The following is a 144,179-nucleotide window of genomic DNA, read 5'->3' on the forward strand; positions in this document are numbered from 1 at the left end:
CTCACCATGAATACTTCCTTTGTTATCTTACCGGTATAATGGCAATGGCACCCACCTGAGAGGTGCCAGAACTGAGTTCTATTGCGTTTCGGCTGAAACAAAAGCAAGCCTCTTGTACCTTCTAGTCTGCAAGAAGCAATTTATGGTTTATGCTGAGGTGAGGAACAAATGGAAGGACAGGTATGGTGATATGGATTACCCATCAAAACACCAAGCCCCATGGGCTGGCATTTTGATGACGATGTCATGCGGATAGTGCAGAAATTCACACGCATGAACAGCACCGATTCTACAATAAGAAAACCTTCCGCTATCTGTTTTGCAAGTTAACCATAGCAGCATTTGTTTCTCTTTGCTATCATGTCAAAGCTGAGTGTGACAAATCATTAGAATTACTAATTGATCAAGCTCGTCTGAGTGATTAAGCTTGTTGTTGTTGTTGTTGTTTAGTCGTTTAGTCGTGTCCGACTCTTCGTGACCCCATGGACCATAGCACGCCAGGCACTCCTGTCTTCCACTGCCTCCCGCAGTTTGGTCAAACTCATGTTCGTAGCTTCGAGAACACTGTCCAACCATCTTGTCCTCTGTCGTCCCCTTCTCCTAGTGCCCTCAATCTTTCCCAACATCAGGGTCTTTTCCAAGGATTCTTCTCTTCTCATGAGGTGGCCAAAGTATTGGAGCCTCAGCTTCACGATCTGTCCTTCCAGGGAGCACTCAGGGCTGATTTCCTGAAGAATGGATAGGTTTGATCTTCTTGCAGTCCATGGGACTCTCAAGAGTCTCCTCCAGCACCATAATTCAAAAGCATCAATTCTTCGGCGATCAGCCTTCTTTATGGTCCAGCTCTCACTTCCATACATCACTACTGGGAAAACCATAGCTTTAACTATACGGACCTTTGTCGGCAAGGTGATGTCTCTGCTTTTTAAGATGCTGTCTAGGTTTGGCATTGCTTTTCTCCCAAGAAGCAGGCGTCTTTTAATTTCGTGACTGCTGTCACCATCTGCAGTGATCAAGGAGCCCAAGAAGGTAAAATCTCTCACTGCCTCCATTTCTTCCCCTTCTATTTGCCAGGAGGTGATGGGACCAGTGGCCATGATCTTGGTTTTTTTGATGTTGAGCTTCAGACCATAATTTGCGCTCTCCTCTTTCACCCTCATTAAAAGGTTCTTTAATTCCTCCTCACTTTCTGCCATCAAGGTTGTGTCATCTGCATATCTGAGGTTGTTGATATTTCTTCCGGCAATCTTAATTCCGGCTTGGGATTCATCTAGTCCAGCCTTTCGCATGATGAATTCTGCATACAAGTTAAATAAGCAGGGAGACAATATACAACCTTGTCGTACTCCTTTCCCAATTTTGAACCACTCAGTTGTTCCATATCCAGTTCTAGCTGTAGCTTCTTGTCCCACATAGAGATTTCTCAGGAGACATGGATCAATGCCTTGTCGTGGCGAAGGGGCTTGAATAACTCAGAGAAGCTATGAGCTATGCCATGCAGGGCCACCCAAGATGGACAGGTCATAGTGGAGAGTTTTGACTAAACGTGATCCACCTGGAGAAGGAACTGGCAAGCCACTCCAGTATCCCTGCCAAGAAAACTCCATGGACAAAGTGATTAAGCTACCAACCCATTTATAAGAGGTGCTTCATTCACAAACCTCTTGCCAGACAGGATGTTGTTGCCCCTCTGGAAACTGCCATGTCAGACTGTGCCTAGGTTGCTAAAAATACCGGTAAGTGTCTGTCAACTTCTGATTTGTACTTTTTAAGGCACAAAATACACATTATTAGGAGACATACAAAAATACAAGAGAAGACTTGAATGCAGTTTTATTGTTCCTCCCTTGTATCTCCTAGTTGTTGTTGTTTAGTCGTTTAGTTGTGTCCGACTCTTCGTGACCCCATGGACCATAGCACGCCAGGCACTCCTGTCTTGCACTGCCTCCCGCAGTTTGGTCAAACTCATGTTCGTAGCTTCGAGAACACTGTCCAACCATCTCATCCTCTGTCGTCCCCTTCTCCTAGTGCCCTCAATCTTTCCCAACATCAGGGTCTTTTCCAAGGATTCTTCTCTTCTCATGAGGTGGCCAAAGTATTGGAGCCTCAGCTTCACGATCTGTCCTTCCAGGGAGCACTCAGGGCTGATTTCCTGAAGAATGGATAGGTTTGATCTTCTTGCAGTCCATGGGACTCTCAAGAGTCTCCTCCAGCACCATAATTCAAAAGCATCAATTCTTCGGCGATCAGCCTTCTTTATGGTCCAGCTCTCACTTCCATACATCACAACTGGGAAAACCATAGCTTTAACTATACGGACCTTTGTCGGCAAGGTGATGTCTCTGCTTTTTAAGATGCTGTCTAGGTTTGTCATTGCTTTTCTCCCAAGAAGCAGGCGTCTTTTAATTTCGTGACTGCTGTCACCATCTGCAGTGATCAAGGAGCCCAAGAAGGTGAAATCTCTCACTGCCTCCATTTCTTCCCCTTCTATTTGCCAGGAGGTGATGGGACCAGTGGCCATGATCTTGGTTTTTTTGATGTTGAGCTTCAGACCATATTCTGCGCTCTCCTCTTTCACCCTCATTAAAAGGTTCTTTAATTCCTCCTCGCTTTCTGCCATCAAGGTTGTGTCATCTGCATATCTGAGGTTGTTGATATTTCTTCCAGCAATCTTAATTCCGGCTTGGGATTCATCTAGTCCAGCCTTTCGCATGATGAATTCTGCATATAAGTTAAATAAGCAGGGAGACAATATACAACCTTGTCGTACTCCTTTCCCAATTTTGAACCACTCAGTTGTTCCATATCCAGTTCTGACTGTAGCTTCTTGTCCCACATAGAGATTTCTCAGGAGACAGATGAGGTGATCAGGCACTCCCATTTCTTTAAGAACTTGCCATAGTTTGCTGTGGTCGACACAGTCAAAGGCTTTTGCATAGTCAATGAAGCAGAAGTAGACGTTTTTCTGGAACTCTCTAGCTTTCTCCATAATCCAGCGCATGTTTGCTATTTGGTCTCTGGTTCCTCTGCCTTTTCGAAATCCAGCTTGCACTTCTGGGAGTTCTCGGTCCACATACTGCTTAAGCCTGCCTTGTAGAATTTTAAGCATAACCTTGCTAGCGTGTGAAATGAGCGCAATTGTGCGGTAGTTGGAGCATTCTTTGGCACTGCCCTTCTTTGGAATTGGGATGTAGACTGATCTTCTCCAATCCTCTGGCCATTGCTGAGTTTTCCAAACTTGCTGGCATATTGGGTGTAGCACCTTAACAGCATCATCTTTTAAAATTTTAAATAGTTCAGCTGGAATATCATCACTTCCACTGGCCTTGTTATTAGCAGTGCTTTCTAAGGCCCATTTGACTTCACTCTCCAAGATGTCTGGCTCAAGGTCAGCAACCACACTATCTGGGGTGTACGAGACCTCCATATCTTTCTGGTATAATTCCTCTGTGTATTCTTGCCACCTCTTCTTGATGTCTTCTGCTTCTGTTAGGTCCTTACCACTTTTGTCCTTGATTATGGTAATCTTTGTACGAAATGTTCCTTTCATGTCTCCAATTTTCTTGAACAGATCTCTGGTTTTCCCCATTCTATTGTTGTATCTCCTAGTACAGTACGGTTTATGAACACAATTGGTTCCAGAAGTCTGTTCATAAACTGAAGCGTTCATAAACTGAAGCGAACTTTCCCATTGAAAGTAATGGAAAGTGGATTAATCCGTTCCAGACAGGTCCGCAGAGTACTCAACCTGAAGCGTACTTAACCCGAAGCATGGGTGTAATTGGTTCCGGAAGTCTGTTCATAAACTGAAGGGTTCATAAACTGAAGCAAACTTTCCCATTGAAAATAATGGAAAGTGAATTAATACGTTCCAGATGGGTCCGCGGCGTTCGTAAACTGAAAATTCGTAAACCGAGGTGTTCATAAACCGAGGTTCCACTGTAATACCTCCGCGAACGTCTGCCTTGCCTAGCGTCCATTCCGGCGAATGTCTGTGGTAAGCCCAGAAGTACCGGAATGGGTTACTTTTGGGTTTGCTGCTCATGCATGCGCAGAAGCTCAAACCACTCCCCGCATGTGCGCAGACGTAGAGTTTTGCCCAGCGTCCTTTTCGGCTAATGGCCAAGGCTCTTCATTTTCATTGAAAATAATGAAAAGTGAATTAATCCGTTCCAGATGGGTTCGCGGCGTTCATAAACCGAAAATTCATAAACCGATGTGTTCATAAACCGAGGTTCCACTGTACATGTACAATTGCTGCCACACCCTCTGTAGAATGATTCTTCTGACAACATTTGACACAGATTGGCAGTGCCTGTCCACTTTGACCTTAGCAGATGGCTAACCTCCCCCCACCAAGCCATTTTCTCAGCATAGTAATGGGTACTGTAACGGGGAGGGCTTACAGAGAACAGCCCCCCCTCATCCGAAGCAGCTCGTCTCCCAGCAGTCATGAGAGCGAAGGGTCGGAGGGAGGGAGTCAGGAAACGGAAAGAGAGTGCCAGGGCTCTGGCAACATCCAGGAGCCCCCACTCCATCGGCAGGGAGAGAGGGAGGGGGAAAGAGAGGACAGGAATCAGTCAGACCGGAGACCTTCCCCCCCCCCCCCGACGCCGGAATTGAGGAGGAGGAGGAAAGGGAGGCGCTTCTCAGTTCTGAGGCTTTTATGTTGGTCCAGAACGTGAAGGGGGGCAGTGCAGGAATCTGACTCGAGCGAGTAGTCATGAAACCAGCAGTTCGTTACACTGTAAATAATGTGCACCAATAAAAGCTTCTGAAAGACAAGCATGTGGAAGGTCAAGAGTAGTCACAACAACCCTGACAGGTACAAAGACACATATACTAGAATATGGTGTGCATTAAAAATAATATATTCATGAAAATAACATACAAGCATGAAGTATATTGGGGGAAATTGTTTTTGGGGGGGGAAATGTGTGTGAGGCAAAATTGCATACAAAGTGTCTGCATTGGGGAAAATTTGCACTAAGATTGTGACGAATTTTCATGAGCACTTATTTTTTTATTTAAAAGCAAGTAATGTGGAAATGAGAAGTGGAAAGAAATGGAAATGGGCAGTTCTTCACGTCCCTAGCCAGGGCTGAGTCAGGCCAAGAAAATCTGTTTTGGTATGGATTGCCCCTAGCGATAGGGCAATGTCTAATGCTTTCCCCAGCTGTTCTTTATTCAGAAAGAAAGCCAAGCTATTCACTTCCCTAGTGCCAGTATGGAGAGACCTTTTTTTAGGAAGGTCATTGGTTTCTAGTGGCTTCATTAAAAAAACAAAACAACCCCACTGATCTTATTGATTTATCTATTTCTCCTTTGTTGCTTGTTTCTTCTTTTAATAATGCTGCATCCAGTGTTTTTTCTTTGTATTCAATCTAATGGAGATGAAAGAAAAGGGAGGCAATTTTTGCTAATCCACACACAAACATCCCTGCACCCCTGAAAATCTGTTGCAAATACACGAGGAGCCCTCTGGAGCAGCTTGGAAGATGGTGTGCCCCCTCCCCTCTTCTTCCATTAACGGCAGCTCCTCTTGAATAAAATATTCTTCCACAGAATGTCAGTAAGGGATGCAACACATTAAGCTAAAATAATTCAGTGCTCAACTATAAATAAAACTTAAAACAGCAGGAGCAACTTTACTGAGCATTCAAAACACAGGTAGATAAAATATTTTTGGGTTGGCATTTTCAACTCATCAAACCAGGGGCCTGGTGAGGAGCCATAGGAAGAGTATGCTTTATAGAGGCATTACGGCAGGCATCCCCAAACTTTGGCCCTCCAGATGTTTTGGACTACAATTCCCATCATCCCTGACCACTGGTCCTGTTAGCTAGGGATCATGGGAGTTGTAGGCCAAAACATCTGAAGGGCTGCAGTTTGGGGATGCCAAGGCCCCATGACCCCATTGCCCCCTATGTAACGAATAACCATGCAAGATAGCAGCATATAGATTTGAGTTCAAATAGGCCCTGATTTGGTGGGACACTCTCTCACAGGAGACCAGGGCCCTGCGGGATTTGACATCTTTCCGCAGGGCCTGCAAGATGGAGCTGTTCCGCCTGACCTTTGGGCTGGACTCAGTCTGACCCCTGTGTTTTCCTCCCGTATGGTTTTGATTTGGGCTACTTTAAAATGAGGCTGCATTTTTTAAAAATTAATTCAATTTAAACTGTATTTTAACCTGTATTTTAATTAATTGTTTTTCTTTCTTTTTAATTTTACTGGTGTTAGCCGCCCTGAGCCCGGTTTTGACTGGGGAGGGTGGGGTATAAATAAAAATTTATTAATGTTATTATGATTATTAACTTGATTTGCTACAGATGTGAAAGGTTGGGCATAGGCATTGGGGTCACGAAGAGTCAGACACGACTAAACAACTAAACAACAACAAGGCATTGAGAGAAGCCCTTTATTCAGCCCATCTGCTGGGAGTGTATCTAAGGGTAAAGCACATTTTGCGGGGAGCCCTATGGCCTACATCAAATAGGGGCACCCCAAGGGGTCCACTTTGATGAGTGCTATGGCCCTAGCCTTCACCTGGATGCCAGACGGAAATAACTCCTCACAGATCCCTTTAACAGGATACCATTAACCAAGGAGGGGCAGGCAAAGGCTACAAACTTCCCTCCAGCCAAGACTTAGCCTTACCAAATGCCTAACCACCAATCGAAACAGTCAAGGCTCGCCGCCAACCCCTTCACACCTGCAACCATCCCTTTATGCCCTCAACTAGATTGTCTAGCCAAATCTGGTTGCCTAATTCAGATAGGTGCACCCCACTGCTGTGATATAAGGTCTCCTGGTTAAACAGGGAGCGGTTGGCACTGTGGTCTAAACCATGGAGCCTCTAGGGCTTGCTGATCAGAAGGCCAGCAGTTCGTGTCCACACAATGGGGTGAGCTCCCACTGCTCTGTCCCAGCTCCTGCCAACCTAGCAGCTCGAAAGCATGCGAGACGAGTGCAAGTAGATAAATAGGTACCACTGTGGCAGGAAGGTAAATGGCATTTCCATGCGCTCTGGTTTCCGTCACGGTGTTCTGTTGCACCGGAAGCGGTTTAGTCCTGCTGGCCACATGACCTGGAAAGCTGTCTGTGGACAAACACTGGCTCCTTTAGTCTGAAAGCAGAGGTGAGCATCGCATCCCATATGCACCTTTGACTAGACTTAACCGTCTTTATCTGGTTTTTTTTTACCCTGGTCAAATGTAATGCCAGAGTGCCAAATCACCCTGCCATTAATGCCTTATGGCTTTATTTCTGTCTCGATCAATGCCTGCTGGGTATGGATACTTATGCCATTGCTGCCTCTCAAGCAAATTGGACCAAACAATGACCACATTTGGGAATACTGGTAGGAGCTGCTGCTTATTTTGATGCCCATGTCCCCAACTACTCCAAATGTTCAAACAATTCAAAGGACAAAAGGCTAACATTTGTAACTTAAAACGTTTATTTTGTATACCTTATATACAGAATATCACGGAAAACATAGAAACTTGTAGGCACAAATTACATGTTAACTGTGGCTGAATAAAATATTAGATATAATGAAACTGCAACAATAAATACATCTGAATGATAACTATATAGCTCAGCTTATGCACTTATATAAAATCCATGCTTTGTGAATAGCGTACATGTCCATATTATGTTTTCATGATGCTGAAATTCCTTGAAAGATTTAAACATGTCAGTGTGTGTGTGTGTGTGTGTGTGTGTGTGTGTGCATTTTCAAATATCTCATGTCTATTAGCATCACACTTGGAAATAAACCACAAACTGGAATAAAGCTGTACAACTAATTTCCCCCACTAAGAGTTTCTTCCATCTATCCAAAAGACAAAACAAAACCACCCCACCTTATACCAGTTATAGCAAAAACAAATATTTTGATAAACTCACATGTATGTAAAATCTATTATAAATTACAAGGACAATGGAAGGGTACAATATAAAATATATCCACCTTAGAATTACTGGTCCAGGAATAAATATTGCTTCTATACTAGCCCTGCACAGATAAATGCAAGGCAATAAAACATAGTCATGGCTTATTATATTGTTTGGAGAGTGGGGTCAACAAGGAACAAAAAGCTATTACATGTAACAGTGAATTGTTTGCCAGAGCCTTATGTGTCTGAAATAGCTTTTTCCAAGGCAAGATAGATGTCTAAATTTGATTCTTTAGGTTTCATTGGTGCAAATGGATTAGGACTGCAATCACTGGCTGCGTTTAGGGATTAGGCAAACCTTCCTTCACATTATATAATATAAGCTGCAATGAAGTTAAGAAGGCTTTGTAACAGCTTTCTCTTTGAGGATTCCATGCATTTGCCCTACAATAAATTATCAGAAGTTCAAAAGATACTTCTGTTGCTGCAGAGGGTGAAATGGCAGGCTTGTACACTGTGTGCTCCCTTAGCGTTCAGGTGCATTCATTGCCATTAGATGTTGTGCATATATTCCCACTTTCTTGGGTTCCCCCCCCTCCTTAGTTGGTTGGACTCTTGTTTCATTTGCATTGTTTTGTTACTGCATACCCTCCAACGTTTATCTGAAGGTAAAGGTAAAGGACCCCTGACAGTTAAGTCCAGTTGCAGATGACTCTGGGGTTGCAACGCTCATCTCGCTTTACAGGCTGAGGGAGCTGGTGTTTTTGTCCACAGACAGTTTTTCTGGGTCATGTGGCCAGCAGGACTGAGCCGCTTCTGGTGCAATGGAACACCCAAAACAGAGCAGCACATGGAAACACCATTTACCTTCCCACCGGGTACCTATTTTAAGGTTATCATATTTTTTTCACTGAATCCAGGGACACTTCAACTTCGATGGATTTTGTATGGGGACTGATTTGTAAATCTGGGAACTGTCCCCGGGAAACGGGGACGTCTGGTAACCTTAACCTATTAATCTACTTGCACTTTTGGGTGTGCTTTCGAACTGCTAGGTTGGCAGGAGCTGGGACTGAGCTGGGACGGGAGCTCACCCCGTCGCGGGGATTCGAACCGCCAACATTCTGATCAGCAAGGCCAAGAGGCTCAGTGGTTTAGACCACAGCGCCACCCGCGCTGCACCTGATGAAAATAGGGAAGTCCTATTCAAATAATAATAATAATAATAATAATGTGCACAACAGTCCCTATATTAAACCCAACCAACTAAGAACAAAAATCCCAAGAAAGTACATCTAACAACAACAACGACAATTTATAGCCCAGCCATCTGACTGGGTTGCCCTGGCCAATCTGGGCAACTTCCAATATACTGTATATAAAAACATAATAAAACATTTAAAAACTTCCCTACACATGGCTGCCTTCAGATGTCTTCTAAAGGTTGTCCTTGGCTCAAGGCTCACATAACTCCATACCATCCATCATTTCACCAAGAAAAGTACGGATGTCCTACCATCTGTTGGAGGGTCTGTTGGTGCCTCCAACTTTCTTAGGCTTTAAAATAAATAGCAAAGAAATAAAACAGAGACCCTGGGAAAGGAGCCGAAACCTGGAAGAGGACCAGGAGAGCAATGCATGCTAAAGGCAGCCTCTAAATTCCAAAGAGGGACATTGATTTACTATGGGACACTTTTGAGCTCATGCAGTTTTGAGCTCATGCAAAGTGAGAGGGAATACTTTATCCAACTAGCTAGCTGCCTGTCTGTGGAGATTTTCATGATTTTCTATTGCTTGGGGTGGAGAAAGCAACACATCAGCTCCGAGTGGATGGCCACAGCCAGCCACGAGTCAATCCCCCAGCAGTTTTGATGCTTTTCATAAGTTAGTCCTGAGATTCCTATTCAAGATGCCCATTCACTTCAAATGCTGTATATAGCCTGTTATTTTTTAACATCAGGCTACATGATGTCTCACATAATACGTCTTTCTTTTGGTTTGTCACTTTTCTTAATCGAATCCCAAATGGAAAAAGATGAAAACCTTTGCCAAAGTGCTGGCTTACAGACAGAACAGACCAATTATGTGGTTATGTATTGAATTATTGCCTGGCTCAATGCTGTTGGATTTTCTGACAGCTAGAAAGAGGACTCACTCAGCAGAAAATGAGACAAACGTCTTGCATGCAGTTAGAAATGGTTTTAAAATGCTTGCTTCTAGGAGCAATCCCAATTCTGTGAAATCAAGAGGGGAGAGGGGGGAAGAAACTTGCTTTTGGGTACATTCTTTGGGTGAAGACACCCAAATGGATCCAGTGGTTTGCTTCCTCTGGAGAAGGAAACTCGTTGGATACAACCCATCTAGTCTACATGTTCAGGAAGCCATTTCAATAGACTTTGTTCCTCTGAAAACAAATGCTTCAGATCCCACTGAATGGGTGTCAAAACCATTTGCATAACTCTTCAGAACCTAAAATTAATCTGTAGACATTTAATCTGGAGCAAATACACAACATACTTCGTGTTTATGTGAACATCAGCAAAGAGGCTGTGTACCTACACGTGTATATTCTCAACAGATGTTCAGATTAAGATTGAACTGACATTTCTCCCAGTTTCCTGAAAATATTCCTGCCGTTAAAACAGGGGCTGATTTTCTGCCACTGTCCAGGGGGGAAGTGGATAAAAGAGGATTTGCTCCAAACCTTTTGAGAGATAGCTGTCCCTTACCGGTAAGATATTGTGGAGAAAGCCTTAGGCAGTTTCCCTCGGGCCACATTTCCCAGAATGCCCTGGGAGCGACAGGTTGTGACATGGTCTTGTTCCCAAGGCATTCTGGGAAACTGCAGAGAAAAACTGCACTTCTGTGAGTGGCACAGGGTTGGAGTCTTTTTTGGTTTCAAATTGATTCCATTGCCACCCAACAAATGATTGAAAAGTGCATCCTTCGGTGCATCAGGCCTTGTTAAGTCTCTCCTACATATTTCTCCTTGGACCATGAAAGGTAAACTGGCATAAACTGTGGCCTCATATTGCAGGCATCTGCTTGTCTGCAATTCTCTTTGTATTCAAGGATTAAAGGGTTCACAGCATTAAAGTATTTGTGAGCAATGCGTATTCCAATGCGAAGGATGCCTTCAAGTAGCTTTTGGGTGACATTTGAAATGTAATGTGCGTGCTATTTTTATAGACACTTAATTGCATTTTCCAGCTTTTGATACACACACTTGCCAAAATGTTAATATGTTCTGCTTCAAAGTAGCTCATTCTCCTCACGATGCAGCTTTTAGTTTTTAAAAAACAACAGCAGCAACATCTTGGTTTGACGCATGTACTTTACAGTTGTACCTCGTTTTGTGGCCGGAATCCATTCCAGAGCCTTGGCCACTAGCCGAAAAGGACGCAGGGCAAAACTCTACGTCTGCGCACATGCAGGGAGTGGTTTGAGCTTCTGCGCATGCATGAGCAGCAAACCCAAAAGTAACCCATTCCGGTACTTCTGGGCTTACCACGGACATTCGCCGGAATGGACGCTAGGCAAGGCAGACGTTCGCGGAGGTATTACAGTGGAACCTCGGTTTATGAACACCTCGGTTTACGAATTTTCGGTTTACGAACGCCGCGGACCCATCTGGAACGGATTAATTCACTTATTTTCAATGGGAAAGTTTGCTTCAGTTTATGAACCCTTCAGTTTATGAACAGACTTCCAGAACCAATTACACCCATGCTTCGGGTTAAGTACGCTTCAGGTTGAGTACTCTGCGGACCTGTCTGGAACGGATTAATCCACTTTCCATTACTTTCAATGGGAAAGTTCGCTTCAGTTTATGAATGCTTCAGTTTATGAAAAGACTTCCGGAACCAATTGTGTTCATAAACCGAGGTACCACTGTACTGTAATGAAAATGTCATTTGGCACAGAGGTTTTGCCCTGTCCCATTCAAGATTCGCAAACCATCAATTGCCCATCCTGAACCTGCACCTGCCAGCATATGAGATGCAGGTAATCCTGTGCTACTCCGTGGTGCCACAATTGACATGCGGGAAGGCTGGATTTGGAAACCTGTGTCTCATCACACATTCCCACCCCTCAGGGACTGTCCCCAGCCCTCCAGCTTAAAGAAGCAGGGATGATTACTGAGATCATTTTTTTCTGTCCTCAGAGAAAATACAGGACCTGATTTCTCCTAGCCAATCTGATGTTTGCTAAGAATAAAAAATGCGGAGGGGGGTGTTTACAGGTGCATGAGACTAATTCAACACTATGAATCCTTTGGAGAGTCAAATGCAATGAGTCTACTTCTGTATTATAAGATAAAAATAAAGAAATATATGGCTAGTTGAGTGTTATAGAAGATTTCACCCCTGGGTTCAAAAACGTTTTCCCTCCCCTTGCATCCTCATACCAGATAATTGTCATGCTACCCAGAAGCAGCTAATTGGCAATGTTCGATCTATTTGCAAAGGGGAGGTGGTCAGATTATGGCATCCCATGGGAGAGAATAATATTTGGTGCTGCATGATGTCACTGAGGCCTTGATATTTCATCAGGGGCACTAGGAAATTTACAAAGGTGAGGGGGGGGGAACCCCTTAGTTCAGTGTTCATCAATATCGTAAAGGATGTGAAGAAGAAGAGAGCACAATTCAGGGTAAGAGAAGAAACTTGCAATCCAGGAAAGGTATGTTAACTTAACCCTAAATTTAGTTCTACTTCCAAATATATATTTTGGTAGATAAATACATCATTCATTAATTCTACATATAGCATAAGCATAAAATTTTAAACTAACAACTCCTCATCTTTACGTAGTGGCAACGATACCAGCGGGAGCACTTAGTTGTGGGTATTTCGTTTTCTCTTCTCTCGAAAAGAGATAGCGCTGTTCTTCTTGTAACTGCTTTGCTGCCGCTGCTGTTAAATGTCTAATTTATAAAAGGGTTGAAAGGTTGGTAGTGCTTTCACTCCACACAACTGTTTACTTCTGGTATATTTTCAAAACAGCTATTAATAAAACAGTCTCACATGTTTGTCCCCCCCCCCCATTGTGTACAGGTCTGAAACATGGTACAGTCAGAAGACGGAGTCTAGATGGCAGCTCCGGGATAGCGCTATTTTCACATAATGACACATTTGCCTTTCAGCTTCTCTTTCCTTTTCTGCTGCTTGCTTTTCTTGCCGTCAATCTGCAAGCTCACAGTCCTGCGTTTTTCCAAGTTCAGCAGCTCCTGGAACAACTCCTTCACATTGTGGTTCATCTTGGCAGAGGTCTCCATGAAGGCACACTTCCACTTTTTGGCCAGCGCTTCTCCATCGTTGGTCTGTACCTCCCGGTTGTGATCCTCATCATTCTTGTTCCCCACCAGCATGATCGGAATGCTGTCTATATCCCCTTTGATTTGGCAGATCTGTTCGTAGATAGGCTTGAGTTCCTCCAAGGACTGCCGGCTGGTGACTGAGTAGACCAAAATGAAAGCATGTCCTTTGGAAATAGACAAGCGCTGCATGGCAGGAAACTGATGGCTCCCTGTTGTGTCAGTGATCTGCAAAGTGCATATGCTCTTATCGCAGCTGATCACCTGCCTGTAGGTGTCTTCAATTGTAGGGATGTAACTGTCTCTGAAGGTGCCTTTAACAAATCTCAGGACCAAGGAACTCTTGCCAACTCCTCCTGCTCCAAACACCACCACCCGATAATCATTGCTTTGTTCAGGCATGGTTTTTCAAGCTTTGCGCTGCTCAACGAGGAAAAGAAACCTGCGTGTGGGAAGAAATAAAAAATCATCTATTAACAATTTGTGGGGGGGATAGTTCAAAATAAAGCCAGGATGCTAGAAATGGGAAACATGAGCTATGTTATTGCACAGTGTGAATGATGAGGCTCTTTCATCTCAATTTTAGATGCCCATCTCTCTGTACAAAGCAGATCCATAAACTTATATAACTTACTGTCATTCTATGATTTCGAGTCTCATGCAAAATGGAAGTGTTCGTTATTGGTAAATTCCCACAGAGAGGAGCAGACACATTCCAAACACTGAATTGATGAGGATAATAATAATAATAATAATAATAATAATAATAATAATAATAATATCTTATTTGTATCCCGCCCTCCCTGGCAAAGCCGGGCTCAGAGCGGCTAACATCATATAAATAAGATGATATGCATAATACAAGCGATCAATCAATTAAGATACATCCCACAATTAATTCAAACAATTAAAATTAAAACTGGACAATCTTCAGGTTAAAATTGAAAACGGTTAATACTCGCCAAGACCAACTATTTCCACTGATATTATAAGGACCTATGAGCGGGCTGGGAACCTCCTTCGTGCTTGTTCTTATACAAAGAGGAAATGAGTGAGGCTGAACCCTGACCAAAGGCCTGGCAGAACAGCTCCATCTTGCAGGCCCTGCGGAAAGATGTCAAATCTTGCACTTGCTCTACTTTTTCAAACAGAAGTGGGGAAACTCTGCCCCACATTTGGCCTGCCAAGCAGTATCCCCCAAACCACACCCACCTGCCTCATGTCTGGCATGATTTGTGAGATCAGGTGTGGGGAAGGTAGAGACATGGCACTAAGCTCCCCATTGCCTCCCCGTGTTGGTAACAGGCAGAAGCACTCAAGTGTTGAGCACTGCCACCATGCCACGCCACCCCACCAACTTCTATCTGTTTACACCGATCACACATCTTTCCTGAAATGCAGAAATGCAAGGGTGGCTCATAAATAAGGGTGAAGGTTCTCCAAGAGAAGCCAGCCAGCTCCTGCTAAGATGACAGTCAATACTAGACCACTTTTCTATGTGTAAGGGAGAATTCCCGAATGCTTCCCGTTGAAATGATTACCCCATCATACCCCTGTGTGCTATTCTTGGGGGGGGGGGGTGTTTCCCAAGCCAGTTTTGGGAAAGGGATCAGGGAGGCAAGGGGAGCAGAGAGCCCTGTTGTATTTGCACAGGGTTTCTGCTGATGGGATTCATTCATGTCCATTCCTAGGCCTATTAAATATGGGATTTCTCCTGCTAATCTTCTTCCGCAATCCCCCCTAAAAAAAGCACTGCAAAAATAGCCTCTGTGTACCCGCAACCAAAAAGCACATTTGATAGGGTTGTATTCACAGTTGTATCAATATTATTTTGTAATGTTAAGCCAATGCACAAGAACACAAGTAGGCCTCAGTAAATCACCACCATGCAAAACGAGATACTGTATATATGGGCACGCCTTTTGTGTGCCCGTTGTGTGCGCGCAGCATTTTATCCATGCACACTTGTAGATGTGTACGGAAAGAGTGGGGCAGAGAACATGCGAATAAAATGAAGGAGCAAGCAGCGCCCATGCCATAGCTGCCAAGTTTTCCCTTTTCTCACGAGGAAGCCTATTCAGCATAAGGGAAAATCCCTTAAAAAAAGGGATAACTTGGCAGCTATGGCCCATGCTCCAACCCTGCAATTAATTCGAGAAAGTAAAATCAGAGGGAAGCCATGGAGGAACTACGGTAAGTAACGAAAGGAGAAAAACTCTTTCACCCCAATTTCCAAATTGAGATATTTCTCTCTGTCTCTAGCCCAATGCAGAAAAGCTGGAAGCATTCTGGGCCTGATTCAAAATGTATAGTAAAGGCCAAGATTCTGCCTCGTTGAGCCATTAGAATGGGTTATATCTCAGCACAATATGGAAAAACAGGGGTGGCATTACAGTTTCTCATATCCAATCGAAGTGTGAACTCCCTAGAGTATAATGTTAAAGACAAGTGGGCTGAGAAAATGCTAAGAGAACGGATAAGAAAAGGCTCTAGAAGGCAAAGGGAAAGTGGGCGTCTAGTTCGTGTCACAATCCAGCCTACAGGAAGAAACAAGAGCGGAGGCAGTTAGAAGGAATTTCCCCCCCAGAGGATAACACTGACTAAATCTATGAGACAGCTGCTAACTAGGGCTATGGCTTAGGCAGAGCAGTAAAGAACAGCCATGACGATGAAGAATGTCGCAATCGTGATTACAGCTAAAAGAACAAGGCAGATGGGACAATGCATTTTCAGAGCTTGCCAAAGCTGGGTACGAATAGCACAGAGCCAAGGGGATGACGGTGTTGTGGTGAGGTAATTTTTTAAAAATGGAAATAAACATGCAGACCAGGTCTGTTGTCCAGGTCAGTCATGTAACTAAAGAGACCTAAAGGTTCTCTGTGTTGAGCATTTTTGCTACCACATTTCCATACATTAATCTGCTGGTAGATCTGCCCTTGCCTTTTTTTTTTTTTAAAAAAAGGGGCAATTGTGCAATGTTGTCTTCCATGTCAACAGGAAACTTTTTATTACCATTAATTAATTAAATGTAATTTAATTAAATTTATATACAACCCTTCATCCAAAAATCTCAGGGCAGTCGACATGATGAAAATGTAAGGTAAAAGCACAAATAAATAGAAGAAAAACAAAACATAACAATAACCCCCCCCCCTTCCCACAGACACATTTAAAAGGCTGTAGAATATTAATCAGCCAAAGACCCCGTTGAAGAGGAATGTTTTCACTTGACCCCTGAAAATATATAATAAAGCCACCAGGTAGACCTCCCTGATGAAGCCGTACCATCTGGAATTTGAAATCCCTCCTTCACCCCCCGTTTACTCTCATGTAAGATTTTTAATTTGATCCTTGGCTTTTCATTATTCCAAATCACTTAAGAGCAACATGCTGTCATTTATTTTAATTGTTGACCATTTATTTTAATTGGCAAGTGCTGGAACAGAAAATTGATTCTGGTAGCCATCTTAATCACTGAGATTTTTGCCTGGGAAAAAGAAAGTTAAATAAGGGAAGTGAGGCTGCAAGATTTGTCAATTAATTGATTACACTGGTACCTCGGGTTAAGAACTTAATTCGTTCTGGAGGTCCGTTCTTAACCTGGAACTGTTCTTAACCTGAGGTACCACTTTAGCTAATGGGGCCTCCTGCTGCCGCCCCGTCGCTGCCGTGCAATTTCTGTTTTCATCCTGAGGTAAAGTTCTTAACCCAAGGTATTATTTCTGGGTTAGCGGAGTCTGTAACCTGAAACATCTGTAACCCGAGGTGCCACTGTACATGAATTCAATAAAAATGCATTTAACTAAATAATAATAATTGGGGGGAGCATTTTTATTTTTAAAGATATAACTATTTATACAAACCACAGGCAGCATGTGCCATTTTCGGAGAGACATTGCACCTTCTCCCTAACACCCCATTTATGATGCTACTGCTGAACTACATACATCAGTGTTTCCCAAACTTGGGTCTCCAGCTGTTTTCAGACCACAATTCCCATCATCCCTGACCACTGGTCTTGCTAGCTAGGGAAGATGGGAGTTGCAGTTCAAAAACAGCTGAAGACCCAACGTTGGGAAACAGTGACATACATGCATCACCTAAAAAACAGAGGATGGGGTTCACCTAGTGAAGTCTGTCAGCAGAAGCCTTACAGAAAGACAGAGGGTCACAATGTTGTTCCCCCCGATGCCCCCCAAGATTGGCTCTGGATTACGGTGGCCATTTTTCAAACAATGAAAGTCTGGACAGAAAGGTTGTTGACCTTTTTCTGGGAAAGTTGTTGAGGAAAATCACAAAAAAAACGATACTGCCAACATGGGTTGCCATACACCCAAATTTTCCCGGACTCCCCCCCCCCCCGGTGATTTCCAACCGGACACTACGTCCAACTGCAGTATTCCGGATATGTCTGGGAAATTCTGGACGTATGACAACCCTACTTGGCCCTAAATGGCCTCGGTCCAGTATACCTGAAGGAGCGTCTCCACCCCCATCGTTCTGCAAAGACACTGAGGTCCAGTACCAAGATGCAGGGAACCAGGCAGAGGGCCTTCTCGGTGGTGGCACCCGCCCTGTAGAACGCCCTCCCATCAGATGTCAAAGAGAAAAACAGCTACCAGATTTTTAGAAGACATCTGAAGGCAGCCCTGTTTAGGGAGGCTTTTGATGTTTAATAGATTATTTTATTTCATTTTTCTGTTGGAAGCTGCCCAGAGTGGCTGGGGAAATAATAAATCATTATTATTATTACTTTGGAGGTCAATATAACTCCCCAGAACAGTTGGTCTGGAAAGCAGAGGACATATCTATCTGGCAAGCTACAATACTTGTGGAGATGAAACATTTTTTAATAGCGAAGTTGAATTGCATTCATAGTATACTCCTTTTTTGCATCCAAATAGATGCAGATATGATTGATATTTTAAAACACATAGAATCACCGAGTTGGAAGGGAACTCAAATATCCTTTAGTTCAAGGTAAAGGTAAAGGACCCCTTTGTGGTTAAGTCCAGTCAAAGGTGACTGTGAGGTGTGGAGTGGCACTCATCGAACTTTCAGGCCAAGCGTTTGTCCACAGACAGCTTTCCAAGTCATGTGGCCAGCATGACTAAACTGCTTCTGGCACAATGGAACACTGTGACGGAAAACAGAACGCACAGAAATGCCGTTTACCTTCCCGCCGCAGCGGTACCTATTTATCTACTTGCGCTGGTGAGCTTTCAAACTGCTAGGTTGGCAGGAGCTGGGACAGAGCAACAGGAGCTCACTCCGTCGCGGGGATTCGAACCGTCGGCCTTCTGGTCGACAAGTCCAAGAGGCTCAGTGGTTTAGACCACAGCGCCACCTGTGTTCAACCCCCTGCTGATGCAGGAAATACTCAACTACAACATCCTTGACAGGTGGTTGCTGTAAAAAAAAACAAAAAACCTCCAGTGAATTTGTTCCATGAAAGAGTCCCTTTTAGTTTAAGCTAATATATACTCTTGACTTGGCGTGTAATGTGGATTAAGACTCGCAGTGTATATATAGCCTCTGCTACTTAGGAACTCTTTTCACATTAACTGGCTCTGATAGGGAAAGCCCTAATTTATTAGCTAGGTTTCTCTTTTTTTAAAAAAAAAATAATCACTATAATATAAAATTATCATAAGTGAGCATAAGTAATGATTAAAGAATCTCTCTAACGAAATGTTTAATTACAGCCCCTGAGCAGGCTGATTTAAAATAAATCATTGCATTCCTCTCACTGACTTAGGCTCTTTTTTCATGCAAGAGGTAACTGCGGAGCATCAGATTTGGGGAGCAAGATCAACCTACGAAAACACTTGGGATACTCTGTAGGATCAGTTTATACCTTCCTGTATGGCTAGTAGAGATACAAGGCAATATCCAATTCAGTCATACTCAGAGCAGGACCATTACTGAAGTCAATACTTTTCCGTGGATCTGAGTATGGCAATCACCCATCGTTTATTTATGTGGTGTCTTGCCTGTTTTTCATACTTTTATACACTGCCTTGGAATCTTCTGATTACATTTATTAGGAAGAAGAAAGAGGCCGATTGACTGTAAAAATAGTGCTGGAAGAATTGCAAGGACCAGGGAACCAGGACTAAAAGTTATGTCTTTTATTTTGGACTCCCCCAAAAGCCCTATTGATAACACAAATGTTCTCTGTAGAGCAGGGGCTGAGAAGCTTTCCCAGTCCAAGACCCCCATTCCCTTGCAGGGGGGCGGTTGTGCTGGGCCAGAGGCAAAGGTTGCCCAAGCAATGGATACAACCCTTACCTCAGTACAGTGGTAAAAAAAAGGTAAAGGACCCCTGGACGGTTAAGTCTAGTCAAAGGCGACTATGGGGTTGCAGCGCTCATCTCACTTTCAGGCTGAGGGAGACGGCGTTTGTCCACAGACAGCTTTCTGGGTCATCTGGCCAGCAAGACTAAACCACTTCTGGTGCAGCGGAACACTGTAATGGAAACCAGAGCGCACAGAAATGCCATTTACCTTCCTACTACAGCGTTACCTATTTATCTACTTCAGTCTCCAAATCTGAAGTTCCCCATCCCCACCCGAGAGAATTTGCACACTGTCCTAGGTTTTCAGAACACAAGGATAAAGGACATGTATTGAGGGTACAGTCATGCCTAAACCACAGAGCCTTGGGCTTGCCGATCGGAAGGTCAGTGGTTCAAATCACCACGACGGGGTGAGCTCCCGTTGCATGGTCCCAGCTCCTGGCCACCTAGCAGTTGAAAAGCACGTCAAATTGCATATAGATAAATAGGTACCGCTCCGGTGAGAAGGTAAACGGCATTTCCGTGCGCTGCTCTGGTTCACCAGAAGCGGCTTAGTCATGCTGGTCACATGACCCAGAAGCTGTCTGTGGACAAACGCCAGCTCCCTTGGACTATAGAGCGAGATGAGTGACGCAACCCCAGAGTCGTCTGTGACTGGACCTAATGGTCAGGGGTACCTTTACCTTTACCTTTTATCAAGGGTACAGTCACCTTTGGGTGGACTTCAAATAGTTGCCCACCCCAAGGATAAAATACAGGCATCCCCAAACTGCAGCCCTCCAGATGTTTTAGCCTACAACTCCCATGATCCCTAGCTAACAGAACCGGTGGTCGGGGAAGATGGGAATTGTAATCTAAAACATCTGGAGGGCCGAAGTTTGGGGATGCCTGATATAGAGGATGGGGGTTGGAAGATTATAAGCAAAGCATAGTTTTTTTCTAAGTATGAGATAGCCTGCCTTGCGGGTCTTTTCATCTGGAGGACGGGCTCTGAGTGTTCATGCAGAATTTCAATCAGGACGATTAATAATTCACAAAGAATTTTGTGAAGCATTTTAAGTACAGGACTGCAGACCAAGCCAAGTCACACCAAATTTAGCTGTAAAGCACAAAATGACTGATCTAATGAAAAGTCTCCGTTTGAGGTTTTTTCCCCTGAGCAAACAAAAATTGTTACTCCCTTTCTGTCCAACACTGCGGCATCCTCAATAAGATCCTAGAACTAGTTACTTCAGAGAGGGTTTCTTTGCTACTTGTCTGCTGGTAGAGGAGATGATTTCGTAAGCAATTTAATGAACATTAGAGTCTACCAATCTTCTCCAAGTTTTCGAAGTACCCTGAACGGATGGACAATTGACACTAGAGAATACAAGAGATTATAATACGGCAGAAGTGATGATCTCATGCCGTGTAGCACAGAGAATAGAAACATCTGTTGCATCACGTACTCATCACATACTGGTGGCTTATTATATATTTTCAGGGGTCATATTGTTTTTAAAACAATAGGATTCTTTTGCTTCGGTGATCGTTTAAGTGGTGCTAAATAGCAAGTTTATTTGATATTTCTATGGACAGCTCCTAATGGATTTTGCACACTGTTGCTTAAGAGAACACACATTCCCTCTTCTTAGTGCATCAGTGGTGCCATTATTGCAGTGGCACGATAATCAGGCCAGTCTTTGCTTTTGAATTTTAGGAGCCTTGCTAAGTAATCTCAATAAGTTGATGGAAACTCATTACAGACTACCCTTAAGTGCCATAAAGAAGAAGGCCATCGTTAATAGTTTGCTTTCCTAAAGGTGTGTCCAAACAGTAGCTTCCTGCATTTAGGGGTGGGCACCATTAAGCTTCTGTTCAAAATTAGAATTGTCTGGAAATGCACTTAAGAGTCCCTGCAGAAATGCCGCAAGTTAGGAGATGTTAGTGTTCCATGTATCATTTTAAAATAAAGAACCAAACCCATGAGGCCTCATTCAGAAACCCTGAGACACCAGAGTGCAAGACAGATGCATGCATGCAATTGTGCCCAAAGTGGTATGTTAATTAGAAACATGGCTTTGGACCACCGTATGATTCTAATAATTTGTTTGTTTGTTTGTTTGTTTGTTTGTTTATAACCCGCCCATCTGGCTGGTTTTCCACTCTGAGCGGCTTACAGCAGATTAAAAAAAATGTTAAACATTAGATATTTTTTTTAAAAAAATCCCGATACAGGGTTGCCTTCAGATGTCTTCTAAAAGTTGTTTATTTCCCTGACATCTGATGGGAGGGCATTACACAGGGCAGGTGCCACTGCAGAGAATGCCCTTTGCCTGGTTCCTTTTTAACCTCACTTTTCGCAGGGAGGGAACCGGCAGAAGGCCCTCGGAGTAGGACCTCAGTGTCTGGGCAGAACAATGGGGGTGGAGACGCTCCTTCAGGTATATTGGGCCAAGGCTGTTTAGGGCTTAAAAGTTAGCACCAACACTCTGAATTGTGCTCAGAAACGTACTGGGAGCCAATGTAGGTCTTTTAGGACTAGTATTATATGGTCCTGGTGGCTACTCCCAGTCACCAGTCTGGCAGCCGCATTCTGGATTAGTTGTAGTTTCCGAGTCACCTTCAAAGGTAGCCCCATGTAGAGTACATTGCAGTAGTCCAAGCGGGAGATAACTAGACCACTCTGGTGAGACAGTCTGCGGGCAGGTAGGGTCTCAGCCTGCGTACCAGATGGAGCTGGTAGACACCTGCCCTGGACACAGAATTAACCTGTGCCTCCATGGACAGCTGTAAGTCCAAAATGACTCCCAGGCTGTGCACCTGGTCTTTCAGGGGCACAGTTACCCCATTTAGGACCAGGGAGTCCTCCACACCTGCTCGCCCCCTGACCCCAAAAACAATCCTTCTGTCTCATCAGGATTCAACCTTAACCTCAATTTTCAGATGGTCACTCGCAGCTGGTTGCAAGATCAGGACATAAACATATTTTCATAAAAAGCAAAAAATTTTAACGGTCCTCCTGTACCAGTTCAGAACCAATTCCTGCCTTTATTTTCTTCTCCCTTGCAGTGGGGCCTAAATCAGATTGTTTTAGCTTGCTGCATGTTCGGGCACTCAGTGGTTGACTGTTCTGACTGTCTGTTCTGATTCTGAACTGTTTGTAGAGTCCTCAAAGAATAGGTCAAGGACATTTAAACAGGAGGGATAGAGATTTGAAATCACAAGGAACATTGAAGTATAAGGGGATGGTTTGACACTACAACTAAGCACTTAGAGACCTTGTGGGATCTCCTACCACAAGCTAGATGTGATGTTCAGCACATGAATATAGTTCTGTGGTTTTTGTTATGCGCACCCAGGCGCAATGAAGCACAGGCAGCGGGTGGGGGTGGCCCTCACACAATCCTAGAATAAGTCACAGAGTAGCAATATTGGGATTAAATTGGGCCACAACTTTATTGATTACAAATGCCAGAACTTGTCGGCATATGTAATGGTTGGTAGGGTGTTGACCAAGGTTAAAGGTCACCCTACAACATTCATCATATCCAGGAACCTCACGTGATAATTGGCAGGGGGCTTTAAGACTTGCCAGCTCCTGAGTTGGGTGTCTGGACATGAAGCACCCCCCTGGGTTTGGGGGTACTTCTGTGCTTTCAGGAAACTGGCATGAATGAGGAGGGTACCATGGCCAGGAGAACTTTCTAGAGTCCACCACTGGGCATGGTCTAGGTCTGGGAGAGGCAAGGTTATACCCTTGTCCAACTGGTCAGTTTTAAAGAATCTCACACATGCCTTAAAGGCACATCAATGTTGAATGTAGTCACACCATTAATTTCACATCTGCTTTGGTCATTGGGGGCTTCTGAAGAGCATCTGGACAGGTATCTGTTGGGCGGGTGCGCTGAGATATAAGGATACCCTGATACAAAGAATTTGATTATCTGTTTAGGGCCTCTTATTAGATGCTGTGAAATATATCACAATTGTACCAATAAATACTGACAGCAGCATTCTCAGAGGCCAAACAACTACTCTACATTGTGTCATCACATACAAATGGCAGAGAGGAATAGCCTAACTAGTCCATCATTCATTGATCACAGGGCTTCATTTCTGATTAAGCAAAGCAGCTGGCATGTTTTCAATGAGCAGTCATTAATATTGCTATTTTGAAGGGCTAAGTAGCAAGAGAACAATCAGTTCTGGTGTTCTGTATTTCCAGCTGAGCTAAGTTTAATCACAGAGGATGAAGTATTCATACCAGTAGCTGACAACATCCACCCAAACCATCTTCTAAAAACAATATGAATTCTGTGCGGGTCTACATGGAAAATGCATTTGATGCTTAAAATGTATCGGGTAAATTTCGGTATACCGGTAATTTAGATGCTGCATTTGCAATAAAATATAGTCCAGTTACAGGGACGCAGGTAGCGCTGTGGGTTAAACCACAGAGCCTAGGGCTTGCTGATCAGAAGGTCAGTGGTTCGAATCCCCGTGATGGGGTGAGCTCCCGTTGTTTGGTCCCTGCTCCTGCTATCCTAGCAGTTCGAAAGCATGTCAAAGTGCAAGTAGATAAGGTAAACGGCATTTCTGTGCGCTGCTCTGGTGAACCAGAAGCGGCTTAGTCATGCTGGCCACATGACCCGTAAGCTGTACGCCGGCTCCCTCGGCCAGTAAAGCGAGATGAGAGCCGCAACTCCAGAGTCATCCGCGACTGGACCTAACTGTCAGGGGTCCCTTTACCTTTACCTTTGTAGTCTAGTTACAAACTAGATGCCCTTTTCTCTTCCTGAAACGAGCTGAAAATTCTGTTGCAAGGAAGCCACATCCACAGAGGAAAATGCTTGCTGCCCTTGTCAATCATTTTGATACTGTGGTCAACAGATCAAAACCAAAATACTACAAATTCAGTACCAGTTGTTATGAAGTACATTTTGGGAACTGGCCAAGTCTATGGAGCTCCTCTTGAACCACGTTCAGAGTTTCGGATGCACCCATTAAATGTGGATGGGGCACCTGCAGATATTACGTGGTTTGTATTAATTTTCTTTCGCCTCCTCACACACTTCAAGACTAGACAACCCTTCACAAAGTTGGTCTATCATACTTAGAGGAGTACCAATTTGTCACACTATGATCAACCAAGATATTAAGATTCTCCTCAGAGACAATTCTCTGGATACCTCCACCAACAGAAAAGAGACAGGTGATTATGTCAAACAGTGTCAGGGACCGTGCTAAAGGGGGGTGCACTAAGGAGGAATGGTGGGAGCCACCCCCCCAACCCCCACCCGATCCTGATCCTGAATCTTCCCAGGAGCAGGAGGACAGTATAGATTTGGAATAATGGTTTGCATTCACCCCCCTTCTCCAAAGATACAGAGAGCTCAGAAAGTGTTAGAATAGAAAGTACAGAGGGTACAAGTTTAGATAACAAGATGTAGAAGTGATGTCGATTAATAGGTATGGAGTGGGGGGAGTAAGACTTAATTGGGAGCGCCGCCATTTCTAGTAGACATGTTCTTTTTCTCTCTCCCTGAGATTATTAAAGAATCTAACTCAGGCATCCCCAAACTGCGGCCCTCCAGATGTTTTGGCCTACAACTCCCATGATCCCTAGCTAACAGGACCAGTGGTCGGGGAAGATGGGAATTGTAGTCCAAAACATCTGGAGGGCCAAAGTTTGGGGGTGCCTGATCTAACTGGTAATACCAGGCATCTCCAAACTTTGGCCCTCCAGATGTTTTGGACTACAGTTCTCATCAACCCTGACCACTGGTCCTGATAGCTAGGGTTCATGGGAGTTGTAGGCCAAAACATCTGGAGGGCCGCAGTTTAGGGATGCCTGGGTAAGACGTTCCTTTCATTTGATCTCTTCTTATTTACTGCTATGGGGAAGGAAGCCAATTCCCTGAAGCCTGACAGACAGGGCCTTTGTGGTGGTGGCACCCAGGCTTAGAATTCTTGCTTTGACTGGTGCAGAATATTACAGTCTTTACTTTCAGTGCCAGATTGAACTAGGACAGTCAGATGCAAAAAGCATTCAGGGCTCTTGCACCTTTAATATATATGCAGAATTTGTGTCAACATACACTACAGGAATGTATTCTAGATGTAACCAAGCCATGTGTTGACTGTAGCCAAGTCTTCTCTCTCTAGAAATGGACCCATTTGCCACACCGGCATAAGATGAGCAAAAGTTATGATAATCTCAGACACCACTTGTCTCGACCATCTAGGAACAGTGCCAGTTCAGTACACTCCCAAACCGTAAACTTCATAGATTCAGGTATATAGGCTTATACCAAGAACAAACTTATTTGGTCTCTAAGGTGCTACTGGACAATTTTTTTATATATTTCAACTTTAAACTTCATATTTCAAGAAGAGTGGAATCTTTTCCAGAGCAGGCAGATATTCTATCACTAGACCAGCTGTCTTCATAATCAGGGACACTTAAGTTTCTACTTGTTCACCCCCATCCAGCCCATTTCAGAGAATGGTTGAGAACTTCCACAGCCTCTATGGGCTGAGAAGAAAAGGAGATTATGGAGCTACATGTCACCAGCATGTTGCTGACAACTAACTCCAAATCTCTAGATAATCCCATCCCCCTTAGTGGTTTCATTTAGATGCTGCTTTATCATTGCCCTAAATATTGAGTGGTTGAGAAATACTCATCAATCAATCAAACTAGTAGAGAGGACAAGAAGGAATTTTGCAGGATCTCAAGCAGGTGTTCCCCCAGGACCACCTTCTGTAATCTCCTCTCTGCAAAAGGCAAGATCTATTGCATGCCAAGGCCCCGTGCCCAGCAGTTCCCAACTGGATAATAAACACACGGACGTGAGTATTTTGGTTTATGGATTCAAATGGGCAATAATAATAATACTTTATTATTTATACCCCGCCCATCTGACTGGGTCTCCCCAGCCACTCTGGGCGGCTCCCAACAGAATATTTTTTAAAAATCAAACATTAAAAACTTCCCTAAACAGGGTTGCCTTCAGATGTCTTCTAAAAGTCAGATATTTATAAAAGTCAATTTATAAAAAATTATTTTATAAATTGCAATTATAATATAGTCACCCTAATGTTCAAAATTAATCTTGGGAGTCTTTTGTCCTTTTTATGATAACGTGTGAAAGTTAACGTCTGGGCTAGTGCCTGTTAAGAGCAATAGAGTCATCTGAAGAATCCAGGAAAGGGCTGATGCTATGAGGTTTTATCCCTGAAATTATCATCATTTTCCAATGACAAGATGTAAGTTCAATTCAAAAGGGGGAAAGCAAAGAAACAATCATGCAATTCGGCGAGTCTCATTACTGCCTAGCATTGATTTTCAGTCAGAGCCGCTGAGCATTAGTGGAAAGAACCTTATGCAACCTGGAAATTGATGTGCTTTCACCCATGCTGTTGCTTTATGGAACATCCATCTTAAGAAGAGGGAAGGATGCTAGCACTGTAGTATTCACTAGTCATTCTGACACAAAATCTCCCCCTGCTGCTTTAATGCAACGTCTATTGGATTACCGGGGTTTCCAGAATGTGCTGACAGCATCTCAGTTAAGGAATGTAGAAGATGGAATCTGGCATCCTTTCCCTCCCAAATTTCACTAACTCTTTATATTCCTTGGCTCCTGGCTGATGTGTATCAGCAAGTGCAAGAAAAACAGTACCCTCATTTAAATAATGACATTCTTGTTTCTAGGTTAAATTTATTATTATATGTTGGAGGGCTCAATTTAGAAGAAACGGTCACTGTTTCTAGCCATCAGAATAAGATAATTTAAATCAGCCTTGAACCAAAGGAAACTATATTGTGGTGCTAGAAAGTAGCTAATTGTTTGCCCAAATTATTTTAAATTGCCTTGGTGACTCAGTTGAGTGTCATAGATTTTATAATGGGCATCTTTTGCTAAAATGTGTATTTTGGAAGCTAGGGAAATTGTTTGGGCATCCAAGCAGACACTATTAGTGTGACTGCGACTCATTTCACCACTGGAATAAGACCATACTGGAAATATACATGGTTTTATTTTCTTTTGTAACACACAGGGGAAAAAATACAGTCTTCTATGAGCCATGGTTTAAAAGAAAACAAACAGAATTTCAGAAATGGAAATTAAATGTCATAAATGGTGTTTCTGCAACACACCTGCCTGAACCAAGGGAAAAATGCTTTAGGGAATAAAATAAAATAAAATAAACAGACTTCCAGTGGAAAGCAGGTTCCATACCTTATGACCTACCAGTGCTGGAGAGGGGAATGCAATAGGAAGCTAGGAAACTGCTTAAGACCAGGTCATATTGTTTGCCCATTTATGCAGTGGGCCCCAGACTCTTCAACTGTCAGGGACTGGGAGGAGTGGTGGAGACCGCCTCCCTATCCTGAGCGGCAGCTGGCTGACATGTTGTCACTAGAAAACATTCTAGACCCACCATCTCCCAGAACCTGGTGACCCTTAAAAGTAGGAGAGCAAAGAGCTCAAAGACAGAGGGCACTTAGCAGCACCCGTAGAGAAGATGATGATGATGACAAATGAGGAAATGGGAGAGACGGGTGTGTGTGTGGAGATGCACTCGGGACAACACCATTATCCAAGAGGCTGGGATCTATAGCCTCTCTCCTTAAAGTTTGAAATAAAAATGGACTGTAAGAAACTTTCCCTTGTCTTTATACTTCCCTGGGCAACCAGCCAGGTGCCGCTGACAGTATCCTAACATCAACAGAGGTCTTTCACATCATCTCTTACCTGATAATTTAAATTGGGGGTTCCAGAGAATGAGCCTGGGATGTTTCCCATACAGATCAGGTGCTTTACCCCTGAGCTAAAGACCTTCTGTCAATAAATGCAGTTGTGAAACCTTTAACACCTTACAGCCACAGCAGGCGCTGTAACTCTCCAGTGGTTTGAGTTCACCCGCAAAGGCACACTCCTCCATTGTCTCCTGAGGCAGATGCCAACAACAAAATATGACGTATCTGAGCACATGGTGCACAGAAAGAACTCAAATGAAGCTAAGGCCAAACGTGCGCCAAGATCTTTCATCCTCACGTGTACAGAATCACAAAGTTGGATTGATCTCCCATGGCTTCTCCAGCCCAGTACCCTGCAAGAAGATCTTTCCGCATACCAGAAGCGAGAGTTCTCCAATTTTTTAATACACCTCAAAGCCAAATGCTGGATATACACAACACAGGAAAGCCACTACTGTCATATTCTGAGCACACCTGGGCATCTGGTTGCTTGATGGTGGAAGCAGAATGCAGGCCAGGACAGAGCCATGGTCTGACCCACCTTACTAACAATGTTTTTTTGTGAAAGTTTCCATGAAAGAAGATGTCACAACCACCCTAAGTTTATTCCATTGCTGGAATGCTCTTGTATTTAGGAAGTTTTTCTAACTAATCTGCTGGTGGTTGAGTGAACCAATTTTCCCTGTTCTTTTTTTCTGACTTCATTTGAAAACTAAATATTGATTCCACCTTAAATTGAGAAGTAGCAACGGCTGTCATGGGAATTAGAAGAGTTCTGCTGACTAAATCTGCGGTGTCAGGTGATGAAATCCAGCTGATTAAATGTCCACAGATAATTGTGTTTCAGTTCGGTTGGGCTGGATTTTTTAAAAAAATCTGGGAAAGATTTTCTTTCTTAAATGAGCATAAGAACCTAAGAGGAATTCCACTAGATCAGCCCAACAGCCCATCTAATTCCTGTTTCCCAATGGTCAATGAGATTCCTATGGGAAGCTAACTAAGCAGGACACAAGGGAAATGGCTAGGATTCCGTCACTGGAATTTAGACTAGTATCCATTTAGAGACATTTAGACTAGCCCTAACTTCTATGAAATTGACTAACCCCTTTTGAAAGCTGTCCAAGTTGGTGGGAAGTAATTTCACAGGTTAACAATACACTGTGGAAATAAGTACTTCCTTTTATTGGTCATTAAGCTTCCAGAAGTTATCTTCATTGAATGACCGTAGGATTCTGGTATTACGAGAAGCGGGCGGGGGAGTATTTCTGGCCACTTTCTCTACACCATTCGTGGCTCAGTTTGTAGAGCATGCAACTCTTAATCTCTGTGACATGGGTTCGAGCCCCACATTGGGCAAAAAGACCCCTGCACTGCAGGGGGTTGGACTAGATGACCCTCAGGGTCCCTTCCAACGCTCCAAATCTATGGGATCTATGGACCATGCATCATTATGTCATTTCTCCCTTACTTGCCTTACAGCTGCAGTTTCTTGAACCACAACAAGCACAGCTTTCCAGACAAATCTATTTAATAATTATTCACAGCTTGTGTGGGGCTAAATGTGACATTAAGCAGTTATACAAGAAAAGGTGCCAGTATGTGCTAAATTCAGCTGGATAAAGGTGAAGCACTTTCTAGAGCTGCAATACTTCCAGTGGGAACATTTTTTCATATGTTTTATAGAGCTATAACATGGCCCCTGTACAACATCAGAAATCCATACTCCATGCACATAACTAAATTCTGGCGGCAATTCCGTGTAAACTTGGGAGTAAATCTCTTTGAATTCAGAGGAGCCTGCATTGCAGGGGGTTAGACTAGATGGCCCTTAGGGTTCCTTCAAACCCTACAAGTCTATGATTCTATTCTTTAAAAATAAAATAAAGCAAGCTTAATTCCAAAAATCAACCTTGCAAACTATATGGTTATATGGGAAACAAGCATAAATTCATATTTGCATAAGCATGTGCATTCCTATTTAAAAAAATAACTACATAGACTTGCAAAAGTACAAAGAAAACACTTTGTGAATCTTAACCTCTTAATGTATTTTGCTTTAAGATAATGCAGAAAGTATAGCTAAAATAAATAACTGATTTTCTTAAACAGTTCTTTGTTTTGATTTGTTTGGGGGCTGAAGATTGATCAAACTGTTTAAAGCAGGAGAACCAACCCATCTCTGTTCAAAACACGTCAGGGACTATTTGTTTAAAACTTACCAACCTGCACTGCCTTACTCTTTGGTTTCGAAAAGAGTCAGATCCATTTGCCATGGCTCAATCTCATTTTTCAGAAACAGGAAAGGTCCACGAGAATCTAGCCCTGAAAGGTACCACCTGCATATTTTGAAAGATGCGGAGCTAGGAAGTTCTCTCTCATTAGTATTCCTCCCTTTTTGCATTCCACAATGTTTCCACCCACTGTTTCCACTCTGGTTTGTTTGTTTTTTAAAAGAACATAACAATCTCGTATTATTTACACCCCTTTTCCAGTAGGCAGATGGGTCAAAACATTCCTCACATTTCCTTCGGATGAAAATTGTAGCCTGCAGCAGCCAGGGTTGAAATGTGCATCCTGCTCATTATGCAACATTCTATAGAGAGTTTTTAAAAAAAATAAAATAAAAGGAGGAGACTTACCTGAGAAGAATAAGTCTGATAAAGATGCTTCAGTTATTGCCTGTCATAGTAGCTGAGGTAGAAGAGCCTTTCTGCCGAGGCTGGGAGCTGGCTGTTTTTTAGTTCTGTATCCTTCCTTCTTCCCTCTTCTGCTTTATGTCCAATGGGTGGCTGTTCTTTGGTGATCCTGGTGTTTCTTGCGCTTTATTCACTGGGATGCCAGCTCCCTCTCTTCCTCTCTGGATGTCTGGGCCGTGTTTAATGCTTCTGTCCCTCCAGTTACTCTCTCTCCTCTCTGTGGCACAGGCGCTCTGGCTCTGGCTGCTGCATCAGCTGCTATTAGTACCTAAATGGCGCCTGCAAATCTCATCTCAGCTTTTAACTGCCACCTACTGAATAAATGTGGAACTCACATCTTTGGGATGGGCTGGGTTTGGTCTTAAGTAAAAAAATAAAATAAAAAATTCACCACTCGAGCAAAGACGGTCATATCTTTCGTGCAATTGGGCTCGCATCATTCAAAATTACATTTTATTTGTTTTGTTTTGTTTTGTTCGCCTCTCCAAATGCAGCAGCAGCAGCAGCCCTGCTTCTTGAGCCTGACAGAGCTCACACAGGCAATATCATGGCTGAAGTGTAGAGTTGGGCACAGAACAGCCTCGCAAAATTCTCCGCTTCCTCTGTGAGCGCACAAATTGGTGGGAACTGTTTCGCAGAGTTTTTCCATGGGGAGAAGAGTTCCCACCCCCCAACAGTTTTAGTTCCAGTGGAGCAGCTTTCTTCTTTCCGAAAGGTTTCTTTTTGACATGGGTTGTTTGTTTGTTTGTTTGTTATTGCTGCCACTGCAAGTGGCACCAGTAGGAGCTGTAGCAGAAAAGTGGCCACCATTTTGCATCCCCAATTCTGCCCTTGATCCCAGGGCACTGTGGGAAAGAAAAGAATTCCTGCCCCAGAGCAATGGGGGGGGGAAATAGGAGAAAATGCTGCAATGTAGTCTTTTTCCAGTGTGTGCGGGAGAGTGAGAGTGAATATTTCAACATTTTAATCAGGGGGGGAAAATGTCCTCCAATAACTTTTGGCTCAATTCCTCTAGAGATTACATAGAACGTGACTGTGGTCGATACTCTGTTGAAGGAATGTTGCTGTCAACTCCCTACCTTTCAGACCTTTTAAATTTAATAAATAAATACATTAATGGATCAGAAGAAATATTACTACTACTACTACTACTACTATTAATTGAATTTATATACCGCCCTATATCCAATATAAAACCACAAAATACATAATAAAATAAAAACAACAAACCAATAACCCCCCCCAAAAAAAAAACATTTTACAAGGGCATAGGGTGTAAATCAACCAAAGGCCTGGTTAAAAAGGAACATTTTTGCCTGGCGCCTTAAGGTATACTATTTTTATATATATTTGTTCCGGAATTACTGTGCAGTGAAGCGTGGGTAAGAAATGTTTTAAATAAATAAACAACAGTTACCTGTTATCAAGGTCTTAAAGAGAGAGAGAGAGAGAGAGAGAGAGAGAGAGAGAGAGAGAGAGAGAGAGAGAGAGAGAGAGTGTCAGCTAGAGCTGCAGCCTGTGTTGAAAGGATACACCAGGCATCCCCAAACTGCGGCCCTCCAGATGTTGTGGTCGGGGAAGATGGGAATCGTAGTCCAGAACATCTGGAGGGCCAAAGTTTGGGGATGCCTGGGATACCCTCTGACCTGGAAATCCATCTCCCTAACCACAGGTGTATGGAGCCTGACTCCACTTGCTTGGGGAAAAATACTCTGTATATGCTCAGGGATAGCCTGTTTTTTTGTTACATTTCATTCAAAACACACATGCTGCCATTGTTATACTGAAGTGTTAGAACTAAGGGTTGTGTTGAGGTATGATGCTACCTTATTTCTGGTTACCTGTCTAGGTAATGCCCCCATCTAAGAAACCTGGGACAGACACACAAACACACACACACACAAACACACAGTGCCTTCCCACTCACACAGAAAATGGTACCAAACGAGTATAATATTATTCAAGTACTGTACAAATTACGTATTTTTTGGGAGGGGGGACTGGCTGCTTTGTCAGACATAAGCAATGGTACCCCTCAACTCTGAGGAAGTTCTGCCCCAAAAGTTTTAGATTCATCATTGATAACAGATGACTTTGAGATCTACTCCTCGTTCTCCTGGGCACAGTTGCTGCCAAATGTCCTATCCACATCATTTCTGGGCTGGCCTCCAAGTTGTGAGTGTTGCTTTTGGCAGGATGCAGTTGGACCAGCACCATAGCTGTCAAGTTCTCCATTTTTTTAAGGGAAATTCCCTTATGCTGAATAGGCTTCCTCGCGAGAAAAGGGAAAACTTGACAGCTATGACCAGCACATGGGACTTGCTCCTCGGCAACCATCAGATATGGAGAGGAGGGATGGTCCCGCAGGGAAGCTTTCTCAGAAAAGGTGCCGTGGAAGACAGAGCCCGGTGTAGTCGATTCAAATCAGAGTGGTGATTTCAACTCAGGAACTTGGCTCAAACTGTGATTCAGCCAAGATGCCATCAGATTGTTAAATCCCTGTTCTGTAGTCATCTCAGGCAAACGATTGGCAAAGATCTCTCCTTTGCTTTCTTCACAGCTCCATGTCATTCCTTTAACAGCTCTGGTCTCATGCTGCTACCACCCTAGAGAACTCTGTGAAATAATCTCCCCCCTTTCATTCAGATTCTCTTCAGAATGGCGATGTTGCCAAAATTAACGATGACCCGGTTTAGCATCTGAGTTTGCATTGTTCAAAACGCTCGGCTGCGCTATGGATAGGAATAGGCTGGCATTCAAACGGGAACTTATCAAAGTCGCACTTTGCAAAATGATACGCAAACATCCTTTGAAATAGGCATTTCTCCCCATTTTGCAACACTGAGTAATGCGTGCAATAATAATAATAATAAAATAATAATAATAATAAACCCTGGAGAAAGTTCATTGGCGTTTTTGAGAAAATTAAATAGACTCCTTTTTATATGCACTTTTGCCCATATGTAATGCACTTTACACTAATATATTTATTGTTATATAATTATATAAATATTATATTACATTATTTTTTAAAAAAAAATATAAAGGGAAAAGGACCGCTGGGTGGTTAAGTCCAGTCAAAGGCGACTATGGGGTTGTGGCGCTCATCTTGCTTTCAGGCTGAGGGAGCCAGAGTTTGTTCACAGACAGCTTTCTGGGTCATGTGGCCAGCATGACAAAACCGCTTCTGGCACAATGGAACACCGTGACGGAAACCAGAGCACACGGAAATGCCATTTACCTTCCTGCCACAGCGGTATCTATTTATCTACTTGCACTGGCGTGCTTTAGTACTGTTAGGTTGGCAGGAGCTGAGACAGAGCAATGGGGGCTCACCTGTCACAGGGATTCGAACTACTGACCACCTGATTGGCAAGCCCGAGAGGCTCAGTGGTTTAGATGACAGCGCCACCCGTATCCTGAATAAACAAGCACACAATCACTGATAGGTCCACCCGCCATTGTGAGGCTCAAAGCAATGAAGATGATGCCTCCCCAGCTGTTGCCATTGGCTGTGGGTTTCTTGTGATGTCATAAAAGCACTTGGCAACTGAGTGGATATCAAGGCAGGCCAAGGGGAAAGCCCTTTTCTGTTTCCAACAGGACGCACCTGGCAATGGATGTGACATTCAGCACTGCCCAAGTTTCTTCCACTTGGAGGAGGCAAAGTGGTGGATGGAAGGAGGCAATCCTCTTGCAGTGGGATGTTGGGGAGCGATAATAAGGCAAGCTTGCTTGCTTGAAGGCTGCTGGTATCTGTGATTAGAAGCTGGTGGACATCTCATGATGGACCTAAGTCACTGGGCAGATGTTGGTGGATGGAAGCCAGTAGCATTTGGATTCGGTGGAGGCTACAAGGCTAAAGCAGACTGATGTTTGTGGATGTTGCTGATGGAAGTTCACTTTTGGAAGACAGTCAACAGAAGCCAGTGGATATTTGTGGACTGAAGCGAGGACACAAAGGAGAAGCAGCCCCTCTTCGTCTGAGAGGAAGATGCTGCTGTGGTTTCGCAGCATCCAGAGATGTTGTGTCAATGTGATTCTCTGCCAGATCTATTGCACCCACACAAGGCAGCATTTGGAGAAGTGAGAATTTCAAAGGGCAGCTGTGTCGTGGTTCAGATCTTGCCTTGGGTGGTGGGAATTAGGCAAGTTTGCTTTTAAATAAGGACTAAATTGAATTTCTCTCCCCAGCCCTAGATGTAGGTTAACTGCTCCACCTGCTGTTTATAAGCATTCAGGTGGGGCGGAGGGATCCTGCCTTGCCAGAGAGGCCATTTTTTTTTAGGGTTACAGAAGTCAGGAAACTGGGGTTTAATGCTTCTTTAGAAATGATTTTGGTTTATCTTGACAGCATGGCTCTTGAAATGAACATCTGTCATCTTCAAGCTAAAACTGTGTGTTTTTAAAAAGCCACGCTTAACGGCTTTGGATGGTGCTGACCTAGTTTTGTGGCACACTCCTAAAAGGCAGCAAACTATATTTGAATGAAATCTTTAAATATATATATATCTCAACATGTCTTTGTTTCGCAAGAGGGCTTGGAAGTGAGGGTGATTGTGCTCCATCTGGCAAAAGCCCAGCACATAAAGCAACGCTCTGTGTTGTCAGCATCTTGCTGAAAGTAAGAGACATTTTTTCCTTTCTCTTTTCAGGTCAGTCTCCCCGGTAAATTCTCTCCCTTTCTCTTGCTACTTCCAGATGCCTTGTTAAAAATGCCTTAGACTGTGTTGCTTGTGCAGATCTTTAGAATTCAGCTCCCACAGGAAAGGGGTAGCTGTGGCGTACTAGATATGGACTGCAAGAAGATCAAACCTATCCATTCTTAAGGAAATCAGCCCTGAGTGCTCACTGGAAGGACAGATCGTGAAGCTGAGGCTCCAATACTTTGGCAACCTCATGAGAAGAGAAGAATCCTTGGAAAAGACCCTGATGTTGGGAAAGATTGAGGGCACTAGGAGAAGGGGATGACAGAGGACGAGATGGTTGCACAGTGTTCTTGAAGCTATGAACATGAGTTTGACCAAACTGCGGGAGACAGTGCAAGACAGGAGTGTCTGGCATGCTATGGTCCATGGGGTCACGAAGAGTCGGACACGACTAAACAACTAAACAACAACAACACTAGATATTATTACACATCAATTCTCCTCAGGCTCAGCCATCATGGTCATTTGTTAGGGACGAAGAGAGATGCAGCCCAGTAACATCCAAAGGGCCCACAGCTCTTCCCCTTCCCGATTGCTCTGTAAATCCCTTCAGGGGTAAATGGACACATCTTTCCTTTAGCACACATCTCTGTCAATGCCTGTGTGTGAACACGAGAGGAAAAAGCAGCACTCAGCCTGGAATTTCATTTCCTGCTGTTCCTGAGGTGTGCTTTGAACTGTTGGTAGCGTATTTCAGGACATTTGTCCCTAGCATATTGTTTTAAAAGGAACAAATGTTCTCCTCTGTTTTAAATTGGTGGAAGTTGGGTGATTTTGGAGTAAATAAACACAGGCAAGCATGGGGAGGGGGGGCTGAGGCAGCAGAATGAAACCGGTCTGAGGAAAGCTCTTCCCTATCACACAGTAATACTGAAGCAATATTCCCAGCTGCTTCTTCACTCTCTGAGGAAGGTAGTCCTGTTGGAGGCTGGGGAGACACCTTGGCCAAACAGGATTCAGAGGAGGTAAAGGTAAAGGGACCCCAGTTAGGTCCAGTCACGGATGACTCTGGGGTTGCGGTGCTCATCTTGCTTTACTGGCCAAGGGAGCCAGCGTTTGTCCGCAGACAGCTTCCGGATCATGTGGCCAGCATGAGCAGCACACGGAAACACAGTTTACCTTCCCGCTGGAGCGGTACCTATTTATCTACTTGCACTTTGACATGCTTTCGAACTGCTATGTTGGCAGAAGCAGGGACCAAGCAACGGGAGCTCACCCTGTTGTGGGGATGCGAACTGCCGACCTTTTGATTGGCAAGCCCTAGGCTCTGTGGTTTAACCCACAGCACCACCCGCATCAGAGAAGGAGGTGGGTCAATATTTTATCCCAGGCAATGTCTCTGCCCATGGGAAGAAGAAATCTGTCCCAACAGAGTACATACCTGCTGGCTAGACCTTCTCACAAGGCTAATTCTCATATGTAAGGCAATTACAACAATCCAATAATAGCCTCATTATAACAATGCCAAAATATAATACAATTAATAATACCAATCATTAAGATGCCAAATTATACAATTTAGGTGGCCACCCCCGTGTGCGAGAATGAATGGTTTGATGATTTACTTTATTTTTGCCTTCCAAAATCATATAACTTTCAATTACACTCCAGTCAAAATTCCAATCCCTTATATCCCCCATTTTAGAATATTCAACAATAAATATAAATCTGACACAAATCCAGAAATATTTTCTGCGACTTCCCTCCCTCCTCTTCTGCAGTTTCTTATTTTTCTATCAAATTCTTACGGCATGTCTTAATCTATCCTTTTTACCCATTTATCCTTTTAAATTCCCTTAGAATCCATACTGCTCATGTTTATATCAATCCTACTAATGCTTTTAATAGTTTACAGTTTCAGTAAATTCCCCCCATTCTGCTACAAAGAGTTTATCATCCTAATCTCTTAATCTTCCAGTATGTTTTGCCATCTCTGCATATTCCATCAATTTTAGTTGCCAATCATCACTTTTTGAGGTCACTTCCTCTTTCAGATTTTGTGCATATATAATTCAGGCAGCCGTGGTAGCATGCATAAATAGTTTTTTTCTTATCTTTCGTCACCTCTTCTCCAAGTATACCTAAAGGGAAAGCTTCTGGTTTTCTAACAAAAGTTATTTTAAACATTTTTTCCCCAATTCATTATAAATCATTTCGCAGAAGGCTTTTGCAACTTTACAGGGCCACCTCATGTGAAAAAAGGGCCCTTTCTCTTTACACTTCCAACATATACTGTCTGCTCCTTCAAAGTCTGTAATTCCAGATCTGTACCCAACTCTTGAGACTCAGGCAATGATGCTTAGTGTGTGTCCAGATAGGGGTGGGGACTTTCAGATGGAGGGCCAGATTCCTTTCTAGGCAGGACTTCTGGGTGCTGTGCAATAATAGCAGACAGCAGGTTCTTCTCTACTAGAGTGACCTCCTTGGTGTGAGAGCATGGGGGAAATGCAGGGGCAACACGCACCCCCTTAAGGATTTTTACAGCCAAAGTAGAGCCCACCAGCAGTTATATAGTGGAAGGGACTTTCCTGGCTCACACCCCACCAAAGGGTCTTGCTCAGGAGAAAGAGAAGAACCTTCATTAGAGGTGAATACAATTTAGGTACAGCAGCAGGCAAAAGCCAACTCAGTCCCACAGCTTCTAGAAACGGGATGGAGGGCCAGAATTCCCAGGCTGAGAGAAAGATGGCAAAACCAGGATTTTTATTGAGACAGTGTGACTTTTGCAGCTGCTGCTAAAGTTGCAAAACAATGAAGCAGAGACGGAGCAATGGAGAACTTCTGAAATAACCATGGGACACCAGCCATAGCTGCCAAGTCTCCCGAATTCCCCGGGAAACCCGTTTTTCTAGCTGTCTGCAGCCGAAAAAAACGGATTTTTTTGTTTTTCCCCGGTTTATTCTGGCGCGGTGGCCATTTTGGAACTGGGCGGAGCATGCTCAGAAGCGACTTTTGATGCTGCTTTGCCCAGTTCCAAAATGGCCACAGCACGACTTCTGGTGCGGCGGCCATTTTGGAACAGGGCAGAGCAGCATCAAAAGTAGCTTCTGAGCATGCTCTGCCCAGTTCCAAAATGGCGGCAGCGCTACTTCCGGTCTCCTACTTCTGGTCCAATCCCTTATTTCTCAGGCCAAAACTTGGCAGCTATGACACTAGCTCCGCCCAAGGCATGTTGGAGAACAGCAACAACTGGCAAAAGATAGACATAATATATTACAAGGACAAGAAGAATCATTATGGACAGAATAATCGCCACACACAGGAAGTAGAGAATTTGAATGCTTCTCCTCTAGGTGTGGCAATCACCAGCACTAGAGGCATTGTGATACTTCCTCCCCAACTGCCAAAGCATTTGCTAAGGGAGGGTGGGACTGTACTGCAAATTAGTTGCCATTTTAAAGAAGATTAACATTGTCAATAATGGTCTCATGTTCTCTCCCCCAACCCAAAGGCTTCTGAAATTTGGGGTGGGGGAGACTTTTCACTAGTGCTATTTGTTTGTTTGTTTGCAAGACGAACTCAGCCTAAAATGCCTAGAGTGCTTGTAGATAGCTAGTGCATTCTCTTCTGCCATTTAAACCTTCTTTGCAAAGACAGAGATGAAGTGCTAATGAGCTTTAAAAAATCTTCATGGGAAAAGGGGGGGGAATAAGTGTTAAATCCTTGGCTATTCATTGCACTTCTTAAAATATTTCCAGGGTGTGAAGAACGAATAACTGTAAAATGCTAATAAAAGATATGAAGAGAGGGAGGAAAATGCTGGCGTAGTGGACTGCAACTGGGTGTAGGTGCCCAATTAACAATAAACTCTGCTTCTTTAGTTCCTTTCCGTTTATGGAAGGTTTCACAATCCTCATTTGCTGATCCTCATGACAACTATTTTGTGTGCTAAAAATTAGTGACGTGTCAGGTCAGCAACCCAATTTGCCTGGTCTGGATAGAAGGACCCACTTTGCAGAGTCCTTTGCAAGGGACTTTAGGGGACTCAGTGATCAGATGTCCCCTTTTAGCTTCAGCCAGATCTTTACCTTCCCATGGGTAGGCAAACTAAGGCCCGGGGGCCGGATCCAGCCCAATCACCTTCTCAATCCAGCCCTTGGACAGTTCGGGAATCAGCGTGTTTTTACATGAGTAGAATGTGTCCTTTAATTTAAAATGCATCTCTGGGTCATTTGTGGGGTCTGCCTGGTATTTTTACATGAGTAGAATGTGTGCTTTTATTTAAAATGAATCTCTGGGTTATTTGTGGGGCATAGGAATTCATTCATATATATTTTTTCAAAATATAGTCCCGTCCCGTCCCCCCAAGGTCTGAGGGACAGTGGACAGGCCCCCTGCTGAAAATGTTTGTTGACCCCTGACCTTCCCCAAGCCTAACACTGTGTATCTCACTCTGGCCACTGAGGTAGACTTATCTCTCCACCCCTGGAGGACCAAATTTGGCAGGTGAGCTGCAACCACCTGACTTCATAGTGACAGTGGGTGATGCTGAGCTCTGATACCCTGGCTGTTGGGACTTCAAAAAGAAGCAAGGGGCTGCTTGAAAGCCTTTTTGCAAACAACCCTATGTTGCTCTTTAACATCTGCTTTGAAACAACTTGCCCCGCTCTTTGAAATTCCAGTTTTCAGAGGTTCAAAGAACAGTACTAGGCAGTTTGAAAGCCTAGTACAACAGCCCCACTTTGAACCTCTGAAAACTGGAGGTTCAAAGAGCAAGATGGAACGGTTTGCAAAAGGGCTTTCAAATAACCCTGCACTGTACATTGCTGTATGCAACCAAATTGGACACGAGTGACCCTTCCGAGGGGTTCAGATAGGCTTATGATGGTACATGTGTGCGGGTAGGGTAAATTATACCTCTTCATAAGATTTCTGGCAGTTTAGAAAAAGTTTTAAATTCTTTATAACAAATAAAAGCAAAAGAGTCAAGTGTTTGCATTAGGCAAAGTTCCAGTGAAGCACATAACGAATTTAAACTGCATGATGGAAATGCCCCTATAGTTTCCGCGTGACTAGCACAGTACAGTATGTCTAGTATCTTTCTGCAAAACTGTTCTTGGTGATGAATCATCTGGTTAACCCAGACTCTCTCCATCCAGCATTTCAGAGGCTTGTTGTGCTCCAATTGTGCAACCTGCATAATGAGTTTGCAGAAATTTTAATATATGGTATTTGCACTAGTCTGTCATCGTACTGTTTTCATTGGCAGTTTCTCAAGGTTCCCAAGGCTGCGGCAGGGAAAGGTTGCTGCGAACCTGAAAAAAGAGACAAGACATGTACTTTTTGTAAACCAAGAAAATCTTTAATAAAAATAAATTTTGAAAAAGAAAGAAAAAGAAACAGTGTGATGATTTGGAGAGTGCCCGACTCCGTGTGAGTGTGTGTGTGTGTGTGTTTTCCAAACCCCAACTTGAATATGACAAATGACTTGTAATAACAATGTCTTCACAAGAGAAACAGGAATGTCTGCCATATAAAATGTTATCATTGAGCCTCACACCACTTTTGAAAGATGTGCCTTTTCAATAGACAATTTGCAAGTATTTATGCATATGAAACTGTCTGAGTTGTACCAAAATAATCCATACAAATAGGAAGTTTAAAAATATTATATAAATTGTTAAATGTAACCTGGATGTGTATCCAACAAGTGGCAGAATATGGGTAGAGAATTATGGGTAGAACGGCAACAGGTGTTTCTGGTCAAAGAAAGTTTCTAGTTTCTCAGTATGCATGGATGAAACTTCCTTTTTAAAACCACCTTTACCGCTATTTATAGCTACTTGTGTTGATGTTGGACTTTGGGTTTATATCACCTGTGGATTTTTCAAATGGGCTCAATATTGAAGCTTTGATAATCCACTATTTTACCATGCAATAAAGTTCAATTATTATAGCACAGTGGATTCAAGATGATGATCATTGAGGTTATATAATCACACCAGCAATATTTTTCTGAGAACTGATTACAAAGTCATCGATGAGCCATTTGAACCAGAGTTTTGTTTTGTTTGTTTGTTTTGCTGTTTAAACTTAAGCAAGTTTCCTTTTTGCCATTTACTCTTCATTACAGTTGCAGGGAGGGATGCGAGTGACGCTGTGGTCTAAACCACTGAGCTTCTTGGGCTTGCTGATCGGAAGGTCGGTGATCGAATCCACATGACCTGGAAAGCTGTCTGTGGACAAACACTGGCTCCCTTAGCCTGAAAGCGAGATGAGCATCACAACCCCATAGTCGCCTTTGACTGGACTTAACCATCCAGGGGTCCTTTACCTTTACCTTTTACAGTTGCAGTGGCAGGATATTGCTTTGGTTTATTTCTCTTCATATTTTTCCCCTAACAGGGACTTAATGAAGCTTACAAATAAAAATGTAGGGTGGAAATATATTTTTTAAATTATACATTAATGGAATTAAAAATATATGTTGATAGATAGGTTCTATTAAAAACATACTGTCACACTTATTGTCAAGTAAGTTTATAAGATTGCAGCCATAGTGAAATCATTCTTTAATAGTCTGGGTGATCCATTACAGTCCAGTACAAAGCCAGGATTCCTTCACCGATACCTTTTGCTGCCCGTCAGGCCTCACTGTCTCCGAGTTGGATCTAATTTTGCTGCACAGTTAATTCAGTGCTTCAGTTCAAGCATGTGGTCAGTGCACTAATGGCAAACTAGCGCAGTTCAGCATTTTGTAGATTTATGCCTTAGGATTCTATGTGACTAGGCCCTTGCATCATTGTGAAACCGCAGCAAAAGATAAGGTGTGAGTTGATATCATTTTATGCTGGCTTTGCAGTTACTAAGCCTGAAGAAAGTTAGATTCCACGGCCCTCTTCATGTTTTCTAACGGAAATGTGTGCGCATACCTTTTCAAGCTGGGCATCTTGCCAGAGATGTGAGACACTGCCAAAAAACTCTCAACCTGGAGCCCTTGTACCTATGAACAGAGAAAGAGCTCAGTATACCCCTCCAAAGGAACTATGAAAAGGAGCCATCTTAAATATGTCATGTGGAGAAACTAAGGCCCGTGGGCAACCAAAGGCCCGTGGGCTGGATGCGGCCCAATCGCCTTATAAATCCGGCTCACAGACGGTACGGGAATCAGCATGTTTTTACATGAGTAGAATGTGTGCTTTTATTTAAAATGCATCTCTGGGTTATTTGTGGGGCATAGGAATTTGATCAATTTTTTCCCAAAATATAGTCCGGTCCACCACATGGTCTGAGGGACGGTGGAATGGCCCATGGCTGAAAAGGTTGCTGACCCCTGTTATAAGAAATTTGGTTCTTGTTAGGAAATTGTTGACCTCCCCCTCTGAAAACAGTTTAGAATATATCAATATTTTTGAGGGCAAGAAAGAAGTTGGGAATAAAAACAATGGAAAAACTTGCAGCCTGGGATTGTGCTGCTGCACAGGGTGAAAAAAGCCCCTTCCCAGAGAGGGTATTCAACTGGAAGGGATCCGGGTGGTGCTATGGCCTAAACCACTGATCCTCTTGGGCTTGCAAATCGGAAGCTTGGCAGTTCGAATCCCCGCGATGGAGTGAGCTCCTTTTTTTACCTATGTCAACTGGCACCGAGTTCAGCCGCTATTCCTGCTATTTTTGAATTGTTACAAATATGCATTGAAATGCATTAAATTATCATATAATTATAGAATTGTGGAGTTGGAAGGGACTCTGAGTGCCATCTAGTCCAACCCCCTGCAATGCAGGAATCTTAGCTAAAGCATCCATGACAGATGGCCATCCAACCTCTGCTTAAAAACCTCCAAGGAAGGAGAGTCCACCACCTCTTCTGGGAAACTGTTCCACGGCTGAACAGCTCTTGTCATGAGAAAGTTTTTCTGAATGTTGAGTCGGAATCTCCTTCCCTGTACTTTGAAGCTATTGGTTCAAGTCCTACCCTCCAGAGCAGGAGAAAACAAGCTTTTCCCCCTCTTCCATGTAACAGCCCATGCTTGTCAACATCCTTCTTAAATTGTGGTGCCCCAAATTGGACACAGCAAACAAGTGTTTGCTGAATTTGTTTGCTGTTGCCTCATTCACTTGCCATCATGTTCTTTATTGCTGATTTTTATTGCTGTTGTGATTACCGTGTTGTAAAAGTGGAATGAAAATGCTAAATCAAATCAAGGGTGTGGCAGTTGTGGGCTGATGTTGATACAGCACCCCAGCCACCATTTTGTTCTCATTCCTGTCCGCTCCATCCCCAACCTTCCCATATCGAGTGGAAAAGACTGAAGAGGGCTTCCCAGAGGATATGGTTGAATGCTCTTATAAACCTCCCTGCAGTTGGGCACTCTGTATCATGAGGGACTTCTCAGCAGGCTGGGGGCTGGGCCTCAGGGCTGGAGTGCCTGTTTTGCATTCAAAAGTCCCCACGTTCAGTTCCTGGTATTTCCAAGTAGGACTAGGAAAAGATGGCTGCCTGAAACCCTGGAGAACCACTGTCAGGAATTTATTTATTTATTTATTTATACCCCGCCCATCTGGCTGGGTTTCCCCGGCCACTCTGGGCGGCTTCCAACAAATACCAGACTACATTAAAATATCACAGATTAAAAACTTCCCTAAACAGGGCTGCCTTTAGGTGTTTTCTAAGTGTCAGGTAGTTGTTTATCTCCTTGACCTCCAATGGGAGGGCGTTCCACAGGGCAGGGGCCACTACCGAGAAGGCCCCCTGCCTGGTTCCCTGTAGCTTTGCTTCTCGCAGTAAGGGAACCGCCAGAAGGCCCTCGCCACTGGATCTCAGTGTCCGGGCTAAACGATGGGGGTGGAGACGCTCCTTTGGAGACACTCCTTTGGGTATATAGGACCAAGGCTGTTTAGGGCTTTAAAGGTCAGCACCAACACTTTGAATTGTGCTCGGAAATGTATATATTACAGAGACAGAGGGCCTAGTGATCAATATAGGGCAGCTTCCTAGCTGGAAACTAGAACACAGTTTTGGTTGCTGACACCTTTGTTCCTTGAGACCAGCATTCTTAAGCAGTTTTATACCCTAAAGTGAACACATTATTTCTGCTTTTATTGACTCCAGTACTCTAATAATTTCTAGGTTAACCTGAAAATGACCGTTGATGGGAAATTCATAATTTCGAGGTGGTTTGTCTAATGGTTTCATTTGAAATGCTATCTCCCAAGGTACAGCTCTCAGCGGCCTCAGTCCATGCCTCTGTGTCTTCTGGGTTTGCATATGGTCGTTGGTTGCCTTAGCAACCATTAGCTCCATAATTGACAGCCAGCATTTCCAACCACTCCTTATCTTCCTAATTTATTCCTTTGTATTCCATTCAATCCCAACTGCAGTGATAACGTTTGAAGAAATGTTTTCTTTTCTGTCATTAGCTGCGTTCAATGTGTTTCGCGCACAGCATTAACAGTTTACCATTAGATTTTTTTTCCATCCAGTAACCCTGTTGAAATCCAGTAACGAGAATGGATGCTGGTATTTGCTACTTGAATCAATTGTGTTGGCAGAGACTGAGAGGCTGAACTTTCATTAACTGCTGCCACTTCCTCATCCTGTGAGTAACATGATATCACAAAGTGTAGCAAATGTTCTTCCTCTCCTCAATTTGCTGAAGTTTCACAGATAAAACTGACAGGCACAATCCATTTTGCTACGGCTGCTAAATGTTTCCTTTCATGAAATGCTCTCCTTGCAAATGCAGATGCCGCTAAGAACTCTGTTGATGTGTAAAAAAAAAATCTTGAAAAGCAGGCAAGAGTTTTATGGAATTGAATGTAATGACTAGGAAGCATTCTGTTAAGAATTTTCTGGCTTGCCCAGAAATATTTCACAGGCTATACAGGGGGGGGGGGGGGAGAAAAGAAGGAATGGACAATATCTATGACATCAAAGCTGACAAGAAAACAAAATCTCCCCCCCTCCCTACTTTTATTTCCCTTCTCACGAATTCTTATCTCATGCTTTTTGCCACCTCTTATAGCAGATGTTTCTAGCACAGAGAGGATTAGCATGGTTCCCTCCCATCGTGTGGGTGGCGCTGTGGTCTAAACCGCTGAGCCTCTTGCGCTTGCCGATCAGAAGGTTGACAGTTCAAATCCCTATGATGGGGTGAGCTCCCATTGCTCTGGCCCAGCTCCTGCCAACCTAGCAGATCAAAAGCACACCAGTGCAAGTAGATAAATAGGTACCACTGCGGCGGGAAGGTAAATGGTGTTTCTGTGCGCTCTGGTTTCCATCACAGTGTTCTTCTGTTGCACCAGAAGTGGATTAGTCATGCTGGCCACATGACCTGGAAAGCTGTTTGTGGACCAATGCCAGCTCCCTTGGACTGAAAGCAAGATGTGTGCTGCAACCCCATAGTAGCCTTTGACTGGACTTAACCATCCAGGGGTCCTTTACCTTTTTTACCTCCCAATGTAGTGGTCTAGAGCTAGGGGTAGCGAAAAGTGTCAATTTCAGTTTCTCTTCATTTCTCACTGTCGCAATCTTAAGTTCAGTTCTCCACATTTTCATATTGGTTTGTGAATCATAAAAATTCATGAAAACCATCAGCATTTGACTGAGAATTTTTTCTCCTATACTTACATTTATATGCAACTTTCTCTAATGTAAACATGTTGCAAAGCTATTTCTCCTAAAATAATACATTTGTCACTAACATATGCACTTTCATTTTTCATTTCATTTCTATGTTGCTTTATATTTTTAAAGAAAATACCTCAAAATGGTTTACAACACATTAAAACATCAAATAAAACAATCCAGAAAAAGCATTACTGAAGAAAGTCAAATATGGCGTATACACTCAAAGCAACATCATTAACAGGAAACTCAAATATTATCTTAAATATTTCAAAATAAAACATTACAAAGGAGATAAACTACAAAACACACATTTCACATAGAAAAGCTAACAAAAAAACACCTTGAAGATTTCAAAAGAAGACATTACTAAATGAAGTCAAATATAAAATGCACATTTGAAACAGAATAATAAGCAAGATAATAAAACATTATCACAAGCATAGAACCTTGCTGCTGCTGCTGCTGCTATTCCTGCCAATGGTGGTTCAATGACCTGGGCCTACATTTCAATGGTCTCTGTACCCTGCAAATACATTATTGCACACAGTTTATACATACACTGGAGAACCGGCACACCACAGAGATGTGTGCTAAGTCTCTACCAGTATTCATTGTATACATACGATTGTGTATCATCTGACTCGTCTACTGCAATTATTAAGTTTGCAGATGACACCACCATAACGGGTTTAATAACAGGTGGAGACGAATCAGCGAATAGAGGGGAGGTCCAAAAAATACATGGTGCCTAGAGAACAACTTGCACCTTAATATCAGCAAGACAAAGGAGATGGTGTTGGACTTCTGGAGCAAGAAAGGAGAACTAGCCCCGCTGTACATCGGGGAGGGCTGTGTGGAGAGAGTCTCTTCCTTTAAATTCCTAGTTTATCTCAGTGAAGACCTTACTTGGAAAATCAATACAACCCAGGTGGTTAAGAAAGCCCAACAGAGACTCCATTTCCTTAGAGTATTGCAAAAGAACAATGTCAATCAACATTTGATGATCTCCTTCTACTGGTCCATAATAGAAAGTGTCCTTTCATACTGCATCATGGTGTGGTATGCTGGCTTGACATCAATGGATAGGAAGTGCCAACAAAGGGTGGTGAATACAGCACAAGATATTATGGGCTGTCCCGTGAATCCGCTGGATAACATTGTGGAAGACTGTTGCCTCAGGAGAATGAGGAAAATTCTTAGGGATGACTAACACCCTGGCTTTTTTTGATCTCCTGCCCTCGGGAGCAGCAACAGGGTAAAGTCGCACCAACAGGGTAAAGAACAACTTCTATCCGTGGGCTGTTAGGCTGCTGAATGAAAAGATAACAACAGGGCAACTGACTTTCGGGTTTGGTGGGTGTGCGTCAGTAAATGAGGGGAATTAAGACTAAGAGAGCTGAGTGGGGGTGCTCATGTAATCTCACTGTATACAAGTTGTACAAGTGACAATAAAGTATTTCAGTTGTTCAGTTGAACTGCATTGCAACATTCAGACATGTGCAAATTTCAAAGGGTGGCTGTGTTTCAATTGCTTCCAGCTTGTTACTAACATACTTGGCAAGTAGCTTCTCTTACATGTTGTAGGCCTAGACCAGCCTAAAATCGCCCAGCTTTTCTTCTTGCCTCCTGGAAAATGACCAGTGTGGATTTCAGATTGAGGATAGGGCTTGGCTATCACTTAAAGGTCTTTTGCTGGCCTTTTGGGGGGAATTTAAAATTTTATGCATCTTCTACCATTTAACCCTAACCCCTGCACTCTTGATGACACCAACATAACTAGGAAGTGAAAGAAGCACACTGAGAAGAACAGAGGCTGTAGATAAAATGGCAAAACAGGAAGGTCTCCGGGAGGGCAAAGAGCACAGCAAGCTCTGTACAGTTGTATCTCCCACAATGGCCCAATTAAAAAGAGGTTTTTGGCAATGGTATTTTTACTTTCTTGGGTTCCATGATCACTGCAGATGGTAACAACAGTCACGAAATTAAAAGACGCCTGCTTCTTGGGAGAAAAGCAATGACAAACCTAGACACCATCTTAAAAAGCAGAGACATCACCTTGCCAACAAACGTCCGGATAGTTAAAGCTATGGTTTTCCCAGTAGTGATGTATGGAAGTGAGAGCTGGACCATAAAGAAGGCTGATCGCTTTTGAATTATGGTGGTGGAGGAGACTCTTGAGAGTTCCATGGACTGCAGGAAATCAGCCCTGAGTGCTCACTGGAAGGACAGATCCTGAAGCTGAGGCTGCAATACTTTGGCCACCTCATGAGAAGAGAAGACTCCCTGGAAAAGACCCTGATGTTGGGAAAGATTGAGGGCACAAGGAGAAGGGGACGACATGCTTGGACAGTGTTCTCGAAGCTACCAACATGAGTCTGACCAAACTGCGGGAGGCAGTGGAAGACAGGAGTGTCTAGCGTGCTCTGGTCCATGGGGTCACGAAGAGTCAGACACGACTAAACAACAACAACAAATTTCCCCCATAGATCGTCCTCTTCTTCTATATGATTGATAATTCAAGCCTCAATTATGCTTTCCCAACCAGCTTTATCTAGGATAGATGTTAGACTGGCATACATCTTTTTTTCTTTTTTTACAAATTTATTTGGTTTCTCAGATTAAAATTTTACAGTCACATGTGCAATACACAACATAAAAACAAGATTCCAAGAAATCTCCTGGACTTTCATCCTTCCCTTTGTGGGTCCAATTATTAACCATTTCCTCCTGCATCTTTTATGATACTCCAAATTCTTTACCTCTTCTATTATGTCCAGAATTCAACCTTAAACTACAAGTGATATTCCAATCCTACTTACGATTTTAACTGTTTACAATGGTCTTTAAGATAAGTTATAAATTTCCCCCATTCCTTATTAAAATTTTGGTCTTCCTGATTTCTGACTCTTCCGGTCATTTTAGCCATTTTAGCATAGTCCATTAACTTCAACTGCCATTCTTCTCTGGAAGGGACTTTATCCTCTTTCCATCTCTGGGCCAGTAACAACCATGCAGCCATGGTCACATACATAAATAGTCTTTTTCTGCTCCTTTGGAATTTCGGCACCTAGAATTCCTAAAAGGAAGACTTCAGGCTTTTTAACAAAGGTTGTTTAAAACATTAATTTTTTCAACTCATTATATTAGACTGGCATACATCTAGGTCAGTAACTAAGGTGGATTTCCACTGGCTCCTTCTTAAAAGTTTGGTATTTTACTGGCTACTTTCTAGCAAGAAGGCTGATTGCAGGGAACAAGGGGGAAATGCAGGGTCTCTGCATGTGGCAGTCCTCTGGTGGCAGGGTGGGGGAGAAAGCAGAAGTTGGGGAAGGGGCAGGTGGAACTGGGTGGAGGAATGAGAGGGGGAAATGGGAGGGTCAGAAGAACTTAAGTGTGTGACAGAGACAATTCTAGGGCTCTGGCGACAGAGCAGAAGAAAGCTGGAGAGCGGGAGAATTTGTGGTTTGGGGGAAATAGCTGGAGGGAGCATTGGGAGGAATAAGGCAGATATGGGAGGGAGAGGACAATGTAAGAGAGAGAGCGCACTCTAATGGGTTAATGTATCTAGGAACAGAAGGCTCTGTGGTCTTCCTGGATTGGAAGTTTACATTCATTTACTTTTCTGTTTGCTTCTGTTATAGGCCACTTCGCCTATCAAGAACGGCAACGTAGTAATCGTGACAACTCATCTATCAAATGCAGAGGGTTGCTTTGGGGCTCTTGTTTCATGTCTGAATGACAGACACTCTGGCCCAAAGGAACATGGAAACTTTTCCCCAGGCTCAACTTGAATCAGAAGCATGCTTGTGAATTTCAGCTTCAAAATGTTTCCCAAAATCCAATTAGATAAAATGAGATGTTTTGATGCCAAGAGCCTGTCCTCTCAAGTCTAGTAGAGTCCAATGCCTTGTACATCTTTTTTCTAACAACATCAATGTCCCCAGCATAATGAGACTTTAAAATTAAATATAAGGAAACTTGGGAATCTATTATAAATGGAGTAAAAATAGAAACCCATTCAACTAGGATAAATAGGCATACCCTCTTCGTCTTCTTTTAAATCAACTCATCCATACTGGTGGTAGCTCAGCCAGATCAATCTGCCATGGCCAGTTTTGTTGCACAAGGACAGAACTGCACAAAAATGAAATACCTTATTATGGCTTTAACAACTAACTGGCTCTCCATTTTCCCAATACAGGGAAGGCAGAAAGCCAAAGGGCTGTTTTCAGCTTTTAAATAAGTGTTTTAATGATTGTTCGCCCTTGGTGAAATTAAATTTGCAGACTGAATCTGATGGGCAGGAGGTCATCCTTGAACTGAATGACAAAGTGCTGAAAGCCGAAATTGGGGCATGAAAAATTAGCACTTCTATAAAGAGCCTCTTTGAGAAATGCACGCACAGACAAAATAGGACTCTAAGCTGCCGAGGTGTCACATGCAGCCATATTTATAACCATTCAAGAGCAGCTTTCGCAGACCACTTTTGGTTCTATTTTTACAGAAAGGTCAATTGTCACCTGTTTAGAAGCATGGGGAAAAGCTGGCCAATTTTGCCTTGATGCTTAAAGTACCTTCTTGGGAACTGTGAAAAAGAACTGCCTGCAGTTCTATGCAATTGAGCAGTCCCATCCCCTAGCCTGATTGACAGGCAGGAGAGCTAAAAGGAGCAGTCCTCTAAATGGAAACAGTGTGATAGGTAACTTCTAAATGCCAGAGGGATGGAGTCCATGCTTTTTGTTGGTGTGAGCAGTTAGCATGCCTTAATACGTGCATTAAATTTGCAGCCAGATCCGTCCCCCACTTTTACTGAGTGAATCAATGGGATGGTCATCTGCAAGGCAGGCTGTTTGAAAGGTTACTGAGGAAAAAGCCCCGGCTGTCACTCATGGAAGGCTAAAAGTGATGTAGTAAGACAAGGAATTGAATTGAAGGATCTTCTGCTCCCTTCAATCCCTATCACTTCTACAAACCAGACACCAGAGAGAATGCCAGTGACTTCTCATTAGCAGACAGGCTCTTGAGAGTTCTGCAACTTGAGAAAATGTCATATTCTGGGAGCCAGAAGTCACAGAACATTTTTTTAATATAAATTAAAGAAAACACTTTCTAATGTTAAACTGAGACCACTGTTACAAACTTGAAGTTCATTCTCGTTCTGCAGTATCTGGATGCTACAGAGTGATATGTGAGGCTTAAATTCAGCTTTAAGCTCAGCTGTTACATTAATGTCCCATTGCTGCATTCCAGAAGTGACTACAGGGGAGAGGCATTGGTCATGTGAACGAGCTTTCTAGTCAACAACATGGGTTTCATTGCAAATTGATCTGGTGCAGCAAAAACAAAACAAAACAAAACCTACTTCAAACCTTATTTGTGACAATGCCCTAATTCTACAGTTTCGAACACAGAAATGGATCCTTAGTGAGCAATCCTATTCACGTTTACCTGAAAGTGAGCCCCAATGAACATAGGGGGGCTTAATGAATAAATGCATAGCATGGTAATACACATTTCATGGGGGGGGGATGTTTTTGACGGTGTTCCTTACCTTTATCTCATTATCCTGGCCTCTTGTAATATTATTCAAGTATAGCTTGCATTCTCAGAAAATCCCAACTTTTTTGGTTCAAAAGGGAACATTCTAAGAGGCAGCTAGGTTGTGCCTTTGATACCGGCTTAGATGAATATTTTATCTTCAAGTCTATTCCTGGATCTATCTAAAACATCTGAAAATGATGATGTCTATTGCATCTTTGAAGCAGAGGTGCTGAGCAATCCAGAGCTGAACTTCATTTACCTGTACTGGGTATGTTGTTCAGACCCCCCCCCCCCCGAGATGATAGATGATAGATGATAGATAGATAGATAGATAGATAGATAGATAGATAGATAGATAGATAGATAGATAGGCAGACCACCACCACCCCAACCCTAGAAGTTAATAAATGGTCAGATTTTGGTTATTTAGGATATACAAGGTGTAGAGGAGCTTCTGGAGTAGCCTCCGCAAAAATGAACACTGTCCACTCCCCTTGCCCGGAAGTATGAAGAGAGACTGGGGGTTTGAGAGGTTGGCAGGGCAACTGGGCATGATGTCACAGAGAGAGTTTGGGGCTGGCTGGCTGAAGGCAGGCAGAGAGAGATGCTTTGACTCCAGTGCTGCATTGCTGTGAGGTACAATCCCCTCTTCAGATGGCTGTGCTGTGAAATCTAGACTCCCTCAATCTAAATGCAGGTGCAAATATGTGAATAAAACTTATTTCTTAAAGCTACGACAGCCTCCACTGCATCTTCAATTCTTCAAAGCAGCACAGACCCTGGTTGAGGGCCAAGACCTCTGGAACCCTATGCATGGGCTGGCAGCGACTGGGGTGGCCAGTAGCAATATTTTAGGACCCACCCTATTTTCCTGTTTTTAAAGTTACAATTTCATTTTGCAAATTACAGTACGATAAACGACTATCTGATATAGCCTCTCCAAAACCCAGTGTGGGTAACGGGAGTTCATGTTAGGGATGGAAACCATGCAGTATTAAATTGATGTGATGTTGTTGGGTTTTTTATTTATTTTTTAAGCATTATGCAATCTGCTCCGGGACGTTATGGGGAAGTGTAAGATAACATCATCACCATAGCTAAAATAAGGCAGACTCGTCAATATCCTATACAAAGGGACAGGATTAAGCTTATGTGTCGCTGACCATGAGAAGAGTTGCATGGGGCTTGTATTTCCATGCTTCCATGCACCCATGCTTAGATCAGTGCCTGCTGTGCTAACGGAGGCCGCCAGATCTTTATCATATCTCTTGCAAAAAGCTCTCCAGTTAGTTACGTTCCTAAGTAACTGTAACAAAAGCAACATGCTAAAGTCCAGATCTCCCAGGCTGGGGGTGGCTGGAACTTGTTTTGTAAGCAGGTTCAGGATTCAGATCATGCCATATCAAGTTTGAACCAGATCCCTCTGTCTGGATTTTATCCAAAGTCCTCCATGCAGCCCACTGGTTAATAATTCTAAAGCTTTGAGTGACTATATGCCACTCACTTAAGTTACGTAGCCTATCTGTTAATGTAAGATTGTCTTCTATAAGGAAACGTATAAGACAACTCTGGTTTTTCAGCTTTAAAGGCTGCTATTACAAAATAGTGTTTGATATGTACTGCAGAGAATGACTGGGAAGGCATATCTGCTCTTCTTGAAACCACCAGTGAAATACAATTATAATAATGCCACTCATCTGAGTTCCTGCAATGCATTGTGCCATCTGCTGGAAAAAGGAAACAATCCAACACAGAAACTTCACTACCCTCTACAGGGATTCAGAGAATACATTAAAACACCAATGTCTAGCAATTTTAACAGTTAACAGTACATTTCCCACCTGGGAAATACTAAATACTTGCCTTGTGCAGAACCCACACTGAAATATGTATCTATCACCTAGCTCTGTATTTATTTAGATGATTTTGATACCCTCCCTTTGCTCAAGCCACAGAGTGGTTTACAGCAAGCAAATAGATTTTTTTAAATAAATAAATCATGCAATCCCTTTAAAACACATAGAAAATCACTTAAAGATCAATCACAAAGAGTAGCTACAATCAACTGTCTCTACTCCAAAACGCTGCTGAAAAAGATGTTCCCTAATGAAGAGACTATAGAGAGAGGGGACTTGGCAGGGAAGGAGTGCCATATACGAGGAGACATCTCTGAAAAGGCTCTTGCCTGCCACCCTCTCCATCACATACCTTATACTTGCCCAGAAAACAACTGCTACCCCATGCAGATACTTTTAACATGTTTTAATATGTTCATGGCCTGCTGTCCCTACCAGCATTCTTGCCACCGTATTTTGCAGTACTGTCAGAGGAGTCAAATATACAGTTGCAAATAAAATGCTTTAAGTGTGTTGTAAAAGTGCATTATACAAATGTGACACTAGATGGCGATGGTGAGCTATGGGAAATTCAATACGATTTTTTTTTTCCAAAATGTTTAAGAAAGCATTTCACAACTTTTTTTTAATGTGTGTAGATTCCACAAGGGACTGGCGGAGCTCCAAGGAGTTTGGGGTAGAGGCAGGGGGCATCCATACTATACAGAATGCATATAGATACACCATTAAAATACCATGTTAGCCAAATTTTGCATACACATATATCCTAAAATACAAACTAAAACACATGAGTTTCTACAGTGCTTTTTTCTGGGGGGGGGCACAGGGGTGCACATATTCCTAAACATTTTGTGAATCTTTGTACTTTTGTCCATTTACTGTATTTATTTTTCCCAATTTGAACTATAAAATTGTGGTTTTTCTTGAGTCAAAATAGAGTACCACTAAACATTTTTTTTAAAGAAAATGAGCACTGAGTTTCTAAAAATGGCAAGGCACAGTACAACTTGTAAGGATACAATTAACAAAAGATCCATAAAAACATTAATAAAACATCAACAAAAATAATAATAAATGCTGACTGGTTAAAAGAAAAGAAAAAATCATGTTGTAAAGGCCTACCTAAACAAAATGTTTTTAAAAGATGTCTGAAAGAAAGAAGGGGTGGTTTCTGGTAGAGAGTTGCACAGAGCAGGGCCTGCTAGACTAAAGGCTTGCTTCCTAGTGAAGGTCAAGCTAGCCTTAAGGGGTGTGGGGGACCACCAGAAGTACCCCTTCAGAGGATCTGAGTGACCAAGGTGGAGCACAAGGAACCAGGGGGCTCCTAGTGTTGAACCTCAGTTGCTTATGGCTTATGAATTACTGCAAATACTTTGAACCTGACCCAACAGCAAATCAACAACCAGTGCAGCTCTCAGCATCGGAGCATCATGCTGCTGGTAATCTGCTCCTGTGAACAGTCTGGCCTCTGTATTCTGCACTAATTTCAGCATCCAGATCAGATGCAAGGGAATCCTCACATTAAGGTAATGAAGACTTGAGGTTAACAATGCATGGGCCACTGTGGTCAGGCTGTCAGGGTCCAGGAGTGGAGTACCAGCTGAAGCTGGTGAAAAGCACTCCTGGCCACAAAAATCCCTTGCGCCTTCAGTGAAGGAGAAATGCAAGATAATGTTGCTATTTCATGTTGTGTGCATCTTATTCTCACAGTCCTGATTTCCAGCTTCTCCTTTACCTCCAGTTTCACAAATCCCTTTTCATCTAGCCTGCCCAGTCCAGAGAAGTGGTATTTAACGTGCTCTCCGCTTGGTTTGTCTGAAAGCCTCAGGATATCTGCATGACTGAATATAATACAGAGTGACGTACTGCCAATTTACGATGCAGCTTTAAACTGCACAAACCCATTTGTGCCTCACAGTTATGAACCCTCAGAATCTGAACTGACCAGTTAACTTAGCACACATCCCCAATAGCCTCCCTCATCTCAAGGGAACACGCCTGCTGGCAGATCCATCTTTGAATGATGAGTGAGATGATAAAAATACAGGCATCCTGCTGGTGGAATGAATGAGTATTCAGAAAGCTGCATGGTGAAGGGTAGTACTGTAGAGGGAGAATTTGGACGTGGCACGAAATGTCCACGGTTTTATTATTTATTTGATCTCGAAGTAAACTCAGAGCAGAAATGATATCCAAACCCAACCCCGAAAAGATGACATGCAGAAATTTGAAGAACCGTAAGACAGCAAAATATATAGCAGAAGAACAGAAGCAATGGCGGGAGGGAGTGAAGGAAAAATAATGGCCATCAAACGATAGTTGGCGAGGGCATCTGGTGTGGAATTTGGGGAAATACTAAAGAAGGCAATACTTTGGCAACTCAAGTGCTAAACCAATTAGGTAAAAAACCAGCAAACGGTATTGAACAGGCAACCAGCACACTTAGTTAACATAACACAGAAGCCCTGCTCCTCTTGTTACTAAAATTTGGTAGGAGACTTTTGAATATAAACATAGCAAGACTGCAGGTCTGAACACAAAATAATCTGGACCAGGATTTCCCAAGGATTTAAAATACTGTAAAAATAAAATAGCCACTATTTATAGAAATACCACTCTCAGAACTTTCTGTGTATCATCTCTTTCTGTCCTCCTAGTCTATTGATTTTTTTATTTATTGAATTTATATACCACCCCATACCCATGGGTCTCAGGGTGGTTTGCAGAATAAATAATTCCCCCATGATGTGTCTATATTTCCATGGTGCAGAATAACACTTCACACATCTGATAGAGTGGCCTGTACTCCATGAAAGTTTGTGCCATAATACATTTGTCTCACCGGAGATTCTTTGTTGTTTTTATCTAACACTAATAGACGTTTATCAGAATATTGCAAACTGTGTCAGGGATAGTTGCCAGAATCTTCATAACCTGTGCATGTCAGCGTTTTAATTTTCATTTGTACTGTGCATGCAATTTTAGCCCCCACTTAATTTTTTTTTGGGAGGGGGGAATAGCACGACAGCATATTTGTCTGTAACCACTTAGGCTCGGGGCAGGGAGGATGCAAGCCCACAGCAGCAGGGGATATTATTCACATGTGGTTAAGCTAGCTGGACACTTTGTAGACTTGCAGTTTCCGTTCTCATCACCAGCCCCTTTAAGCAGTATAATGTCTGATAACAAAACAGGTATTCTTCATGTTTTCTTTAGCATGCACATTACTGCTCTCATTTTCTCTACCCTGTTTCCCTGAAAATAAGACATACCCATAAAATGAGCCATAGCAGGATTCCTAAGCATTTGCGCAATATAAGCCATACCTCGAAAATAAGACATAGTGATAGGCGCAGTTCTGGAGGGCGCCAAGGAAGAGGCGAGGCTGGAAGCGTAATAAAAAAATGAGACATCCCCTGAAAATAAGCCATAGTGTGTTGTCTTGAGGAAAAGATAAATAGAAGACAGTGTCTTGTTTTCGGGAAAACACGGTATATACCTGATTTGAGAAATGAAGAAAACTCGCATATGCTGTAACCATACTATGCATAGGCAGAATGTTGAATCTGATGCACAATTCCCTGAAGATCTCAAGGAATTGTGTTCATTTGGACAGAGGCATTTCCAAAGTTAGGCTGTGCCCAAACCATTTAGGAATGTATACTGATCACGACTAGCAACTTGAAATATGTCCCCAAAATAATAGGAAACCAGTTCAGTATCAGATATAGGCTTTAGCATTACAGTATGTGCTTCACCTTCCTGTTCTAGCTATGAAGCAGCAAACTGTACTGTATTCTGCACCAGAGGATCTTTAGAGCAATGTGCACAGACAATCCCATTGCAGCTTATATATATATATATATATATATATATATATATATATATATATATATATATGTACTACAGTTATAAACAAAACAAGACACTTGTCATTTAGACATCAAGAGTTTCCACCCTGCTATTACTACCAATGTTGATGGTATTTTAAGGGAAATTCCCTGTTCTGCTTTACTAGAATATTTTGCCCAGCCCGTTTTAGATGTGGACACAGGTGAGCTACAGAACACTTCATATAATGCAAAGCAGCCATGGGTGGCATGATACACTGAGAGAAACTAATAAATAATGAACTTATGATTCTGCAAGTCTTTCCTACTTTTGAGCAATGGCATTTTGCCATATTTTATGGTAGAATTACATTCTGTGGTCGGGGCTGTTCTTAACCTGCCCCAAAACAAATTACCTCAAGCAATACCATTCTGCATGCAAAATAGATGTTATCTGCACAAAATTTGTAAAAACGTGTATTTTGTTATTTGAACAAATGTTTTATAATGCTTGCTTATTTTCTGATATGGCAGCAGCAAGGCCTGACCGATCTTACCACTGCCTAGCCCCCTCTGTATGGGCAGTTTGTCATGGAAATTTTATATATATATATATATATATATATATATATATATATATATATATATATAAAGTCTGACCCAATGCATCCCTTTCAGCTCTGATTCTATAGAATTACTGTATACCAAAGGAGCTCCTGTTTAGCAAGGCTGTGTGTCTTGACTAAGTTAAGACTGCATGACTTGAGGGAGCACAAACATTTCAATAAGAGGATGGTATGATGGCAGATGGCAGTAAATTTAACACTGTGTGCACACTGAAGGGCATCACCCAAATTACTCATGCTAAGCAGGGTGAGGTCTCAGAATTAGCTCAGAAATATACAGAAGGGAAACATCTGTTTGTGGGCTGTCAATGAAATCTCTGCATAGCAGAGAAATGGGCAAACATACCTTTCAGGGTGATTGAAGAACTAGAGAGGGAATGCATTCCAGAAATGCATTTCTGTAGCAATTAAATGATATAACCTCAATGTCAAAACTGTTTTAATAGCTGGAGACAATTGTTTCTGGACATAATGAGCATTTCATTAATTTAGGGGTTGTTCACACAAGAGTTTAATGTAAATGTGAACAGCAGGTTTGTGGAAAACCTCCATGGTTTATTCTTTTTTTTAATGACCAGGAATTAACAGCTCCAGTATGCATGCATATGACAGATCACTGCCCCCCCCCCCAAACAACCCTGCTCTTGCACAATTCCTGGGGATGTGAAAGTGTGTACACATTGGTAAAGAAATACCTGAATGCATGCCTGTTGTTTTGTTTTAATGGTAATGGAGGGTAGGTATGTAATTGAAGGGAGAGGACATGCATATGCCGCATACAGCGGTACCTTGGTTTACAACCATAACCCGTTCCGGAAGTCTGGTTGTAAACCAAAACAGGTTGTAACCCAAGGCGCGCTTTTACCAATGGGGCCTCTCCCCCAAAATTGGTTGTAATAATAATAATAAAGGGTTGTAATCCAAAAAAGGGGACACACACTTCCGGGTTTGACATGGTTGTAATCCAAAATGGTTGTAATCCAAAGGGGTTGCAAACCAAGGTACCACTCTAGATACATCCCATCAAGAACCACCCACAAGTGTATATGGAAATACTGGCTTACAATTCAGATGCAGAACATTTAAAATGCTCATCTGTGATACTCATACTTGCACCTGTGTGCACATGGAAAAAACAGATCAGAGCTACTCATTGTTTGAGATAATACCCCCATAGGGATACAGTCTCAGTCTCTTCATCCAGCACTTCATTTCCAGCACTGTAGATTTATCCTGCTTGTGGCACTCTTCACTTTTCAAATTACAAATAATTACACAATATCCAAGGGAGAAACAAAGCGGCTCAACCTGCTGGATGGGAATTCTGCCTATTGGGAAATTTGGAAAAGGCAGGTCCTTAGTTCTTGCACAACCTAATCTACCTTTTCCATCACTCACACCTTTGCAAAGAAGGAGTGGCTGGGAATGCCCTGGCATTATGGGAAATCACTGCAGCTGGGGTAGCAAACCTACTTAAACTTAATTTCCAAGAGTTCCTGAAGTGTGGAGCAATGTTCTTTGCTGTTGTGGCTGAGTTTAGCTAGGAAGCATATATATATGCAAGGACAATTGCCAAATTAACAATACAGTGCCCCCCATTACTTCATTGAAAATCTGAAAGGTTGTGCTATCCTCAATTATCTATCATGCAGGCAAAGGAAGCTGCCACATAGATAGCAAAATGAATGGGGCCACCCAGGAAAATATAATACTTTGGCAGGCACATTTTTAACTATAAACAATCTTATACTCATACAGAGAGAGAGAGAGAGAGAGAGAGAGAGAGAGAGAGAGAGAGAGAGAGAGAGAGAGAGAGAGAGAGAGAGAGAGAGAGTATATTATCCTAATTTCCAGATCAGGGATGTACACCATCATTCCTGACTGTCTGGGACTGATGGGAAGTGCTGAGTCCAACATCCAAGCAGGTAAGACCCAAGGACGTTCACATGTTACAGCCCGGCATGGAAATCCACAGTAATGTCACTGGGTCGCATGCAAGAGTGCTGCTTTTGGCCCACCAAAGGGCTTAGGCATACCCAGTCTAACTGACAGACATCCCTTTTTTGGGGGGGGGACATATATTTTCCCCCCTAAAACTCTCCTGGTATGCTCCAGGGCATATACTAGTGACAATCACCTGAAGGAGAACGTTCTACAGGCTGCATATGAACAAAATGAACTCAAGGAACTGCAGAAAGAAGGGGAAGGCAGTCAAGTTTAAATGTTAAAATGATAGTAAAATTAGTGAAATGTATGGATTTGAAAAGCATAAATATTTTTAAAATATTTATCTACTTTTAGTTAAGTATTTTTATTTATTCACTTGATTTTTTTGGGGGGGGGGGGTGCAGCTGCGCACCCCACCCCACCCCACGACTTCAACGTTAAGCATGCACCAGATTTCAGGATAAATCCTAGAGTTAGGAAGGGTACCCCGGAGGTCATCTAGCCCAACCCCCGCTGCCAGGCAGGAGCCAATCGCTGCGGCGTGCGCAGAAAAAGCAGAATCTGCGCTTTTACTTGGCATGGAAATAAAAAGCGAGGGCAGGGAAGGGGAGATTCCAGCCGAGCGCAGAGGCGCAGGGGAATCGGCAAGCGGGTCGGGACCCATCTTCCCTAGCGCCTTCGTCCCACTCGGGGTGCCGAAAGCCGGTCTCTTTTTCTCTCGCCCCAAACACACACCCCGTTTAAACCGCTCTTAAGCAAATGAAGGCAGCTGGCCTTGGCGCCGACGAGGAAGTGCCGCTCTGCCGAAACAACAGCCGCTGAGGAAACTCGAAAATGAGGAAGCGGGCGCTCCAGTCATCCTGAACGGACCCGGGGCTCCTCCGGCGGGGGCCTGGCAGGCGTGGCCCGCGAGAGACCGCCGAGCCTAGGCCGGCCTTCTTCGCCGCGGACACTCGGGCTGCTGCTTAGCGGAAAGGGCGCGGAGGAGGCACGGCCAGCGAAGAAGAAGAAGGCTCGACGGCTTGAGGGGCGCCGCCGCCTCGGGATCGAGCCTCGCCCAGGCAGGTGGCCGGCGGCCGGTCTCCAAGCGCCCGGTCTCTTCTTTCCTCCCCCCCCCCCCGGCCTGGGAAGGCCGCGTCTCCTGAGGAGAAAGAGACGTCACGTCAGTTTTCCCGCCCATTCCCCTCAGGTAAGGGACGCTGCTTCTCCCTCAGTCGAAGGAGGGACGGGGGGAGGGTATCGGAACCAAGGGGCTTGGGGCCTGAGGGCAGTGCCGGATTTACGTATAAGCGAAACAAGTTATAGCAAGTTAGGGCCCCACTCTCTTGGGGGACCCCCCCAAAAAAAACTAAATAAAAAAACACCTGGATGTACATTTCCAAAATATAAGATAAAAAACACCTACCGTACAGTGTTTTGTGTTGTTTAGGCTCCTATGATGGAAGTCATGGGCCCCGCCTGCTAGCCTAAAACATCACTGGTTTGCTCATTTCTAGATATAGGGTGCCTCCATTCTACATGTGCAAATGGCTTTAGGTACCTATGAGGTCCATAAATTACCATATAGCATATATTAAACACCAAAAACAGCGGCAGTTTGTTGTTGGCAAAGGACAGCTAGACATACAAAGGGCCCCATTACCTTCAGTAGCTTCCCCCGCCGCCATAAGTAAAAGTAATAATAATAATAATAATTTATTTATTTATTTATACCCTGCCCATCTGGCTGGGTTTCCCCAGCCATTCAGCTCCCAACAGAATACTGTATTAAAAACACAATAAAACATCGAACATTAAAAACTTCCTTAAGCAGGGCTGCCTTCAGATGCCTTCTAAAAATCAGATAGTTGTTTGTTTCCTTGACATCTGATGGGAGGGCGTTCCACAGGACGGGCGCCACCACCAAAAAGGCCCTCTGCCTGGTTCCCTGTAGCTTTGCTTCTCACAGCAAGGGAACCGCCAGAAGGCCCTTGGAGCTGGACCTCAGTGTCCGGGCTGAAGGTTGGGGGTGGAGACACTCCTTCAGGTATACTGGGCCAAGGCTGTTTAGGGCTTTAAAGGTCAGCACCAACACTTTGAATTGTGTTCGGAAGCGTACTGGTAAAAACTTAAAGGACCATTGGACACAAGAGTCCATACCCAGCAGACATTAATCAGGCCAGGAAGGAAGCCACAAGGGGCAGTGCATGCATGAATGACAGAGTGATTTGGCACCCCTGCATTACATTGGACCAGGGTGAAAAAAAGGTAAAGGACCCCTGGATGGTTAAGTCCAGTCAAAGGCAATTATGGGGTTGCAGTGGTCATCTCGCTTCAGCGGCATTTGTCCACAGACAGCTTTCCGGGTCATGTGGACAGCATGACTAAACCACTTCTGGTGCAACGGGACACCGTGATGGAAACCAGAGCGCACGGAAACACGTTTTACCTTCCCGCCGCAGCGGTACCTGTTTATCTACTTGCACTGGCGTGCTTTCAAACTGCTAGGTTGGCAGGAGCTGGGACAGAGCAACGGGAGCTCACCCTGTCGTGGGGAATCGAACCGCCAACCTTCTGATCGGTAGCCCCTATCTGGACAGGGATAGCCTAACTACTGTTGACTGTGCTCTGGTAACCTCAAGGTCAGATTACTGCAAAGGGCTGCCTCTGAAGACAGTTCGGAAACTTCGACTATTGCTGAATTCAGTTGCCAGGTTGCTCCCCGGAGCAAGACGGTTTGAGCATATTACACTTATCCTGGTCCGACTGCATTGGCTCCCAATTAGTTTCCGGGCCCGATTCAAAGTGCTTGTTTTGACCTATAAAGCCTTAAATGGCTAAGGACCGCAATACCTCAAGGGTCGCCTCTTTCCATATGAACCTACCTGGACCCTGAGGTCATCTTCTGAGGCACTCCTTTGTGTGCCCCCTCCTTGAGAGATTTGGAGGGTGGCAACATGAGAACAGGGCCTTCTCTGCAGTGGGTCCCCATCTGTGGAATGCTCTCCCCAGGGAAGTTCTCCTGGAGCCTTCATTATACGTACACCTTTAGGCGCCAGGCAAAATTGTTCCTTTTTAACCAGGCCTTTGGTTGATTTGATTGACATCCTATGCCCTTTTAGAATGTGTTTCTTTCTTTTTGGGAAGCGATGTTATTGGGTTGTTATTTTGATTATTTGTATTGTGGTTTTATATTTTTCTTTTGTTCCGTGAACTGCCCTGAGACCTCCAGGTATAGGGCGGTATATAAATTCAATAAATAAATAAACAAACAAAGTGGCTCATTGGCTTAGACCACAGTGCTCCCCGCTCCCCATATGTTAGAAAACATTAACCTCTTCGCAGGGGTGCCAAGCTGAATAAAAGACTGGCAGGGGGCAGGTAAGCCCCCACCACACCCCACAGAATCGATCACAGGACACACCTCTTTGAATGGCAATGCTCATCAACTTTGGGGGCGACCCAGCCATGGAATTGGGCATGGGGGACAGCTGCCCCCCTAAATAAAGTAAATAAAAAATAAATAAAGTAAAGTAAATAAATAAATAAAAAAGCACTTAACTAACTGACCAGTTGCATCACAGATAGCTCAGTTCTGACCCCCCCCCCAACCATAAGCCTGACCCCCCCTAAAATAAATCCTGGCTATGCTCATGGACCCAACCCCTTCAAATCAGTGCCAGATAACCGAATAGTTAGAGTAGGCACCGGCCTTTTAGGGACAATGGAGTCAAATAATACTGATTTGATCTTGAAAGAAAATTACAACCAAATATTAGAAGATAATTTGTGAGGGGGGCCCCGAGATTTTGACAGCCTAGGGGCCTCCATGGGGTTTTATCCGGCACTGCCCCAAATATTTTATGGGGAGCGGGAAGGGACTTTGGCTGCTAAGAGTTGGCTCCTATGCCCTTTTGGATGCATCAGAAGAGGAAGGCTCAGGAGTCCTGCTGGAATGGGGGGGTGGTCTGTGAAGGATGGGGACCAGTGAGGGGGATCCTGCAGCCCCTGACACTATGTGCTCTTTTCTCTTACTTGGAAACAGAGAAGTCCCTGGGACTTCTTTCTGGGTAAACATGAAGTCCTGAATTGGACCGTGAAGGCTGCTCTCCTTACCAGTAAATGCACTTCAGACCATGTTTTGAAGGTGATCCATTAGTCTGTTGCCCAAATACTGTGTGTCCTTATGCTGTAGGACTGCTGTTTTAAATGAGGAATAAATCTTAACCTTACATTTCCATGGGGTTGATGGGAATGGATGAAAATTTCTTAAATACCAAAAAAGGGTTCTTGGTGTAGCTTTCTGTCTAAAGGAATAAGGGCACATGATACAAAAAAGGCAAAAAAAACCTTGCAGCCATTCTTTTTTCTCTGTACAAGTCTGTGGTCATTCCTTTTTTGGTTGTTCCTCCTTGTAGTTCCCTATAGCAGAATCCGAGCAAAAAAACACACTAAATGCTTGGAAGGATTTCATAATTGCTTCATTTGGTTTCAGTCTCAACAATAACATATTCATATTGAAAGAAGCATGAATATTTTTTATTTTAATAACAGCATGATAAAGTTGGGGGGGGGGTGGAAGGGGAGCTGGACATGGGGGAGGGACCCAAGCCTGTCTTTTGTAACACTCTTGTGCAGACCTTAATTTGGTTAATATTGTTGAATGCAAAACAGAATTCAGGTTTCGCTACTGGGGCAGAAGTTTGCTAGAAGTGAAACATCACACGCATCATTTTTAGAAGGTGCATTTGGGTTAGCCACACTCCATTATGAAATTTTCAACTTCTGCTGCATGCAGTCAGTGTGATAAACAGGGAAATATTTTCAGGGCTGACATTTTTATTTTTATTTTTGCTCCTTTGTGCTTCTTGTGTGAAGAAATAAACAATCTAATTCAGCCATGCACTTATTTCTGTATGTTTTTATTTATTGGACATAATAGTCACTTTAAAAAAAAAACAAAATGTAAACCCAAAGTGACCTACAATTATTTAGTCTAATGCAACTAAAATATGGGACTGTTTTGGTCCAGTAGGTTCAAATCAGTGCTGCAAAATTGTTAACTGGGAGCGGGCAATTTCAACATATCGCACCAGTGTTTAAACAGCTAAACAAGCTCCCAGTCTTTCTGGGCCCAATTCATTGTCTTGGTTTTAACAGTTAAAGAGCTTAACAGGCTGGGACCAGGATACCTGAAAGATCTCCTACTCCCATTTATACTTATCCAAACCTAAAGATCCCCTTCAGAGGACCCATGAAGTGAAACAGCTGGTACCAGTGAGAACGTGCTCCCTCAGGAGGGCCACAGTATTTTCTGCAAGGTCATCTGGGTGTTAGGTTTGGTCTGCCAGTCCTTTTTCACAAACTATGTTTAGTGTTCTGAAATATTGGGTTTTTCTCTCTCTTTGCTGGCAGCTTTTATTCTGGAAGCTGGGGTGTTTAAGATAGTGTTTTTAATACTATCATGTAAACCACCCATAGAACAATGTTACTGGGCTGCTTTTTTATAAATACAATAATAAAATATCTAAGTAAACCTTAAGACTTAATGGTTTCAATGTGCTCTATACAGGGTTACCCTTGCACGCAGTACAGAAGCTACAACTGGTGCAAAATGCAGCAGCTGGCGGGGACAGACTATGGCCAGCACACAGCTGCGGTGCTTAAAAGCTTGCACTAGCTGCTCATGGATTACTGGTAGCCTGATTCACAGTTCTCGTATTAATTTACAAGGCCCTCCACAATATGAGTCCAGGAGATCTTAAGGACTGCCTGATATTTTATATCCTAGCCTAGCCCAATTACCAAGATCTATGCAGGAATTCAGAGGCACAGCTCATAACTACTAAATGTGCATTCAGTATGCTGTGTCCAAGCCTGTGGAACTCCCTCCCAGCTGAAATTAGACAGGCACACTCCTTCTAGCTTCAGGTGCATGACTAAGTCTATTTTCTTCCAGCAGACCAGGTTTTATGATAAAGTTTTAATGTTTTATTATCCTGCGTTTGTCCTGCATTTGTTTTCTGTAGATTGTTTTTATGTACAGTGCCAAGAAATGCAAACAAGTGGTATAAAAATGTCAAACAAACAAATAAAAGATAGAATGTAGCTAGACGTCCCAGATGGGGTTGTATATCCTAGTTTGCATCAAGAGAGACATCTAGCAATTAAGTGTTGCCTGAACAGTACAGTGCATATGTGCATTATCCTGTTTATGATTTCCAATCCGAAAAGATAGAAATCAGCGTGCAGAAATCTGTTTCTGCGTGTAGATCTTTCTTGTTGAATGATGGTGAATATGTTTAAACAGTATTATAATGAATGATATCTTAAATGAGGGGAAAATACCAGATTCCTGGACCGAAGCCTATGCTATTACCAAAACAGGGAGGTAATTTAGAACTAGTAGCAAACTATAGACCGATATTGCTATGAAATAGTGATTATAAATTTTTGCTACAATACTAGCAAATAGATTGAAGAAATCCTAAAAGAAATAATAATAATATTAATATAATAATAATATAATATAATAATTTATTATTTTTACCCCGCCCATCTGGCTGGGTTTCCGCAGCCACTCTGCGCGGCTTCCAACAGAAATACTAGAATACACTAATTTCTTAAAGATTAAAAGCTTCCCTAAACAGGGCTGCCTTCAGATGTCCTCTAAAAGTCTGGTAAGTTGTTTTTCTCTTTGACATCTGATGGGAGATTGTTCCACAGGGCGGGTGCCACTAGCGAGAAGTCCCTCTGCCTGGTTCCCTGTAACTTGGCTTCTCGCAGTGAGGGAACCACCAGAAGGCCCTCGGCACTGGAGGTGGAGACACTCCTTCAGGTATACTGGACCGAGGCCGTTTAGGGCTTTAAAGGTCAGCACCAACACTTTGAATTGTGCTCGGAAACGTACTGGGAGCCAATGTAGGTCTTTCAAGACCGGTGTTATGTGGTCTCGGGTGGTATTATCCACCCAAATCAATCAGGCTTCCTACCAGGGAGACAGATTCAGAACAATACCAGGAATATTGTTGACATATTGGAATATCTAGAATTTAAAAATGATAAACAGGTAGCATTAAAGCTAATTGATGCAGAGAAAGCGTTCGACAACATCTCCTGGTGCTTTATGAAAAAACAAATTAATGAAACTAGGAGAAACAGAAGGCAAGCATGATAATAAATGGGAAGAAACAGAAGGCAAGCCTGATAATAAATGGGAATATTACCAAAAATATTGAAATAGCAAAAGGCACAAATCAAGGATGTCCCCTTTCACCCCTTTTATTTATACACTATTGGTATTGGAAACATTATTACAAACTGTTAGAAAAAATGAAGAAATAAAGGGAGTCAAGATAGGAGTAAAATCATATAAAATCGGAGTTTTAATGTATGATGCTGTACTGTTTTTAATATTCAGTTGGAAGCCGCCCAGAGTGGCTAGGGAAACCCAGCCAGATGGGCAGGGTATAAATAATTTTATTTTTATTATTATTATTATTATTATTTGCGGATGACCTGATAGTATCAACTGAAAACCCCCAACAAAGTATTCCAGCAGCTATAGAAACAATTAACAAATTTGGAAGATTGGCAGGATTTAAAATATATATTTTTAAAAAACTAACCTATCAGTTAAAAACATGAGATCTGAGGAGATAAAGGATTTACAAAAAAATTACGGGTTTGGAGATTAAAAACAAAGTAAAATACTTGGGAATTTGGATATCGACAAAATGTATTGATTTGTATCAGGACAATTACACAGAAACTTGGAATGAGATTTAAAAAACATGGAAATTTGGAACAAACTTCACCTCTCCCTGTGGGGCAGGATTTCAGTAGTTAAAATGAACATTTTACAAAAAAAGATTTTCCTGTTCCAAACCATTCCAATATTGATTCAACTGGCAATGACATTCAGAGCACACTGGTGTCCAATGAACATTATAAAAATGGTGTCTGTTGGAAATGTATTAAGATGCAAGGAAACTTGATGAAGTTGTTCTGCTACTGCTGTCTTGGTGGCCCAGTTTTGGTACAAAATTAAACATAGTGTTATAGGTTGTAGGGTCAGTCTGGATGATACCCATGGGGCCTTTCCAGTCCTATGATCCTGTGTATGTAAGGTTTAGAAGCTAGTAGAAGAGGCCACTGAACTGGGCAGACAAGGTTGCCCTGCTGCCATAGAGACAAAGGGGAGTAACCCTACTCATGTAGTTGCAAGCCACATTACCTTGTAAACTAGAAGAACTATCTCCAGAGTAGTGTTTGTGTTACTTGGGGCTTCCCTGAGCACCTAATGGAGAAGCAAGATATGTTGGAGTGTTAATTCTTTGATCCCCTCCATCCTATGTTCAAGTTGTGTACAGTATATGTGAAATAAAACCATATAGCCTAAAGACACCACAGGCTCAGTTGACCTTCATTCCTAGGAAATGAAACAGTGAGTAAACATTGGAACCCCTGGAGTCTCTTGCTGCTCAGAGATTGGGGTTGCATGGAATAGTATTAATAGTTCTGCTAAACTTTTGCCAGATTTTCCTATAATTGCCCCACATCCTATTGCATTCCTAGTGTATGGATCCTGTCAAAACACTGTAAAGAATAAGTTCAATGAACTGTGCTAGCAGCTGAAGAGATTATATGGCAGCAGAGGAAATCTGAGAATTAAAGCCACTTCACTGAGTGGAGGACATTTTGTTTAGGTATTTACAATTCCCTGGGCAGCTTACAGTAAAAAAGTAAAAAAGAATTTAAATACAACAGATCTTGAAGTGAGTGCCAATGAGTGCCACAAGGATGTGGAAGTGGGATCGTGTATGCTTGACCATACATTCATTGCACAGGATTAAAAAGAGCACCTGTGCATGTAAAACATGCCTGTGCTGTGCACACAGGTTTCCTTACTGCACGAAAAGAGCATGGGGCTGTTTCAAACCTTATACTGAACATGTGAAGGCCGAGCACACACAATCTTACTTTGAGCCTCATGCATTCATCCAAGTTCTGAACAAGGCCAAAGTTTGGTTTTGCAATGCTCAGAGTAGTATGTTACTTAGGGGTTAGTAAGGTTGGTCTTCACCAAGAGTGCCGGCCAGGAGGAAGGCGCAAAAATTGTGCCTCTCTTGGAACTTCATCTGAGGAATCTGGGTGCCAGTGTGGGCTGTCTCAGCAGCTGCAGAGTCCCCTTACCTGTCCCTGTGAGGGCTTCTCCCCACCCTCTGATGCCCCTGCTTTCCCCTAGAGCAGCCTTTCAGCTGATGTTGTGACTGAGAAACATCAGGCAAGGCTCTTAATTTACGATAGCCAAGTGGCTTTTTCCTGGTTTCTTTCCTGGCTTGACCAATTTCCAGCATGTGCGCCACTGCAAGTTTACCCCAGAGAGCAAGGGCCATTGACTTAAGCAGGGCTTACTTATGAGTAAAGGATGCACTGGGGCGCAACCTCCAAGTTATTGCCTTTTCTGCTGGCTCCTTGACCGAAGTAACGAAAAGTCAAGCGAGGTGATGTCAGAAGTTCCTGCGTCTGACTTGCCAGATTTAGGCTGTGGTCCTATTTTCCTACTTTTATAGGAGTAAGCCCCACTGAACTTGGTTGGATTTACTTTTGAGTAGAATGCTGTTAAATGCCCAGTTCAAAAGTCATTTGTGATGATTGAATTACACATAGCTGCCAAGTTATCCCTTTTTTTAAGGGAAATTCCATTATGCTGAATAGGCTTCCTCGCGAGAAAAGGGAAAACTTGGCAGCTATGGAATTACATCATGTTTTTTTCTGGAGATGGGTGGGCGGGCGCTGATACATCTCCTTGCCAAGGGTGCAAGGGAGCCTAGGTACACCTCTGCCGATGCTGCATATCAGGGTGGATAAAAATCAATGATATACTATAAAATCAGTTATATATAAAATCAGATTTTTTTATTTAAATCAGATTTTTTTTATTTAAATTGGATTTTTAAAATAAAATGCTTTTGGAGGAAAAACCTTTCTAAAGATAGTTTTCTATTTAAGTTACATTATAGTCCAAAGGCTATTCATCAGGTAATAAGGATTTTTTAAAAGTTTTTTAATGTGTGGTAAAACTCAGCCTAAGTTTGTTTAACCACAACAGTTAACTCTGGGTTTGCCACTCCACCTGCCTTGTCCTGCTCTGCAGTTTTCACAAGGAAGTTGCTGCAAGAAAAACTCCGAGGGGGCTTTCTGGGTCAAGATATAAAAGTTATGGCGGGTGCTAGGCACTAATGTCACTAACTTTGCGGCTACTTTGGGATGTGAAGGTATTGTATACTGTTAATTGGAACTGTTGGTAAGCTTTGTAGGAATATTTGTAGGAATATAGGGAGCTGCCTTATACTGAGTCAAACCATCAGTCCACCTGGCTCAGTATTTTCAGAGTAGACTGGCAGAAGCTCTTCAGGGTTTCAGGCAGGGGGCATTCTAAATCCCACCTGGAGAGCTGGGACATTCTACGTGAAGTGTTCGCTTCAATTTTTGATATATTTTAAATTAGCAGTTAATTGTCAAATTCTTAGTGTTTATGTTGTAGATCTAATTTTTATTATGAGTTATGGTGATTGTATTAGACTTGTGCGAAGCACTTTGAGCAAAAAATGTGTATGGTCATGGGGACACATTTTCAGAGAAGCACAGGAAGCGTTTCTCAAAAACTGACAGAGTATGATTCTTGTAAGACCAGAGTATAATTAGCATAGGCAGACTAAAGCCAATAAAGGCTTGAATATAACTTTTTGTTTGCATTGAGCATAGTCAGCTTCACGTGTTGTATCAAGTTGTTGCTGTTGTTACTGTTACTGTTATATTTATTAGTCTCTTCCCCTCAGAAAAATGAATCTTAGAGTGACTTACAAAAATGAGTGCACTGCAGTTTTAAGAATATAGACAAAGCAGAACCGGTGTAGAGGAGGGCAAGAATGAGTGGTATGTAAAACAAATCCTAGGAGGAAAGAGTGAAGAAGTTGGGCATGTTTAGCCCAGACTAAGACTAAGCAGGTGAAGCATGAGCAAGATAGAACTTTTTCAAATAGTTTTGGGTCTCAGTGACACAGAAGAAGACAAAGGGCATGACTAAATCGAATGGGCTTAAGTTACGAGAGGGTTAGAGTTGTGCCTGAATGTTGGGAGAGGCGTATTCACAGAAGTAATAGTTCAGTACAGTAATGGAATCAATTAGCTGGAGGGATGATGGGCTCTCCCTTGCTAGAGGTCTTAAAGCAGAGACTAGACGTCCATCTTTTGGAGATGTCTAAGCTCTGGATTCTCTACGCTGAGCAGATGATTGGAATATGTGACCAGAAGGCCTTCTCCAACTCTTCTACAGCACAGCCTCCCCAAATTTGATGTCCTCCAGTTGTTTTGGACCACCGCCCTCACCACTGGTCATTCTGCCTGTGATTAATGGGAGGTAAAGTGAAAAAAGGGAAGACAAAAACAGGTTTCAGTTCTTCCTGTTTTAAAGGCATCTTTTCTCACAATCTGTACTTTGTTCTGATATGTATGGTACTGAATTTGCCTAATTCCTGCCTATGAACTTCAGCTCAAACATTTGGTAAAAAGTTCAGTGGCTTCTAGATCTATCATTAACTTTTATGTAAATTTATCGACCTGTAATCTGGACAGGGTGAGAAGTGTCTTTGCATAGCTACCTCTAAGAGGATAATTTTCTGAGTGTTGCTAGTGAGCATATGTCCTTCCTTTGTAGTGACCTTTTCCAGCCCAACATCACTGAACTAATGTTACACATCCATGGTGCAACCTGAATTGGAATACAATGTACAGTTCTGGCCACCTCACTCAGAAAGGACATTGTAGAGCTGGGAAAGGTTCAGAGAAGGGGAGCCAACCAAAAAGATCACAGGGACAGAGCAATTCCGTTATGAAGACAGGTTACAATTGGGGCTTTTTGTTTAGAGAAACAGCAAGTAAGAGCAAACACACAATAGATGTGTGTAGAATTAAGCATGGTATGGAGAAATTGGATAGAAAAGTTTTTACCTTTTGAAAAATTAATTTCAAGACATTCAGTAAGGCTGAATGTTGGAATGTTCGGAATAGGCAGTAGTAAGTAGTTAAACCATGGAATTCACTCCCAATAGAGGTTGTGATGGTCATCCACTTGGATGGATTTTAAAAGATTAGACAAATTCAATGGATACGAGCCAGTCCCTTTGTTATACCTCCACTGCTGGAGACAGTATGCTTCTGAATTCCAGTGGCTGGGAATAGCAGCTGGGGAAGAATACTGTTCTCAGCTCCTGCTGTTGGACATTTTTGCTGGCCAATGTGAGAACAGGGTTGCATGCAAACCATACATTTGAACCACGTAACTTCTTCCAAGACTCCCAGGATCTGACGTTACCTCCTTTCAGAGCAACTATTACTAGCACTACAATTTGCAGGATTCTTGTGCAGGAGCAGAGTCCTGGGTTTACAGTAAATGTGCTTTCAATGACACACACACACACACACACACACACACACACACACACACACACAAAGTTTACCTGGTGCCTTCATTATAAACCTTTAGGCACCAGGAAAAAACGTTCTTTTTTAACCAGGCTTTTGGTTGATTTGATTGACACCCTGTGCTCTTTTTAAATGTGGTTATTTGGGGGGGTATTGGGTTGTTGATCTTATTTTGATTATATATTTTGTGGTTTTATATTTTGACTTTGTTCTGAGACCTCTGCATATACGGCGGTATATAAATGCAATAAATAATAATATAATAATAATAATGGTGTTTATGCAGCCCAGGATGCTGGACTTGATGGGCTATTGGCCTGATCCAGCATGCTCTTCTTATGTTCTCATTTATTGCTTTGCTTCTTTATAAACATAAGAATAAAGTGAATGCTATCAAACTGACTTTTTGGGTACATTAGTGCTGTGGGTCACTGCAAATTTTGGATGTACTGTACAATTAGTGGCAGGTGACATGCATACATATAGTGAAAAAAGGCTTTCCTTGCTATTCCTCTTTCATTGTAGCTCTGCATCTGTCCCCTTAGCTTCTGTGCCCCCAAAGAACTGTAGGATGCCAGGCAAGAGGGTGATCCCTCTATCTTCTTTGCTAGACCAAGCAAGCATAATGACTCTTCAGCCATGCATTTCTGTACTGAGGCTGGGGTATAAGCAGCAATACAGCGTAAACTGATGTGCATAGTGGATGATAGAATCAAGTTCTGGGGTGTGGTACCCCTGCCTGAAGTTTTTCAGTCACAGTGCACTGGCTCATGTGATTTGAGCCTTTGTTTATATATAGTGGGGCTCAGGCATTTTCCCGTCCTAGCATATTTAAAGGTTCTCAGACTAACATGTTGCCAATCTTGCCCAAGTTTTGTATTTTTTACAAGTTGTAAAACAATGGGATATTTTTCGGCTATTTAATTGTGTTGTGCAAGTCCCCATTTCCCCATTGCTTCTCTTGTGGAGATGAGAGAACCTAAATTAGGAAGATAATTTGACTTTTCCTAATTAACAACACTTGTTGTTAAAAATCAACTTGAGTGTTATTCAGTTCATGTTTTGTGTGAAAGATTAGCTTGATTCCTACCTAAGCTGTCTTAGAAAACTGCATTCTTCCTCTTGTCTACAAGTTAAAATCCATCTGGAAAAGTGCTATGTTGGCATACTAAATATTTTCCCCTTATTTATACAGAACATAAACATTCAGGGCATTGGATTGACAGCTATTTTTAGGGCATCTTATTGCCATTTAACTTTTTTTATTACACAGCTGAGCTTTTCATTTTTTGCATATTATTACTGTAGTAGCTCTGATTCTAGTGCTTTTTTTATTTACATGTACTACTTCCTAGAGATACCAGCTTTACGTTTTCACACACCTGCAGATGTATAATAACTATTCAGCTTTCTTCCCTTGCGTCATGCTAAATCATGGGTTGGGGTTGCGGGGTTTTCTTCTTTTGTACAGTTTGGTTAAGTGTGTGGCTGGTAAACTGAAATGTGGCTTGGAAATGAGAGAAGTCTTAGTTTTTGATCAGCATGTAGAAAGCAGAGTCTCCACACACATAAGTTGATAAGTCTGATAATGCCTCCCAGCAGATCCTTCTGTTGTCTCTAGACCTAAGTAGTATGGAAAATGTGACACACACACACCAATGCCATCATTTTGTACATCTTGGGATTCAAAGAGATACCATTGGAGTGCTCAGGGGCTCTAACATTCCTGGAGAAACATTTAACTTTTTCTATTGAATTAAAAAGAAGATTGCCATTTGGCCAGGGGTACTGTATTTCAAGGGCTTTCTGGGATGGTACCCTCTTTCCATACACCCAATACTGGGCATATGGGATGAGGCAGGGAAAGACAAATTTACCTTCCTTTTTTTTTGCCTAATTAAGCCAGAGGAAAGCCAAAAGTTTAGCTGCCACTGCCATGCCTGCACTCCAGAATGAAGCCTCAAATGCTGCTTGTTGGGAACAGTTTCCTTTCCAGGAACCTTCTACAGGAAAAGAAATTGCTCCCATTTCTTTTTCTGCATAATATACCGTACATGGAAAGGAAACAGCATCATATCTTCAGAGGTATTTGAGATTTCAGCTCACAGAGCAGCAGCAAGGTAGCAGTGGCAACTCACCTGCCAGGTAAGGAGAAAGAAAGAAAGAAAGAAAGAAAGAAAGAAAGAAAGAAAGAGAAAGAAATTACTTACCAGCCACTTCATCTTTAAAGTCCTAAATGGCCTTGACACACAATGACACAGTATACCTGAAGGAGTGTCTCCACCCCTGTTGTTCAGCCCAGACACTGAGATCCAGCTCCAAGGGACTTCTGGTGGTTCCCTCACTGCAAGAAGTGAAGCCAGAGGGAACCAGCCAGAGGGCCATCTCAGTAGTGGTGCCCTCCCTGAGGAACGCCCTCCCTGCAGATGTCAAGGAGATGCAGAACTATACAACTTTTAGAAGACATCTGAAGGCAGTCTTGTATCGGGAATTTTAAAATGTTTGACGCTTTATTATCAGACCCTTTCTTGATCTGTCAGTCATTGAAACAGTTCTGATTTTGGGAACAGGGAGGGTCCGTTGTACCTTTCATTCTCAGTTTCACTAGAGACTGGAAGCTAGGCACTTGTTTTATACGTCTCATTCTCCGTTACTTCCCTTATAATTTTTTTTAAAAGTTAGTGTTTATATATCTTGTTTTTTGCTGAGGGAAAGGTGCTTCAGTGATCAATAGTTCTGCGCTTGTCTCTCTTATCTTCCACTCATTTTCTTGCACACTGATTAAAAATGTCTTTTGGTTAAAGTAGGCAACTTTTGAATGTCCACTAGCCACAGAAGGAAACAGAAAGGCAGGTTAGACCTTTGGCTAGAGAGATACAAATACTTAAATACTGAGAAGCAGAGCATTTGTGGCTTCCTGTGTGACATGAAAATAATTTTCAAAAGCTTAATCGAAGTGCATTGCAGTCTAGAAAAAAAAAACCTAGAGTAGTGGGTAGAGAAGAATGCAAGCAACAAAGCTTATTAGATGGGTTTTTTTGGTCTAACCATAGACCAGGACTGCAGTATGATAAGCAAACATGGACTTTCCTGTAATTCAGCAGCAGTTAGAAAGATTAAAAAGGCAGTTGCACTTGTGGTAGCATGCCTAGCAAACCTAGCATGTATGTTTGAGCTGTAAGTATATAGTGGTAATGTATAGGCAAAAAGTCTCAGTTGTGTTGAAATGGGCGGAGCAATGCGTAAGCGTGTGAGCCAGCAAATCCCTGATTCAAATCTCCTCTACTATGAACATGGCCATAGGAGAGCCACAAGCTCTCATCTCAGCCATACATCTGCAATATGGTAATATGTTTTGTTCATTGGAATACTTCTCCATATGCCACCCATAGAATCCAAGCATCACTTCCACCTGTGTTGAATTAGCCAAGTTAACTTGTGTGTTTTCAGGATTAAGTCTCACCTACAACCAAAGGTATCTTAAGAGAAGAAAACAATAAAATTAATCTGAAGGTTGTATTCCCCCCCCCATTGTCTCCCACCTATTAAAAGGGAAATGATTCTGGTCTAGTTGAGTTCATGGCAGTATGGGCAAACAGATTTGTAAGAGAATAGTCAGAACCATGGCTCTTCATCTGCATGGACACAATTCACGGAATGAAGGGTAAAAGAATCACCAAAATATGGACTCCCTGTAGTTCAGCATTGCATCCTTTTGGCTACATATGGGGCTCTCATTGTGTTGTGTGCATCCCAAGTGTGGCCCTCAAGGTGATATACTTTAATTTGAGGTCACATTTCTTCTTTCCTTACAGGTACAAAAGAATCACTATAAGGAACTAAGAAGTGAAAGGAAAAAATGGCAAGTGCTAATCCTGTTATTCACCTCAGCTTTTTCTTTGGCAACATCACACGTGAAGAAGCTGAAGACTACCTGATACAAGGCGGGCTGAGCAATGGACTGTATCTCCTGCGACAGAGCCGCAACTATCTGGGTGGCTTTGCTTTGTCCATGGTTCACGGGGGTAAAGTTTATCATTACACCATTGAGAGGGAAATGAGTGGCTCTTACGCCATTACAGGGGGAAAGTCCCACAGGAGTCCTGTAGAACTCATTAACTACCACTCGGATGAAGTCGACGGTCTTGTTTGCCTCCTCAAGAAACCGTGTCATCGACCACCAGGAGTGGAACCAAAAACAAGCCAGTTTGAGGACTTGAAGGAAAATCTAATTAGGGATTATGTGAAACGGACGTGGAACTTGCATGTAAGTTTAGTTCTCCTGTGTTTTTCTGTTTTGCATTTGACACCTGGTGAGTATGGAGACGTGTGAAGGAGAATAAGAAAAGAAGTGAAACCTCACACTTTTGCAATGGCACCCAAGCACTAAATTCCCCAGCTAAAGAAAAACACCATTCTTGACAGCACTATTCAGGGGCGGGGGGTGGAGACTACTTTAAGTTCTCCAGTTTCAAAATCCATGTAGCGATCAAATTTACTGTCACAAAAGCACAGGGTAGATTTTAGGGTGCTGTGTTTTCTTGCATGGGTCAGTCTTTTATGAAATCTGTTGGATTACTTGACATTTTATTTTTGCCTTCTAAAATGTGCCTATTCTGTGGCCTATTCTACTACTAATTGTACAGTTTTTAATGAACAGATATAGTCCAGGGGTCAGCAAACTTTTTCAGCAGGGGGCCGGTCCACTGTCCCTCAGACCTTATGGGGGGCTGGACTATATTTTGGAAGGGGAAAATAAATTAATTCCTATGCCCCACAAATAACCCAGAGATGCATTTTAAATAAAAGCACACATTCTACTCATGTAAAGCATGCTGATTCCCGGACCGTCTGCAGGCCGGATTTAAAAGGTGATTGGGCCGCATCCGGCCCCCGGGCCTTAGTTTGCCTACCAATGAGATACACAGAAAAAAACTGCTTTGCTTAATATAGCTTAAAATGTTGTTGGGCTAAACACACACACACACACACACACACAGGCAAAATACTCTGGATATGCCCAGCACTTAGCTCAACTTCTGGAACGGCTTATATTGTATTCTTACAACTTTCCCCCATTTCCCCCTACTGTGCAGGGCCATGCCCTTGAGCAAGCAATTATTAGTCAGAAACCACAGTTAGAGAAATTGATTGCTACGACAGCACATTTGAAAATGCCTTGGTTCCATGGGATAATAACTCGGGAGGAATCAGAACAGCGTGTTCTTCTGGGCACAAAGACCAATGGGAAATTTTTGTAAGTAAACATGTTTTTCTTGCAATTTCTAGAGGCTTAATGCCGACAACCTGAACAGCAGTAGGAAGACTAAGTAGTAGAGTCATTATTTCTAACAATACCAAAGTTTGCCAAGTATGTTTATCTTTACTCATCTATATTTCCATCTGGCCTTGCCTTCCTGGAAGCAGCATTGTGGCTTATATGCCGAGACATCGTAAGTTATTTATGGAATATTGAATTGACTCACCTTTTCCCTTGTTATGGATATGGGATAGCGTTTTTCAAAACAGCATTGTTAAGTTAATAGTGGATTATACTTTAACTGTTATTAACCAACTTTATTACCATTTTTCTATGAGAGGCAATGGTGATGTGTTGTTCTTCAGTATACTGGAAACATTAATTGTTTCAAGCACTTTCCACTGTTTTATTATCTCACATACTGTCAGTTGTTGAGTATATTCAAACCCAATGATCTTGGTGCAAGATTGTTGATTTGACTGTGTGCAAACCCAAATTTTATAAAGACAGGAATAACTTACCTAAGTATACTAAAAAAAGCAGAATTTACTGCTCTGGAAAATACTGTTTGGTCACTACCACACGGTTGCTCATGACAGCCATTAAAGGCCCTCAATTTCTTTGTGGTGAGGTTACCCAGTCCATGGTGGAATAAATTAAGTGAATCCCCCTTCCATATTTCATTCACATTTTGTATTTTGGGGTTTCTCTCCTTTTTTATCTGACTGTGTCCTGTAATAACATTTGTAATGCATGTTTGCTTTTGTTACTCTTAAAAGCTACCTAACCTATTTATAGATAGGCCAAGAAGTGCATAGTGTTCTAGTAATTCAGGAACTGGAAAATCCGACTCGCCCATGTAGCTTGGACTAGGCAAAATCACATTAGTTGTTAGTTCTGCCTCTCTCCCCACTACCCCACTACATGATAAGCCAGTAGATTTGCTCTTCCTACCACATAACATCTGTCCTTCACTTTGGGATCAGTTGTTTTTAAAATGAAGGACTACTGTAGTAGACAAAAATGGAAATCCTGAATTTTACAGGTGTGATGTTTTCTGTAAAAAATAAAATCAAGCCACACTTTGGGGGACCTTTGTGTAACTTGCAGGGAAGTGAGAACTTGTAGATGTTAGTGACCTGTTAATAATAATAATAATAATAATAATAATAATAATAATAATAATAATATATTTATACCCCGTCTCTCTGGGCGGCTCCCAACCAAATATTAAAGACACAATAAAACATCAAACATTAAAAACTTCCCAATGAATATTAAGGAGCTAGGAAGGTATTGTTTTATGACAGAGTAATATTCTGAAGTAATTATTATTTTATAATAATTGTGGTTATTATGAGAATTGAGGAACCCAATAATCCTTGCTAAATGGACTGGGTAACTGCACCAGTCAATTCACACGGCTGTTTTTCTGGATGCTGCTCAGTCTGTCAAATCTTAGTTGGGAAAACAGCTGTCCTTTGGCTGCTAGTTTGGGGTCTGGGGTGGGTGGGTAATACGCCACTATTGTCTCCAGCAGCTATTAGAAAAGTTGAGGGTGACAAAAGTAATTCTGAAGACCATAGAAAACATGGGGAGAGCTTTACACAGCTAATAACAGTGGAGAAGAATTTGCCTCGTATTTGTTAACGTAAGAATGACTCTCTGCAGTTTGAAAATTGTTCCTTTATTTATTTATTTATTTATTTATTTTCTTTGCAGGATCAGGGAAAAAGAGAATCAGGGATCCTATGCTCTCTGTCTGCTCAATGAAGGAAAGGTGCTACATTATCGTATTGAGAGGGACAAGAGGGGGAAACTCTCAATCCCAGAGGGAAAGGCATTTGATACACTCTGCCAGGTTTGTCAAGTGTCACTCCCTGAGCTGTCTGTTGTGTCTGCATATTGACAGCACAGACAACAGGAGTTTTGCTTTGCTGTGGGTCTATAGTCTAAATGAGTTTTGCAAAATTACATATTTTCCTGTTTTCCATTGTGGACAAAACTAGGGGAGGGTAATGCTTACCTTGGTTAATATGAGCTGTTTAGATCTTCCTTAGAAAAAAATTTAGGTTAATTTGGGCTACGGTTGTTGTTGAGCAAATTGCAGGAAATCCCAAATCTAATTTATTCATGAAAATAGCAGAGTTATAGAAAGACAGTGAAATTCCATTTTTGTTATGCCCTCTCTGAAACACTATGTGCCATACGGGAATATAAATTTAGGATTGCATTATGAGACCTCTGTTGTTGCCTTTATTTCCCCCCCACACACACACTGTTTTGAGTCAATACAAATAACAAAAGGCTCTCAAATTGGCAGAAATGTGCTCTTTTTGAATGCAGTTTTGTTAGCAAGTATGAATTCAAGATTTTCGGGATGTTACATTTACTTGGTATTAGTTCAGTGTACATTGGGCTTGGATCCATGACTCTTGACTCAGTGTGTAGGGTCTGCCATTATTTTCAGGTGAGTTTTCTACAAAGGAGTAGCAACAGCAAATGCATGAGTGATTTGTACATTCAGTTTTCATAATTCTAGTGTATCATGGGAAAGGCAAAATGGTGCCTGTTTCCCTACGGCAGTGATGGCCAAACTTGGCCCTCCAGCTGTTTTGGGACTACAGTTCACATCATCCCTGACCACTGGTCCTGTTAGCTAGGCATGATGGGAGTTGTAGTCCCAAAACAGCTGGAGGGCCAAGTTTGGCTATCACTGCCCTACAGAAATGTGTGAACTTTGGCTCCTTTTTTGAGCATACACATCTTTCTGCTGGGGAGGTGTTCAAGTTCTTCCTTACATGTTAATATACAAGCACCAAAAGAGGATGTACAAGTTAGTTGAACATTTTCCATTACCACTTCTTTTTAACTGAGGAAACCACCCTCGGTCTTGGCTCCCAATTATTATCCCAATTATTATTAATAATAATAGTATTCATTAATGAAATGTTCAGTATTGCACTTTGCAAATAATAGTGGCCCTACCAACTGTGGTCAGAAGCGGGGGAAATAGTCAAGTCTTTTGATCTGTAAACCTGGTTCTTTAATTCTAATGTGGTTGGAGAGGATGGATAAAGTGTCATGAAATAGTTAGAGAAATGAGCTCTGCACATGTCCAGAGGAACATTCATAAGTTATAGGGCTGAGGGTATTTGAAGACATGGTTGAGACCTAATGAGTCCTAGCACATATGAGATACTGTATAGTACTCTATTATTGTGCTGTCTGTATGAAAGAGAGGGAGAGGGAGAGGGATGATAAGGACTGAATTTTGAATCCAAAGTGCATACCACTTGCTTTTGCATCACTGTAAGCAAGACGTAACATGTTTCTTGAGTGGAGATACTCAGTACCTCACATGTAGGATATATCTGTGTTTGCAGAGCAGGGCCAGGCTTCAGTCTCACCCTTCTCATCGGATCTTATTCCTGCAACAACCATTCCAGTGTGCAAGGCACTACTCATATAGGGCGTACATGAAGTTGGGATACCCAGTTGCACAGGGGCCCCAAATATGGAGAGCCTTGCAAGTGAATAGTGGTCATGCATTTGAATTTTTCAGCAGGCAATGCACACAACATAGATTTGTTGCAGGAAAAAGACCTGGGGGCTTGGCTAAAATTGCTGCCACACACCATCATCAAAACAGGTATGCAGGTAACGTGTGAACAGGGCTACTGTGGACATTGTCATATTTGAAGTATGGCATGGAAACCTTAGCTAATGAGTGCTAATTGGTGAGCCAATTGTGTCCTTCCTGCAAAATGTACTCTTTTCCAGGGGGCACAGCCAGGTCTCCATTCACATAGATTCTTCTGTGGCTCATGGTAAAATCTCCTGACCACCCCTACGCTACAGTATTTTGGTCACCATAAAATTGACCTAAGGGGAGCAGTGCCTACAATAACTTAAGGGCTAATGGCTAATGAGAAAGTGGAGCTGCCTGGGGATAAAATTACTGGCTTCAGAAGGGGGGAAACAAAATGAAATATTTGAACCTGAGGACCAGAGAACCCATAGAGGGCAGCAGGGTAGGTGGCTGGATTTTACATATTAACTAGAAATGATTAGCTAAATGTCTGGCCCTAAGCCACTGTAGCAGTTCAGTAGCTTGTTATTTCTCCTTCCTTCAAGTCTAATCTTTCTTCTTTGTTTTCTTCCCCTGATAGCTAGTGGAACATTATTCCTACAAAGCAGATGGACTTCTAAGAATCATCACAGATCCAGTTCCAAATCCTAACTTGAAAAATGGTGAGTGACTGGGTTTATTTTTAAAATGTAGAATTTGAGTCCCCATGGCGGTGTACATGAAAATGATTCTAACACCATAAAATTATAAGAGCTTAAAATACATAACGGAGTCCAATAAATTTTCTAAAAACGCTTGGTAAATCAAAAAAAGGTTTCAGCAGGTTGATAGGATATTGGAATTGTAGGTACCTGTATGATTCCAATAGGAACAGTGTCCCAAATTACTGGCACTGCTACACAAAAAGTCTTAGTAAATGCGGAAGCTGAAAGAATATAAGAACTGTGGGTCTGTCAGGAGGACTTCTCCAGATGATTGCAATGATTGATCCATGTACTCATTCATTTAGCCTTTATTGGCATAATGATTGATCTGTGTATAAGGGACAAGGAGGTCAGCCCATTGGTCAGTCTAGCTCCGTGTTGTCCGCAGTGGCTCTCCAGAGATTTGCAGCCAAAGGCTGTCCAATCTTACATTACCTGTAGCAGTGCAAATGGTGTAAAGCAGCAGCGCCCTGTTTTAAGCAAGTGGGTCAGGGCTTTCCCAGAACCTCTTCTAAATTCCCTTTTAGTGCTACGCCTTGCATCAGGGACACCATTTCAAGTCTTGGGGCTTAATAACAGCAGAGCATAGAATGGATAGTTGCTGGCATCCATCTGTCTCCATGAATGAAGTTAGATTGCTATATTTGTAGCACGGAAGGGACCTCCTGGGGGCACATGCCTGGGCAGTGTGTCTGGAGGTCTTGGGCTTCCCAGACGACAAGACCGCCCTCTCAGCCTCACTGATATAGTCCAAAGGAAAGCAGAGCAAAACGTTTGACACCAGCTGGGCTGCAGAAGGCATACGAGGTGCCGTCCAATTGCCTTAGGGACTCCACTCTGAATTCATGTAGGGTTTACTCCTTAGCCTTTTCTTTGAGTAAGACTATATTTATCAGGTTGCTGCAACCTCAGAGTCACTTGGGGCTCATCCAGAATTCCTTTTGCGTCATGCTGGTACTGGTCTGTGCTTTAAAGCTCCACGTCCCAGCACTTTCCCCAGGGAAGACCCGTATTTTGCCAACTTCTCTGGGGAAGGGCCGTAGCCCAATGGTAGAGCATACAGAAGGTTCCTTCTTCAGTCCCTGGCATTTCCAGGTCGGGCTGGGAGAGACCCTTCCCTGAGCTGGGTGCAGCTTTGCTCTGAGTCTGTGTTCATTTTTTGTTAGTTCAGTAACTTCATTTCTTATGCCACAGCTACACTGATGTTTGCATGTTTATTCCCTTAAGGGTGTTCTTCTCCTGCCTTCCCCCCTAAAAATGTTGATAAAAGCAGCAATACTAATTAGTGTACCTCATTATCTTAGGCGTATTCACCTCACCGGATCATAGGCCTAATTTCAGCAAGGTAAGAAAATTGTATCGATGAAAACCATTTATGGTGGTTTTTAATAATAAAATAGAGTTTAAGGATGGTTAATTATCACTTTTTGAGTTTCTTAATATATGAACACCTGCTATAATTTTCAGATATATTTGTGTGTTTTACATGCAATAGCATTAGACATTATGTGGATTTTTATTTTATTTATTTTGGAGTGAAAATATCATGTATGCCAGTCTGCAGTGGGTGGACTCCAGTTGGTGTTGTTCCACAGTGGAAAGCATGGGAATTACTCCAAACTTCCAGAGCAGGTTAGGGAAGGGCATTGGGCTGCTGCAAGGAGAGGAAGAATCACCAAGATAAATCTTCTTTCCTGTGCTGTTGGATGAGCCATATCGTGCATCCATGGAGTGGCACCAATTGGCTCCTACTCTTGTTTCACTTTGTACAGTGTATGATGTGTTCTCTGCCACAACAGTCCAAATTTGGATATGAGACAATACAATTATAAAATCACAATACCTAATTTAAATTAAGATGTTCTGCGTGTTATTTGCTTGCTCTGCAATCATTGTTCTTCCAAAAATTCAGTTACACAAGGGATTTGAATGTGTTGACAAGGACTAGAGTAGATAGCGAGAGAAAGCAAGATAGGAGAACTGGGTGGAGAAAAAATAACGGGAACATTTGTTAAATGGTATAGAAGCAAGGACATTACAGAGGGCCATAAAAGCCATTTGGAGAGTGACAGGAACCAGAACAGCGAGAAATGAAAACTCATGGTCTCAAGCACTGAGCCCTTTTGAAAATTTCTGCTTTGTCTTGCATGATAAAGCTTTTCTCATCAACGTTCGTCTCAGTGCTGAAGGAAGCAAGGCATTGACTTCAAATTGAATGGAGATGCATTTTAAAAGTTTGTTCACTTACTCAAATTGCCACACCCCTTCTCTCTCCTTTAGACCCAATTCATGGGTGGCTGCTTGAAACACAGCTGTGCTTCTAGCATCTTTTACAGTACAAACCCTCACTTGTTGCAGTTTAGCACAATATGGTGAAAACTCCTGGATGCATGCAGGATTTGTACATTGTACAAACAGGTTGCAATGTGGAGCAGTCTCTGTTGAGTTGGGTTTGAAGCAACCACTGACATGCCATGGATGAACTTGGCTGAAGAGATTGAAGGTGTTTTTCATTTTTTAAAAAAATAAATATTTGTTTTACAGTCTGGTGGTGCATATTATAAAGGATGTGTACAGAGCAAAAGTGAAGGTCCTTGTATGTGAATCCTGGCTAAAACGCAAAAGTTTGCAACCAAGTCCTATTCTCCGTAGAAAGTTTGGAAACCACGATTGTAGATGACTTATTGTAGATGTTTGTGTGAAATATTTCTTACTTTTTCTGATACACTTATTTATCCTTTTGATATCCTTTATGGTTTTTTAGACTTGGTCAACAGGTGGAATTTTCACCAGAATCAAGTCATACACTTTCCCAAAGCCGGGAAGCAAAAAGGTGCATAAGCATGGTGTTTTGTAAATTTGCAAATGTGTGGAAGGACTTACCCTCATGAAGCTCACTTACAGCTCTTTTCAATGGTTTGGCTCCATGCCTTGCTGCTAACGCTCTGCGCACATTTGGCATCTTTCTTCAGCTTCTACTGCTGACCTAATATGATTAACCCATGGCTCAAATTTAGATAAGTAAAAGAAATGATTGCATTTTATTTGTTGCCAACATGCTGTGCAATAATATTTATAACTGTAATAATAATGAGATCAGTTTGGTAGAATGGAGTTGAAAATAAGCTAGTATCACATGTGCGTGTGCATCATTGAAAACTGCCTTTATGTTTCAGTGAAACAATATTTATAGTTTCGTTTTAAATCTTAGTTTTTGTGTGAGTTATACCGGTACTTTCTCTGAAACACGGGGAAATGTGGAAAACAACTGACCCTGCTTCTTTAGAGAAGATATTCCACCCCTCTGTTCTTCTACCTCCACCCCAGGTTTGGAGGCTAGTGTATTGTACCAGCTAACTGCACATGAAAGCCAGCATGGAGCATATGCACTCTTCTGCCCCCACCCCACCCAATTAGACATGATGATTGCTGGAAAAAGCAAAAGCCAATCACAGTGTGGCTGCAAGCTGAAATTAATCCTTATTTCTCCTGCAAAAAGGTTTATCTGAGGACCAGTGGATGAATGCTGCCCATTTGTATGTTACCTTACAGGTGCTAATAAAAACACTTCCTAATTTGTGGAGCAGATTGGCACATGCTTCTTTCCCTTAACGTTGGGAGTTCTCTGTGTGAATTTTCACATGTCTGTCTCCTTCATGCTAGTCCTAATGAATTCTGATATGAACAAACCTCGTATTTAAAAGTAAATCTCCAAACATTTAAACTGGATTAGCCCTACTTAGTTGGCGAAAAGACCAGTGGCTTAGGACAGAATTTTAAAATATTGAGCGGGCAGGGAGCACAGGTATTCCACACTTTCTGTCTCGGTGTTTCTCTGCTTTGTTTAAAGTCAAGAGTTTGCATCTTCCCTAGCAAGTGCAAGTACCAAAGTATGAAACATATGTGTCAGTTGGGAACCTCATATCTATGTTTTGCTCACTACTTATCCCCTTTAAATATATTGCTCCAGTGACTCAGAAACAATTTCCCACTTCCATAAATTAACAGAATACACAAGAAATAATATACCCATGCACTATTTATAGTTATTCCAGAAGATGTGCACTTGTACTATAGTGTTTAGAGACTTACTTCTGAGTAAAAATGTTTAGGATACAATTGCTTGCTTTGCGGAGAGAATAGAGTTGATTTGTCTGATGACTTGACTTCCCTTTTAATCAGTCTTATCTTAAACACTACATTTTTTCTTCTTTAATAGTGCATCTTTAATAGTGTTACTGATTGGTAGAGATGCAGGAGTCTAAACAAGAGTAAGTCTGATAGACAACACCAAAATTCTTTTCAGGACACAAGTCCTGGACTCATTCCGCTGCAATCCCATCAAAATTTACAGAGCAAATATTTAAAAGATCAGCTCAACAACAGCAGAAAGACCAAGGATTATATGTTGCTTTTAAACATAGACGTGCTGGGTCCCAAATGCATTTTTCCCTATATACCAGCCTTTGGCAACCTGGTAACTTCTAGATGTTTTGGACTACAGTTCTCCTCAGCCCCAGGCAGGACAGCCACGCTGGCTGGGCTGATGACAGTTGTGGTCCAAAACGCCTGGGGGGCACCAGGTTGGCAAAGTGTACTGTGCACAATCTCCCCACAGGTATTACTGGCTCAAGATTGCATTGATTTTTAACTGGAGAAAACTAGGCAAACACAAGTACAGGTGACACCAGAACTCTGGGAATTTTGCCTGTTTCACCTGAGTGCCTGCCGACTGTCAGCACTAGTTGCATACAGAATAAAATGTAAGGTGCGTTTCAGTTTTTTAGTATTGTCCTTTTGCTGACTTATGCCGAAAAGGGCCAGAGACATAGATGAGTGATTTCTCAGCACAATAGTGAACGTCCAGAGAGTGTGGAAATGGTATGTAGGGTGAACCTATGTCTGCCACTTTCATTTCAAATGTTGGCAAATGTGTCAACCTGGGCTCACTCTCAAGCTTACCGATTCAGAGTTTGCGGGAGACCTGTTTATATGATGCATATGCCATCAGAGGGAATCCATGAAAAGCATAGTACTGATTGGAAGAATAAGACTGAGCAGCTCCAGATTAAGCAGATGTGGGGGTTTTTTGTTTTTGGAAAAATACCAACTTTATTTGCTATTGAATTCTCATTTGAACACAAAGCCATTAGTTCAGGCATCCCCAAACTGCGGCCCTCCAGATGTTTTGGGACTACAACTCCCATCTTCCCTAGCTAACAGGACCAGTGGTCAGGGATGATGGGAGTTGTAGTCCCAAAACATCTGGAGGGCCGAGTTTGCCTATGCCTGCATTAGTTAATTCCCTCATCAGGAACTGCTCCAAAATACTTGCCAGAATCCTTTTCTGCTTTAGCAGTATGTCTCTTACCTTGCTGACACAGATATGCAAGAAACAATCTGAAGATTTAGGTAAGCTTTGCTCGCTTTCTTTACTCATGCTTTCATTGCCTGCATCTTTCATTGCTTAATTTTTCTTATCATGCTCTCTTTAATACCCCCCAAAATGTACTAATGGAAAGATCTGCTTGTGTGCCACAGCCACCTTTACCTGTCCGGAATGATGATTCTGGATTACTTTTTACAACGTCAACGACATCATTACCATCTGGCGCTTTCCCAGATAACCCTTATGGGCCACCACGTGTAAAGCAAGGTAGGCAATGAAATCATTTCTCTTTTGATAATAGTTGTTCCCCAAGTTTACTTCTTATTTTTCACTGGACAGACTTTTCTGTAGAATATTTGAGGCACTAAACATGGAGAATGATAGAACCCTGATAATTGTGACCATTCATAATGCAGAAACCCTTTTTTGAAAGAAAGAAAATAATCCTGGAAACGCTTTACCTATTTAGAACAAGTATATTTGTCACCAATCTACATCTTTCCAGCTTATACTTACTTACTGACTTAGAAAATTCATAAACGACTTGATCAAAAGGATCTCCATGAGGTTTTCAAAAAGAAATTGTAAGATTTGTAAGGTGATTCTAAGCACCGCTACTTTTGGATGCTGATATTGCTGGAGAGAAATAATGGCGACTAGAAATTCATGCAGTTCACCGGGTAATTCAAAGAAAAACTGATAAATGTCCTGTTTTAATTTGGTACAGCCCTTGTAACTGTTGAGGGCTGATACACATGGAAAGGCATTTCTTTTCTCTTCTAAACTGTCCAATTTAGCTATGTTTAGCAAGGGTATGTGGGAGTATGCTCCTTGAAAAGGTACACACCTTTTGAGTGAAACCCAGCTCCTTTTCAGAATCCCTTCTGTTGAGAAAAGTACAAAACCCCTTGATGCCAGTGTGAAATTTTAGGAAAACCATTATTCAGATGAAAGCCAAGCAGGTGCCTGTTAAGCAGCACAGCAGGGGGAGATTGGAGAGAAGAGCTGACAAATGGGAACTGCAGGTGGGATATGGTGGGAGTTAGCGATGGAAGTGCAGCTAGAGTGAGTCTGGGAGGAGGACTTGACATAAAAGTCTTTGCTGCAAAACTGGATATCAATGAGAGAAGTCTGGAAATGGAAGAGCCTTGCCAAATAGCAGTAGGGATTGTTGATAGCCTATCGCGCCACATAGGAGGAGAAATGGATGAGAAAGCAGGCAGAGTTCTAACATTTGACAGGCAGGGAGCTCAGAAACATTTGTGTGCCAGAAACAGCTAAACCATTTCGCCTGTTCAATGCCCAGGTGATCAGAGGTTGCCCATGGACACAGAGGTCTACGAGAGTCCATATGCAGACCCAGAAGAGGTAAAAGCTAAAAACGTCACCCTGGACCGAAATCTGCTGATCCTGGAAGACCACGAACTCGGTTCTGGTAATTTTGGCACTGTGAAAAAAGGCACCTATGAAATGAAAAAGTAAGTTTTGAAATGCTGTCTTCTTACCATCCTTCCCTCTTGACTATTATATTATTTTCTTTGTCATATTCCTTTGATGATATTGCTGTTCTTAAGCCCTGGACCAGACTTCCTTTGCCTCAATCAATAGAATCACATGAGAGATAGAGAAGGACCTGCCCTGCCTTCTTATATCAGTAGAGGGATGCAGGTGGCATTGTGGTCTAAACCACTGAGCCAATGGCAACAGCTGAGGAGGCATCATCTTCATTGCTTTGGCGGTTGGACCTATCAGTGATTGTGTGCTTGTTTATTCAGGACACGGGTGGCGCTGTGGTCTAAACCACTGAGCCTCCTGGGCTTGCCAATCAGAAGGTTAGCAATTCGAAATCCTGTGAGGGGGTGAGCTCCTGTTGCTCTGTCCCAGCTCCTGCCCACCTAGCAGTTTGAAAACACGCCAGTGCAAGTAGATAAATAGGTACCGCCGTGACGGGAAGGTAAACGGTGTTTTCATGCGCTCTGGTTTCCGTCACGGTGTCCCTTTGCACCAGAAGCGGTTTAGTCATGGTGGCCACATGACCCGGAAAGCTGTCTATGGACAAACGCCAGCTCCCTCGGCCTGAAACGAGATCAGCGCTGCAACCTCATAGTCACCATTTGACCGGACTTAACTGTCCAGGGGTCCTTGACCTTTTACCTTTACCTGTACCAGTAGTACAGGTGTCCAGGATGGGGTGGGGTGTGGCTGCCGGGTCGGGGGAGCTCCAGGTTGGCATCCCAAAGGTGTGTGTACTGACACCACCATCGTTGTTTCCTCTAAAGAAAATCAGAAGTTAGTTTGCATAGATTCTCTGCCCCAGTGACAAAAGAAGGCACACATTTGCATACATTTTGTACCATGTGCAAATTTTATCCTCTGTTTGGGGTAAGGTGGATGGACGAAGAGTAAACCAGGCCGCACACAATTAATAAAATGTCTGATCGGCATCTTATGTGAACTAGTGGAGCTTTCCCCATAATTGTATTACCATACTAAAAAAAGACTTCACTTGCTGAATTTCTGCCTGCCACACAGCTGTGAAAGGCACAAGAACCTTGCTGTCTCCTAACGCCATTGGGACGTGTTTCCAAAAGATTCACTTGTTGAAACAGACTAACGAACAGTGTTCCGTCGTGTGTGCGTTGCTCATTGTCCTATGCATGTTGTGTTTGTTCCCTTTTAAATGCGCTTCCTGAATACAATACAGTATGTTTTCATAACTCTGGGTCTTTGACCTGTTTTGATACATAAGCACCAAACAGCAAAGCTTTCCTTTTCTTCTTTGAGCAATAAGAACTTGTGCCTTTGACCAGAATATATCCATTTAAGTGCTTATACCACCACCAACGATCCACCCTCAAGAATGTTCCCTTTTTCCCACCAGTGTGAAAGAAATCAATTAACCTTCATCCATATTTGTGCCCGTATATTTTGCTTCATAGCTTTTGCTTTAGAAGGACTTATAGTGCATGAATTATGCAATGTTGCCTGTTCCTCCTCTGAGGTGTTGCGTGCAGCCGCATTTGGAAGTAGAAAACTGGACAGATTGAGCACATGGGAAACAGACAAGAATACTTGGAGCACTGCATATAATGTAGGCTTCCTGGTGATTTCTTTTCAGGGGAAAGAAGACAGTGGCTGTGAAAATTCTCAAGAACGAAAGCAACGACCCCTCCTTAAAAGATGAACTGCTGAGAGAAGCAAATGTTATGCAACAACTGGATAACCCATATATTGTCCGAATGATAGGCATATGTGAGGCCGAGTCCTGGATGTTGGTAATGGAAATGGCTGAACTTGGCCCCTTGAATAAATATCTGATAAAACACAGGTAAATTGGCTGTCCGTATTATTTATTGATTTATTGTGTGATAATAGGCAAAACTGATGGACTAATCACTAGCTGAGTAGTTTTCCAAAGCTTTATTTTCTCCAAGAGCACATTTACTACTAGTTTGTAAAAAAAGAACTTCTACTTTCCCACCATATTTGTGAAATTCAGTCAAAAGGTGAAGATACGCTCTAAAAGAGTTGAGTGGACCATTACTGTTTGTTCTCAAGTATGGATCTTTTTGAGGTGGGACCCCTTCGTTCTTGAAAAGTGTAGGCACATAATGGATTGGTAACATAAGTATTTAGTTAGTTATGAGATATTTGTTTCCCCTCCACATTTCCCTCACATGAAAGCAAAGGGCCTGATGCTGACTGGAAGCAAAAGGACACATGCCCTCAAAATATTTTCTGGATAGTCTGCTAACCCTTGGAAACAGATTTTTAGCTCATGGAGGGGGCGGGGCTTTAAGGGACAGGAAAGGAAGAGCAGGCCCACCTGTGTAACATTGGATTCCACACAAGCAAAATCCAGTAACAACTAGTTAATTACCAAAATATAAGTGGAACGGAATAACGCGGAACGGAAATTTACCATAAATTGCTAAAGTAGTAAACTAGTTCTGATTTTTCAGAGATGTCAAAGAAAAGAATATCATTGAGCTGGTTCATCAAGTTTCCATGGGGATGAAATATTTGGAAGAAAACAACTTTGTGCACAGAGATTTAGCTGCGAGAAATGTACTGCTGGTTACACAACATTATGCCAAAATCAGTGACTTTGGACTTTCCAAAGCCCTTGGTTCTAATGATTATTACAAGGTACTATTTCACCCTGTAACTTGTCTCGACTGAGATTTCTTCTCATGATGTCACTGTGGCTTCCTGTGGTGTGCATGCACCACCATTGTAGTTTAAAATTTATTAGCTGTCCTTCAACACAAAACATGATCAGGGCAGCAGGCATGCCTCTGCAAAGAATCTTTCCCTTGCTACACCCACTCTCGAAACTACTTTTATTTACAACATGCAAGCCATCACTGCTGGGAGCTGAGCAAGGCAGGGGCCTGGGGGCTGCAGGTACAGCTATATTATATGTGCTCAGTAGATTCTAGCAGGTTGCCCACACACCAGTGTACACATACACACACACTGATGACATCGTTGGCTCACAACATGATGCAATACTGGGAAGGACTAACCTTCCCCCTCTGATGGTGTCAGAAGAGGGTGGACTTCAGAAACTGTGCAAAACCATAATTGCTTCCTCTTGTTGCTGTATGATGTGTCATATGTCTAATATTCTCTTTTATGTGTGGCACCACTGTAGGCAGAACATTATGGGAAATGGCCAGTCAAGTGGTATGCTCCAGAATGCATGAACTTCTTCAAATTTTCAAGCAAGAGCGATGTTTGGAGTTTTGGTGTTTTAATGTGGGAGGCTTTTTCCTATGGGCAAAAGCCATACAAGGTACATTTTAGATGTTGCTTTCCTTCATTAAACATCCGTATTTTAATACAGATTCAGGTCCTTCTGTGCTTGTGCTTATGTAGCCAAAACCATACCACTGGAACACAAGATGTTACTACTAGCAGACTCAGAGTCATGCTGATGCATGCTCAAGTATAAAAAAATTGTAGAAACAAAATGGGGGTGGAATACCCCCAACAGCCCTATAATAACTCAGTGACATGGACTAGCGATAGACTGAGAGGAGAAATAAAGGGATAACTGAGGGGAAGGGTGAATGGAGTGGCTGGAACAGGAGGACAGAGACATATATGTAGCTATATCTAAATGTAAAAAGAAATATCTCATTGTCTGGATCGGTCTTTTCCTGGTTCCCACTAACCATCTATTTTTAAATGTCCCCAGGGATAGAAGAGAAAGCTGCCCTAGACTTCAGTGCAGAATTCAGTATAGGTGGGATTCAGCACAAATATGCCTACCCAACTTAAATCCCAAAATGCGGATTCAGGATGCTCAGTGGGCACAGAGTGCTGATGGACTTGTGGGGGGTAGGATAGGAAGCAGATCTGGGTTGTGTGGGCACGAGCAGAATAAAGATGCTGGAACCAAGAAGAGGAGCACTCCATGTTGTTGCAGAGTAGCAGTTGTCCCTAAATAATTGAGTTTGACAAAAAAAGTAAATCCTTTCTCATTCTGTTGCAGGGCATGAAAGGTGGGGAGGTTGCTCAGATGATTGAAAGAGGAGAGCGAATGGAATGTCCAGAAAACTGCCCACCTGAGGTCTATGAGTTAATGAAATTATGCTGGACATATGAGTGAGCATCATCATATTTGTGTTTCTTCTGATAAAAATATTGGATTTCTTTTGCTTTTCACTCCCCACTCTGTCTTCGCTTTTTCTGCATTTTAAACCATGGGGGGGGGGAGATCCAAACTGCCCTTCAAGGAACATTTCAAGCCAAAGGAGTAAAATGTGAATTAACAATAATGGTTGCGCTACTTAATACAGTAATGAAAATGAGAAGTAATGCCCTGCAAGCCAAATTGCAATATAGCTTTTAGGCGAGATGCTGCATAACTTTTTATAGCCGCTGTGCTCAGCTACATACCAGCTGATTGTTTCTGGTACAGCATTTTCCAGAAACGGACTGACAAAAGCTTGTTGAGCAGAACACTGAGCTACAACAGCTGTGCAACATTAGAAAATTGATTAAAAATATACATCTAAACATGCTTAGAAATATACATCTAAACATAGGGGTGTTTTATATATATATATTTTAAAAAACCTCAAAAGTACAGTGATGTTCTCGGCACATCTCACAAACAGAAGACCCTTCAGTGATGAGGGTGCCCTAAATTATTTCAGTAGGGTGCTTAGTTGATTATCACTTAGCAAATGTTCTTGATCACATGGGAACCCAGAACAAACTAATCCCAGGGGGTGGTGTTCTAGGGGCCCCTTTAAGTACTTTTTCTGTGAAACATCTATATCTCTGAGATAAGTTGTATAAGGCAAAGGAGCATTATTGGCTGCTGATCCAGTTCTGCTTGTGGTCTTCAAGGAAGGGTCAATAAGCAGCTTATTCCTCCCACCCTCACAGGTTCTCCTTGAGAGCTCCCACCCCCCTTTTTTGGGGGGGGGGATAGACTCTGTATTCACATTGCAGCCAGGAATTGCAGTTTTACTTCAACTATCCCTGCATTTCCTCTCATGGCCATTATTCCCTTGCTTCATCTGGTCACTGGTGTAAGGCAGCTTGCTGTTTGGTGCTGAGTCGGAACTAGGGGCTAAATGTCTGTATTGCCCTCACAAACCTCCACCTAGTGCCTCTCAGGACCTTCTTGACACTGCTGGGGAGCAAAATTTTGTGGCATTACCTGCACATGTGGTCCATTTTTGCTCTTGAGATAATGATGGCTGGAAATGGCCCATTTGGACTTAAATGAGGAGAGAGCAAAGGATGTGTGCGCGCCTATAACAAAATAAAATGTCTTTCTTTTACAGCGTCGATGATCGGCCAGGATTTTCTGCAGTGGAGTTCAGGCTGCGCAATTTCTACTATGACATTGCACAATAAGAGCACTGTGTACTGAATATCGATGGTTGCAAATGGAGACACCATGCAGGAGGCAAATATGAAGAATGAAGATACTCTCTGGTGAAAGGAGTTTTGCTGTACAAATGTCTTTGCAGCTTTTCAGAGCATTTCTGCAGGAATCATTTTCCAAGTGGGGTTGCATTTGTTCTTTGGATATTAATTATGCTTTTAACCTATTGATGCTGTTAGACTGGCATGAACGCTGGAGAACCGAGCAGACAGCCCCCAGGCACTTTTCCTGCTCTCAGTAGAATACCCGTAATGCTATTAAGAGAGATGCAGTGCCTTATTTGTTCCTAGTAAATAAGGAATATTGATACTGCCACTTTCATAACCTTTCCTTGGGACAGTCAACACAGGGATTGATTTTGGACCGGAACTGAGTCCTGAGCCTGCTTCAAGTAGCCGATTTCGGCCTTAAACTGTGTTTGCCAATGCAAAATACAGAAGTAGTGTGTTGTTCATGTGCTAAACAAGAGCTTTGCTTTGGCCTCTGCTACCGTAGTACTTCTTCCTCACTGTTAAGTCCTATCGAACACAGAAATCTAATTATTCTGTAGGCTATGTTCCACAACAGCACCCTAACCACACCCTCTTTCTTGATCTATATAACGTAAGGCTGCAATACCTAAGGACATTTACTTGAGTAGTGGTTCTTGTTGATTGACTTCTGAGTATACATTTTAAAAATTGAACTATAATTTTCACAGTAACGAAATGAATAAAACACACGAACTAGCCACCAGCAATGCAACTAATCTTACCCAGTATCTGTAGGCTGCAGCCACCAATCCAGTGTGACTGTCCCATCTTGTAGGCTGCTGAAAAGTACTTCCATGGGAAGGCACAGGAGTTGATGGGCATCTCCTTTTGAAAGACTTTTGCTACCTCTCAGCATATCCAGGTGAGCACTGGCATGGAGAGGAATGCACAAGAGCCTTCAGATTTAGCACCCACTATGCAGGAATCCTTTCATTGGTCCCCATGCATAGTTTGTAACATTTTGAATAAGCCCTCATAGCCTGCATTATTGCTGCAAGAAGCTGGCTGGTGGAAGGCGCACCCCTGAATTTCCTTTCCCTAGCACCCTGAATGATCATGGAACTGCAGGAACTCCCCTATGAGGAATGGTACAACAGTTGAGTCTTTTCAGCACCTCAAATGCAACAAATAGGATCATGACATAAAAATTGGAATATCTCTTTGTAATCAAGCAATGCTGCAGAATGTAAACTAATGCCAAACAATCAGATTCAGAAATCTTGGCACTAGGTCCTATGAATGCAAAATGCCTTTTTTTAAACAGTTTTTTTAAAAAATGAACTTCTATTTTCATTGCCTATTTATGTACAGAAAATGCTTCTCTTATATTATTTCATATGGTCTACATTTTGATTTTGAAAAACAAACATCTGTTTATTCAATTTTTTCTGGCTGTTTGTTTTCCTTGGTCTGGTTTCTCAATGCCATTGTTCAGTGCCAATTTATATCACAAGAAATTCCACGGATGGTGGTGGGAGTTGCATTAGGACTGTGGTGATAGCCCTTCCTTGTATGAATTTTGTGGTTCATACAAGCCCTGCTGTGGTTCATAGAAGTTTGTAAGTGATCTAGATTGGGGAGTGTAGGCAAGGTAACAGGAAGTCCAGTCATCAGGAAATGTCACTTTCATTTGCCCAGGGACATCTATATCGGGCATAGGCAAACTCGGCCCTCCAGATGTTTTGGGAGCACTACTTCCATCATCCCTAGCTAACAGGACCAGTGGTCAGGGATGGTGGGAATTGTAGTCCGAAAACATCTGGAGGGATGAGTTTGCCTTTGCCTGATCTATATCTATTGTGGTTCTGTGGGAATGCTGATACGCTCAGGCTGTCGTATTGGGTGCAAAATTCAGCTGCCTTCACATTTCAGTTTATGTTATAATATTTCTAAGCTTTTGTAACTGCAAAGATCTGCTTGAGAGGGTGCAGGCAATGCTTGCTGTAAACGAAGAAGCTGAAGATAGAACTGGGAACCTCGGTAGCTGCCTGAAGCGAAGGGCTCATTCACACTTCCATTTACCCCGCTGCTTTCAGATTTCCCGTGGATTGCCCTTTGTTCCGATTTAGTACTAAAGAGCAGGTTTTCCAGGGAAAGCGGAAGGACAAGGGCAAAACAGCTCAGACCTGTGCCTTATAGGCACAGGACAAGCCCAAGTGACACCATTGGTCCATTTAGCGGGGTGCTGACGGCAGTTTCAAACTGGCGGTGAATCTATCTAGAGATGTGGTTGTATTATTCCTATAAGGTATGGAATGTCCTTACATTTTGTATGCCATTAGTCCTTTTAAGTTACTCATAGCGTTTGAGAAATTTTATAGAAGGCTAGGAGACACACCACTCAGAAAGCTAAATAAAACCTTTGCCCTCTCTCCCACTAGTGGTTTTTGAATCTGTGTACATGCAATGGCGCTGTGGGTTAAACCAGAAAGTCAGCAGTTCGAATCCCCGTGACGGGGTGAGCTCCCGTTGCTTGGTCCCTGCTCCTGCCAACCTAGCAGTTTGAAAGCACGTCAAAGTGCAAGTAGATAAATAGGTACCGCTCCGGCGGGAAGGTAAACGGTGTTTCCGTGGGCTGCTCTGGTTCGCCAGAAGCGGCTTAGTCATGCTGGCCACATGACCCAGAAGCTGTACGCCGGCTCCCTTGGCCAATAAAGCGAGATGAGCGCCACAACCCCAGAGTCGGTCATGACTGGACCTAACGGCCAGGGGTCCCCTTTACCTTTACCTTTACACGTAATGTTACTTGGGATGCAGAGCTATTGTAGTTTTCTGGAAATGTTGTGGTTTGATGTGGTTTTCCCCAACCCAGCACTAATCTGACAATGACTATAGTAGGAAACTAACCAGACAGTTTGAATCCCTGCCTGCTCTCTGCCCCCTGGTGTGGACACACTGCGGGCGAGGTGGAAACACATCAAAGCCTACTGATGTGTACAGAAAGGAGCAAATGCACCTTGAAACACAGAGGGGGGCGGAATGACTTCATTGCATTTTAAACCAGTAATATGTACCGTGCATAGTCTTAAAGAAAAGCAAAACAGCAGGAGGAAACTCCTGACTTCATCCTAATGCAAGCTAAGGCCAGTGCCATCTAGTGAGCAGATGATAAAATGATACTGTCTTCACTGCTCTGAAAGTGAGCATGATAACTACCGTATGTGTTTCTTGAAGAGGGTGCTTTGTAAATACCTACAACATAAAATAGATTAGACAGGTGAAAGGGAGAGAGCAAAAAGGATCCTAACAGGAAAGCACATGAGATTTGTGTCCTGGCATTGTTTTATTTATTGGAGTATATACAGACTGCACTTTCATTTAAAAAAACAGTAAGATGGGATATGTCATACAAAATTAGAATAAGGTCAATAGCAATGCCCGTTATCTTGAGCCTCCAAGTCTCTGGGGATACATAATTATACCAGCAAAAAAACAACAACCAGTTCTTATTAAACACCTCCAAATCTTTTCCAATCTAGACGAGCATGAGAAGAAGGTGAGAAATAGTTTGCAGCACCTTCCTGCTCTATATGCAGGAGCTTGGACTACCTCAGACCTCCAGGACTGACATGGAAGTTCCTATCATGAGCATCTTGTGGGAACCGATCCAACCCTTATTTTGACCATTATTCAATATTGACTTGTTCTCTGTCTGTCTGACTGACTGCCTCTCCAGGAAAAGGTTCCCCTTAAACAAAAAATTCCTTAGAAGAAATAGCAAGCCCATTTTCTAGTCCCAAATTCAGATCTATGCCTGTTAATAACCAGCATTTAATGCTGACATGGATTTTTCCACATGTTTGGTTTTATCTTTTGGTGTGTTTCTGTATTTCAGTTTCTTACTAACTTATCATTAATAATATTATTATTAATACACATTAAGAACTGCCAAGTACCTAGTTACTGCATTGACAAAATCCGCACACTTTCTCTTAACTCCGGGTTTTGAAAAGACCACAAACAGGGAGATGTATGGAGTGAAAACGCCGGTAGTGAGGATTGTACCAACAATAAAAGAAGTTGTGTATGGAAGAGTTTGGTGAAACTTTTTATCTTGCATACACACCCATTGCCCTGGCAATCTAAGCATTGCCTAGAATAGTGGGAGGCAACCTAAGGCCCGTGGGCCGGATGTGACCCAATTGCCTTCTCAATGCGGCCCACGGACGCTCCGGGAATCAGCATGTTTTTACATGAGTAGAATGTGTGCTTTTATTTAAAATGCATCTCTGGGTTATTTGTGGGGCATAGGAATATATATATATATATATATATATATATATATATATATATATATATATATATATATAGTCCAGCCAACCACATGGTCTGAGGGACAGTGGACCAGCCCACGGCTGAAAAAGGTTGCTGACCCCTGGCCTAGATCTTTCCCCCACCGCCCCCTTTCCTCCTGTTTAGAAGAAAGTCTTCTTTATTAGCATCAACCTTTATTATTTTATTTTATTTATTTCTCATTGCCCTCCCATCATCTCATCCCTTCATCTAAAAAAAATGGTGCAATAAAAGCAAAAGTGGAACCCCCTATGGAAAACACAATACGCAAGCAGTGCATGGAGTTTGCGGGAGGAGTGATCTTGCGAGAGTGTAGGGTTCTTCTGGCCTCCGTGTATCCACCATTTATCCTCCAAGGGGATGTAGCCCCTAGCAGAAAAAAATAGTTCCCAGCTCCTGTGCTACACTAACATCCCCGGAACGATCCCTGCTAGTACGTATTTAACCTCTGTATATTTGATCACTGTTGCCTCATCTCATATCATGGTGGCGCAATTTTATCCCACGCTCCCGGCAGCTGCCAACACAGATACAACACACCTTGCACACACACAGCAGCCAAGCTGAAAGCAGAACAATACCACGAATAGGCTAATGCAGTAACCTCGCAATTCTAAAATATAGGCGTGCTTTTACACTCGCAAGATTGAATGCATTGCCCTCGGCTGTACTTGGGGGACAATTCCAACAGATTCCACACAAAAAACGCTTATGTCCCTGTGGAGATGGCAGTACCGAATCGGTGGTGCATGCCTTCCTGGCTTGCACTCTTTATAAAGACTTGAGGAATGAGATTATCACCCCTCTTTTATTGTCCATTCCGGGTCGCCCAACCACTGCCACAGTGTCCTTTCTCTTGGCAGATCGAGATGAGCAGGTGACAGCAGAGGTTGCAAGGTTTTTAGCTGGGACAATCAGAATAAGATCCACTATTTGACTATTGAATCAAAACCCTATAATGCATTTTATATAATTGACTTTTTGTTTCTATTCTTTGTATATCATATTGCTGTTTTATTGCTATGGCCGATGGCTGACGCTAATAATAATAATAATTTATACCCCGCCCTCCCCAGTCAAAACCAGGCTCAGGCCGGCTAACACCAATAAAATTACAATAAGACATAAAAGAAAAGAAAACAATTAATACAGATTAAAATACAATATTAAAATTTAATATGCAGCCTCATTTTAAGTAGTCCGTAAATCCAAACCATGAGGGAGGAAAACACAGGGGTCAGACTGAATCCAACCCAAAGGCCAGGCGGAACAGCTCTGTCTTGCAGGCCCTGCGGAAAGGTGACAAATCCCGCAGGGCCCTGGTCTCCTGTGAAAGAGCGTTCCACCAAGTTGGGGCCAATACTGAAAAGGCCCTGGCCCTAGTAGAGGCCAATCTAGCCACCTTATGGCTCGGGATCTCCAGAATATTGTTGTTTGTGGACCTTGAGGTCCTCCGCGGGGCATACCAGGAGAGGCAGTCATTCAAACTCCCAGCCACAAATGCCCCAGTCAAAATCCCTACCGGAGCAGGTCACTGTGTTTTTCTTTTTCTTTTTGTAAATCTACCAAAGAATAAAATAAAATGCAATCAGAATTAAGGGGTTTTCTCAGTGTGACGTGTCTCACTGGTGAAGTGGTGGCTGCACTTTCCCTTCTGATAGGAAATGCTTGGGGAGAATGGGGGTTCGAGGAAGGTCAGTTGTGGGGAGGGGGAGTGAGAAATGTCCCTATTTTCGTCTGAGGAATGTTGGAGGGTATGCCCTCGTGCTGAAAAAAGTCCCCCACCTCCACCATATACAGTACGTAGTTCCAAGGAAGCCAGTTTGCATGAACATCCTCAGGATGGGAGACATCCTACAGGATGGGCGACACCTGGCTTGAGAGCAGTACATGTGAAAAGGATCTAGGAGCCCTGGTAGACCACAAACTTGACATGAGTCAACAGTGTGATGCAGCAGCTGAAAAAGCCAATGCAATTCTGGGCTGCATCAATAGGAGTATAGCATCTAGATCAAGGGAAGTAATAGTACCACTGTATTCTGCTCTGGTCAGACCTCACCTGGAGTACTGTGTCCAGTTCTGGGCACCACAGTTCAAGAAGGATACTGACAAGTTGGAACGTGTCCAGAAGAGGGCAACCAAAATGCTCAAAGGCCTGGAAACAATGCCTTATGAGGAACGGCTTAGGGAGCTGGGTATATTTAGCCTGGAGAAGAGAAGGTTAAGGGGTGATATGATAGCCATGTTCAAATATATTAACGGATTCCAAATAGAGGAGGGAGATAGGTTGTTTTCTGCTGCTCCAGAGAAGCGGACATGGAGCAATAGATTCAAACTACAAGAAAGAAGATTCCACCTAAACATTAGGAAGAACTTCCTGACAGTAAGAGCAGTTTGGCAGTGGAATTTGCTACCAAGGAGTGTGGTGGAGTCTCCTTCTTTGGAGGTCTTTAAGCAGAGGCTTGACAAGCATATGTCAAGAATGCTTTGATGGTGTTTCCTGCTTGGCAGGGGGTTGGACTGGATGGCCCTTGTGGTCTCTTCCAACTCTATGATTCTATGATCCTCAAGCCTGGTCTACAGTATAAGAAACACATTTTTCTCCCAAGCTTGTATCCCAGGCTAAGCCTCCACAGACCTCTGACTGCAGCTAAAGTCTCTCTTTCCACCCTACTTTGCTCCTATCAATAAATAAGCATAACGCCTTTTGGATTCCTTATGTTCGTATGTCTCCACCACACCAAGTAACCTGTAAGAAATATATTTGACCAACAGATGGCAGCCTTTGAATGTATATTGTTTCTACTCTACTTTTAATTCCAAGTTATGCTTCTTAAAAAAAAAAAAAACCACCACTCCCTTTGGTTAGTGGTCTACAAACTTTCAGCAAACCATGAATGCTTTATAAATGCAATGAAGCCTCAAATACACAAAACAAGAATAAGAAACTTTCTGTCTATGAAACAGTGTCGAAAGGCTTCCCCAATTCCCAGAGCCATAAATAAATATATCATATAAATAATATGAAAATAAATAATATAAATATAGAACCTTGGTTCTCAAACTTAATCCATTCTGGAAATCTGTTGTTCCAAAACAAAAGTGCGCTTTCCCATAGAAAGTAATGCAAAACGGATTAATCCATTCCAGACTTTTAAAAACAACCCCTAGAACAACAATTTTACATGAATTTTTCTACCTAACAAAACCATTGATCCATAAAATGAAAGCAATAACCAAGGTACCACTATAAAATAAACAAGACAGTATTGTAGATGATAAAAATTAAAATTATTTTTTTCCCTCCCTGTACTGATGATAGTCACTGTTTGGATGGGGGCGGGGGGTTATATCCATTACTACAGTCACACATCAATCAATCAGTAGCTGAACTGGGTTCCACAAAAACCAATTAACCGAAAAAGCCTCAAAAACAAAAAGGGATAATAAATAGCGAAAACAAGTGCCAAATACAGTGGCACCTTGGTTCTGGAACTTAATCCATTCTGGAAGTCCATTTGACTCTGAAATGTTCCAAAACCAAGGCACGGCTTCTGATTGGTGCAGGCGCCCCGGGAAACAATAGCCAAAAACTGGAACGCTTACTTCTGGGTTTTCAGCGTTTGGGAACCAAGGTGTTTGAGTACCAAGGCATTTGAGAACCAAAGTACCATTGTATAAATAAATGTGCGCACCCACCAGTTTAATGCATGCTTACTCGTAAAAAGAAAACTCTTTGAAATCAGTGGGGCTAATTCCCAAGTAAGTGTACACAGGCTTGCAAACTCACCAATTAAGTAAACCCCACTAGGCATAATGGGGGTTTAATGGCAGCTTATTCTGTTTTCCTGACATTTCCTTAACTGTTTAAGGGGTACTCCAGGCAAGGGGGGCAGGGAATCAAAACAGCACGAATCAAATAATTGTCCCATGTGAGGCATGCCTCATATGAAACATGCTTTGGCTCCAGCTGCACAGCCGCAAGCTAACTTTTTTTAAAAAATGTTTTTTAAAAAATTAACTTTATTGAAATTCAAATTAAAATACAATCACATAATCACATACACACTCAAAAAACAAAGCTAAGCCGCAAGCTAACATTAAGTGCCATTGTGCTCAAACACGGCGCACTTTTATTTGGGTGTCAATTTTAGCCAACATATACTACCAATTAAAGTGGCATATACTCTGACAAGAGGGGTGCAGTTGCATGCAGTGAAATTTTTCTTAGGGGGACATTTAGGGCCAGGGGCACCTAGCTTGCGAGGTGCGTGGGGGGAGTGTTGATGTCATGTGTGTGATGTCGTGCACATGTGAATCGCACCTGCCTCCCTAAGCCGGGCAGAAGCTTCCCAGGATTTGCGAAGGAGGTGCCAGGGCTCAGACAGGATGCTGGAGCCCTTCTGCCTCCTTCCAAAAACCGGATGGGCTTTGGGAAGATGGCAGGACAGATCTTGGACCCATCAGAGCTTCGCACCTCCCTCCCTAAGCTGGGCAAAAGCTCTCCATGCTGTAGGGAGGCAGAACATTTAAGTAAAAGTAAAAGGTAAAGGACCCCTGGATGGTTTAAGTCCAGTCCATGGCGACTATAGGGTTGCGACGCTCATCTCGCTTTCAGGCCAAAGGAACCGGCATTTGTCTGCAGACAGCTTTCCGGGTCATGTGGTCAGCTTCTGGCACAACAGAACACCATGATTGAAGCCAGAGCGCACGGAAACACTTTACCTTCTTGCCACAAGGGTACCTATTTATCTACTTGCACTGGCATGCTTTCGAACTTCTAGGTAGGCAGGAGCTGGGACAGAGCAACAGGAGCTCACCCCATTGTGCGGATTCGAACCGCCAACCTTCTGATTGGCAAGCCCAAGAGGCTCAGTGGTTTAGACCACAGCGTCACCCGCATCCCCTTAGCCCAATGACCGCATGCCACTGGGTGCATGAGGTATGTTCGTTGGTAAGCAGGCAATCCAAGGCAGCCTGGATGTCTTCCCGCAATTATTTCTACATGCACATCTATAGTGGAAGTTAGCAGAAGCAAAATGTTTGCAAATTTTGTGTCTCCTCTTTTTTGGTAGTGTGCATCTTTTTTAGGAGTGATGTGTATTTGGGCTGCCCCACCACCTGCATAAAAACCAGTTTAAGTTCTTGGGTTTTGTCCAAGAGGACAAGAACTTTTAAAAAGGATGGGTGGAAATTATTATTTATTTAGGAGACCATTGTAAGCAGATGAAAACATTAGCAGAATTTTAATCACCCTTGTAAGGTAACAAAGACTGGAAAATTCAGATGGATAAAAAATGTGAATAACGGAATGATACGCAGTTGTAAATGTTGACATTAGGACCAACGCCTCAACTGCTGCCAGAATGCTAGTTGCGAGTAAATGGAAAAGCACAGATATCCCGACAAAGGGTGAATGGATTAACAAAATTTGCGAATATCTGGAACTAGCAAAATTGACGGATGTAATTAATAACAAACCTAAAGCTTTGATAAGGAAACAATAAAGGTAAAGGTAAAGGGACCCCTGACCATTAGGTCCAGTCGTGACCGACTCTGGGGTTGCGCGCTCATCTCACATGATACAATGGGGATACTTAAATGACTACTTAAATGACTACAATGGGGATACTTAAATGACTACCTAGGTAAACAAGGTCTGGGAACTAAAATCTGGCTATGCTTGGACTAACCCTGTCGTTGATGAAATGAAAGGTTTATAGGATGAAAATAAGAAAAATTTATTTTAGTGTCGACAAAAGGACAAAAAGACAGTTAAGCTAAAAATGCATTAATTTACTTACTGTATGACGAAGCGGTGGAAGTCAATATTATTATTTTCTTTTTCTTTTTTTCCTTCTCACCTTTTCCTTTTTTCCCCATCTTTTTTGCTTTTTCTAATTTTTCTGCTCTTCACTTTTTCCTTTTCTTTTCTCTCTATTTTTTTATTTTTCTGAGTTTATCTACACAAATTGTCTATATTCTCTGATTAAAGACTTTTCTGTCATTAATGTTTTGAAACATGATTCATAAACATCTTTTTATGAAAAAAAAGGACCAATGGAGGGGATGGGGGGAAGTCTTGAGATTCAGAGAAATCTCTTTATATGATATGTAATGGATTTTGTTGTAAGTTTATATTTGTAAAATCAAATAAAAATTATTTCATTCAAAAGCAGTTTAGGCTAAAGGCCAGTTCTACAATATATGAGCACAGCAGAAAAAGCCACATCACCATCATCATTGTCATCCTTGAAAAGAATTGTGCCAAACAGCTATTTCCAAGAAAGCTGATTGGTGGATTTCCAGTTTCCCCATAAAAGGGCTGTGCACTAGTAATCCCTGCCGCTGGCTTGGCCTGTATGATCTTGCCAGTAGCTGCTATTTGTGCATGCAATTTCCTTATGCAGTTGGAAGACCTCTGCAAAGCTGCTTCCATGCATATGAGGCTTCCTGGCTGGATCAAGACAAACACAGATGCATTGGCTGCAAATGAAACGATGTGCTATATGCACAAATAAAAACAAAGCATTTTTTTTTTCATCTTGTGGGGAGAATTTTGCCCGCGAGCTCTCAGCTTAGCGACGTAAGAACATCAAGGCACACACATAGCGGTGTGTTCTCAGACCCTGGATTAATTTAAATGCCGGTTTGTGAGTCATTTTTGCTCTTGTTCCTGCTGTGGGTATGGAGGGGGAGAGACTAGGAAAAGGCGGCTATTGCTAGAAGCAAGAGTCCATGGCCACTAGCAGCTATGAAATATTATGCTTGCTTGGCACTGAGTGCGTAAACAACACATGGATTTGACGTGGAAAACAGAGTTCTCAGAAAACGCTCTCTTGATTGTCTCATCTAGCGTGATGGCTATTTTGGACAATATCCTATTATTTTCTAATTTACATGCGCTTTGCTTGAAGTATTGTGCAGGCAGCACATCATGTACTGAAATGAGCAGCTCTAAGAATGCCTGCTCTGCGTTCCCCACTCAAGGAGCTCAGCCATAAAGTGCAAGGCAGATCTCTCGCCTTCTTTTTTTATTGCCCCATCTGTTCCTCTTTTCTTTCTCTCTTCCTTGCTGCTGTTGTGCAGCGCAGTGCCGGATTTACGTATGTGCTAAACAAGTTATAGCTTAGGGCCTCACTCTTTTAAAGGTCAAGGTACCCCCCACGGCTAGGTCCAGTTGCGCAGGACTCTGGGGTTGCACGCTCATCTCGCTCTATAGGCCGAGGGAGCTGGCGTTTGTCTGCAGACAGCTTCTGGGTCATGTGGCCACCATGACTAAGCCGCTTCTGGCGAACCAGAGCAGCACACGGAAATGCCATTCACCTTCCCGCCGATGCGGTACCTATTTATCTACTTGCACTTTAACGTGCTTTTGAACTGCTAGGTGGGCAGGAGCAGGGACTGAGCAACAGGAGCTCACCCCGTCACGGGGATTCGAACCGCCGACCTTCTGATTGGCAAGCCCTAGGCTCTGTGGTTTAGACCACAGCACCACCCACGCCCCATTCTTCCCCAAAACGTAAAGGGGAAAAAACTGGATTTCCAAAATATAAGATTAAAAACAAATAAAAGAAAACCTACAGACAGCAACATTGTTTTGTGTTGTGTAGGCTCCTATGATGTAAGTAATGGGCCCCGCCTGCTAGCCAGCTCCCTAAAACATCACTGGTTTGCTCATTTCTATATATAGGGTGCCTAAATTCTGCATGGACTGGTTGCATGGCAACATGCGCAAATGGCTTTAGATGCCTATTATTTCCATAGATTACCAAATAGCATATATTCAACACAACAAAGCAACAATTTTTGTTGACCAAGGACAGCTGGACATATAAAGAGCTCCATTACCTTCAGTAGCTTAGGGCCTCATCAAACCGAAATCTGGCCCTGGTGCAGCGACGTTTAAGCGCAGTCTGATGAGACAATCCTCTGCAAGCTCACCAGCGACAGAAGCTGGCACTTTTGCAGCCTGAAAAGTGGATGAAGAAGCAATGAAAGGTGGAGAGAGAGGAAGGGAGGAGTGGAATAAAAGAGCAGCTGTGCACATGCCAACAATTCCAGTTCAAACACAATAATTGTTTTGCATTTCTTGCATGCCCGCATCCAGCTTTGGGGAGTCCTGGGCCATCTGCCATGCACGAACTAGTTGAGATTCCTGCATTGCAGGGGGTTGGACTAGATGGCCTTTGGGGACCCCTTTCAACTTTACAGTTCTGTGATTCCATGATGCAGTAAAGCTATATGAGTTAACTCAGCTGGCCACACTACCATTATACTTGATATGATAAATATGTCTTGGAATCTGTGTGCTGGTTTTGGCTTGTTTTACTAAGCCCAATCATCATCATCATCATCATCATCATCATCATATTATAATAATTTTTTATTTATACCCCACCCATCTGGCTGGGTTTCCCCAGCTTCTCTGGGCGGCTCCCAACAGAATATTAAAAACACGATAAAACATCAAACATTAAAAACTTCCCTTAAAAAAAGCTGCCTTCAGATTAGTGAGGTGAGGTGAGAATATTCTCTTCTAGAAAATTGTAAATTCTAATGTAAGAACCAGTTTTGCAACCCACATTTTAAAAATCTAGTAAATAATAAGTCAAGCTGTGATATTGCCATGGTACGTAATGAATAATGATTTTTTTTTTTTATCCAGTTACATTACTGGGCATTGTGTCATTCACCATTGGCAGTTCTGAAATGTGAGCTACAGAAAGCATTTATTTATTTATTTATTTAGTTTTTAAAATGCTATTCATTTAATTTGATGAACATTTGAATTCATATGTATTTCAACTATATGTAATAGCCTTTTTTCTATTTTGGTGTGACCTTATTCTTAGCAATTCTATAACCTTGGCCATACAGTGTGATTTATCTATTTTTTTGGTTCTTTGTTCTTTGTTTAAAGGTACTATCCCAAAAAACCCAGAGTTCTTTCTGTTGAGGGTAATTCAGACTGAAATCCCCAGGTGTCAGAAAAGGTTATTTAGGTATGCAACAACTGTGGCCCTTGTTTTGTTAGCCCAAAAATGAAAAATGAGTGAGGTCCCAACCAAAGAAGAATGGCAACTTAAGTTGTCAGAATATGCACAACTTGCAGACTTAACATATAGAATAAGAGAACAAGAAGAACATACATTTAAAGAAGATTGGAAAACATTTATTGAATATATGGGAAATCATTGCGTACAGCTGAAAACGCTGGCAGCATTAAGATACCGTAAATTCAACAGTGTCAACAAGTTCTGATGGATGCAATAATGGAATACGGATAGGTATAGTTTTTGTAAAATATGCAGGGATTTATTATCTGTAAAATGAACCATGGAAAGAGACGAAGGGAAGTCATTAATATCTTAAGGATGTAAATTGAGTATTTTAAATTGTAAAACAGAAAAATTAATAAAAATTATATTTAAAAAAAATATAAAAAATAAAAATATAATTCTTTGAGAAAGAGCTCTAGCTCATTGGTAGAGCATTCATTTTCCATGCAACAGGTCCCATGTTCAATCCTTTACAACCCCATGTAGGGCTGGGCGAAATCCTCGCCTGAAATGCTAGAAAGCAACAGGCATTCAGTGTAGATAATACAACAGTCTGACTCAGAATAAGGCAGCTTTCTAGGTTCCTGTGAATCAGAAACCTTAAGCAAAAGCCAGCATGTTCCACCAGCAGAACAGCACACCATCTGTGTATTGTATAGCACTTTAGTCTTCAAAGAACAAATTGTAAAGCCCTCCAGCAAACTCTTTTTATTAAAGGAGCGTCACACAGAAACACCATAGGCTAGCAAGGGACTTGCTCATGCTGCTCTCATGCTGACAATCTCACCATGTTCCTTTATATCCAACATCAGTGAAACAAAGTTATTTTCACATATCTTGGGAGTGGGAATGGGGAGGGCTTTTAGAATGGAAGCTAGCGTGTAAAGCCAACAGCTGTCATTTGTTTATCTTGCTACATTACACGCGGTTGGTGCTGTTGTCTAAACCACTGAGCCTCTTGGGCTTGCCGATCAGAAGATCAGCGGTTCAAATCCCCACAATGGAATGAGCTCCCATTGCTCTGGCCCAGCTCCTGCCAACCTAGCAGTTCGAAAGCACACCAGTGCAAGTAGATAAATAGGTACCACTGCGGTGGGAAGGTAAACGGTGTTTCCGTGCACTCTGGCTTCCATCACGGTGTCCCGTTGCACCAGAAGTCCTGGACCTGGAAAGCTATCTGCAGACAAACATCAGCTCCCTCAGCCTGAAAGCGAGATGAGCGCCGCAACCCCATAGTCACCTTTGACTGGACTTAACCATCCAGGGGTCCTTTACCTTTACCTTTTTACTCCCATGAAAACAACACACACAAGGTGTGTCCTTCACCTTTACCTGTTTTAATTATTATTACATTAGGTACTTCAACTGATGAGGTTTGCCAGGCAGCTATAACATTCCACATCACCATATCTGTACAATGACATTCAACTCCCTTGCAACAAGTGGAGCGACATGTTCTGCAAACCCCCTTTCTGCCATGCGCCTTCTCTTGGGTTGTGCGGCACACCGTGGGCCAGACTTAGCTGAATGGCACTGCCGATGGGCTGCTCAAATGGTCCATTCTGGTCCTTTTCTATGATTCAGTGAAAGACCTATGAGTTTCAGGCAAATGCAGTTGCGTGCCAAGGCACCCCAGCCACAAAGTTCTCTGGAGAACAATGAAGCACATGAAGTATTTTGGTTTATGGGTTCAAAAAGGCCACAACTTTATTGGTTACAGATCAGAGTAGTATGGCTTATGCACTGGGGTGAAGCCAGGCTATACCTTGACCTTGCCCATCTGCAGGGAGTCCACTTAAGGATAAACCCCTGATAGGGGGTGCCCTATGACTTACATCAAATAGGGACACCCTGAGGGGTCCCCGTAGGGGCTGTGACATGACCCTAGCCCACGTCCAGGCTTCAGACAGGATTCTCACCCTGGGTCCCCTTACTGGGGAGGGGCAGGTGAAGGTCTACCACGTCCCTGAAAAACCTAGGAGTCCTGCTCAAATGCAGTTGCTGGCAAGTCAAACTTAATATCAGGAAGATAAAGGTGGGACACAGGTGGTGCTGTGGTCTAAACCACTGAGCCTCTTGGGCTTGCTAATCAGAAGGTTGGCGGTTCGAATCCCCGCAACAGAGTGAGCTCCTGTTGCTCTGTCCCGGCTCCTGCCAACCTAGCAGTTCGAAAGCACACCAGAGCAAGTAGATAAATAGGTGCTTTTGTGACATCACAAGAAACCCACAGCCAATGGCAACAGCTGAGGAGGCATCATCTTCATTGCTTTGAGCCTCACAATGGCGGTTGGACCTATCAGTGATTGTGTGCTTGTTTAATCGGGACGTGGGTGGCGCTGTGGTCTAAACCACTGAGCCACTTGGGCTGGCCAATCAGAAGGTCAGCAGTTCGAATCCCTGTGAGGGGGTGAGCTCCTGTTCCTCTGTCCTAGCTCCTGCCTACCTAGCAGTTTGAAAGCACACCAGTGCAAGTAGATAAATACCATTTCCCTGAAAATAGGACATACCCATAAAATAAGCCGTAGCAGGATTTCTAAGCATTTGCGCAATATAAGCCATACCCCGAAAATAAGACATAGTGATAGGCACAGTTCTGGAGGGCACCAAGGAAGAGGCGAGGCTGGACACGTAATTAAAAATAAGACATCCCCTGAAAATAAGCCATAGTATGTCTTCTTGAGGAGAAATAAATATAAGAGTGTCTTATTTTCGGGGAAACACAGTAGGTACTGCTATGGCGGGAAGGTAAACGCCGTTTCCATGTGCTCTGGTTTCCGTCACAGTGTCCCATTGTGCCAGAAGCAATTTAGTCAAGCTGGCTACATGACCTAGAAAGCTGTCTGTGGACAAACGCCGGCTTCCTCGGCCTGACAGCGAGATGAGCACCGCAACCCCATAGTCACCTTTGACTGGACTTATCCATCCAGGGGTCCTTTACCTTTACCTTTTACCTAATACGAAATTAATTCGTTCCGTGAGTCGTTTAGTATTGCGAAAATTTCGTCTTGCGAAGCATGGTTTCCCATAGGAATTAAAACAAAAAAAAATGCAAAAAAAAATCCATCTTGTGAAGCACGGCCATGGAAAAATTCGTCTTGTGAGTCACCAAAAAAAATCACAAAATGCTTTCGTCTTGCGAGTTTTTCGTTGCACGAGGCATTCGTCTTGCGAGGCATCACTGTATCAGGAATGAGGAAACCTACTAAGAATTTAGACTGTGCCTCCAGCTTCAGACGCGGGAAGTCTCTCAATACCAGCTACAGGAGAAGACAATCAGGTGTGGGCTGCTGTGGTCATGCCATGCGCTTGTGAGCTTTCCAGAGGAATCTGACTGACCACTGTGAATAAAGAATTCTGCCCTGACTGGGCCTTTGATTCGGTTCAGAAGCGTTTGTCGTATGTTATTAGGTGCCAAAAGCTGAGCTAAGACAGGAATGATGAATTGGCCGTGTTTTCAGCAATTACTATCAGCCAGTTGACCCAGTGGAGGAAAACAATATTCCCCACCCAGTCAGCTTACAAGGTCAACCCTGCTTTGAGAGCCATGTGCAAGATGGGAGAGAAACTCAGTTCAGCTCTCCATTAAAAAGGAACCAACCTTTTTTCTAAACAATATGTGAATCAAAACACCAACATTTGATGAAGTTGACCCTTCTCTGAATTTTTTCAGTACAGTTCTGCAGCCAAGTAAGATGTGCAAACATGCATATATCAGGGGAAGTAATATACAAAAATGTGTTATACTATGGAAAAATGCTTTGCCAAAAAAAAATGTATATTAGGTCAAATTGCATACAAACGTGTATACAGTCGTACCCTGGAAGTTGAGCGGAATCCGTTCCACTTCCAAAACTTTCAAAAACCAAATCGTGGCCTCTGATTGGCTGCAGGGAGCTCCTGCAGCCAATCGGAAGCCACGGAAGCCCCATCGGACGTTCGGGTTCCAAAAGAACGTTCGCAAACCGGAACAATCACGTCTGGGTTTGCAGCATTCGGGAGCCAAAATGTCCAAGTTCTAAGGCGTTTGGGATCCAAGGTACAACTGTATTAGGAAGAATTCACCTCAAAATGCTGGTGAATTTTCAAGCAGACTTTTAAAATAATAATAATAATAATAATAATAATAATAATAATAATAATAATAATAATTCTCTAACTGATGTGTTTGTGTAGAGAACTGAACTGACTGATAAAGTGAGAAACTAAGAGAAACTAAAATGGGAGCATTTGCCCATCCCAAGTTTTGTGTTTTATCTTCAGTCCAGTCATTAGGCCTCGAAAGCAATTACGCATGCAAATGAAGGACTGCAAAGGACTTTACATGCTCAAATGCATTTGGAATTAACAATAGCATCCAAATCTTAACGACGAAGCATAAGAAAAATACATCCTCTTTTTATCATTATATTTTTCAGCAAAGACTTTTTGCTGTACCACAAATAGAGAAGATTTAGTGGACGAAAGTCACAAATCATTTGGGAAGCTTCCGTAAAAAAAAACCCCAGTTAAGTCAAAAGTAGTTCCATTGACAAGTGAGAGAGAGAGGGACGGGGAGAGAAAATAGTATTTTACGCAACTGTTTTTTGTGGTGGGATACCAGAGGCTCGCATCTGGGACATCTGCCGGATGCAAGGCACCCTTTGTGGGGGGTTGTCACAATTCATTTGCCCTCACAAAGCAGATGATTAAAGCCACAGCTTAGGACCGCATTTCAGGTATGGTTAGATGGAGGGGGGAAACACCCAGACCCAGCTCCTACAGAGCTGATATCAATCAAGTTGTCTGTTTGCATCTGACACAGATTTTGTGAAAAGCCGAGAATGCAAAACCAAAGATGTATGTGTATTTTTATATATGGCATTCTTGTGAGAAAGGGAGGTATGGCCTTAGCCTTGTGGTACACATGGCCAGAACCACAGCATCTGCAACTCCTAATTATAGGAGAAATTTGATTTTGTAAGCAGGTGTGTGTGTGTGTGTGTGTGTGTGTGTGTGTGTTTATTATATAGATACATACAGAGATAAATATATGAAAGCAGAAGAATTATGAGAAACCGCAGTGGTTCAACAGTCAAAATTCCATCCCTGGAAACACCTATCTTTGCTCCTTAGATTAGTCATTTTGTGTTTGTTTCTGCTTCACGGTTGCTTTATTTTCAGTCCAAAACGTGGAAGCAAATGCTACTGAACTCCATATGTTGTCTTCTCCAATCAGTCATCTACAAAAGTGATGAAGAAGCTGTGCTCCCCACCCCCATTGTTGGACTCCTAATCCGATCACTCCTAACCAGCATGGCTATTATGCTCAGGGATTGTGGGAGTTCCCTGATCTACAAGTATTTACTTCTCTGCCTGCCCCCCCAGCTCCTGTATAAATTTGTCCAGTTTGAAGAAGAAAATGATCCCCGTTGACTGTGTTATTTCAAGGGAGGATGCTGGACGTTTTGGCTGCTCGATCAAACCACAGAAATTCCTAACAAAGTGTGTTTTCACTTAAGGATGATATCAGCAATTCAGCTGAGGACACTTCAATGTACATAAGAGGACGATGTTTGAAGTGCAAACGCTTTGATTTGACACAACCGGGAAACATTTATGAGACAATATTGAGTGAAATCCTAGTTAGGCTTTGGTTGTTCAGTTCCTTCAGGGATGATAGAATAATTACATTACATCTTACTTGAAGATGTGTGGAGATGATGCAGTATATTGGATTTTACCAGGGTGGGACTGCAAAGATCTGAAAATAGAGGGACCGGATATTGATTATAACTGTAATGCAGAAGTGGGGAACCTATGGCCCTCCAGATGTTGATGAACTCCCACCATCCCTAGCTAGTCTGGAATATCACTTGAGTAATGTTTGGGTAATTGGTGTTCAATCTGAAATGGAGGTCCTACAAAATAAATTCATGAGGCAGGTATGGGGGCTTCCCTGCGGGATACCAGCAGCCTACCTCAAAGCTGAGTTGGGCCTTCCCTCTCTAGCAGCCAGAATTGATTTAACCCAGGCATCCCCAAACTGCGGCCCTCCAGATGTTTTGGCCTACAACTCCCATGATCCCTAGCTAACAGGACCAGTGGTCAGGGAAGATGGCAATTGTAGTCCAAAACATCTGGAGGGTCGAAGTTTGGGGATGCCTGATCTAACCTATCTGAGATACTGGCACAGGCTAAATGCCTTCGGGGATCATACTCTTACTAAACTCTGCTGGTTAGAGCAACTAAGGACAGGGGGCTGGGCACAAAAGTGCCAAGATACGTTTAGGGCTTATAATCTCCAAATGGAGAACCACTTAGCGCTTAGCCCACATGACCTTAGAAATTGGATTTTAGATCAGGACACCAACCAAGACAGAGCATCCATTACTGCCATCCATTGCTCTACTTGGTACCCCCAAATTAAGACCTGTCACTCAAGGCCCCATTGACTTGAGACCCTGACCTTCCCACAACTACGCAGGGCCTTGGTAGAACTAAGATTCCAACAGATACCCTCAGCATATTTAGAGGGGAATTCCCCATATGGGTTGCAAATGTATATATGGACGCAATCAGGTAGAGGACATCATACACTATCTGCTGATTTGCTCTCTGTATACAACGCCCAAAGGAAAATTTATATCGACAATTCTTAATTGACTTCCAGGTTGATCCACAGAGGAAATGACAGTTGAACTCCTAGCAGGGGGGGGGGGGAGAGAAAAGCACAATAGTAGCACGGCTTCTGTTCATTCTCTTTTTTATCATTTTTATTAAATTTTCTGTTTCACAATTTCAAATACACATTTTACATCCTTAAGATATCAACGACTTCCCTTCTTCTCTTTCCGTGGGTCATTTTACATATCTTAAATCCCCACATATTGTACAAAAACTATACCAATCGGTTTTCCATTATTGCATCCATCAAAACATTTGCACAGTTGAATTTATCTTAATGCTGCTAGCATTTTCAGCTGTACGCAATTATTTCCCACATTTTCCATAAACATTTTCCAATCTTCTTTAAACATGTGTTCATCTTGTTCTCTTATTCTATATGTTAAGTCTGCAAGTGGTGCATATTCTGTCAACTTAAGTTGCCATTCTTCTTTGGTTGGGACCTCACTTATTTTCCATTTTGGGGCTAACAAAACACGGTCTGCGTAAATAACCTTTTCTGACACCTGGGGATTTCAGTCTGAATTATCCCCAACAGAAAACACCCTGGGGTTTTTAGGAAAGTACCTTTAAACATTTCTTTTTTCAATTCATTATAGATCATTTCCCAATAGTCTTTTACATGTCTGCCACATATGAAAGAATGTTCCCTCCACCTCTTTAAAATTCCACTTTTGTTTATTCTCAGTCATATGAGTTGCCCAAACCCCATTATTATCTGAAATGGTGGTAACAGCGTTGGAGATTTTGGAAGACTTTGACTCAAGGTCTTGACTTTCCAAAGCATACTTCCCCCTCTCATAAAATCCTAATTCATTTCATGTCAAAGCTGATTTTATTTATATATGTATATTGCACTCAAATATATATATTATACTTTGCGTATATTTATACCCTAAAGACAGAAATATTAGAGTAGGAAAATGAAAACTAAATTCACCTCAATCCTGTGTGTGTCAACTCCAAACACTGATTCCCAGGCCAGCGTTTATAGCAGACATAGCTATAAAGACCAGTCGTCAGGGATGATGGGAGTTGTAGTCCCAAAACATCTGGAGGGCCAAGTTTGCCTATGCCTGGTTTATAGGATTACAGCCTCAGTGTAGAACAAGAATGGCGAACCTGTGACGTACACTTCCCATGTTGTTGGACTAACTGCCTTCATCCACAGCCAACTTGGTCAATGGTCAGGGATGCTGAAAACTGTATTCTAACCATCTTTTGAAGGGCTGCAGGTTCCCCACCTCTATAATATATCAATACAAATAATATAAAACTTCATAATCAAGAGTACAGCATTTCAATATTTATGAAAAATTCTCATTAAACGATTCAACAAAGCCTAGTTTAGCATAAGATCAATCAGACCCATAAGGGAAGGGCCATAGCTAAGTGATAAATCACATATCTTGCACGCGGAAGGTCTTAACCAGGGTTCCCCAAACTAAGGCCCGTGGGCCGGATGCAGCCCACAAGGCTCATTTATGCGGTCCCCGGCAACCCCCGCTGCCGCCACCCGCTCTCACCGGCACAGCACGGCTGCCCACTTCCAGGTCGCCGGAGCATCGGAAATAGCTTGCACGCACACACATGCGTCATTTCCGGCGCACTTTCAGGCCGGAGGAGGCCCATGCGCATGCACACAAGCTATTTCCAGTGTTCCGGCAACCTGAAAGTGCACTGGAAACCGCCTGTGTGCATGTTCATGGGCTCGTGCTCCCGCACACTCCAGCTCATAGCGTGATTGGCGCTGGTGGCACCGGCCCTCGGCAAGGTAAGTTTGGGGACGCCTGGTCTTAACGTTCAACGTCACTGCCAGTCAGTGTAGACAATATTGAACTAGCTGGACCATTGTTCTGAGCCAGTATATGGAAGTTTCCTATGTTCCTAGCAAGATCAATCATACAGCAGGCCAATTTATAATTATTAGATCATAACAGCACCTCAAAATCACTCAGTTAAAGCCTAAAGCAAAAAGATCACTGTATTTGCCAATATAGCAAGAAGTAGCCAACCTAGCAGTTCGAAAGCACGTCAAAGTGCAAGTAGATTAATAGGTACCACTCTGCCGGGAAGGTAAACGGTGTTTCCATGTGCTGCTCTGGTTCGCCAGATGCGGCTTTGTCATGCTGGCCACGTGACCTGGAAGCTGTATGCCGGCTCCCTTGGCCAATAACACGAAATGAGCACCGCAACCCCAGAGTCGGTCACGACTGGACCTAATGGTCAAGGGTCCCTTTACCTTTTACCCAATTCATGCAGATTACAATAACCTGCAATAAGATAAACCTAAAAGCAAAACATTAACAGCCTTATAAGGCTAGACAGTATATCATAGACATAGTACTGACTTTTAAAGCCCTAAACGGCCTCGGTCCTGTATACCTGAAGGAGCGTCTCCACCCCCATCATTCAGCCCAGACACTGAGATCCAGCACCGAGGGCCTTCTGGCGGTTCCCTCATTGCGAGAAGTGAGGTTACAGGGAACCAGGCAGAGGTCCATCTCGGTAGTGGCACCCGCCCCGTGGAACGCCCTCCCAGCAGATGTCAAGGCAATAAGCAACTATTTTACTTTTAGAAGACAACTGAAGGCGGACCTCTTTAGGGAAGTTTTTAATGTTTGATGCTGTACTGTTTTTAATATTCGGTTGGAAGCCGCCCAGAGTGGCTGGGAAAACCCGGCCAGATGGGCGGGGTATAAATAATAAATAATAATAATAATAATAATAATAATAATAATAATAATTATGCCTAAAAGTTACAGGACCCTGTGCACAACCTCTGTTTACACTTCCAGGCTGGTTAAATGTAACATCGTATTCTAATCTCCTTTGGTTCTATTATAGTCTGGGTTGTAGAATCACTTATCACCTCCATTTGAAGTAGGCTCTTAAATTTTTCACTTCCCACGATTTACTTAGCCAATTCTAATCAAAACAAGTATATCTGCATTCACACATTGCTGCCGGGTCAGTTTGCAACTGAAAGTAACCTCGGGTTGAATCAGCTTTATTTCACACTTGGGATCATCGAAATTGTTCCCAGATCCAATCAGTCTTGCCATCGACACTCAGTGAAATTAATTAAGCTCCCCATTTGTTTAATGTGCTTTCTAATTAACCTAGTCTGGAGAACAGCAAAACAACGTCCAGATTCTGTGAGCCCTTTTAAAGTTTTGCACCAGGGAAGAGACATTAGAGTCTCCATATAATTAGCTGTGTCCCCCCCCCCATCCGCTCTCCTAATGGCTAAATTAGAGGGTCTTCCGCATAGCGATAGCTGCACCGTGTTTAATATTACAATAAAGGCGTGCATAGGAAGGAGTGCCATCAAGTGCAACACCCAGAAACCTTATTTCTTTAATTAGGGTTGTAATTGTGATATATTTACTACTTTATAGTGCATTTGGGGCAACAGCTTCCCTGTCTGCGGGCTTCTCCTCCCAATTCAATGGAGCAGGGAGTTCAACACAGTCATGTGTGCCACTTTGCAGAGGTCTGTCCTCTACTTGGAAGGGTGCCAAATGCCAGTCCTGTTATTTAAAGGCCTCTTTCTTCAAAGGCCTCTCTTTGCAGTGGAACAGTGGTGAATTATGAAGTGTAGGAGCTCATTGTGACACAGCTGCTAAAGCCACTGAAATAGGAATTTAGGGGGGCCTTGAAGACCCAGAGAAGTAAGGGTTCTGACCCAGGAGGAGTCCAAGAACCTCGGCAAGAGGTACAAATTAGGAGCTCTTACTGACAGCGAAATGACAGAGACCACACCAGGACTTCCTAAAAAGCAAGGCGATTTATTCTAAGACAAAATAAAAAGCTGTTGCAACAGTGGTTCCTCTCTCATGTAGCAAGATGGAGCAAAGAACCCAGAACAAAGGATTTTCCCGACTTTTATAGTTTTTCTTCACTGAGATGTGTATTGGTGTCATTATTATTAGACAAGCTAGATGGCGTTGTGATAAATGGGAAAGGAGGCAAGTTACATTTTAGCAATACAGACAGATACAAGTTTATAAGGACGTGAGTGAAACACTTAAAAGTCTTGACATTTCCAGTACAGTGGTACCTCTGTTTATGAACACAATTGGTTCCGGAAGTCTGTTCATAAACTGAAGCGTTCATAAACTGAAGCGAACTTTCCCATTGAAAGTAATGGAAAGTGAATGAATCCATTCCAGGTGGGTCTGCAGCGTTCGTAAACCGAAAATTCGTAAACCGATGTGTTCGTAAACCGAGGTGCCACTGTATATATAAAAGAATACATACACAACCAAAGCTTTCTTTTTATACATTCAATAACATAACCTTTCCATAAGACCATAGTTTTATTGGATCAGAAAAAGGATTTTAGGTTCCCAATATCTTCTTTTTGGGAAGGAATGCTTTGACGTGGAGATTTAGCCAGGAGGGTGGAGGGTGGAAATACCAGTGTTGCGAGACCCTGTTTACTTAAGGCATTTGCATCTATTTGGAGAGATTGTAAGGGTGCTTAGGTGAGACTTATGCAAAAGGGAGGTGGGGGCATTTTCAGGAGACAGTCTGGATTGGAGATTTTCCCTCCCTCAAGGAATGACCCTTCCTCGCCTCGACCCTTATCCCTGGTCTGGAAAATGGCTCCTGTCATGACAAGGAAGCGTTCCCCTCTCTGTACATTTGTGCTCTCATGAGTGCAATGTATAGCGTTCAATTCTCTACAACACCACACTTACAAGGGCTGCAGGGTGTGCCAAAGATCTGCAGTCATTAAAATTATTATTATTATTATTATTATTATTATTATTATTATTAGGGGTTGCCAGGGACGGGCTGGATGAGGAAGAGTGGTGGGCCTAGATAAGGTTGCAGACGTCCCCGTTTCCCGGGGACAGTCCCCGGATTTACAAATCAGTCCCCTGACAAAATCCATCCCCAGAATGGGGACGTAGAAAAGTGTCCCCGGATTCCTGAAAAAAATATATGGTAACCTTAGCTTAGAGCCCCCAAGGGATGACTTAGGCCCCGGATCATGGTGGTGGGACACTGGGGAGCAGTCTGGGGTAGGGATGAGCTGGGAGGTGCTCGAAACAGGAGGTTTGAGCGATCAAGTGGGGTCAGAGGATGGAAGTCCTTTCAGGACAGGGCTGGAGGCTGAGAGTCTCCGTGTCAGCGCAGACTCAGTCAGAGAGCAGCCATAGATTGCCCCTGCTACCCCATAGCACGGCAGTCTCAGTCCTTCTAGAGGGGGACTCTGACACCCCGCTCAAGGAGAGTTCTTCACGTTGCTGAGCAACGGACCAGACAGGAAGAGCCCATCCCCTCGCCACTTGGGATGAATCCCGAGGGAGAAGCTAGAGGGCAATGTTTTAAGAGATTTATTGCAAGCAAAGTCTGCTAATAAATCTTGTGCCCACAAGCTTCCTCTGGCATGAGCTTTGCAGAGTAGGCAATGTTGTTGGAAGCCGATTGAAGTCTGAATGCTGCATAGGTGCCAACTCCCAGATTGAAAAATCCGGGATAGGCAGCGGCGTGTCACCGGAAGTCGCGTTGCGGCCAATTTTGGAACTGGGCAGAGCAGCACCGGAAGTCACTTCTACGCATACTCTGCCCATTTCCAAAATGGCCGGTGCCAGAAATCGTTTCTGCGCATGTCCAGAGACTCCAGACAATGGCAGAAGGAGCCTCCCTGGGCCGGTAAGAATCTGGGGGATTTACGGGGGGTTTAAAAATCCAGGCTGCCAGCAGGAAACGGCTGGAAAAACGGGGGTTTCCCAGGGAATACGGGAGACTTGGCAGCTATGGAATGCTGTCCTTCTGGACAATGAAGGAAAAGACATCTTGAAAGCTACAACTAGTGTTTATTGTAGTAAACAGTAATAAGCACATAGATTAGTAAATACAAGTACAGAGGATGCACACTCTCTCAGCAAACAATCACTCATATTCTCTAACCACCACAGACAGATCAGACTCTCTCAGAAGAACACGGGCATATATATAGCTGCTCTGTTACAGCATAATACTGATTGGCTGAGCTCAACCAATCCTTATCTTACACCTACTGTTAACCAATCAACAGGCTGTCTCTGGGCAGACTACTGTCTCTGAGGCAGACTTCTGTTTCTGGGCAGGCTTCCAAGAATATCTCACAAAAGGTGGGACCAGTGGTCAGTTTCAGCAATGTCTCCTGCTAAATGAGACAAGCCAGAGGAACCCTGCTGGGTTGTTGCTTTCTGTGAATAAAAGCTAATTGCACCTTGTGCATCACATTCTTCCCCGCCTTGCGGATGACCTGCACCTCACCTGACAGCTCCTTGACACGGGTGTATCCAATCAAGTTCTAGTCAGACCCACTGAAATCAATGAACCAGGGGCTGTTCATTAATTGTAACTCTGTGAGGTGTATTTATTTATTTATTTATTTCTTGGAATGCTTTATTGGTTGAAAACTGTATAACAGAAATAAACACAAATGCCTAAAAGACAAAATGAAATTAAGCAATCATTCACTCCTTTGTTGATACTTGCTTGTACATCATTTTGTAACTCAATTTTACATGACCTCCGATCTTCCCGTTACGTTCCCAGATTGAATTCCTTGAATACACGCTTAGCTTTAGTTTTCCATGTTTTAAACTTTTAAGTTTTGTAAAATGATCCTATTTGCACACAGAAGTTCAATCAAAACCAGCCAGCAGATTAATATTTTGACATAATAAACTCTTTCTTTTACATAAACTCTGTATATGTCCACCCTCTGAAAATTCTTTCTTCTGTAATGTCTCGTAACCTTGCTGATAGTCTTGCCAGTTCAGCATACTCTCGTAATTTGTTTTGCCAGTCTGATTTGGCAAAATAACTCTGAGGTGTAAACTACAGTGCGCAGGATTCTTGAGGGAAATTACATATATATATATATATATATATATATATATATATATATATATATAAATATCCAGCCACTGTTTGATTATTTTCTCCTGTCTCTGACTTTCGGTATGCTATTCAGTCACAAATAAACTTGAAAGCTTTGTTATAACCTCATTCACTTACCAGAACAAGGAGGGTCCATCAATTACCCTGGCATTCTGGCAGATGATGCCACCACTTTTGTTTTTTTGGGGGGTCCTGGAGTTCTGCCCCCTCCCCCTGTATCCCTCCTGCCCTGCTCTACTGCAAATCACTTGATCACAGTCATCCCCATTATGGTTGAGAGTCTTGCATTTGCAATTTCATATGTTTTTAATGGGCAAAGATCTACGAGCTTGCCAAGGAGTTGATAAGGTTCATTACTGAGTTATTTGCAGTTCAACAGATCACTCTCCTTCCCAGGCTGAGAGGGGAAATGGCGAAAGCAGGCTGTTTATTGGGACAGTGTGGTTTTTTTATTGGGACAGTGTGTTAAAGTTGCAAGAAGCAACAATGGGATATTAGCTTCACCCTAGGCATGATGACGAGTAGCAACAACCGGGAAAAGATAGACACAACATTTTACAAGGACAGGAAGAAACACCACGGGCAGAATAATTGCCACACACAGGAAGAACAAGGATCTAGTTTGAGTGCCTCACTTGTAGTTCTATAAATCATTTAATGTGTCAGCATGAATGGAAGGAAGTTGTTAATGTTGCAGTTGTTGTATAAGGGATTGTTATTTTGACCAGAGTGCAATTGAAATTAATAAGATTTTGGAACGCAGAAATAAAGTAAACAATCAAACCATGAATTCTAGCATGCGGGAGGTGGGACCTAAATTATATAATTTAGTATCTGAATGATTGGTATTAGTAATTGTACTATAAGATTAGGCATTGTTATAATGAGGCTATTAGTGGATTATTGTAATTGAAAACTAATAAAAATTATTATTAAAAAGATTTTATTTTATTATTCTTATTTTTTTTCTATGCAGGAGCATCTAATCATGCAAACAATGGGCATTCTGTGACCTCCCACAGGATACCCAGTGACTCCTGTGGCTAAACTGGGGTTCTGTATTGATGTCTTTTAAGGGTACTGAGCGTGATCTTAAATTGACAGCTGCTTACACCTCAGCTACATCTATAGTGGTCTGTGCCACCTCAGTAGACCTGTGCAGCTGGTGTTTATTGGCATAATGCATGAAGAGAGATGTAATTTCAAACCACTAGAAATGTATTTATCACCCGTGCCTTCTTCCACTCGTTTGTCTGCAGTCAGCCTTAATGACATATCCATGAGCTTTTCATTATAACATCAGCCAACTAGAAACCCCAGCCAACTAGAGTTAAAAGCCACCTAAGGTGTTAGTAAATTAAACATCTTTTGCCTTGTGGCTTCTGAAAGTGGCCACACCAGAAGGAGGGTCTGAGTAGACAATGTCCATGTTTGTATATAATTTTTATTAAATTTTCTGTTTTACAATTTAAAATACTCATTTTTACATCCTTAAAATATCAAAGACATCCCTTCTAATTGGCAGCCAGTGCCACAACTGCTGTAATCGTTTGAAGACTGTTATATTCCGCCCCCTGTTCATAAGGCATTCCTTTTATCCCCAATACTGGTAGCAGGATGAAAACAAAGCCAAGAAAATGGCAGGTAGATTTAGGACTCGGCTATACAGCTGCAAGGGACCCAGGTGGCGCTGTGGGTTAAACCGCTGAGCCTAGGGCTTTGCTAATCAGAAGGTCGGCGGTTCGAATCCGTGTGACAGGGTGAGCTCAGTCCCAGCTCCTGCCAACCTAGCAGTTCGAAAGCACGTCAAAATGCAAGTAGATAAATAGGAACCGCTACAGCGGGAAGGTAAACGGCGTTTCCGTGTGCTGCTCTGGTTCGCCAGAAGTGGCTTTGTCATGCTGGCCACATGACCTGGAAGCTATACGCCGGCTCCCTCGGCCAATAATGCGAGATGAGCGTGCAACCCCAGAGTCGGTCACGACTGGACCTAATGGTCAGGGGTCCCTTTACCTATACAGCTGCAAATACAATGTTTTAAGTGCATCATACAAATGTGACACTAGATGGCGATGGTGAGCTTAGGGCAAATTCAATATATTTTTCAAAACGCTTTTTCAAAAAGCATTTTCGCAGCGTTTTTTATGTGTCTAGATTCCACCATGCTTACGTTTTGCGAAGTTCCTGTTTGTGCAAGTGCTAAAAACTAAGTGCCTCTCTGTGCCTGTTTACTCATAAGTAAGCCTCTTTGAGCTCAGTGGGATATTCTCCCAGGTAAGCATATAGAGGATTGCAGCAGGTGGCTACAAGATGCTTCATATATCTGTGCTTCAAACTGAACTTTAAACTGATTTAGGTTTTAATTCAACTCTGATTGTAAATTTTGACCCAGGCCTCTTTTGCATAGCTTGCTTCTCTGGGACAGGGAGACCAATTTATCTTTCTCTAGCTTCCAATAAAGCTCCTCCACTCCTTTAGTTCCTGACCGAAAAAGAAAAAGAAAATCCTGCTTTTCAAGCACTGTACACAAATTAAATATTCATATCCCTTAAAAGCAATTAAATTTACTGTCAAGTAATTTGCAACTCTAAACAGCAAATGTACAAAAATAATTAGCCTGGTTGAAAATCAGTTATTTTTCTGATAAGCTCATAAGCCCTTTTAATTAAAACCACAATATTCTTTTAATTGCCAAAGGGAATATTTTGTTTATAACAGAGGAACATTCCTAAGTTTTAATTTAAGTTTCACACTGATATTCCTGTAATTGAGTAACACCCTCTGGGGCCCCCGAATACCCATCTAGCAAAATAATGTGCTTTCCATCAGCGCTATGGAACAGCAGGCATAAAAATGGACCATTCTGAAAAAGAAGAAAATAAAAGTTATTATAATAGATTGGGTCATTGCTCATGAGGATTTCCATGGAGTGCTGTGCATATTCATTTAAGAGGTTTTCTTATTTAGTCAAAAGGTTGCTTTGTTATAGTTCAATAATCTGCTTTGAGTACAGTGGTACCTTGGTACTCAAACGGCTTGGCTTCCGAACAAATCGGCTCCCGAATGCTGCAAACCCAGAAGTGAGTGTTCCGGTTTGTGAACGTTTTTCAGAAGCCGAACATCCGATGTGGCTTCTGATTTAGTGGGCAGGCCAGGTCGTCCTCTTATATACCTGCTGGGATTGACAAGGCATCTGACCCTCACCTGAATCTCATAGCTCTCCTGTAGCTGCCTATGATTAGTTATCATTTAATTTTTTGGGGGGGAAATAATTAGCATCACACGTCATGTGCATGGAAGTTGCCGAACCAATTAACCAACTAGAAGGATTTACTGTTAATAGCACCAGTTTTCCTATACAGTGGTGCCTCGCAAGACGAATTTAATTCGTTCCAGGACTCAAATTCGTCCTACGAAAAATTCGTCTTGCGAGTCGCGGTTTCCCATAGGAATGCATTGAAACTTAATCAATGCATTCCTATGGGCTCCGGGGGACTGGCGGCGGCATGGGATGGGGCTTCGGAGAAGGGAGCATCGGACGGGGCTTTGGAGATTTACAAAACACAGTGTTCATTCATAATGCAGTAACATAAATCTCCATTGCTACATATTGGGTGTATATTTCAGCAGTTGAACGTACAAGTTTATGGCCATGCTGTAGTGTAGTGCTTATGCGACTGTGAATAAAAGGTGGCTGGGCTCATTTTCTCAGGGTTTGGGGGGGGGGGAAGAAGTGACAAAACTGATTTCCAATAAGTGCCCCCCCCTTTATTTCCATAACAAGTCCTTGTGACTCACACGCTTCAGGTTACAGATGCTTCAGGTTACAGACTCCGCTAACCCAGAAATAGTAACTCGGGTTAAGAACTTTGCTTCAGGATGAGAACAGAAATAGTGCGGTGGCGGCAGGGCGGCAGTGGGAGGCCCTATTAGCTAAAGAGAACGGAAATTGTGTGCCGGCGGCGCAGTGGCAGCAAGAGGCCCCATTAGCAAAAGCACGCCTCTAGTTAAGAACAATTTCAGGTTAAGAACGGACCTCCAGAACAAATTAAGTTCTTAACCCGAGGTACCAGGGACCGAGAAGGTGCAGGGCATGTCAGTCCAACCCCTGCACAATCTCATCAGGGCTGACCTTAAGGCAATTGGAGCATTTGGGCCAAATTGGGCCCCGCGGGCCGCTCCTAAGGGGGCCCATGCACCAGGGCAATCTAGATGCATTTTATTTATATCTATAAAATTTTGCAGACTTTGCCTGTGAATTGGGGCCCTACCAAAAAAACGTTGCGCCCCACTGCTTCAAATTGGGCCTCACTGGCTAGCCCTGAGTCTAATAGTTGCTGGGCCTGAGTTGCCCTGTCCTTGCATGAAGTCTTGGGTTTGCAAATTTGGGAGAGGGGAGACTGCCCGCTGGGGAGTGGGAGGGCTGGCGAGGCCCCCTAGATTTAGAGGCCCTAAGCTTCAGCCTACTTAAAGGTAAAGGGACCCCTGACCATTAGGTCCAGTCGTGACCGACTCTGGGGTTACGGCGCTCATCTTGCTTTCCTGGTCAAGGGAGCCAGCGTTTGTCCACAGACAGCTTCCAGGTCATGTGGCCAGCATGACTAAGCTGCTTCTGGCGAACCAGAGCAGCGCACAGAGTTTCCGACTAAACATCAGAAAGAACTTTCTGACCGCAAGAGCTGTTTCACAGTGGAACAGACTCCCACGAGAGATGGTGGACTCTCCTTCCTTGGAGGTTTTTAAACAGAGCTTGGGTGGCCATCTGGCATGGATGCTTTAGCTGAGATTCCTGCATTGCAGGGCGTTGGACTAGATGACCCTTGGGACCCTCCCAGCTCTAAGATTATATGATTCTTCTTTCTCTTTTTCCTTTTTTTGTTTGGTTTTTGAGAGAACTGAATCATTTCCGTTAGGTAAAATGGTTAGTTTCAGCTCATTCACACTACACCCCCCTTCCTGTGCTGTCACTCAGCAATGACCCCCCCCCCACTCCACACACACCTCTTCTGACAGAAACTTTTCCTTATATACTGACAGCCACATGTTTAGAGAATACAGGTCCCAAAACTAGACCTTTCCATTTATTACCCGCTGCTGGCATTTTACCAGGAGTAAAGGAGTGATGTGCTTCTTTCTATATGCAGTATGTGAAATAGTTAAAATACTTTAAAAGCATTACGTTTGCATTTTTAGATTCGTGAGAGAGGTGTAGTTTGCAACTTTGGCAACAGCATAAATGGGCAAGCATCACTGGAAAATGCAGAAATTGGAAGGCCACATTTTTCCCAATGTTTGAAAAAAAAATGTTTCCAAGAATCTTGTTAGGATGTTAAACAGTCTCGGGAGCCTACCAATGATTTATTTACATCTCCATTCTGTTTTGTCAACATGGACATGGTCATGAAGCTCTGAGGTCACTGCTATGTTTTGTTTTATTGAGTCATCTACCGGTAGTATAAAGTACACCATGTTTGTTCCAGGATTTAAAACCTTATCAGCAGTCTCTTTTTTTGAGAACTGTTTTGCAGTTTTCCTGCTATACATATTCCAATTTGTCTCTCCTCAGGCTGTTAAAACCTCAAAGGTTCGAGCCAGAGAATTTAAAGGTCAGTTCCTAATTTTAAAAAGCACTGGGCATTCAACTATTGATAGAGGACATGGAAGACTTTTGAATCTGGATAGATGTGATCACATTTTCAAGAATACATGTTTCAATCAGAAAAAGGCTGCGATAGCTGTAGGCCCATCAGTCCATGGCCCAAGATGAGGATGAAAGGGGGGGGGTGCTTTTTCCATTCCACATATGGAAGCTAACCAGACTGGAAGTTTTAATGCTGCCAATGAGGTAGGAATCCATACCCTCTGTTATGTACTGAGCTGAATCATAGAACAATAGGATCCAGAATCAGCAGTCTGATTGGTCCGCAGGAGCCACCCAATCCAACTCCAGGTGGAAGTGAATCCGCAACCTGATTGGCCTGCAGGAGCAGCCAATCAGGCGGCTGGCAGAAGTGAATCCACAACCTGATTGGCCTGCAGGAGCAGCCAATCAGGCTGCTGGCAGAAGTCAATCCACAAACTGATTGGCGCACAGGTGTAGCCCTGAAGTAGACAATCACGCAAAGCCCATTGTGTAAATAATGTATATAAGCAGATGGTTTTGGGGAAAGGGCATTCTTCTTCTCTTCTTCTACTTGATGACTATGAGCTGAATAAAGAGCATGAAATTCACTCTCAACTCTGAGTATATTTCACTGGCGACGAGGATGGGATCCTGCTGAGCTGACTGCCACCACGCACTGCACCGCAGCACCGCCACCTGCCGCACCGCTCACCCTCCAACATTTCTCTGATGAAAATGGGGCTGCCCCATTCCATAATGATATTTTACTATTTATAACCCACACCTCTTATTGGGTTGCCCCCAGCCATTCTTGGCAGTTTCCAACATATATAAAAACATAATAAAACATTTATTTTGTTTATTTTTAAAAAACCTCCCCTAGACAGGATTGCCCTCAGACAGCTTGGAGATTGGATAACTCCATACTCTCCAACATTTCACCAATGAAAATAGGGATATCCTAAGCAAAAGTGGGACATTCTGGGATCAAATCAGAAACTGGGATGGCTTCTCTAAATCAGGGACCGAAAATAGGGACACTTGGAGGGCCTAGAATTCTAGCTTGGAGGGTACAGGGAGGGCTAAGTAGCCACACACAATTTGCAAATGGATTTTTTTCTTGAAGCAGGCATGGAAACGAGTACAGTCATACCATGGTTTAAGTACACTTCGGTTTCAGTACTTTCAGTTTAAGTACTCCGCAGAACCGTCTGGAACGGATTAATCCACTTTCCATTACTTTCAATGGGAAAGTTCGCTTCAGGCTAAGTACGCTTCAGGTTAAGTACAGACTTCCGGAACCAATTGTGTACTGAAACCGAGGTACCACTGTACAATGGAACCTCGGTTTTCGAACGTAATCCATTCCAAAAGACCATTCGAATTCTGAAATATTTGAAAACTGAAAGCTCAATATGGAAGCCTCAAAATAGAAAAATACGAAAAACTTAATATGGAAGCCACCTCGGAAGATCGACTTCTGAGGCTGTTCGAAAACGGAAGCATTTACTTCTGGGATTATGACATTTGAGTTCTGCATCATTCGGAACTGTATTAAGCTTGCACTTCATTCTGTGGTCTAAACCACTGAGCTTGCCGATCAGAAGGTTAACGGTTCAAATCCCCGCAACGGGGTGAGCTCCTGCCAACCTAGCAGTTCGAAAGCATGTCAAAGTGCAAGTAGATAAATAGGTACCGCTCCGGCGGGAAGGTAAATAGTGTTTCTGTGTGCTGCTCTGGTTTCGCCAGAAGCAGCTTAGTCATGCTGGCCACATGACCCGGAAAAACTATCTGCAGACAAATGTCGGCTCCCTTGGCCAGTAAAGCGAGATGAGCGCCGCAACTCCAGAGTCGTTCACGACTGGACTTAACTGACGGGGTCCTTTAACCTTTACCTTTACATTCCGTTATAATTCCAGAAATAGCTTTTGCATCGCATGAAAGCTCAAATCTCATGCAGAACTTAACAGGGGAAAGTCATGAAAATGGGGGGGGGACTGCTATTTGAAAGCAACCTTGGTCAGTTTGTGAAGCACCACAAAAACTGGCAAAACAGGGACTATAGTAAGGTAACTGTGTATAACACAAGCAAAATATAAAAAAATAAAAAGCTGTACTTTTAACCCTGTGGAAAAAAAGATATGTCATCTCTCTCCAGCCTGGAATTGTTCCTGCTCTCTTACTTTTATTAGCTCCTCAAGAGAAACAAAATGGCCGGTCAGCCGCTGCTGGAAACATTTCTTATACAAACAGAAATACGAAAATAGATACATGAAATGGAAGTCTAAGCTTCGTAAGCCAGCAGTCTTAACTGCATGTTCCTTCTGGGATAATCTGTTTAATATTTCTGATAAGGTAATCCTTTCTTCTCCCTTCCACTTGAAATATGTCCAACTTCATATATCATTGACATTGCTGAGGCCTCGTCTCTCTAAAGGACACTTGGTGGCACTAATTCAACATAGTTTTGGCTCCAGCCATGACAGCCTTAGCTCAATCTATGAATGAATTCTTGATCGCTTCAAAGGTGTAAATAATTCTTAAAATTAAATTTGTTGTGTTTGTCTTACTACTTAGTACAGTGGTACCTTGGTTCTCAAACGCCATAGTACTCAAATGCCTTGGTTCTCAAACGGCGAAAACCTGGAAGTAAGTGTTCCGGTTTTTTAACGTTTTTTGGAAGCCGAATGTCTGACGTGGTTGTCGGCTATTGTTTCTGGGGCACCTGCACCAATCAGAAGCTGCGCCTTGGTTTTTGAACAGTTCAGAAGTCAAATGGACTTCCGAAATGAATTAAGTTTGGCGCTTTTGTTTTTGCTATTTGTTTTGCGTTTTTGTTTTTGAGGCTTTTTTGGTTAATTTGTTTTTGTGACTGTGGAACCCAGTTCAGCTACTGATTGATTGATTGATTGATTGTGTGACTATGGAAATGGATAAAAGCCCCCCCATCCAAACAATGACTATCAGTGCAGGTAAGAAAAAAAAATACCATAATTTTAATTTTTATCATCTACAATACTGTCTTATTTATTTTATAGTACAGTACACTGATTATTGCTTTCATTTTTTTGGATCAATGGTCTCATTGGATAGTAAAATTCATGTTAAACTGCTGTTTTAGGGGTTGTTTTTAAAAGTCTGGATCGGATTAATCCATCTTGCATTACTTTCTATGGGAAAGCACACCTTGGTTTTGGAACGGGCTTCCGGAACGGATTAAGTTTGAGACACAATGTACCACTGTATTTAGGCCAAAACGAAAGGAAGCTCTGCAAAGCCATAGATTCTATAAACAGCACACAGGTTTCCTACAAATGTAAATCTTGGGTCAGCAGCCACGGCTGGATTCATCATCTAGTGGTTACGCTATTTTATTATTGTTTTCACTTCTGGCTTGTGCCTGCACCTAGAAAAACCCAGGAGTCCCAAGTGGATCTTCAAATAGCAATCTCCCCCAGGTACATCCAAGATATGACTAAACAACAATATTTATTCAACAAACGAGAAAACTGGTAGCATAGGCAAGATGACAAAAGTATCTCCAAAATCAAAACATTCCATCTCCTCTCAAGGTCTATATGTGCTGGTGAAAGACTCTGCCAGAGTACTGTGAGAGTACAGTAAAGGTAAAGGTAAAGGGACCCCTGACCATTAGGTCCAGTCGTGACCGACTCTGGGGTTGCGCGCTCATCTCGCATTATTGGCCAAGGGAGCCGGCGTATAGTTTCCAGGTCATGTGGCCAGCATGACAAAGCCACTTCTGGTGAACCAGAGCAGCACACGGAAATGCCGTTTACCTTCCCGCTGTAGCGGTTCCTATTTATCTACTTGCATTTTGATGTGCTTTCGAACTGCTAGGTTGACAGGAGCTGGGACCGAGCAACGGGAGCTCACCCCGCCACAGGGATTCGAACCGCTGACCTTCTGATCAGCAAGCCCTAGGCTCAGTGGTTTAACCCACAGAGCCACCTGGGTCCTTGGCACCCAACGTGGGGCACGAGTACAGTACCGAAACATAAATTTAATCTTCTGAGTGGTGCAGCAATAAAACTGCTAGAACATTTACAAAGCTAAGCAGGGTCCAGCAGGGTCTCAAATTGGATGAGAGACCTCTTGTTGAGATTTCTGCATTGCAGGGAGTTGGACTAGATCAGTGGTTCCCAAGTAAGGGTCCGGGGCCCCCTGGGGGTCCACAGAACACACCCAGGAGGTCCGGGGCCCCATCCCTTGCCTCCCCTCAACTAATAATAATAATAATTATAATTATATTTATATTTATACCCTGCCCATCTGGCTGGCTTTTCCCAGCCACTGTGGGCCACTTACAGCATATCTAAAAACATAATTAAAACATCAAGCATTAAAAACCTTCTAATACAGATGTCTTCTAAAAGTTGTGTAATTCTTTATCTCCTTGACATATGATGGGAGGGCGTTCCACAGGGTGGGCACCACTACCAAGAAGGCCCTCTGCCCGGTTCCCTGTAACCTCACTTCTCACAGTGAGGGAACCGTCAGAAGGCCCTCGGAACTGGACCTCAGTGTCTGGGCTGAACGGTGGTGGTGGAGACGCTCCTTCAGGTATACAGGGATGAGGCCATTTAGGGCTTTAAAGGCCAGCACCGACACTTTGAATTGTGCTCGGAAACGTACTGAGAGCCAATGTAGGTCTTTCAGGACCGATGTTATATGGTCTTGGCGGCCACTCCCAGTCACCAGTCTAGCTGCCGCATTCTGGACCGCCAATTTACTGTGAATCTGAAGTCAGTGTTTACACACTAACATTGCCGCATTCTGTATTAGTTGCAGTTTCTGGGTCACCTTCAAAGGTAGCCTCACACAGAGTGCATTGCAGTAGTCCAAGCGGGAGATAACCAAAGCATACACCACTCTGGGGAGACAGTCTGCAGGCAGGTAGGGTCCCAGCCTGTGTACCAAATGGAGCTGGTAGACAGCTGCCCTGAACACAGAATGGACCTGCACCTCCATGGACAGCTGTGAGTCCAGAATGACTCCCAGGCTGCACACCTGGTCCTTCAGGGGCACAGTTACCCAATTCAGGACTAGGGAGTCCTTCACACCGGTCCGCCCCCTGTTTTCCCAAAACAGTACTTTTGTCTTGTCAGGATTCAGCCTCAATTTGTTAGCTGCCATCCATCCTCCAACCCACTCCAGGCACTCACACAGGACATTCACCACCTTCACTGGTTCTGATTTAAGAGAGAGGTAGAGCTGGGTATTGTCAGGAGTATGGGCAGGAGTCAGGCTCTGGGGCCTGTAGTGCTTTGCAGGACTGGGGCCTGCCTCAGCTTGTGCTGGAGAAGCAAGGAGTGGCCACTCAGGTGAGGTCTCAGCTTGTGCTGGAGAGGCAAGGAGTGACCACTCAGGTGAGGCCACTTGATACCTCACTGCACCTGGTGGCAGGAGCTGGGAGGGGTAAAAGCTCAGCATTTCCCTTCACCTCTTTGCCACAGCAACGCTATCCCTGCCTGGTTGCATCTGGCCTCTTGCTCCTTGGACCCTTGCCTTGCCGACGCCTTGCTCCTTGGACCCTCGCCTTTGCCGACGCCTTGATCCTCGACCCTTGGACCTCTGCCTTGCCGACGCCTTGATCTTCAACCCTTGGACGTTTGCCTTGCCGACGCCTTGCTCCTTGACTCCCAGACCTTCGCCTCTGCCTTGCTCCTTGACCCTGCGACTGCCTGCTGCTGGACCCTCAGCCCTGCACCTGTTCCTGCTTCTACACCACCATCTTGCCTCTGGTCCTGACGTCCTCAGCCAGGGCTTCAACCACCCGCTGACCGGACCATGACAGGTATCACCCGCATACTGATGAACACCCAGCCCAAACCCCCTGATTATCTCTCTCAGTGGCTTAATGTAGATGCTAAAAAGCATGGGGGAGAGGATGGAGCCCTGAGGCACCCCACAAGTGAGAGCTCAGGGGTCTGAACACTCATCCCCCCAACACCACTTCCTGAACACAGCCCAGGAGGAAGGAGCAGAACCACTGCATAACTGTGCCCCCATTACAAATTTTATGGTCTGTTTTAGAGCTGTGTGATTTTTCCATTATTGGCCAAAATCAGTTTTGAAATCACACCGTGATAATGATTTCGACCCAGCAATAAGCAGTAATATTTCACTCTTAGCACAAGGGAGAGCAGGGCAGCCGATTTCAAGGCACCGCCAATATCGCACGATGACCTCAGCCGATATCGCTGCTGGTATGAGCTGCCTTCTGTCATGCTGAGGGAAAACAGGGCATCCAATTGTGAGATGCTGCCTTCCCCTCACGCTGATGGAGAACAGTGCAGCTGATCGTCCTCTCTTCAGGGCACCATGGCAATACCTTCTTCTGGCACTGAGGCAGAGAAGCTTTTCTCAGTCAGCAGGAAAGCAGCAGCAGCTGCCACAGTAGAACTTTGCTGGCTGCCCCGCTGACAGTGGCTGCTTGATGCACCCCCCCCCATCCTCTCCCCCTCAAACCATGCTGTGGAGGTGACTCCTCTTCCTCTCCTCCCCCCACCCATCGATCTCCGTGACTGCTTTTTCCCTCATCTCCACACCTGAGCTCCAATTTCAGACATTGTGCTATATCAGAATAACGTGGTGTTTAGCTGCTGGTATATCACAATGTTGGAAACCAGAGATCGCTCAGCCCTGGTCTGTTGTTTAGTGTACCTAAAATCCTTTGCTTATAAGGGGCTACCCCACATTTTGTTAAAATAATTGCTTTTTAGAGTTATCAAAATTTTCAAAAGTAGGGGGTCCGTGGCTTGGCTTTTGAAAAATAGGGGGCCCTCGGTAATTGGGAGCTAATTGGGAGCCACTGGGCTAGATGGTCCTCCATGTCCCTTCCAACTCTGCAATTCTATGAGTCTGTGATTTTATGCTCCAGCAGGTGGCAGCAGATCATTTGGGTGTGTTATGATGCCTCAGGCATCCCGTGGCAGCAGCAGCAGCAGCACATTTGTATTCCGATCAGCAGGTGGCATATGTTCTCTGGTCTCTGAAGCATCAGCCAATCGGAAGTGGAAGCAAGGTCCCATCTGTCCATGTGGCCCATGAACCATCCATCCTCATAGCGATTTTGGCCTGGGGGAAGGATCCTGCTTATTCACAATTTCACCCTGCAGCCTTCACTACGAAAGTGAGCAAATCTCAGAAGAGCAGCAGTTCAGCTCAGATTGACCCATCCATCTTAACTCCACAAGAGAAGAGAGTGGTTTCTGGTCTTAATCTGTTTTGCAGGGCCGGCTCTAGGGGTAGGCTGGGTGGCGCAGGGCGCCAGGGTGCCGGGTTGGCAGGGGGGTGCTGCGCGGCGAAGCCGCGTGGAAACCACCAGCCGCGGGAAGAATCGGGGCGGGGCGGGGGCGCCGGAGCGATCTGCGCACCACGGCGCCAGGGTGCCCGACCTGCTTAAAACGGCCCTGCTGTTTTGTCTGTCTGTGTTCCCAGTGCCAGTACTGCCCAGGAGGAAACTTTTTTTTCCTTCCTAAGGGCACCTGGGGAGGACTGACCCAGTACCTCCTTGTTGGTTAACATCTTGTTGTTGGCATCCGTCTGCCTCGAGAGCCAATGGAGTGCGCCTCTGGAGGTGAGGTCAAATTGCTGCATTAGGAGCAACGAAATGACCTCACTAGGGTGCAAGCCTGAGCAGAGTGTATGGAGGTTCTGGGCTGTCCAGATGACAAGACCCCCCCTCTCGACTACGCTGATGTAGTCCAAAAAAAGCAGAGCAATACATTTGGCACCAGGAGTTTGGCTGCAGGAGTTGCTGGAAGGATGCGAGCGAGCGGCAACCCATACGGACTGTGCATGTGCAACATCCCGTACGGTCACCGCACATGCACAGTTTGTATGGGCTGCCGCTTGCATGGCGTCCGTACGGGCTGCAGCACATGCGCACTCCGTACGGGATGCTGCCCGTATGGACACCGTGCAAGCGGCAGCCTGTACAACTGCTGTGTGCAATCAGTGACCATTAACAGATGTCCTGGCAAACAGAATTTCTGCTGTAGACCACCTCCTGTGATGTATTTCTGCTGTAGACTGCCTCCTTCTGTGATGTATGTATGATTTTTGGGGTGTGGTCTTAGGCTACAGGGTGGGCAATTTCAAAAGTCTATATAAGGGCTTGTGCACCATTGTTCTGGGTTCCTCTTCCCTCCTGCGTGTGGTGAGTGAGGACCCTGTTGCAACAATTAATAAAGATCAGGCTCACTAGCTGCTTTGCTTCTCAATAGTCTCTGGTTGGCCTCTGTTATTTTCTCCTACCAATAGGGAACCCACTTAAGGACTCTATACAGGGTCTTGGATAAGGGGAAAGGAGCAGGTTTTTTTCTAGAACACATCCCACAAGGAAGCAGAGGTTTAGGATCAGAGTTTTCCTTCTCCTAAATGGGCTACCTTCCCAGGTTGACAAGCCCCACCTGCCTCTCACTTCCCTCTACAGTACAAGCAGAAACTGCCTGCTTGACTTTTGAAAATTCAGCATTATGTTGCAGCTCCAGCCAACATGCAGCTATTGCTTCCTCACAGAGTTGCATCTTGAGTTTCTTTCAACATGAGGGCACTACCAACCTCCAGCACCTGCCGTCTTCTGTTTTTCTCTACAGCTTTACGGCTGCATGTCACAAAAGTTCCCATTCTGCACAAATTCAGAAATCCATTCAGCACTGTCAATTGAACGTAAAAGGCCTCGGAACGGTTTTGGACCGTTTCGTTTCACATCGCATCGGGGCTTGTTCTGTGCAATTCATTTCTCAGTTGTAGGGCTACGCGTTGCTCGTGGTTTCTGTCTTGTCAAGGAATGAAACAAGAGATCAAAGGCGGCTGAGATGAAATAGCATGACACTGGGTGGTGTGGAAAGTTTGGAGGATCACAAGAATTCAAATGCTGTGCAAATGTATGATGCTTGTTAATCATAAAAGCAACTCAAAAAATAGGTCAGCTCATTTATAGCCTGCTGGCAGTACTTGTTTAGGATGTATCACTTTTGTGACTGGATCAACATCAGCCAAGGTGACTTTTACTCAGATTCTACCATGCCAAAGTAATCAAATGAATCAACCCGCATAAAGTACAGTACATGGAATTTAGGCTAAGACAAGCCCTCAAAATGTTCAGATAAGTATTCACATGAAGTTGTCATATGTTGAAACATGTTCAAATGTAGCCAGTGCTATTAGATGCTTGGAACATTACATGGTAGACAGTGAGTATTTACCCTTTGCATTAAGTTCTATTTACTTATGGTTATTGCATTCAGACTGTGAAATTGTGCCTGCTGTTTGTTATTATTATTATTATTAGTATTATTTATATACAGTGGTACCTCGGTTTATGAACACAATTGGTTCCGGAAGTCTGTTCATAAACTGAAGCGTTCATAAACTGAAGCGAACTTTCCCATTGAAAGTAATGGAAAGTGAATTAATCCGTTCCAGATGGTCCGCGGAGTAAGCGTTCATAAACTGAAGCAAACTTTCCCATTGAAAGTAATGGAAAGTGGATTAATCCGTTCCAGACAGGTCCGCAGAGTACTTAAACTGAAGCGTTCATAAACTGAAGCATGGGTGTAATTGGTTCCGGAAGTCTGTTCATAAACTGAAGCGTTCATAAACTGAAGCAAACTTTCCCATTGAAAGTAATGGAAAATGAATTAATCCGTTCCAGATGGGTCCGCGGCGTTCATAAACCGAAAATTCATAAACCGAGGTGTTCATAAACCGAGGTTCCACTGTACAGTACTATTTTTCTGTCCTTAATTTCTTATTTAGCTACCTAAATATGATATATATATACAAAAATAAAAAAACAATAATGAATACAACAAACAAAGAAAATATACACAAAACCAATATCAATTCCACAAAATGGGATTCTCCGAATCACATGACTCCCCCCCCCCAGAGTTCCTTATAAATATGCTTTGTCTAATCAGATTGCACTCCTCAAAATCCACACACAAAAGATCACACAAAAACCGCTGCCTTGCAACAAATGACTTCTGGGCTTTCTCCTTTTCTGGAGACTGAGCTAACTCATCCTCTCCATTATCCTCTGCTCTAGTTGCACATCAAAGAATTCAAATTGCATCATCTGAATGCCAGCAAACCACACAGAGGTCACAAAGGAAGAGTTATGGAGGCCTCAAATGGCAGCAAACCGTCCCTTAGATGGCACCATTGAAGCAAATTAGAGCAAGATGCCTTTTGGAGAACCTCAAACATGAGAGAGGGCAACTGAAAAAGCTCTCCTAAAGTTATTATGAAAATATCTTCACCCTGGCATTTTCCACGCTTGTGGCCAGATAGATGCTTAGCGTGATAATGTGGTGGATATATATTTCTAAACTTCTAAAGAGTCTGAAAGGGCTCAGTGACCTGGATCGGGAAAGGCCATGGTTTGTATTAGAGGAAGACACTGGAAAAGGAGGCCAGGCTGCTCCCAGGACCAGAAAAGAAAGTCAGTTGTTTCAGCCATAGTAAGTTTAGGCTTGGATAACTTCTGAGCAAATGAGACACTAGCTGGCCCGGCCACGCGTTGCTGTGGCTCTTTCCTGTGATTCCCCCCACTCTGTCCGGACACATGACTTATCCTGCCCACTCCTCCCCCCACCCCCTGGTTCATCCCTGTGACTGCCCCCACCCTGTCCCGACCCATGGGCTATCGAGTCCCCTTCTCCCCCCCACCCGTCCGGCACATCCCTGTGACTGGCCCCACCCTGTCCTGACTCATGAGCTATCGAGCCCCCTCCTCCCCCCACCCCACCCATATGAGCCCTCTGTTGTCTCCGGGGAGTGTTGGCTCCTCCCCCCTGATCTCCATACCTTGGCCCCCACCCTTGGAGAAGGAACTGTCAGTTTCTGGGTTCTATTTCCCAGCATGCACTTTTGTCTGTTGTCCCTGGGGAGTGTTGTTCCCTCCCCCCGGTATCTTCCTACATTGGCTACTGCGCACGCATCGTGAATATATATATATATATATATATATATATATATATATATATATATATAATGTGTTTGAAATAAGAACATGAGAAGCAGAAATTACTATTGTTAAATTTTATTTTTGGGGCTGTCATTTATTTGGGTGGGTATTGTATGATTTGGCCTGGTTGTATGTTTTATGGTTTGTTTGTTTGTTTGTTTGTTTTGGTTATTTGGATCTTCTAATTTTGGAGTAGGTGTTTTGAATGTAGGATGTAGTGTTGGTTTGAGGACTTAAACTGGGGAGAGAAAGTGCATGGTTGTTGTTGTTGTTTTTAAAGACACAGAGGCTTGCAATCAGTCATAGTATAAAGCCTAGGTTAAAAGGGGCACGGCTGCCCTTACTTAAAATGGCCGCCATAGCCTCGCATGTGACACAACGCCCACTAAATTAAAAAGCAAAAACCCTTCGCCGTGCCCCCAAGTGCGTGTTAGGGGAAATGATGAACGACTGCCTAATGCTGCCAGGCATTTATTAATGCAGCTGCCGGGAGGGGCTTTGGGCTTGGGCTTTGGAGGTGGAATGGCCGTTTTGGCGGTCGGCCCACTCAGTTTCCCCTGTCCCAACCCACCCCCACTGCTTTCCCCCCCCAGCTATGTGTTTTCCCCCTCCCTTTGTTGTGCGTCATCCCTGTGCCCCCCCCCCGTTGTGAAAGGCCCTATTCTGTTTGTTTTTCCCTGATTGACAATGCTGTGGCCTATTGAAAAAGCTGGGCCTTGTTGCTGCAAAAGGACTGTTTTCAGTTGGTTTCCATGGAATTTTGTGCTGTCATCTGGCAGTGCAGCTGCTGGAGTCTTTAGAGCTTCTGGTGGTGACATCTAATTTGGGCGCCACTTTTTGTGTTTAATCATTTTTTTAGGTGTGAAAGGTGTGGTTTTTTGGGAAAAAATATTATGCCAGTTCCCTCCCTGATGGGCATGGAACGTTGTGGCCAAATTTGTTACATTACGGTTCAGCAGTTACGGAGAAAGGCTGTTTCATCCGCGTGCGCAATGCCTACATTTTTATATATATAGATAATAAAACATTAAACAACTTCCCTATACAGGATTGCCTTCAGATAGCTTGGGGGTCAGAAAACACCAACATTTCTCCAATGAAAATAGGGACATCCTAAGGAGAAGTGGGGCATTCCAGGATCAAATCAGAAACCGGGATGTTTTCTCTAAATCAGGGACATCCCTGAGAAATAGGGACACTTGGAGAGTCTGCTTTTGCTGTCTGGAATTATTTGCCCTGCTGGCAAAACCCAGCGTTGCTTTCACTCCATGTTTGGGTTCTTATGAATGCACAGGTCTTTCCTAAACAGAAGCTCCTTCAGGGACTTTGGGGCCTTTAAAAGGTTGTTTTGTGGTGTCTCACAAGGTGAGAGCAGTTGGCTGCTGTTCAGAAAAGTTTGGAGGCCTGCTGCTCAGATTGTTTAGGGACAGCCGTTCTTTGAAGTAGGACTCTGGCCTCCGCAAATGCTATGATTCAGCACTGGAGCAAGTCCCCAAGCTTACAAAGTTCAAATTCTCTTTATACGCCGAAGTATATATGAGACACTTTTCTCCATTAATGGTAATTTTCTTCTATGGAAGCACTTTCATTTTAGCACGACTGAAATGCCAAGGAATTAACACCTCCCACACGTAACAAAAGGGTCGCGCATTTGCTAGCAACTGAGATAATTTAGCAAGAGAAAAACATAGAATGGTAGCCTTGGAAGGGACTTCCTTCCTTCCTTCCTTATTATGTCTATATACTGTCCCTCTGACAATACTTGTCAAAATTAGCTTACAATTTAAAAGGCTAACTTAAGATCACAATAAAAATTGGGCTGCTGGAAAGTAACGGAGGGAAGGGAGTTTATGTTCCAGTCTCAGCGCAACATGAGAGGAGATGCTGATTCCTTTCCAGACATGTGGCAAGAGAGAAGCTTCAGCTAAATTTGGGGTGGGGAAAATGGGGGCAGCTTATTGGCTTTGTAGGTGTCTTCACACCAGCCCAACCTTGCCTCTGCCCTGCTGTCCCAGGACGTGTCAGTTATGCCACTGCCGGAAACCGGGTCCATGATGATGCCTCTCTCCTCTGTCTGCTCCTACTTCTTCTTCTTTGGCAATCGCTCATAGCCAAGTAAGAAGGTCTTCCATAAACATGGTTTCAACAGTGAGTCCGTAAGTGACTGTGGAGGCCTATTCTGAATCCGCACGTCTTTCCACAGTGGGGACATTGGTTTCCAGGTGGGAGTTGATCACGGTGTGGATTTTCCAAGCGTGCCTTCCTCTTAGCACGTTTCTCCCTTTTGTTCTGAGTTTGAGCGTCTTCAAAACCCATGACACCTTTGGTAAAGGCTGTTTTCCAATTGGAGAACTCGTAGGCCAGTATTTCCCAGTTGGTGTTTATACTACATTTGCCTTGAGAGAGTCTTTGAACCTCTTTTGTTGACCACCAGCATTCGCTTTCTATTTTTAAGTTCGGAATAGATTAGTTGCTTTGGAAGACAATAATCAGGCATCCGAACAACATGACCAGTCCAACGAAGTTGATGTTGAAGAATCATTGCTTCCAACACACAATCCCTTTATAGCACATTCATATATTCATATTCATTATAGCTCAGCCCTCATAGTGGCAGAAAAGTGCTGCCGCCATTGGCACCGATTTTGGGCGTGATCTCACCCCAAATCAGCACAATATTGCAAAATTGGATTGAAGACCTATAGATACTCACAACATATTAACAACTTGCATTTAAACGCAGACTTGCCATGGACAAATTCAATGATGTTTGCAATCCATTCTTACAAATACTGTAATAGGTTAAGATCTGGTGAAGTACAATAACAACCTTGTAAAATATACGGTTTTGCCCCCCCCCTTAATTTCCCCTCCTACATGGTTCTCTTTCTCTTTCTTTTATTTACGTCTCACCATGATTAGGGTGGCGCGGGTGGCGCTGTGGGTTAAACCACAGAGCCTCGGGCTAGCCGATCAGAAGGTCGGCGGTTCGAATCCCCGCGATGGGGTGAGCTCCCGTTGCTCGGTCCCAGCTCCTGCCAACCTAGCAGTTCGAAAGCACATCAAAGTGCAAGTAGATAAATAGGTACCACTACAGCGGGAAGGTAAATGGTGTTTCCGTGTGCTCTGGTTTGCCAGAAGCGGCTTTGTCACGGTGGCCACATGACCTGGAAGCTGTACGCCGGCTCCCTCGGCCAATAATGCGATGGTCAGGGGTCCCTTTACCTTTTTATGATTAATCTACATATAATTATGTACTTTTAAAGTATCAGTTACCAGATACCTGGTAAATATATATACAGTCATACCTCTGGTTACGTTTGCTGCAGGTTACTTTCAGGTTAAGTACATGACGGACCTAGAAGTGTTTACTTCCGGGATCTGCCGTGCGCACATGTGCAGAAGCGCCGCTCCAGATACGTACTTTTCGGGGTGAGAGCGGCACCGCAGAACAGATCAGGCACGTATCCAGGCACAATTTTTTTGTATTGCAAAAAAAGTGGAGCGTGCAAGATCTCACATGAATTTAGTTGCACCCCAAATCAGCATGATCTTGCCCCAAATTGGCACCAATGGTGGCGCTGTTTTTGCACCAGTGGCTGATGCAACTGGGCGCACAGCAGCAGCAGAGCAGGCAGCAGCAGTAGGTGGTGGTAGGAGGAGTTGCAGCAGCATGAAAAAGCAGCATTTCCTGCTTCGCCTCATGTGGCAAAATGGGATGGACAACCTCCTCCCCAGCTGAGAGGATATCAAAGGGGGTTTCCTTGCATGCCATTTGAGAGCTGAAAACTGTACTTCGGGTCAATCACAGGAAGGAACTGGCGCACAGCTCAAAAACCAGCCCATCGGCTTTCACACCACTGACTTGGGCTAGGTGCACATAGCTGACTTAAAACACAGCAAGGTTGAACACATCAGAGAGGGAGCAGGGATTAATTCACCCTATGTCCATTACCTGTTTGGTTTCCCCACCCTGCAACCACCCAACTCCAACTTATGAAGCTGTCGTGCGCGGCGGCTCTCATAGGTACCCGCCTCAGCATACCTGTGAAGCAAATAGGGCTTATCTTTTCAAACTGGATGGGAAATGGTTTGAGGGGAAACACATCAAATATCAGCATTGCTCGAGGAACTACAGGATTGGTCTTCATTGTGGCTGACGTCATCTGCACTTGCCTTCAAGCACCAAAAATGGAAGCATGCTGGAGCTGAAATAAATGGCAGTGTGTACAATAGCCTTCCGTCCCTGCCCTTCAGTCTTAGAAATGTTCCATCTGTAGTCCCTTCCAAGGCAACATTAACATGACTACCTAATAATGCGGAGAGCAAACAGCCATAATAATCCAGCGATGATTCATAGCCAGAGTTAGGTGTATCCTTATTTATAAGTCTCGGAGTCTGAGATTCGACTTGACCCGCCCATCTGTTACATCATCACTTCGTGTTTTTGTGGCCAGAGAAACTGAAGAAGCTCGAAAGTTCCAAGCCTCTTCCTTGGTTTGCTGAAGGCTCTGGGCTGAAGGCTCTGATAATAATAATTTTTATTAGTTTTCAGTTACAATAATCCAATAATAGGCTCATTATAACATTAGTAATACAATTACTAATCCCAATCATTCATATGCCAAATTATACAATTTAGGTGGCCCCCAGCATGCTAGAATTGATGGTTTGATTATTTACTTTATTTCTGCATTCCAAAATCTTATTAATTTCAATTACACTCCAGTCAAGATAACAATCTCTTATACAACAACTGCAATTTTAACGACTTCCATTCGTATTGAAACATTAAATGATTTATAAAGCTACAGGTGAAGCATTCAAACTATATCCTTGTTCTTCCTGTGTGTGGCAATTATTCGGTCTGTGATGTTTTTTTCTCTCCTTGTAAAATATTAGGACCTCTGGACAATTAAGTCCAGTCAAAGGCGATTATGGGGTTGCAACGCTCCTATTGCTTTCAGGCCGAGGGAGCTGGTGTTTGTCTGCAGACAGCTTTCTGGGTCATGTGGCCAGCAAGATTAAACCGCTTCTGGCGCAACGGGACACCGTGATGGAAACAAGAGCGCAGGGAAACTCCGTTTACCTTCCCACCACAGCGGTACCTATTTATCTACTGGGACTGGCCTGCTTTCGAACTGCTGGGCTGGCAGGAGCTGGGACAGAGCAATGGGAGATCACTCCGTTGTGGGGATTCAGACTACCAACCTTCTGATCGGCAAGCCCAAGAGGCTCCGTGGTTTAGTCCACAGTTAGGGATTTTTTTTCCAAAAAAATGTTTTCCCGCGGGTTACAGCCCCGAGGGCTTATTTTTTTGGATCTATGATAAAACATGCTTTTTCAACCGCCAAACCTTGCAAGGGAGAATTTGCAACAGTTTGGCCCCATTTTTTTAGTGAATTGGATAACATCAGATTTTGGTGAAATTGTGAACCCGTGGGTTAGAGATTTTTTTCTGAAAAAAATGTTTATCTGCAGGTTAAGGCACCAAGGGCTGAATTGTTTCGGTCTATGATAAAACATGCTTTTTGCACCGCCACACCTTTCAGGGGAGAATTTGCAACAGTTTGGCACCATTTTTGAGTGAATGGGATGACGTCAGATTTTTAGTGAAATTGTGACACCGAGTTGGACATTCAGCTTCCGAAAAGCTTTTGCGAACTGGAACACTTTCTTTCTGGTTTGTGGTGTTCGGGAGCTAATTTGTTTGGGAGCCAAGCTGTTTAAGTACAAACATACCACTGTACACACTTAGCTGGGAGTAAGCCCAAGGCTGTGTACATTGACAGCATATTCCCCACTCCCAAAGAATCATGGGAGCTGTAGTTTATCCCTCACATAGTTATAATTTCCAGCACCCTTAACAAACCACAATTCCCAGGTTTCTTGGCAGAGGAGGTGTGTGTGTTTTAAATAAATGATGTGCTCACAGTCCCATTGAACTCACTTTGGGCTTACTTTTGACTAGAGATGCATAGATTTGCACTTTAAGTTCTGCTTCCATCTGATTGCAGCAAACAATGTCCCAGGAGCACACAGTCAGCCTTAATACAGGCGCGTAGCAAGGGAGGGGCAAAGGGGGCGGGCCGCCCCTAGCTCTACTCTGGTGGGGGCAGCACGCGGGGGCAGCACCTCCAGCCCCCTCTCACCTCCTCCGCCTGAGCAGGAAAAAGCAGAGTGCACAACAGAGCGGGTTGCTGGGCGGCGGCGGTACCAGCAAACCGCGAGCAA

General features: G+C 43.1%; 2 protein-coding genes and 1 long non-coding RNA gene across 4 annotated transcripts; 1 reads left to right on the forward strand and 2 right to left on the reverse strand.

Moving 5' to 3' along the window:
* Window positions 1-12,944: 12,944 nt before the first annotated feature.
* DIRAS2 (DIRAS family GTPase 2) lies at window positions 12,945-32,053 on the reverse strand. Its single transcript, XM_035099904.3, has 2 exons — window positions 30,909-32,053; window positions 12,945-13,663 (listed from the first exon to the last, which is right to left on the reverse strand). The coding sequence occupies exon 2, from the start codon at window positions 13,621-13,623 to the stop codon at window positions 13,024-13,026; it is 600 nt and encodes a 199-aa protein (XP_034955795.1). The 5' UTR covers window positions 13,624-13,663; window positions 30,909-32,053; the 3' UTR covers window positions 12,945-13,023.
* An 8,500-nt stretch (window positions 32,054-40,553) lies between these two features.
* Window positions 40,554-60,914, reverse strand: LOC148684367 (uncharacterized). Its single transcript, XR_015946122.1, has 3 exons — window positions 60,777-60,914; window positions 42,547-42,617; window positions 40,554-40,929 (listed from the first exon to the last, which is right to left on the reverse strand). It is a non-coding gene; the product is annotated as an uncharacterized LOC148684367 (long non-coding RNA).
* Window positions 60,915-61,086: 172 nt separating this feature from the next.
* Window positions 61,087-95,782, forward strand: SYK (spleen associated tyrosine kinase). 2 transcript variants are annotated; one of them, XM_035099928.3, is made up of 14 exons: window positions 61,087-61,230; window positions 76,325-76,776; window positions 77,606-77,766; window positions 79,492-79,630; window positions 81,942-82,023; window positions 83,370-83,410; window positions 84,830-84,898; window positions 87,607-87,721; window positions 88,761-88,932; window positions 90,573-90,782; window positions 91,417-91,603; window positions 92,112-92,252; window positions 92,955-93,067; window positions 94,261-95,782. In XM_035099928.3, the coding sequence occupies exons 2-14, from the start codon at window positions 76,369-76,371 to the stop codon at window positions 94,331-94,333; spliced, it is 1,911 nt and encodes a 636-aa protein (XP_034955819.2). In that variant the 5' UTR covers window positions 61,087-61,230; window positions 76,325-76,368; the 3' UTR covers window positions 94,334-95,782. The 2 variants fall into 2 exon arrangements, with proteins under 2 accessions (XP_034955819.2, XP_034955820.2); XM_035099929.3 differs by lacking the exon at window positions 84,830-84,898.
* Window positions 95,783-144,179: the final 48,397 nt, after the last annotated feature.

The sequence above is a fragment of the Zootoca vivipara genome, chromosome 10 (assembly GCF_965207765.1).
Source record: "Zootoca vivipara chromosome 10, rZooViv2.hap1.1, whole genome shotgun sequence".
NCBI lineage: Eukaryota > Metazoa > Chordata > Lepidosauria > Squamata > Lacertidae > Zootoca > Zootoca vivipara.

Coding starts and splice junctions, on each gene's coding strand:
- DIRAS2 (XM_035099904.3), bottom strand. CDS start 13,623: ATGCCTGAACAAAGCAATGATTATCGGGTGGTGGTGTTTGGAGCAGGA.
- SYK (XM_035099928.3), top strand. CDS start 76,369: ATGGCAAGTGCTAATCCTGTTATTCACCTCAGCTTTTTCTTTGGCAAC. Junction 84,899..87,606: donor CAAAGCCGGGAAGCAAAAAG/GTGCATAAGCAT, acceptor TGTGTGCCACAG/CCACCTTTACCTGTCCGGAA. Junction 87,722..88,760: donor GCCACCACGTGTAAAGCAAG/GTAGGCAATGAA, acceptor TTCAATGCCCAG/GTGATCAGAGGTTGCCCATG.